Below are 144,179 nucleotides of genomic sequence, written 5' to 3' on the forward strand. Positions count from 1 at the left end.
GTCTAAAACAACAACTTTCCTTTATATTTGACAGATATCCTCACGTTAGCATTTGATCATACACAACTTGAAATTATCCGAAAGCAAAGAATTATTTTTGTTTAAAATTAAAATGATTCAGATAATCAAACTTTAAATGCAGCACAAAAGAACATGAGAAGGATTTTTTTTCCTGACATGAAATAGATTGCAGATAGAAACGGTAAATGTAGATCATTGCCAGGTCCTGCATATTCAATGCATGTCCTTCAACCTCACTCAGGTTTAGTGGCTGACAACCAGAGACAAGCTCAAAAGCTCTGCAGCAAAAATAAACATAACATTAGGTAGTATTACACCAGGGTGGCCAGTATACCTTAAGAAAACAAAGAACTGAGGATGCTGGAACAAAACAACAAATGATGTTCTGAATAAGGATACTGGACTCAAAAGTGCTTTCTCTCCACAGATGCTGCCAAACCCACTGAGGTTCTCCAGAAGTTATCTGATTTTGCCCAGCAGACCTTTTCCCTTTTAGCACTGAGGTGCCCTATTCTAAGTACTGACCACCTCTAACAGTGGTGCAATTGCTGCTAAGCTGCTGGCACTCTGGACTGGTGGATTTGGAAAGAGGGTCACCAAATTCAATTTGATAGGGATGCTAGTGGCAGCCTTGTATTGGAAACAACATTGGTATCAACCAAACAATGTGTAAAATTGTCCTCCTGCTTATTATGATCTTGCATGCCCAAGTGCTATTGGCAAAGTCCCATTAATGTGAATCATAGAATCCCTACCACAAAATTAATCCCTATTAAAATATTAATATCAGACAAGTCAGATCCTCAAAAGGGACATAAATAAATAGATCATAGTTTTTTTTGTTGCCAAAATGATCTTTTACTAAACATAAGCATGCTACCTCTGTCTTAATGATAAAACAAACAGAAGTTTATTAATAATAGATAGGAAGATAAATAGAAAAAAAATCCATGTTATTCCCTCATGGCACAGATTCAAAGATTTTTAAACATACAGTCAAAATAACCCAAGTGCTCTTTACAGTTTGACCAGCAACAACTGCTGTGTACCAGAATTAATATACACTGGTATAGCTTCCAAACATTCTGGCAATTCTAAGAACATCTAGCGTTATACTTCTCACAGGACCCATTCCAGCTCATTTCCGAGAGAGAGAGAGAGAGATTCTTTTCTTTTTAATACTTTGATGTGCTTGAAGTAATTAAAATTTCAACTCATCTGCTGGAACTAAAGAAAACTCTTTCTTAATTATTATCATTGTGTTCCTGACTTAGTTTCCTTCCAGTGCTATACAAACCCTGGCACTGCTTAAGTTCCTTTCCTTTTTTAAAAAACTTTAAATGTTTCACTTCTTTTCCACCAACTACATCAACTGATGAAGAGCCAGAAGTGGTGGTGTATGTCGACATAAATAATGTCGGGAAGAAGAGGAGGGATATTCTACAGTGGGACTTCAGAGAACTCGGAAGTAGGCTGAAAAGCAGGACTTCAGGGTGGTTACCTCCCGTTTGCTTCCAGTTCCTCGGGCTGGAGAGCACAGGAACAGGGAGATAATGGACTTGAATGTGTGGCTGAGGAACTGGTGCAGGAGGCAAGGATTGAAATTCTTGGATCACTGGGGTATGTCTTGCAGTAAGGATAAATTATACAAGATGGACGGATCGCACCTTAATAGGTGGGGGAGCCAGCATTCTGGCAGGCAGGTTTGCCACTGCAACACAGGTATGTTTAAACTAAGTAATGGGGTGGAGGGGACAAACTGGAAATTCAAAAAGAAAGTTAGAAGAAAAGTGAGAATAAGAGAAGTTAAGAAAGACAACAGAACCAATGGAGCAGAAAACTCAAGGAGGAATCATACAATATGGTCAAGTGAAATAGGGATTGATCGGAAGGGTGAGGGGAGTAACAAATTAAAAATATTATATATGAATGCACAAAGCATAAGAAATAAGGTGAATGAGCTTGAGACTCAGTTGAAATTGTAGTGGGGACAACTGAGACGTGGCTTCAAGTGGACAGGACCTGGGAAATGAATATTCAAGGCTATACGTGCTATCGAAAGGACAGACTGACAGGCAGAGGAGGTAGGTGGCTCTGTTGGTGAGCAATGATACTCAGTCCCTTGCAAGGGAGGACATAGAATCAGGAGATGTAGAGTCAGTATGGATACAGCTGAGAAATTCTAAGGGTAGAAAGACCCTAATGGGAGTTATCTATAGGCCCCCAAACAGTAGTCTGGATGAAGGGTGTAAGTTGAATAAGGAGTTGAAATTCGCCTGTTGCAAAGATATTACGACAGTTGTTATGGGGGATTTCAACATGCAGGTAGACTGGGAGAATCAGGATGGTACTGGACCCCAAGAAAGGGAGTTTGTGGAGTGCCTCTAAGATGGATTCTTAGAACAGCTTGTACTGGAGCCTACCAGGGAGAAGGCAATTCTGGATCTGGTGTTGTGCAATGAACCAGATTTGATCAGGGACCTCAAAGTAAAGGAGCCATTAGGAGGTAGTGACCATAATATGATAAGTTTTAATCTGCAATTTGAGAGGGAGAAGAGAGAATCGGAAATGTCAGTATTGCAGTTGAACAAAGGGAACTGTAGAGCTATGAGGGAGGAGCTGGTCAAAGTTCAATGGTTCAATACCCGAGCAGGGATGGCTGTGGAACAACAATGGCAGGTATTTCTGAATATAATGTAGAAGGTGCAGGATCAGTTCATTCCAAAGAGGAAGAACAATCCTAAGGGGAGGCAGGGGCGGCCGTGGCTGACGAGGGAAGTTAAGGACTGTATAAAGTAAAAAAAAGAGAAGTATAACATAGTAAAGATGAGCGGGAAGCCAGAGGACTGGGAAACTTTTAAAGAGCAACAGAGGAAAACTAAAAAGGCAATATGTGGAGAAAAAAAAAAAGAGGTACAAAGGCAAACTGGCCTAAAATATAAAGGAGGATCGTAAAAGCTTTTTTAGGTCTGCAAAAAGAAAAAAAATGGTTAAGACTAAAATTGGGCCCTTGAAGACAGAAATGGGTAAATTTATTATGCGGAACAAGGAAATGGCAGAAAAGTTGAATAGGTACTTTGGATCTGTCTTCACTGGGGAAGACACAAGCAATGTCCCAAATGTAATAGTGGCTGAAGGACCTAAGGTAATTGAGGAACTGAAGAGAATTATATTAGGCAGGAAATGGTGTTGGATAGACTGTTAGATTCTGAAGGCTGATAAGTCTCCAGACCCAATGGTCTGCATCTCAGGGTACTTAAGGAGGTGGCTCTAGAAATCATGGACACAATGGTAATCATTTTCCAATGTTCTATTTTTCCAGGATCAGCTCCTGTGGATTGAAGGGTGGCTAATGTTGTCCCACTTTTCAAGGAAGGAGGGAGAGAGAAAACAGGGAATTATAGACCGGTTAGCCTGACATCAGTGGTGGGAAAGATGCTGGAGTCAATTATAAAAGATGAAATTATGACTCATTTGGATAGAAGTAACAGGATAGGTCAGAGTCAGCATGGATTTACGAAGGGGAAATCGTGCTTGACTAATCTTCTGGAATCTTTTGAGGATGTAACTATGAAGATGGACAAGGGAGAGCCAGTAGATGTAGTGTACCTGGACTTTCAGAAAGCCTTTGATAAAGTCCCACATAGGAGGTTAGTGAACAAAATTAGGGCACAGGGTATTGAGGACAAAATACTGATTGGGATTGAAAATTGGCTGGCTGACAGGAAGCAAAGAGTAGTGATAAACAGGTCCCTTTCGGAATGGCAGGCAGTTACCAGTGGGGTACCACAAGGTTCAGTGCTGGGACCGCAGCTTTTTACAATGTGCATTAATGATAAAGTTGAAGGCATTAAAAGTAATATTAGCAAATTTGCTGATGACACAAAGCTGGGCGGCTTGGTAAAATGTTATGAGAATTCAGGGTGACTTGGACAGGCTAGGTGAGTGGACGGATACATAGCAAATACAGTTTAATGTGGATAAATGTGTGGTTATCCACTTTGGTGGCAAGGACAGGAAGACAGATTACTATCTAAATGGAGTCAAGTTAGGTAAAGGGGAAGTATAACAAAATCTAGGTGTTCTTGTACATCAGTCAATGAAAGCAAGCATGCAGATACAGCAGGCAGTGAAGAAAGCTGGCCTTCATAACAGGAGGAATTGAGTATAGGAGCAAAGAGGTCCTTCTGCAGCTGTACAGGGCCCTGGTGAGACCGCATCTGGAGTATTGTAAGCAGTTTTGGTCTCCAAGTTTGAGGAAGGACATTCTGGCTATTGAGGGAGTGCAGTGTAGGTTCACAAGGTCAATTCCCAGAATGGCGGGACTATCATGTGTTGAAAGATTAGAGCGACTGGGCTTGTATACACTTAAGTTTAGAAGAATGAGAGGGGATCTGATTGAGACGTATAAGATTATTAAAGGATTGGACACTCTGGAGGCAGAAAGCATGTTTCCGCTGATGGGTGAGTCCAGAACCAGAAGACACAGTTTAAAAATAAGGGCTAGGCCATTTACAACAGAGTTGAGGAGAAACATCTTCACCTAGAGAGTGGTGGATATATAGAATGCTCTGCCCCAGAAGGCAGTGTAGGCCAAATCTCTGGATACTTTCAAGAAAGAGGTAGAGCTCTTAAAGATAGTGGAATCAAGGGTTATGGGGATAAGGCAGGAACAGGATACTGATTGTGGATGATCAGCCATGACCATATTGAATGGTGGTGCTGGATCAAAGGGCCGAATGGCCTACTCCTGCACCTATTGTCTATAATATTCAAGTCTGAGATTAATAACAACTTTGGTATTCTAAGATCATTTAATTGAACTCCTTCCTTAGGAAATATGCTTAGCACATTACTCCAGTGAAAGATTGATGATTTCAAAATCTTCCACACCATTTGTGACTGGATTCATTTGTGGTAATTAACATTTGCGCTGTTCAGGTGCCAGGCAATGACCATCTCCAACAAAGCAGAATGTGACTAATACCTTTGATGTTAAATGGCATTTCCATTGGCGAATTCCCCATTATCAGCATCCTGGAACTTATCATTGATCAAGAAGTGTTAAAGGAGACTAAAGACTAAAGTCCTAATACAAACTAAAGGATATGAGAAAGCAGATAAGTCCTGGCAAATGATAAAAACAGCAAAAGGTGACAAAACAAATAGTAGAAGCTGCAAAAAGAGAGTATGAAAAGCAACACAATAAACATTTGCAATCATATCAGAAAAAAAGCTATTTAAAAGCAATGTGCATCCTTTAAAAGCTGATAAATGGTACAAAAATTAAAGAAAGGAAGAAGAAGAATTAAAAATCAAATAATTACTGTGTTCAGCATTTATAGTCAAGGAGGATAACATGCTGGACTTACAAAGAAATGAATACTACATGAAAAGAAGGGACTTACTTAATTCAAGCCAATTAACAGTAATGAAGAAAGTAATGACAGTAACTAATGAATGTGTCTCTAGGATCTGATGGTTTTCATCAAGAGATTGAAAACAAGTGCAAAAGCCATATTCATGGCCTTCCAAAGTTCTCTGGATTCAGGAAGCATTGGAAAATTGTAGATGGTACTTTACTATTTAAGAAAATTAAGAGAGGGAAACCAAGAAATTACAGACTAATTAGATTAACATCTGTTGTTAAGAAATTACTACTATCTCCAATTAAGGATAGAGAAACAGAACACCTCAAACATTTTCAGTTGATCAGAGAGAGCTGGCATGGATTTGTAAAGAGTAAATCATATCCACTGAACCTGATGGCATATTTTTGAAGAGCTGACTGAAATCCTGATGAAGCACTCGTGCTCGAAACGTCGGCCCTCCTGCTCCTTGGATGCTGCCTGACCAGCTGTACTTTTCCAGCACCACACTTTTTGACTCTGTTCTCCAGCACCCGCAGTCTTCTCTTTCTCCCCCTGACTAAAATACATGTAGTAAGTAGGGGAATGTCTAGGATAAAAATGGAAGGTTCTGGAGAACCTCAGGTTTGGCAGCATCTCTGGAGAGAAAACCAAAGCTAACATTTCAAATCTTCGATGAAGAGGCATAATGGACTTAAAAAATTAATTCCGTTTTTCTCTCTGCACAGTTGCTGCTATTCATGTTGAGTTTCTCCAGAACGTTGTTTTTATTTTAGATCACTAGCATCCACAGTATGTTGCATTTTTAAAAAGGCTGAGGACTTTTTAAATGTGAACCGTCAGAAAGCATTTAACAAAATCCCTCATGAGAAATTATTAGCTCATGGAGGTAGAGGCAAAAGATTTTTAGTTTAGAAAGGCATCATGTGTCAGCACAGTCTTGGTGAGCTGAAAGATTCGCCACACAAGAGATGCAAGATCATTAGCCAAAGACTGAGGTAACTTTAGTCTTTAAAAATGCATTGCATTATCCATTTCTAATCTTTGTGTATGTGAGATAAAATGGGTAATTTGAGTAAAGTATGAGATAATAAACTTCTTTAAACTCACAAAAGCTTTCTGCTGACTAAATTAATTTGTATACACACTCCAAGAGATAAAAATAAATGACATATTTCTCTCCATAAATATCAATGATTACGTCAAAAGAAGCGACATACTCTGTCCTTGACAATAGCTAGAAAAATCAATTATAAGAAGTGAAATACCATTTTTCTGTTACATAAATCCATGGTTAGACAACACCTGGATTATTGCGATCAGTTCAGGGCACCAAATCTTAGGAAGGATATACCAGCCTTGGAGAAAGTGAAAATTTAATGGTATAATGCAAAATTTACTTTAGTGCACCAATCATTTTGGCTGAGGGGAAAAATGATGCCAGACTAAGCCCAGCCACTTCCAGAATGGCACTAATCTGATCATGGTGTTGCTGACGGTGATGGTTTGGGTGTCATGTACTAATGCTGGAAATATGCAGAAGATGATTGTGACGCAATTCTGCATCTAATAGCAATTTGACATGCTATTGTTTAATCTAATCTGTCCAGTTAACGCTTGATAATGCAAATTTGAAATGTGTTCAGCTGCACCATCAACCCCTGACTTGCATGGTCTAAAGGCAACCATTGAAATTTAGGGTAGTCACATATTATTACCTACAACTTTTGCAGAGTTTGTGAAAGTTCTGTGGAGCTAAAGGATGAATGGGCACCGCACAACAATCAACAGACAGGAGGGTTCCCTCCCAGTTGGGGAACACTTCAGTGTTCCAGGACATTCAGCCTCGGACCTTCGGGTGACCATCCTCCAAGGTGGACTTCGGGACAGGCAGCAGAGGAAAGTGGCTGAGCAGAGGCTGATAGCTAAATTCGGTTCCCATAGGGAGGGCCTCAACCGGGACCTGGGGTTCATGTCACATTACAGGTGATCACCATTGCACTACATACACACACACACACACTCTCACATGCACACGGACACAGATACACACAGACACCCACACACACCCTTATAGACACACAGACTCCCACACATGCACCCCCTCACAGACTTAAGACACTCTGCACTCACTACACACACACACACACACACACAGACAAAGACCCACATGCACACATATATATTGTGTGTGGTGAATTTTTTTGGTACAAAGTTACATTGCACTTTGTATTTCACTTTTTAAATTGGAATCAATCTAAACATCAGGTCATAGACAGAAAACACAGGGGGCTAACACCTTCAACACATTGTCTAGCTATCACCATTGTTAACAGCTAACCCGAGAATGCAACTTTAAAAAAAGGGTTTTGTGATTTACACATGAAAGAAGTGAAACTATCACTGTATTCTAACAGATGAAAGGCTTAACAGACAATCAATTCTTCAATGTATAATTTCAGTTACATCACACTGCAAATTTTTGCTATAAATTCTGTGTTACGATTGAGCCCTCCACAATCACCTGATGAAGGAGCGTCGCTCCGAAAGCTAGTGTGCTTCCAATTAAACCTGTTGGACTATAACCTGGTGTTGCGTGATTTTTAACTTTGTACACCCCAGTCCAACACTGGCATCTCCGAACCATGCCTTTTATTTGAATAATGTCTTAACTTGAGTCGTCAGCAGCAAAACGCAAGTGTGACCTTATCTCCTAGAGACCTGGCATATACTCCACCCTTTCTCATTAGTCTGTTTGCAGCCCACTCACTCTTGGTGAGTCACTGCATTTAGTACTCTCTCTATATATTACACTCTGAAATACTCACCACACCAGTGTCTCAGTTAATGCCTGCCAATGTCAGGTGAAGTAAAAGTGTTTATCCCTCAGAATCTGATTTCCTTAGAGACACACTGATTTGGATAAAGGACAAGTGAAGTGGTAATGGTATGTTATGCAGCTGTGTGGCTAGTTCTGATGTTGGTGTGAAGGTGCATTCACTGAACTTGACTACTTGAGCGAGATCCTTCAATTTGTTTTGGCAGTGCTTTCACATTCTTGACATTGAACATTGTGATTCCTCTGCTCCCACTGTCTTTTCCTGTGCTGTACTGAGCAACCTGGCTCCCTAAAGGAAGAGAAAGAACCTTCCTTCTCCAGTCCATCTCCCACAAGAGCAATTCCAGCATGGCATCTAACAACTTGGAAGTGCAATCTCCTGTGTGTTGTACCATACAAGTGGCAAATGAAATTGAATGTGGACAAGTTTAGAATTATACATTTTAGTAGGAAAAACAAGGTGAGACAGAGAAAATATTGGAATTTTAAGGGGGGTGCAGATAGAGAGACACCTGGGGCATATGTGCACAAACCATGGAAATTTAACTCATAGAGGTTAAGATGTTGTTTAAAAAGACATATAAAATAAGAGACATTATAAACAGAAAGACAGAGTACAACAGCAGAAATATAATGATGAACTTTGATAAAATGCTGGTTTTACTTCAGCTAAAGTATTGTATCAAATTACCACATTTAAGAAAGAATATGCAGGTTTTCAAGATGGTGCAGAAAAGCGTTTAAGAGATAGTTCCAGGGTTGAGCAGCTTTGGTTATATTGCTAGATAGGGGAAAGAAGCAAGAGGCTGGAAAAACACAACAAGCCAGGCAGCAAGGGAAACTGGCACTGTTTTTCTTCGAGAAAAGAAGGTTAAGAGGAGATTTGCCAGAGATTTTCAAAATCATGCCATTCCATACAGAGATGATAGAGAGAAACTGTTCCAATTGTTGAGAAATAGAGAACACCGATTTAAGTTGATGGGCAAAAGAACCAATGGTGACACGAGGAAGACCTCCTGATGCTGTGAGTGGTGACAAACTGAAATGCACTGCCCGAGAGTGAGCTGGAGCCAGATTCACTCGTGGCTTTAAATAGGGAATTGGGTAAACATCTGAAGGAAAAACATTATAGAGCTACAGGAAGAAAAAGCATGGTAACTGGCCTAGCTAAGGTGCTTCTGCAGACAGCTGGAACACAAGTGACCAATTGGCCTTTTTATGTGTTGTAACCATTCTATGATTTTCTGATTGTGTCACTCCTGAAGGTTTTCAAATATTGCATAAATAGCTTTAAACATTGCTGCATTCAGACTGCACAACACCTTTAAGAGATATAGTTCGGTTTAAGGTAGCACACATGAACTTTAGCTGGTGCCAACCTTACATAATAACACAGGAACAGGACCGGTGATTTAGCCCATCAAGCCCGCCCTGCCATTCGATACAATCATGCTGATCAAACACATCAATGCCTTTTACTCAACGCATTCCCCATTTTCCTGTATGCCATTGGTAATTAGAAATCTAACAAACTCTACCTTAAAAAGACAGTTGGGCAGAGTTGCCTTGTTAGTAAGAACTGAAATTAAGTCAATAGCAAGAAATGATATAGAGTTGGAAGGTGTAGAATCTGTGTGGGTAGAGTTGAGGAAGTGGAAAAAAGATTCTAATGTGAGTTATGTACAGGGCCTCTGGCAATAATTAAAATGCGGGGAAGAAAATAAATCTGGAGGTAGAAAAGGCATGTAAGAAAGGCATGATTACATTAATCGTGCAGGTCCTCAATATGCAGGTGGACTGGGAAAATCAGGTTGGTAGTGGATCCCGTGGAAAGGAATTCATGAAATATCAATCAAATTTTTTTTGGAGTATCTTGCGGTAGAGTCCATTAGGGAACAGGCAATTCTGGATTTGGTGATGTGTAATGAGATAGATTTGATTAGGGGGCTGAAGTTGAAGGAATCCTGAATGGGCTGTGATCACAGTATGATAGAATTCACACTGCTATTTGACAGGGAGAAGTTGGAGTCAGATCTAATGGTATTACAGTGAGTAAAGGAAACCACCAAGACATGAGGGAGTTGCTGGCCAGAGTTAACTGTAAGGGTGGCTTAGCAGGGAAGACTATGGAGCAGCAATGGCAAGAGTTTCTCGGGATAACTGGGGAGGCACAGCTGAAATTCATCCCAATGAAGAATAAACATACTAAAGGGAGGGTGAGGCAAACATGGCTGACAAAGGAATTTAGGGACAGTATAAAAGCAAAAGAAAAATCATACAATGTGGTGAAGACTAGTGGGAAGCCAGAGGATTGAGAAGTCTTTAAAAACCAGCAGAGGTTAACCAATAAAGCAATAAACAGGGAGAAGATGAAATATGAGGCAATTTAGTGAGCAATATAAAAGAAAATTGCAAGAGATTTTTAGATATATGAAAGAGAGAGGCAAGAGGTTGTGTAGGCCAAGTCAATGAGTGTATTTGACAGAGCTAGGTTCCTGATTAGTAATGGGAACAAGGGTTACAAGGAAAAGGCAAGAGAATGGGTTTTAGAAACATATCAGCCAGGATCGAATGACAGAGCAGATTTGATGAGTGGCATGGTCTTATTCTGCTCCTATATCTTACTGCTTTGTAGTAAACATACTCAAAGTCAAGCTTCCACAGCTCTCGGTGATAGGGAATTCCAAATGTTCACAAATCTCTGAGTAAAAGTATTCCCTTTCATCTCGGACCAAAGTGGCTTCCCTTAATCCTTCAATTGTGCCCCAGGACTTTAGGTTTCCCAAACCAGGAGAAAACATGAACTCATGGCCTCTGGTGAGATGACAGCCACTTAGCAGCTTCAGCACAAGGCTGCCTGCCACAATAAAGAGATGAGCAACCAGCATAAAATCTGCAGCCTGCCTGCATCACTTCGATCAGGCAAAGGTGAATTGCATACTCTAATCTGTAATGAGATGACATAGTATATGATGATATAACAGTGCCATCAGCAGTCACGTGCTAGAAACTTAAAGAGAACAGTATGCACCAGAGACACACACATTTACCTGTAGAGAAGCAGGTACTATAGTGTAAATAATAGCAGAAAGGTACCAGAGTCAGACTTTAGCTGCTCTTAGATACAGCAAGTTACTAATTTCTAAATGTTATATTAAATAAGGAACCAAACCACAAACCATGAACCTCAAGCCCATTTCAATTCAGTTCTGATTCAATTTAGTCTCTAAGGTTAAACTATGAGGAGAAATTATGCAGACAAGGTCTTAATTTAGAGTATTAGAGGCTAATTTGATCAAAGTTTTCAAGGTAGAGGAGAATTGATGGGTTTCTGCTGCCTGGTGAATCGATGACTAGTAGACATTGCCCAAACACTTCTTCACTCTATTATATAAATCTTTTCATCTATCATCCCTAAAAGCAGTTCACATTATATCATCAATTCAGGGTTGATGATTTCCATTAATCAAAATTCTTAAAAGAAATATCAAATAAAAATAGGTTTACTTATTTTCACAAATGCTTATCCAACTGTCAACCATGTATCAAAGGTAAACACAATTGCAGCAAGCTCCTTCATCAATAAAGTTTTCATATTGAACCTTGGACATTCCTTTAAATAAATATATACAGGAATTCTTAAACTTTTATTTTACAACACCCACAGTACTTTTAGGGTGAAATTCCAGAATTCAACATGATAGCAGCGAAGGAACAGCGATATATTTCCAAGTCAGGATAATACAAGTTTGGAGGAACTTTGCCAGTAGTGATGTTGCTATATGTCAGCTTAGCTTTTAGGGGGCAGGCGACCACAGATTTGGAAGATGCTGTCAAAGGAGTCTTGACTACTTGTTGTCGTGCGTCTTGTAGATGGGACATATCCACTGCTACTAGAGTGCACTCATGATGGTGAAAATGAATACGTTTATTCATTCACTGAAATGTGGGAATAGCTGGAAAGGCCAGGATTGTTTGCCCAAGTCTAACTGCCCTTGAGAAAATACTGGTGATCCCCCACCTACAGCTACAGTTCATTAAGTTAGGGTCGGTACACCCATTATGCTGTTTGGAAGGGATTCCAGGATTTTGATCCAGCAGTACTGAAGGAACAGTGATTTAATTCCAGTCCAAGTCAGTGTGTAGATAGGAAGGGAACTTGCAAGCTCTGGTGTCCACGATTGCCTTTTTAAGTGGTGGAAGTCACAGATTTGTAAGTGCTATATGCATTTTATATATGATACACACTGCTCTGCATCAGACGTAGAGGGAATTGATGTTTAAGGTAACTAATGAGATGCCAACCAAGAAAGTGGTGTCAAATATCTTCAGTTTTGGAATTGCACACATCCAGGTAAGTGAAGTGCATTCCTTCACGTTCCTGATTTGTGCCTTGGTAGGTGGTGGACAAGCTTTTGAGTGACAGAAGGTGAGTTACTGCCATAGAATTTCTGGCCTATGACCTGCTTTTGTAGACTTGGACTCTTTATATGGCTAGTCCAGTTCAGTTTTTGGACACTGGTAGCCACCAGGGTATTAGTTACATATGGGAATTATTGAATGTCAAAGGAAGACAGATAGATGCAAGGTCTCTTATTAAGAGCTCAGCACTTGCCACATATCAGCCCAACCCTGCTATACATAAACATGGACTGCTTCAGTTTCTGAGAAGGTCAAATGAAATTGGACAATATGCAATCTTCAGCAAACATCCTCACTTTTGACATTATGATGGAGGAAGAGTAATTGAAGCAGCTTAGAACACTACCCCAAGGAACTTTTGTAAAACTGTCCTGGGTTTGAGATGATTGGTCTCCATCAACAACCACCTTCCTTGTGCCAGGAATCTGGGGAGTTTTCCATCTAATCCTGTATTCAATTTTGCTCAGGCTCCTGGATGCCAGGTTGAATCAAATACTGCCTGATGTCAAGGGCAGCCACGCTCACCTCACTTCTGAGTTAAGCTTATTTTTATACTTAGAATGAGTTTGAAATCAAATTTGAAACCCAGTACCCCTCAAGGGACCTATCTTAAACAAGTTTGTTGCAAATTTAACTTGACATTACAACTTACTAACTCCATTTCACCAATTGTGCAGTCAGCACTATTCATTCAGACAATACCTATTCTAACAGAATGTTGCCATTGAACAGAAGATTATAGTATAACAAAGCTTCATCATCCTTACAATTCATAGGAATCTACTGAGCACAGTTTGTAAACTAAAATAATTGCACTATTTCGAGTTAACTTGTAACTAGCCAGTTCAACCAAATTTGATTTAAAATGCTATTTTTCTCATATTCACTTGTCTCTTTGCAAGGCATCAAATTTAAAAACAGGGTCAAAATGCTCTATTCCTGCAAACTCCTTGAAGTGAATGCATTGTAAAACTCAATTACCAAAAATAGATGACAGTCTTAAAAGCAGCAGCAAAAACCAAACCATTTTAAATATGTTTGTGATCCTGCAAGAAAGGATGGTCCCTATCATACTTACCTTTTCACACGCAAAAGTCATAGTATGAATGAGCAGTTGATGCTTAAATCCAAGTTGTGGCTGGACACATATACATCACCTCTCAGTTGAACTTTTAGATCTACATCTCAGAAACATGCTTTGTTAAGTGTGACGCTCATAGATCATCAAAGAAAGTGCTGCATGTGGGTACCTACGTTAAAGGGTCCTTAGGGGATCATTTTGAAGTTAACAATATATTATGAAGAATGCAACAGCTTTAAGATGCCTTTGACAGAAGGCAATGACTGAAACTTTCATCAAAGTCTCAACATCTTCTCTTGACATTTGAATTCTTAACATGGAAACCTGGTTGAAGAAGACTGCCTTTTCCACCTTTAAAAGTCTTGGTAATCCTTAACAGACTAAGCAAAACTTTGTTGAAGATTCTAGGCCCCGGTATATCAATGCTTTGTGCATGTGCTGTGAAAGAAATCAAAGCTGAAGATGTTGATTCATTATACATTCCCTCATGTTTATTCCCCAAAGTGCATTTATCATTAAGATAAGAGCAATAGTAGGCCATCTGTGCTTTTGAGACCATAAAAGGAAGTTGTGTCAGGATATTAATGTATTGGTACAAGATTTGTACTGCAAAACACATTCATTCTAGAATGCAACTGAAGTACAAGAAGATCTATCTCAGTCTCAGAGATCATTATACATGGCAACCAGTCACCTTTTAATATCGACCCCATTGAAGTAAAATCGACAATGATCCTATGCCTGAACATTCTTCATGCAGTTGCCAACCTTGGTACTGTGGTGAAATTCTTACCTGTGAAGCAAAAGACACTTATTATTACTCAGCTGGAGTATTAGGTACAGTTTGGAAACTAAAATAATTGTACTATTTTGTATCGTTGTGCGCACCACATGATAGAAAAGATATGAATGCATTGAACAGAGTGCAGAAGAATAGTTCCAGGGTTGAAAACTTTCAGTTATGAGGAAAGATGGAAGAATTGAAGACTGTTCAGCTTGGATATAAAAAGGTTAAGATGCAATCTGAGGTTTATTAGATCATGAGGAAGTTGGAAACAGTAGATGGGGAGAAACTGTTCCCACTCATATAATGATCAAGAACCAGAGGCCACAGATTTAAAATGGTTTGCAAAAGAAGTAATTGCAAGATGAGGAAAAGCTTTCTCACACAGCAAGTCCTCAGGGTATGAAATGCACTGCCTGGAAGTTTAAGGGAGGATTTCATATTCTTGGGGCATTGACACCAGTTCTGGCTGGATTATAAAGCAGCAGGGCTGGGACTGATGTGCTAAGCAAAGTATTTGCTAGAGTGATTGGGGAGGTTTCAACTAAAATGGCAGGGGGATGGAAATCTGATGGGAGTCAAAGGAAAGGTAATCAAGGACAAGAACAAAAGACAGAAAATGGAATACGTAGTGATAGACAACGAAATCAAGAGGAGAAAGTGAGGACTGCAGATGCTGGAGATCAGAGCTGAAAATGTGTTGCTGGAAAAGCACAGCAGGTCAGACAGCATCCAAGGAGTAGGAGAATCGAAGTTTCGGGCATAAGCCCTTCCTGTCTAATGCCATTCCCAGCATCATCCCTACAGTGAAGAAGTCAATATACAACTGATGCTATCATTCTTTGCCCCTTGTGTTTCTCAGCTCTCTCTATACAGATTCCATTGGAGCTAACATCCTTCCTCACTATTGCGTTAATTTTTCCTTTAACCAGCAATACAACTCCACCACATTCTTCCATTTTGTCTGTTCTTCCTAAAGACTGAATACCCTTGGATATTCAATTCCCACCCTTGGTCACTCTGTAGCTATCTGTAATCCCTACTATATCATACCAGTTTTCATCTATTTGCATGGTTAATTAATCCACTTTATTGCAAAAAAATGTTTGCTAAACATTTAGGCACAAAGTCTTAAGGCTTTTATTTTAACATTACTTGTCCCATTCATATTATTTTTCACTCTGTCCTTGTTTGAACCTGGCTCTTGATTTCAGATAACGCCACCAACCCCCCCCCCCCCCCACCAACCCACCGTCCCCTCTTGGCTCCTTCCCCTGCCACCGCAAGAATTGCAAAATCTGCACCCACACCTCCTCCCTTACCTCCATCCAAGGCCCCAAAGGAGCCTTCCACATCTATCAGAGATTTACCTGCACTTCCACACGTCATTTACTGTATCAGTCACTCCCGATGTGGTCTCCTCTACTTGATACCGGCCTCACAATCTGTCCTACCTGTCCATTTACCTTCCCACCTATTTCCTCCACCCCCCACCTTCATCTACCTCTCGCATTCTCAGCTACCTTCCTCCCAGACCCACCCCCTTCCAATTTTTCTCTCATTCCCCTTGGGCCACCCCCTCATTCCTGATGAAGAGCTTATACTCAAAACATTGATTCTCCTGCTCCACAGACACTGCCTGACCAGCTTTACTTTTCCAGCACCACACCCTTTGACTATTTCCAATGACAGGCAATCCAAAACCAGGGGATACAGTCCAAGGATTCAGGTTTAGTGAGATCAGTATTGAACTTATTTTGTACTGAAATAAGGAGAATTTCTTCATCCAGAGATTGGCAAATCTTTGAAATTTGCTTCCACAGAAAACAGTTGAGGACAAAATCATGATTTCATGGAGTTGATACAGCACTTGGGCTAAAGAAATCAAAAGATATGGGGGGAAGAAAACGGGAACAGGCCATTAGGTTGGATAATCAGCCATGATCATAACAAATGGCAGAGCGGACCCAAAAGGCAGAATAGCCTCCTCTGCTCCTTTTTTCCACGTTTCTATGAAGAGCCAATGCAGAAATGATGGGCTGAGTGTCCTTCTTCCACACATAACGCTTCTGTGTAAAAGTCATGGGTTCAGTCCAAAAAAGGGACTTCAGCACATAATTTTGGATGGCACTTCTGTGTGGTGCTGAGGGAATGGCAAGGGCAAAAGCATTAAAAGTCTCAGCCGGAATGCCGTGGGGGCCACAGACTATGTTATACTTCTGGCACTGATGACTTGCTGTAGCTCCCTATCAGTAGGACTCCATTGACTCCACAGTACTTATCCCACAGATCTGGGAGAAGTAAGGCTTGATTCCCCCACCCGCTCCCAACATTAGGATTGCAGCAATTGTAACTATTATTAAAAAGGAAAATGAATCACATTACGGAATTTATTAAAGCATTCACCTCTTGTTCATCTTGAAAATCTTGAGACATAATTATTATGGCTGTGAAAATCCTCCCAAGGACCCACTGTGATGACGAATCCAAGAGAAATGTCAAGAACACCACCAGAAACTCTTCATTATGTTCAACAACCTGACCAAAGCATTGACTCAGTGAATCACAAGCATCTGTGGTTTGTGCTCCAGATTTTGATGTCCAAAAAACTCATCAAATCCGAAAGAAGTTTCACATTGAAATCACTGCAAACATCTTGAGGAGGAGATCTGGAAGTCCTCCTGGATCAAAATCGAGGTCAATGTCAAGCAAGATTATATGATAATTTCCATACTGTTTACAACCTGCTTGACGGTGGCTATTCTTTCATTTGACTTGATTTATCATTGTCACATGTATCTAAGTACAGTGAAAAGTTGTCCTGTTTGTGGTACAGGAAGATCACCACACATAAAGACAGAGATCATAGGGTTATTGAACACAGTGTGGAATACAAAGTTACAGCTGCAAAGAAAGTGCACGAAAAGCAAGATCAACATTAGATTTGAAATTTGAGAGGTCCATTCAGCAGTCATATAATGGCAAAGAAGAAGCTGTTCTTGAAATTGTTGGTATGCGTGTTTAGGGCTTTGTTTCTTCTGGCTGACTGGAAGAGATTGTAACTGGAGTGGAAGGGGGCCTTAATGATGTTGGCTGCCTTTCAGCGACAAGAGAAGCATAGATGGAGCCAATGGATGAAAGGTTGCCTTGCATTGAGCTCTTCAAAGTTCAACCACTCTCTTTGTGAATATTAAATACCTTCTAGCAGGAACCTCTCTAAATAGTAGACTCTATGCCAAAATTAAACTGACCATCATAGACATACATGACCTACAGATCACAAATGACTGCAGTATTGTTGTCCACTCTGCAATAATCTGCAAGCCACTCTGTCTTTTCAATTCTGTACACAGGAGACTTAGCCTGTCCTTAAATGTTGCCAAAAACAGAATTCTGCAAACATTCCACTTTCCATAAAGTTTGAAGAGGAAATTCTGGAACATATTGAGCATTTCCAATACCTGACAAGTGCCTCTCTCAAAATACCTCTTTGACATTAAATAAGCTGCATTAACTCATCCTTGTACAAATTACAGCATCTGGTGTTTGACAACAAAGACATCCGCAAGTCAACAAAGGCACTAGTGTACAAAGCAACTGTTGTCACCACACTCTTAAACTGCAGTGAGCTCTGAATTGTGCATCAGTGACACATAAGAGCATAAAAGAAATTCCATTAACTGTGCCTCTTCCACATTCTCCAGATTCAATGAGAGCACCATCGAACAAAATGGACTAAATGCTGCGTCCAACTGTCCGTGAACCTTCTCCCCTGTCAGGTCCTGTTTCCTTAATTCTTAAGCGGCAGTGTTCCAGGAATGAACAAAGAAAATTGTACAAAGACAGTCTGACCACTTCTTGTAGTGTGGCAACATTAACAATAATGACTGGGAGGTGCTTGCTATTAATCATTCAAAATTGCAACAACTTTTCCATCAAGTTGCATCATGCTTTTAAGTCCAAGTTTAATATGGAGGCCAAGCAGCAGAAGAGAAGGGAAGAAAAAGAAACAAATCCTGCTTTCTAGATCCAACTACCTCTTGGGACATTGAGTCCCTTGTGTCCAGAGAGGTGTGTGTTAAGAATCAACTTTTTCAATCACAAAACAACACACAGTAGAAACTCACAACTCAAATCATGGGACAGTCAATGACAATGATGATAGTGTGGATGGAAGTACTACGCTATTTCGGATAACATCCCATCAGATCAGACCTCAACCTAAGGCTCCATCTGCTTTCTCAAATGGGTATTAAAAAACATGTCACTATTTGAAGAACAGACCCAACGTTTTCTTCATTAAACAACATCAAAAACAGATGGTCTAATTATTTATCATAATACTGTTTGTAGACATTACTTGAGTGCAAATTGTCTGTTGCTTTTCATAAATTACAAGTGTGACTACATTTCCAGAGTCCTTCACTGGCTGAAACACACACTGTGAAATATTCAGCAGTTGTGAAAATACTATATAAATGCAGGACGTTCACTTTCTCTTTTATGTGAGTCTCTTCTCAGTTTGACAGGTTACAAAAATCGCTGTCCTCTCACTATTGAATCAACCGCTTGAGGCATGCAAATTAAAGAAAGCAATAAAACTCATTTGCAAATGTTATACATTATCATGTTATTAAGACGTTGATGAATTACAATGCTCTTGAAAAATTGCAAACTCAACTACATTAATTGTCTTTTAATGCTTATATTCGTTATAACTTGACAATGAACACCACACTTTGTCATTTCCTCGAGAAGAGAGGTTGTTAGATTTTGCATGTGTCCATTAGTAATACTGCACTTTTTTTTATTGATTTCTGACTGGTTTTATCTTTTTGAACATGTAATTAGGCAGCATGCAATATGGCACCCTCCCCATACATCTTTCTATCTATCATGCAGTAATTTCTTCAGTTCATTACCCCTCCTCATAGTACTCTTCCAATTTTTCTCATGTTGTATACTCAGGGCTCCATACATAAATTTATAATTTTTGTAGCCAAGAATATTCCACCATTTGTTTTGTGAATAAAAATGAAGGCTTTAAACACTGTGTAATGGTAGATTTCTAAGAATTTCAAAGAAATTGATGGGAATTCACAATAGATAAATTAGCAATTGTAGAGAGAAAAGATAAAATTATCAGTTCAAATCTAAACCCTCATGAGAAACTTCTGATTTTAATTCAGACTGTCTTCTTGTGTTAGTTATTTATTTTGGTTAGCATTTATTTACAATATTGAGCCATGGAAACATTGAATTTGTACATATTTAATAATACTGTAAAAGAATCAAAGGTTATTTATACAAGATGATAACTCTATATATTGGCATCCATCTTCAGCCAGAAAATATTATCTAAATGACCCATCTCAGCCTCTCCCAGAAGTCAACAACTTCACAACTGTCAGTTTTCAGTCAATTTAAGTCATTCCACATGATATCAAGAAACAGCTGAATGCACTGGATATGCAAAGGGGATGGTCCTAACAATATTCTGTTATAGCAATAATATTGAACTTTACTGCTGTGGAACTAGCTGTACCTCGCCAAATTCCAGTACAGCTGCAACATTGGCATCTACCCAGCATTGTGAAAAATCGACCAGGTATGTCCTGTGCACAAAAACAAATAGGAAAAGAGCAACACAATGTTAAACTGCATTCAGTCTGGTCTTGAAGTAAAGTAATAGAAGGGGCCATCGACACTGCTAATTACTAAGAAATCTGGATGAGTCTTGATTGCACTTGCTATTTGATGTGCTCCATGCACAGAATCAACAGCTTGGATTGCTTCCAACAATGGAGTCATACTTGCCAATGAATGTTTCCAATCCTTCAGCGCCTCATATGGGTTTATTCACATCACAGATTCCCTGAGGTAACTTAAGGCCAACAGAGTACCCAGGAAAAGAGTCTGCACCATTAAAGATCTCCTAATGTAGGTTCTAATTTAGTTACACTCAGCTACTGCATTACACCACTACAGAATGGCTTCACGTAAGTTTTTGATGGACTGCAAGCTGTGAACCCAATATCTTCACCTACCTCATAAGCTAAAGCCAAGAATCAAGGTTCAGAGCTCATGGTTAGGTAACACTGGAAATGGGCGAAGGTGAAAGAGTCTGAAGAAGGAATCAACAGAGAGAGGGTACAGTGATTGAGAAGCTGTAATAGCCAATTTTGTTACCTTGTCCATAAGGAAACTAGCAATCTGATGCATTGAGACAAGAGATGACCAATTATATAACTTCTGGTTGCTCTCGAAGTAATTGCACTGAAATAAAACAAATCCAATGCTGGTGATGCTCTATATAAACACTGAATATCACAGAAAAACTAAGCAAGGTAGATCCACTGAGCTAGATAACAAAGACTAAGCATTGTAGCAGAATAGCACGGTGAGTAGTGTCATAGGAGACAGACAAGATGAGAAAGATTAAGAGAAATGATGTACTCTGGTCGTAGTAACAAACAATATTGTTAGTAACATTGATTAGGTGCTGTCGCAGTGACATGGCAGAAGCAATAAGATTATTGGAGAAAATCAAAATGGGAGTTGCAGGAAAGATTAACATAGATGAAGAAGGCAAGAAGAATATTGAAGAGTAAAAAGAGATTGAACATGGGCCACTAGTCTCTGAAGTTAGATGCTAGTAGGTAAAATATGCAGTGAGCAACTACAGTGATGTGCGGCATTAGCACTAAGAACTGATTGGTTACCTTTTTAGTGAAAATGAGGCTGAAAGAGTAGAAGGCAAGACTAATAGATGAAATAAGAAAGAGGTTATGGCTGAAGAGAATAGTACTAAACAAAAACATAGGATAAGAAACACAATAGGGGAAACCAGGGGAAAGTTTGGTTTGGTAGGGAAGCAGGAGACAGAAAATAGAATGGGAAGTTAAAATAGCTCTAGGTATCAATTTTTGTACCAAAACATTTACGAGCTCCTCACACTAGTTTTTGAGGTGAGTATGAAGTGGACACAGCAAAAAAAGACAGAAATATATCATTTTGATGTTATACATTAAAAAAGATGACAGATTTAAAGAAACAGTTTGTTCTAGAGATAAGAAGCTGAGGGGTTATCTTTGCACTTCCAGAAGCTTCTCAATTAGACCAGAGAAAAGTAAGATTCAAATATTCTTTCCATGATCTAGCACGAAGACAGCGTTTGGTATGCTTTCTTTTATTGGTCAGAGTATTGAGTACAGGAGTTGGGAGGTCATGTTGCAATTGTACAGGACATTGGTTAGGCCACTGTTGGAATATTGCGTGCAATTCTGGTCTCCTTCCTATCGGAATGACGTTATGAAACTTGAAAGGGTTTAGAAAAGATTTACAAGGATGTTGCCAGGGTTGGAGGATTTGAGCTATAGGGAGAGGCTGAACAGGCTGGGGCTGTTTTACCTGGAGCGTCGGAGCTGAGGAGTGACCTTATAGAGGTTTACAAAATTATGAGGGGCATGGATAGGGTAAATAGGCTAAGTCTTTTCCCTGGAGTCGGGGAGTCCAGAACTAGAGGGCATAGGTTTAGGGTGAGAGGGGAAAGATATAAAAGAGACCTACAGGGCAACTTTTTCACACAGAGGGTGGTACATGTATGGAATGAGCTGCCAGAGGAAGTGGTGGAGGTGGTACAATTGCAACATTTAAGAGGCATTTGGATGGGTATATGAATAGGAAGGGTTTGGAGGGATATGGGCCAGGTGCTGACAGGTGGGACTAGATTGGGTTGGGATATCTGGTCGGCGTGGATGGGTTGGACTGAAGGGTCTGTTTCCATGCTGTAAATCTCAATGACTCTATAACTGAACAAGTTGTGTGCCAAATTTTCAAATGTCAGAACGATTTTGCTCTCCGTTGATGCTACCAAAGCTAATGGGTTTTCCCATCACCTTCTGTCATATTTGTTTTGCCAGAAGTACTTTGACTTTAATTGGGAAGTCAGAAGCCATAGCAAAGTAAAGGTCTTAATATTGATAAACACATCAAAGGTGGAGATGAGGGAGAGGTAGAGTAGTTATAGAATATTGTGGTAAATGAAAGAACAAGGTAAAAGGCCGCAAAATTTCAGCATGGAAGAGTAAATACATACAAAAGGTACAACTAGGATGCCATATACTTTGGATTTTTAATACTGAATTACCTCAGGTTGAATAAAAAACGAGTCCTCATCCCTCACAGCATAAAATGTATCTCGAGTTAACCAATATTTAGCAAAATGCAAGATAGCTTCTTGATCAATTTACTAAATATAGTATGTACTACCACAATGTTTTCTCAACTTTGGAAAAGTGGAAGATGAAACATTTTATCAAACAGGCTAAAAATCAGATTGTAAACTGCCACATAGATTTATTGGACAGGAAACAGACAATAGTAAAAGCAAAGAACAAATTTAGATAACTGTTACATTTATATCAACTTGCAATACAGCAACAATTATAATACTTTCCCATTGACACTCAGTATAAAACTGAATTTTATATCACAATCTCTTACATGTAGATTTGAAGCTGACCAATTAGAGACACTGACTTATGCCATCTCTGAATAATTCAAAATGACTTCAAAGCTCAGCAAAAACAACTAAATATAAAGCCAAAGCTAGTAACAACAAAGCTTCTATAAAATGGACATAAAGAATCATGACCCACTCTTTAAGTACCTGACTCAAATTTTTCATTGATCCCAAGCAACAAAGCATTTTAAAACAGTGTTTGCCCACATGCAATCAAACATGTATTTCAATAGATCCACAGGGTACTTTGTCTTTAAAGTGAATGGATTGTCTCTGCCTGGAAACATGTGATTGTGGTACACCTGACAGTAGTTGCAATAATCTATGGCCTATGGCCATCATCATATTGAATGTAATGGACAAGGTAAGGAAATACATAATGACGATTTCTGCATGCGTAGTCCATTGTTAGCTATACTGAACAGTTGCTGTGTTTCCTGAAGTGTTGTGCATTGAAAGGATTAGGACAAATGAAAACCATTGACCTATACTCCAAGACAATACAACAACGTAACAAAATGATAGAAAACAATAGGAAATGGCAAAACAGCAACAGAAATAATTCAGAGATATAATGGCAAAGGAAAATGCAATTAATTAATCATTTTTACTATGAGGGAATGTATTTCACAATAGTTGAATAAGTTTAATCAAAGAACACAAGAATACATAAAGAATTAACATGGTTTGGAAACAGAACCTTGTGCAATGATCACATCCTTGTACCCTAGAATACTGTGAATAAACGAAATATGACCTGCACTGGGTTTGTCAGTTTTGAAACAATCTGTGGTATTGTAAATTAACTTTCAATCTAGTAAATATGACAAAGTTATGGGTTTCCTCTGAAAAAAAATCAAGATGATCGTAAGCAATATGCTAAAGTGAAGGATAGAACAGAAAGAAGGTTTAAAATAAATACTTGGTGTTTGCTTCATCATTTTGACAAAGCAGTAGTGCTTTTGACATACTGAAAATAAAATCTGGATATATATTAAACTATCCCTCAAAAGTTGGAGTAGAAAATAGCAGTAAAAATAAAAAGTGATTGAAACAATCAGTAAGCCGTGTCAGTGGAGAGAGAAACAAAGATACAGCGAAAAAAAATTTACATCCTGTTGGTGTTGAGTCAGAGACAAGCAGGGAAAGAAAATCCTGGAAATCAATATCGGGTTGGAATCCAAATATGATCCTATCCTCTTCTGGTTTACTAGGATTGAAGATGAGGGGGATCTTCTTAGGTGATGGCAGTAATTAATTCACCTGATGAAGGGGCAGCACACCAAAAGCTTGTGATTTCAAATAAACCTGTTGGACTATAACCTGGTATCATGTGACTTCTGACCTACTTAGATGATGGCAATAATTAAGAAACTGTTAAGGTTGTTAAGTCTAATCCACGATTCCTGGTTTCCCAAACTCTCAGCAACTCGTCAGGGTCATCAAGGTCATCAAGGTGACTGGGTGCACAGGAGGAAGAACTTCTGCAGTGAAACTGACAAGTTGGCAATGGTTTGATTGATTACACTGAAGAAGTCCAGCCATTGGTATTTGAAAAAAATGTTGTCCCACCACTTTTCCTCTTTCACTGCTTTGTAGGTAACCACCAACTTCTTGTAAAGTCCTTCACCTGACTTGTATTTCACTCACTCTCAGCTGAATTTTCCTGTTGCCTGCTTTCAATGCAGCTCAACACAGCATATTCCATTTTTACTGAGGATCAGCAGGAGAGGCCACATTAGCATCACAGTCCTAGCAGCAACAAGAAAGTTGGACAGACTTTGAGTTAAACCAACAGGAGACAAAACTCCTAACACAGACTTGAAAGGCTGAAGCTCAGTTCTCTCGACATGTCCGAGTACAAATACTCAGGCTGAAGCTCAGTCCTTATTGGTCACTATTGATATCTGCAGCCTCCCGGAACAAGCTTCTATTTTTGATTTGAGAATGCAAAATGCTGCAAAAACTCTGCAGTGGCATCAGTGGAGAGAAAGAAAATTAAAATTTCAGATCAATGACCTTTCAGAATTCAAAAAAGATAGAATGGAAGATCTTTTAAGTCAGTGGAAGGGGGAGGGGCAGGAAAAACAAAGGAAAAGATCTGAGATAGGGTGGATGACAGGGCAGTTTAAATAATAAAGATTTCGTGATGGTACAGCTAACATGGCTGTAAGGCTTAAAAAAGATTGTTCACTGCCTCCACACACTTTCTGCAATATGCTCCAGAAGGCGCTCCTGAAAGGACAAACCTATGGGTCTGGCCTTGTTGCTGCAAAACACTCCAAGTAGTTGGATCACTTGCATCACCTGCACTCCATGGAAAAATTTGTACAGGAAAACAATGATCACGTGTTCATCATGAAGTAGTCAACATGTAGTGTCCTCAAGACCCTGCCAGAAAGGGATCGGGCGAATCCTGTTGGGTGGTTCCCCGAGCACTGCTGGGAGGAGGAGGCAATCTTGAAATAATTGTAGCAGAGCTGTAACATCTATAAATTCTTGACTCTGCAGCTGTCAACAGGATCAGTAAGATGTCCAAAACATGAACAAGATGCCCATCTCCCATGAGTGAATTTTTTTTTAAAGTCCAATGGTCAGAAAAGCCCAAATGCAACACAATATTTCACAACAGCATGTAAAGAAGGGACAACCAAGAAACAACATTAAAGACTTTTATAACTACCTTTCATGGTATACAAGCATGTCAACAAAGTCCAAATGCAAACTGTAATGTTATAAACCCCAAAAGTAATGCACAACGTGTGTTATGTGCCAAGATTGGCATTGGCACGTCTGCAGATATCACTCCTTTTACCCATCTTACATGAGATGTATGAGCATAATGTGCTGCAGTCCACATATAATAAGCCAACAGATTACAATAGATCTGATATTCCATTCATTGATATTATCCATCTTAAATGTCACTATAGCTCCTTAGGGTGGACACACAAAGGGATGAAGACATGTTGTCGATACAGCAAGACTTTCTAAGACTCACGACTATGTGGCCATCCACAAGTTCGCTGATGACACCACTGTTGTAGGCTGGATATCAAACAATGATAGAACATAGAACAATACAGCACAGAACAGGCCCTTCGGCCCACGATGTTGTGCCGAACTTCTAACCTAGATTAAGTACCCATCCATGTACCTATCCAAATGCCGCTTAAAGGTCGCCAATGATTTCGACTCCACCACTCCCACGGGCAGCGCATTCCATGCCCCCACCACTCTCTGGGTAAAGAACCCACCCCTGACATCTCCCCTATACCTTCCACCCTTCACCTTAAATTTATGTCCCCTTGTAACACTCTGTTGTACCTGGGGAAAAAGTTTCTGACTGTCTACTCTATCTATTCCTCTGATCATCTTATAAACCTCTATCAAGTCACCCCTCATCCTTCGCCGTTCCAACGAGAAAAGGCCGAGAACTCTCAACCTATCCTCGTACGACTTCCTCTCCATTCCAGGCAACATCCTGGTAAATCTTCTCTGCACCCTCTCCAAAGCTTCCACATCTTTCCTATAGTGAGGCGACCAGAACTGCACACAGTACTCCAACTGTGGCCTAACCAAAGTCCTGTACAGCTGCAACATCACTTCACGACTCTTGAATTCAATCCCTCTGCTAATGAACGATAATACTCCATAGGCCTTCTTACAAACTCTATCCACCTGAGTGGCAACCTTCAAAGATCTATGTACATAGACCCCAAGATCCCTCTGTTCCTCCACCTGACTAAGAACCCTACCATTAACCCTGTATTCCGCATTCTTATTTGTTCTTCCAAAATGGACAACCTCACACTTGGCAGGGTTGAACTCCATCTGCCACTCCTCAGCCCAGCTCTGCATCATATCTAAGTCCCTCTGCAGCCGACAACAGCCCTCCTCACTGTCCACAACTCCACCTATCTTCGTATCATCTGCAAATTTACTGACCCACCCTTCGACTCCCTCATCTAAGTCATTAATAAAAATTACAAACAGCAGAGGACCCAGAACTGATCCCTGCGGAACTCCACTTGTAACTGGGCTCCAGGCTGAGTATTTACCATCTACCACCACTCTCTGCCTTCGACCGGTTAGCCAGTTTTCTATCCAATTGGCCAAATTTCCCTCTATCCCATGCCTCCTGACTTTCCGCATAAGCCTACCATGGGGAACCTTATCAAATGCCTTACTAAAATCCATGTACACTACATCCACTGCTCTTCCCTCATCCACATGCTTGGTCACCTCCTCGAAGAATTCAATAAGACTTGTAAGGCAAGACCTACCCTTCACAAATCCGTGCTGGCTGTCCCTAATCAGGCAGTGTCTTTCCAGATACTCATAAATCCTATCCCTCAGTACCCTTTCCATTACTTTGCCTACCACAGAAGTAAGACTAACAGGCCTGTAATTCCCGGGGTTATCCCTATTCCCTTTTTTGAACAGGGGCACAACATTCGCTACTCTCCAGTCCCCTGGTACCACCCCCTTTGCCAGTGAAGACGAGAAGATCATTGCCAACGGTACTGCAATTTCCTCTCTTGCTTCCCACATAATCCTAGGATATATCCCGTCAGGCCCGGGGGACTTGTCTATCCTCAAGTTGTTCAAAATGTCCAACACATCTTCCTTTCTAACAGGTATCTCTTCTAGCTTACCAGTCCATTTCACACTCTCCTCTTCTACAATACGGTCCCTCTCGTTCGTAAATACTGAAGAGAAGTACTTGTTCAAGACCTCTCCTATCTCTTCCGACTCAATACACAGTCTCCCACTACTGTCCTTGATCGGACCTACCCTCGTTCTCGTCATTCTCTGGTTTCTCACATACGCATAAAATGCCTTGGGGTTATCCTTGATCCTATCCGCCAACGATTTTTCATGCCCTCTCTTAGCTCTCCTAATCCCTTTCTTCAGGTCCCTTCTGGCTATCCTGTATCCCTCCACTGCTCTGTCTGAATCCTGTTTCCTCAACCTTATGTAAGCCTCCTTCTTCCTCTTTACCAGACATTCAACCTCTCTCGTCAACCAAGGCTCCTTCACACGACCATTTCTTTCCTGCCTGATAGGTACATACATATCATGGACACGTCGTATCTGCTCTTTGAAAAAGTTCCACATTTCCACCACATCCTTCCCTGACAGCCTATGCTCCCAACGTATGCTCCTCAAATCCTGCCTTACAGCATCGTAATTTCCCTTCCCCCAATTATAAAATCTACCTTGTTGTGCGCACCTATCTCTCTCCATAACCAAGGTGAAAGTCACAGAATTGTGGTCACCATCACCAAAATGTTCACCCACTAACAAGCCCACCACTTGTCCCGGTTCATTACCGAGTACCAAATCCAATATGGCCTCCCCTCTGGTTGGACAATCTACATACTGATGTGACAGAATACAGGAAGGAAATAGAGAGCTTGGTATTGTGGTGCAATGATAACAATATCTCTCTCAATGTTGGCAAAACAAAAGAACTGACCATCGACTTGAGGAAGAAAGGAGGAAGACATGCCCCTATCTACATCAATAGAGCTGAGATAGAGAAGATCGAGAGTGTAAAGTTCCTAGGAGTGACGATAACTGACAAATTGTCTTGGACCTCCCGCATAGATGCGACAGTCAAGACGACACAACTCCTCCTCTTCTTCCTCCGGACGCTTTGGAAATTTGGCATGTCCACAAGGACCCTCACTAACTTTTACAGATGGACCATGAAAAGCAAACTGTCTGGGTGCATAACGGCCACGTATGGCAACTGCTCTGCCCAGGACTGTAAGAAACTACAGAAAATTGTGTGCACAGCCCAGAGCATCATGAAAGCCAACTTCTCCTCCACGTACTCCATTTACACTTCTCATTGCTGTGGAAAGGCTGCCAACATCAAAGAAGCCTCCCACCTCAGTAATGCTCTTTTGCAAACTCTCCTGTCAGGCAGAAGATACAGAGGCTTGAACACAAGCATGAACAGGTTCAAGAACAGCTTCTTCCCTGCTGTTATCAGATTGTTGTATGGACCTCTCTAACTTCAAATCTAATGTTGATCTTGCTTTTGTGCACCTCCTCTACACCATAACCCTGTAAACCTCACTCTGTCTAAACACCCTATGTCCTTATATCTTACAGTCTGCCCATACTGCTCACAAAACAAAACTTTTCACTATACTCAGGTACATGTGGCAACAGTAAATCAAATCATTGGTCTACCAGCATGTAGAGGTGACCAGATGGTGAACAGCTGCTGACTTCCTTGGTGGAGAGGATGCCCTCTTCCTCCTATCCTTAGGAGAGTTCCTCACCTCAGTTTGCTCATCCATGGATCACTGTATAGCTAGTAGTAGCAAGGAAGGTGCCTTCACATTGTTGAATATGTTCAGCATGTAACAGAGTGCCATGAATGTTGTTCAAGAACTGCAGGGTTCCTCCAGAGCATCCCAGAAAGTAGAAGTATTGTTTCTGCAATGTAATAGTCTGCACAATGTAAGGCAGCATGGACTTTGTTGTTGATATGCTGACAGGTTGTGTCATCAATGGACATCCTTTGCCATCCCAAGAGCCACGCTTCAGTAAGTCATAAGGCTCAAATACAGATGATACAGAAGCTACTTTAAAATAGAAGTATTGCAGCTACTGCCTGGAGACTGGACTTTGACCTGCATGATGCACAATGTATGGTTACAAACCAGCTGGACAGAGAAGGAAAGGAAGCCCTTTCAAGAACAGTATATCTTAGCACACACATTACTTCCAGCAAAAACAATGAATTATACTGTACTCCCTTAGAAAATAGAGCCTCGATGACCTCCATTTGGTGGAACGGTGATGGTAAATTATGAGATGTTGGAAATAATCCCTGTTCCAGCATGGAGGAACATAAAGATTCATGGTAACAGTCACCTTCACACCAAGTGGCAAAGTAGTTCTCACACTGCTGTGTGGTTGCAGTTGAGACAGCATGAGCTGGCTTATTTCTGTGAAAAATTCCTTAGTACAGTATACACATCTGACATACTTTCTTACTGAACATCACTCACTCCTTGATCACCCGATCATTCACTCTACAATGCTGTGGTCTGAGGTGAATGCCTACAACTGCACCTGGGTCTGGGGAGAAGTGCTTTTTACAGAATCTTTGAAGTCAAGACAATGGTCTTTCAGCACATGCCACATCACTCCCTTTAGACAGAAACAAACTTAAAGAATTATAGAAAGCAAAAGAAAATTCCATAGTTCTAGCAACTTGCAACAGAATTCAATCAGCAACTGACCCAAAAATATTTGATGATCTTTTTAAATATCAAAGGTGGGTTTTATTCATGTTACTGAGCATATGTTAAGCTGTATGAGGTTAAGAGGAGATTTTGAGTACTGAAATCCAAAATAAAAACATTGGCATAAAATTAGTATTGCATGCTGATTCACTTAATGATCGGTCAATGCTAAACGCCTCCAACAAACACTGACTGTGCACTTGCAAACGGTCCCAGTAAAATGGCTTTTGACTTGACTCACCATTTTGAATCTCCAAGGCCTGGCAGTGCATCCAGAAAGGAAGATTTTGTGACTTCTGTGGTTTTCTTTCCTTTCCTGCTGAAAAAAAATTATTGTATGAAAACTCAATATTGATGTTAAGACATTGTTAATAAGCCTTCAGAAAAAGATACAACAATTAGCCATTGAGGAAAAGTAGAAAGACCAGAAATGAATCAGTTCACATGCTATGCTGGAATTGATTTCAATAATGGAACTGCTAAGCTCTTTGATGGAGTATTTATTCAATAAGGAGTTTGTTACAATTATTACATTACCCAAGTTTAGTCTGCTGATAACAGTAGAATACTGCCAAGGATTACTGGTCCCATCAGAAATTAAGCACCAACAGCTATCAAGTTTTATTAAGTCAACTCTACTGTGTTCATTGATATTTGTTCAGCTGAGCAGTGCTAGGCTGTGTCAATTAAAAATTAGTAAATTACTGTAAAATATGAATATTCTAATCAGCTATAAACAGGAGTCTACTTCATGGGAAAAAAAAGGGTTCCTAAATAAATTACACGTAGAATAAGATCCAAAAACACCAGTGGATTAAAACAACACAGTTCAAACAATAGAAATAAACTTTACCATTAGCTTTTACAAATCAAAATGCAGTGGACTTTTCCTTATTTCAAAGTGTAGTGAGTACAGTCAATTATACACATAAGAGGATAATTTGGATGGCTTAAGTGGTACTATGAGGCATCAACAATAGCAAAATGATATATCACTATAATCTACCAGTTTATGTCTTGGCATGTCCTCCAACTCCTTACTACCATCAAGTCTTAGACTAACTCTGGTTCAATGGGGATTTCAGAAATGTGTGCAAAGAAAAGAGCAGGGCTTGCTTTAGAATTATATGACAGCCATGTGTTCTAACAAAGGATTTCCTGAATTCTAAACCCAAAGAAATAGTTTATTGATCGAGCTAAGAGGCATCATAAGCAACAATTCAGGGAACACTCTGTAGTCCGAACATATCTAATGCACAATGATGATGGCTGGCGTGGGAGGATGGTTCCATATATATTCTGATCCATAAACAATACAGAACAAGGACAGTAATATCTTGGGAACACCACTACCTCTGACTTTCTCAATAGCCTGAATAAGTCATTTACTACTATGTTCTTTCATCACTACTAAGTTAGTACCTTGCAATTCTCTACTGAATACTACTGTGGCAGCATCATTGCCACTGTTTTGACCAGATGGAGGAGAAAGAATTGACTCTCTTGTGGATTGCAACAAATAATTTTATTTCTTTGTTAGCAGGCAGTCATCACATCTTAGTTAAATCTTGGTTAAATAAAATGGTAGAATCAATTTTAAAGATTTCCTTTTGTGAAAGGAGGAGAAAATTCATGATCTATTAACCCCAAGAAAAAGATTATAATTGCAATATAAAACATACACACAAACGCAGGTGCTAAGTTTAGAAAGAATAGGTGAAGGGTGTCTACTACAAACAGAAGGATAAAAACAGATATGGTTAAAGTTCTTAGAGTCCTTGAGGAATGAGATTGCAGCCTGAGTCCACAGCTGTTTAGTTGTTGCCTTGTTTCCTCAGCAGCAGTGAAACTTGTAGAATCTTGGAGTTCTTGGGAAATGGCTATTTTCCCAAGTTACTTTTCATCGGACACATCTTTTGAGAGATGGTAAGGAACAGGGTGTAAAACAGCTTTCCAGGTTCTGTTATTATGCATCATCTTTTTCTTTCTCTCTGCTCTGTCAAGCAAACTATTGTAATATGGTTTGAGTCCAGCTCCACTGCCTTTCCAAACTGAATAGTTCTCAATCTTTAATCTCTCTACTTGTGAATTTATCATGAAGGTGTAAATTAAATAAGAGATGTACAAAATGAGGCAGAGCAGGTAGTTAATGAGACAGGTTTGGTAAGATACAGCAAGAATATTTCTTAGGCACCACCGCAAAAATCCCTCCCAAAAAAAAATTGATACAGTTTGAACTCAGCCAAAAACATTCATAAGATTCAACCTTACATATCTAGGATATTATTCACGAACAAAACATCACATTGGGTCCAAAGAAGACAATCAGTGAATTTCTGGCACCGATGTATGTAAATGATATACAGTGCTTCTTTGGCATGGTGAATCAAGTGGGAAAATCTTTCCCTAACCTAGTATGATGATGCTGCTCCTTTAATAAGCTTATGCTGTCCTTGGTTTCATTTTTCCAGAGAGGTCATAAAAGCAGCGATTCCAAAAGTTCTAAGTTCGAAGGGTTTTAGGGCCAAATTGATTATAGCTAACAGATATTGTCTCAGACAAAAGGCTTTCAAGTTTTAAACTAACTTGCACAATGAAAGGGGAGTGGCCAGTTCTCCCAGGTCAGCTTCTCTCTGGTTGGCTTTGGTTTTTGCAGACTGGCTAGTCACTGAAAGCAGTCAGTGTGAAGCTGTTGAATCCAAAGAAGCAGGTCCATGCTGATCCTCTCTCTCTCTGATATCTGCCCTGTAAGACCCTGTGTTTTATTGATACTTTTGTTGCAAGTATTTGAAACAGCATCATTAAGTTGGGATAATCTGTTGGGTTTTCAGACAGGTTAAGTTATTCTGTATTCTGTTCTCTTTTGTTTGTGTTTCATTCAATAATCTGGTAAAAAAATTCTGTTTTGTTTAAAACTAAATGGTTTGACCAGCTGCATCATGCCTGGAACATCTGCTATACACCTGCTTAAAACTAGCAAAGTTAGGGTCTGGACTACTTTCTCGAAATGTTTTGAGGGGGTCTGGCCTGGTCAATAACACTCATCAATTTTACTCAACCATACAGGAGCTTTCGAAAAATGGTCAGCAAGGTACTGGAGACAGAAACAGACTATAGAGGAATTTCAATTATCCGAACGAGATGGGCAGGCACTATTTCGTTCGGATAATTGATTATTCAGTTAATTGATTTCTTCTGGGGCTCGGAGTTTTTTGTGAAGTCTGCTCCCCATTCAGGAGACCAAGCAAAAGTACACTGTGTGCGAGACCCCGCCCTCAACCCCGTCCCCACCACCTGCCCGCCCCCAACCCATTCCCTGGCTATCCCCCAAGCCCATCAGCTCCCACCCAGCCCCACACCCATCCCCCAATCCTGTCCAATACCGCCGCCCCCCCATCCCACCCACCCCCCCCAACCCTTCAACCCTGGGACAGCCAGACTGGACACCAACATTAAGACTGCTGCTGCCTTTGTGGGGTAAGTCTCCAAATAACACTAACACACACACACACACACACAAACAAACACACCATTTTGACAGGTTCCACCTCTGCTCTGTACAGGACAATGTTGGAGAGATTATCTGGAGAAGGGGGGGGTTTAGGGTTCACCTCCTTGTAGAACTCCAGGGAAAGTGTTGGGAGAGAGAGAGAGACGGGGCAGGAGGTCAGTCTTTTAGAGATGGTGCCCGGAATGTTCTTGGGAGCATTTCATTGAGCCAAATTTATTTTTAACCATTATACCTGTAAACAAAATACGTGATCAGGGTTGAAACAGCTCTTTGACATAATGTTTCTATCAAGACTTTGAGATCCCCTTCAGATAATCTGATATTCGGATAATCGAGGTTCCTCTGTACAGATGTTGAAATGATTTATCTTGTTTTTCATAAATCGGTTTTAGCATCTTACAATCTAGGCTTGTTTAATATAGTAGCCCCATTTGCATCATCCATCAGAAAAGGGACAGTCCTTATCCAAGTGCAAATTGATAGAACAAGATACTGGTGTATTTTATGTCAAGAGCTTTTACAGAGACTGAACAGAAGCATGTTACCATAGGGAAGGAAATGTTAGCAGTTGCATCGAGATGTAAAAAGTTGACTGACTACCTCATGGGACCCAAATTACAAATCAAAATGGATCACAAGCCTTTGGTAATATTATTCATGATCAAAATAAATCTCAAAAGTTTATTTACAAATGCCAAGTTTCAGGTTTGGACTGATGAGTTAGGACTTTGGTATGGTCCATTTTTCAGCAATGACAAAGTCATTCCCCTGAGAGCAGCAATGGATCAAGTAGAAAAATATCTCTTATTCTTGTAGAAGCAGAGTCTTATTTTACATCTATAACTGCTACTTTTTGCACAACTGAGGGCAAACCCAAATAAATTTGTGCAGCTCAAAAATCTGACAGAGTGCAGAAAGGTCACCAACTTTATCTGCAAAAGATACCATGACCCAAAACAACACTTGACAGGATTAAAGATTTATTGATGTATGACCATATAATGGTTATACCAAAGTTAATGAAAAGAGCAATCCTACAGAAACTCCTTGGAGATATCTAGGTACCACAAAGTGCAAAACGTTAAGAGTGATGGCAAGGCATTTCAAAGGGCACATAGGATTACGTATGGCATGCCATACACTGCCTACAGAGTCAATAAATTCATCAAGATTTCTGGAAAGGCCACGAGAAAGGTTAGCAACAGATTTATTTGATTTTAACAGGAGGGCGTATTTGATCCTCGTCAGCTATTATTCAATATGGATTGATATAATAAGACTTCATTCAACCACAGTAGATTCACTGATCAGAACACTGTAAACACCATTTGCAATACAGAGAAGAATTAACATTGGGAACTAAATCTTGATTCATGAATGGGGATTTCAGGAAGTTCAGTTTGGTAGCAGGCATCACCCGGGTGACAGGTTCTTCACTCTACTCTCAGTTCAATATAAAGGCAGAGTGAGTGGCCAAGATTGTGAAGTAGCTGATGCATAAGAATGGAAAATTGTAATTAACTCTTATTGAATTTCAGAGCAGTCCCATTGAATTATGGTGCTACCCAGTGTAATTTGTTAATAGCCCTTCCTGAAGAAGGGCTAATGCCCGAAACGTCGATTCTCCTGTTCCCTAGATGCTGCCTGACCTGCTGCGCTTTTCCAGCAACACATTTCCATCTCTAATTTGTTAATAGGGACAACGTTGATTTAAAAATGGATGTACCAGTTTTAAAACACCAACATAGGCCAAACATAGCCTCTCTGGACCAAGAACATATAATCACTGGAGAAAAGCTACAAAAAAGCAGAGATACTACAACTCGAGACAGACGGCAAAAAATTAAAGCCAGAGCAGAAAAGCAGATTAAAGGATAGGAAGTTGGAAGCCACAATCATCAGGTAAACAGATCAACTGAGATCCAAAGGGTCATTCAGGAGCAACTAAATGATCCTTTGTTCTTACTTCAACTAACAAGGGCAGCACGGTGACTCAGTGGTTAGCACTGCTGCCTCCCAGCGCCAGGACTGTGGTTCACTTCCTCCCTCGGGCGACAGTCTGTGTGGAGCATATTCTCCCTGTTTCTACATTGGTTTCCTCTGGGTGCTCGAGTTTCTTTCCACAGTCCAAAGATGTGCAGTTTAGGTAAATTGCCCATAGTGTCCAGGGATGTGCAAGCCAGGTGGGTTAGCAATGGGAAACCTGCAGGATTGCAGGGATAGGGTAGTGGGGGTGGGTATGGGTGGGCTGCTCTTTGGAGGGTCGGTGTGGTCAAATGGCCTGCATCCACACTTTAGGGATTCTGTGACATGAGACTGTGTCTGATTATCACAGGATACACTACAGTTATGCCTACACTACGTCAGACAGTTAAGAGATGGTGCCTATATTCCTGACATGGTACAGCAACCATCAGCCTCATATTGAAGTCAAGTGAACTGGATCAGGATTTCTAGTCAGAATTGCTGATCAGTCTGGACTTGAGATTCAGACTTGTGGATGGGTGGTGAGATAGTGATAATGGTAATAAATATTTTAATACCACAAACACTACATCAGTTGTAAAGATAAAATAATGGAGTAATGCAGATTAAATAGAAACTTGAGAGGAGATGTGATAAAACAAGATGAACGTAAATCATTGTGATGCAGTTGCTGGCATGACTTCGACATCAATGAAAGGGAAGCACCAGTCTAGAATGAACATGTGAAGAGAAATGTCTAAGATACTACACTGTACTTTATAATCTATTACATATAGATGCAAATAGATGAGTGATACTGTACTTAAGGAATTGAGACCCTTACTTAGAAATATGGGTTAAGCATTCGTCTGCGTTCCGGGACAAAATGTTTGCGCAGACACCCATAGCCAAGATACTCCAGCCTGGTAGCTGAGTGTGCAAGTAGTAGTATTGATCTAAAACAGAAGATTGAGCAAGCATGAGGTGAGATTAGAGTAAGTTAAAAACAAAGAAACTTTCAAATGCAAATGATCCCATAGAAAGCTGAGAGAATGGGATGTAAGGATGGAAATAGAAGCAGAATAAACAAGCAAAATAGAGGTCCAAAATGAATCCTTACATATTTTGGTAAAGTGCACATTTAAGCTTAGATCACAGCATCTCGTAATTTGATGTGATTATTTATTAAGATTTTTGATACATCCTATTTATACATTTACATATCTTTATAACACTAAATGCAACACTAAATGACTGATAGAACTATCAGTCTCAATTTGTATCCTTGTAATCATTATCATGCCTCACAGGATCATGATATTACAGTTCACTCAGATTTATTTGCACAAATCTCTCTCCTAAATTGGAAGTAAAGTTACAATATTAATGCTGGCTGCAAGGAAATAGTCGTGTAATTAAATGCATTAGGAATTCAGTCACCTTAGATTTGCAGATCTGCAATGTTGCATTTAGTATATTGCACTGTATTAATTTTATCACAGCCACTAATATCAATTTTGTTTTCTGCAACTTGATTTTGTACTAGAAATGTAAATGAGCAAAATAACAACAATAAGTATTCACTTTCATTAAACACAACAACTTGTATTCATATTGTGCCTTCAATGTAATAAAACACCCCAAAACACACCACAGAAGTATATATTATAAAGCAAAATTTGAGACCAGGCTACAATGATGAGAACTTTGAATCCGAGATGTTGCTTGTCACCAATGACTAGGTCAGCAAGTACAGGGGTGTAGGTTAGCAGGGCATATTTCAAGTAAGGACATAGAAAGAAGAGCTTCAGGTAATCTCAGGTTTACAGAGGGTAGAATATAATAGACTAGCATTGGAACAGTCAATTCTAGAGGAACAAATACATGGATGAGATTTTCAGCAGCGGGCAGGGGCAGAGTCAGGCAATGTTAGAGATTTAAATAGGCAATCAAAGTGACAATACAGATATGTGGTCAGAGTTCATTGTGGTGTCAACTATGAGACTAAGTTTTCAAACAGTTAGATCCAACCTGATACGTTTGTCAAGGACAGGATGAAATCTATAGCTTGGAAGGGGGCGGGGAGTTAGTTTAGAACAGCATTAAAAAGCAGTAGCTGCAATCTTTCCAATATCGAATTAAAGGAAATTTCTGCTCATCCACGACTGGATATTTGATCATAATTTAGTGACAGTTAAGGAGTTCGAGAGGGGTGGCATCAGTGTACATGTAAAAATTAACACTGTGCTTTTTGATGGTTTTGCTGTCCCCTTGGATACACCAGAGATAATGGTATGGGAATCATTGCAAGTGACCTCTGTATACAATTGTTTAGATATGAAGGGAATCAGAACAGAGCAGTGCTACCCAGCTTGATGACAGTGGAAAGCACTGGAGGAGAATGCTGTGACCAACCACGTCAAAGGCTGCAGGTTGAAAAGGACAAGAAAGGATTATTTACTTTTAACACAGCATGTAATATCTTCCTCCAGGGGCTGGATTTTTATATCTCAATGAGGACTGATGGCAAACAGGCATGAAATTTTGCTTCACAAGCTCACATATTCTCAGAGAATCAGAGCAATTTTCCAGCCAGCTTTCAGGCAGCCAGAGGTATTGGGGAATAACATAGCTGATGGAGATGGTGGGGGAGGGGAGTGGAGGGGGAACAGTTCCTGGGTGCTAGCACACCAGGCAGACTTAGAGACTTTCCCTGCATCATCAGCTCCTGCTGCAGATTGCCCTGTGCAGGATCACAGAAGCACAAAATTGTAACAGAACAGAAGGAGGCCATTCTGTCCTCCATCTCTGCATTAGATCTTCAAACGAGCATCATTACCTACTGCCAACCTCTGCTTTCTCACCATACCCTTGCACACTATCTCTATCCAAGTAATTATCCAAAGCTCTCTTGAATGCCTCAGTTGAACCTGCCTGCGCATTTCCAGGAAATAGCTTCCGTATCCTAACTAATCATCACGTGAAAAAGGTTTTTCTCTCGTATTGCACTTGCTTCTTTTGCACAACACTTTAAACCTACGCCTTCTCATTCTTGTTTTTTTTTGAGTAGGAATACTTTCCCTCCATCTACCCTATCCAGTCCCCTCATGTTTTTGAAAACCACTATCAAATTTCTTCTCAGCCTTCTTCTCTCCAAGGAGAACAGTCTCAACTTCTTCAACATATCCTCATAAGTGAAGCTCCTCATTCCTGAAACCATTCTTGTAAATCACTGCTACACTCTTTCCAAAGCATTCACACCATTCATGCAATGTGGTTTCCACAACTGTATACAATAGTCCAGACAAGGTCTGGCAAAATGTATACAAATTCAATATCACCTCCTTGCTCTTGTTCTCTACGCCCTTATTAATAAAGTTGAGGACACTAAGTTTTATTAACTTCCCTTTGCATCTGTCCTACTACCTTCAATGATCTATACATATATACACCCAGGCTACTGTACTCCAGCACAGTAGATTAGATTAGATTACTTACAGTGTGGAAACAGGCCCTTCAGCCCAACAAGTCCACACCGACCTGCTGAAGCGCAACCTACCCAGACCCATTCCCCTACATTTACCCTTTCACCTAACACTACGGGCAATTTAGCGTGGCCAATTCACCTAACCTGCACACTTTTGGACTGTGGGAGGAAACTGGAGCACCCGGAGGAAACCCACGCAGACACGGGGAGAATGTGCAAACTCCACACACCTTATTGTACCACTGATTTTCTGTTGTTCTTCCTATCAAAGTGCATCACCTCACACCTCTCTGCATTGAACCTCATCTGCCACCTATATGACCACTCCTTCAATTTGTCAATGTCCTTTTGGAGTTCCACACTGTCCTCCTCAACGTTTACAGTTCACCCAAGTTTTGTACCATCTGCAAACTTTGAAATTATCCCCTGCACACCAAAATCTAGATTATTAATATAATGTCAGGAAAAACAAGGGTTCCAACACCAACACTTGGGGATCCTCACTGCAGACCTTCCTCCAGCTCGAGAAATATCCATTGACCAATACCCTGTTTCTTGGCACTCAGCCAATTCTGTATCCAATTGGTACTGAAACCTTTATACTACAGTCCATAAATCTTTCCTCACAAGTCTGTTGTGTGGCAATGTACCAATGCCTTTTGGAAATTCATATATAGCATATCAACAATGTTATGCTAATTGAGTCTATTATCCCTTCAAAAATGCATTAGGAATTCAATCACCTTGGATTTGCAGATCTGCAGTGTTGCATTTAGTATATTGCACTGTATTAATTTTATCACAGCCACTAATATCAATTTTGTTTTCTGCAACTTGATTTTGTACTAGAAATGTAAATGAGCAAAATAACAACAATAAGTATTCACTTTCATTAAACACAACAACTTGTATTTATATAGTGCCTTCAATGTAATAAAACAAGCCAAAGCACACCACAGAAGTACATATTATACAGCAAAATTTGAGACCAGGCTACAATGATGAGAACTTTGAATCCGAGATGTTGCTTGTCACCAATGACTGTAGGTCAGCAAGTACAGGGGTGTAGGTTAGCAGGGCATATTTCAAGTAAGGACATAGAAAGAAAAGCTTCAGGTAACCTCAAGTTTACAGAGGGTAGAATGTAACAGACTAGCATTGGACCAGTCAATTCTAGAGGAACAGATTCATAGATGAGATTTTCAGCAGCAGGCAGGGGCAGAGTCAGGCAATGTTATAGGGATTTAAATAGGCAATCAAAGTGACAATATGGATATTGTCACTTCATTGTGGTGTCAAATATGACACATTTTCAAACAGTTAGATTCAACTGGATAGTTTGTCAAGGACAGGATGAAATCTATAGCTTGAGAGGTGCGGGGGGAGTTAGTTTAGAATAGCATTAAAAGGCAGTAGCTTCAATCTTTCCAATATCGAATTAAAGGAAATTTCTGCTCATCCACGACTGGATATTTGATCAGATTAGTTAAACATTATTTCACCTAATAGATCCCCGCTGACTCTTCCTAGTCAAGTCACCTCTTTCCATGTGACTATTAATTCTATCCCAAATAATTGTTGCTAGAAACTTCCCCAAAGTTAATCTGACAGATCTGTAATTGCTGACATTATCCTTACATCCTTTCTTGAACAAGGCAATAACGTTTGCAATTCTCCAGTCTGCTGAAACCCACCAAATGCAAGGAAAACTGAAAGATTGTGGCCTGTGCCCCGACAATTTCTAGCCTCACTGTCTTTAAAATCCTGGGATGCACCTCATCTGGTCCCAATGCCTTGTTAACTAAGAATGACAAACTATCCAAGAATTCTTCTTTATTAATTTTAATAACTAATAACCATCCTGACATTATCAATCCTCTGATCTTCTTGATCCTTCACACATCATTCACCTTTTATCAATCAAACTTTTCTCATTATCTCTTCCTTATCTCATCGCAAACTGTTTTTTTTCACAACTCTTGCAAAATGTTTTCAGACCATTTGAAAATTAATTTTCAGGAAGTTCTTGTTGTTTTTATCTGTTACCAGTCACATACATTCAAGAGTTGTTAATAATGGTTATCCAGTCTTGAATGCTCCTGGATCTTATCAGAATATTGAAACCATGTTAAAGTTCTATAATATTCACAAATTAACATTGCATCTCAATAAGTATGATGATTTTACACAGCTTTGAAGTATGATTGTCTGTTGTGCATAGCTCTTTTCTATGATAAGAGGCCTCAAATGTTGTTTCCTGTCACAGTCCAGTAGCTCTTGGTTTATCTGTGAAAAAACAGCTTGCAGCTTTTAACTAACAACTTTAATTCAAGAGTCTTTCTGGCCTTGCAAAGTACGCTGACATAATTTTGTCAGTTTTCAATTTATTAGTCAAATTATGGCAAACGCGTATTCTTGCAAGTCACATACATTGTCATTCATGACTTTGTTAAGAGCAATCTTGATCCTATGATAGACATGAAAATGTAATTGGTGCAATTCAACAATACCTTCCAGAAAAGATGGACAGGGATAAAGATGGACAGGGATAAAGAAGGCATCAACACATTCAAGGAGTCTGGATATGAATGAGGTTGGAATTGGGGTGGTGCTAAGTGCCTTTCTTTTGAGATGGGATGGGACACTTAAAAATGGACATTAACCCAAGACACAGTACTATTAAAGATGTCACCTAACATGAAGAACAAGGAGAAACATTCATGAAGTTGATGCTTTGAATGCAAGAGAACAGATTTAGAAATGAAACAGGAATTTGCAAATAAAGTATACTTTCTCCCACTGCACATGTTTAACAGGAGTTGCTTAGAGCAAATTTAATCTTGCCTATTATGGGAAGCCATGGCCACTTAATTGCAGAAGAGGCAGTGTGTCAGGCTATGAGCGGCAAGGATACCTCCCACAATTAAGTCTGAGGCAGAAAGAAGCTAATGCAAGAAAATTTCATGCTTGTGGTGGAACATCAATGAGATTTCAATGAGCCATTTGTTATCCAAGGTCAGAAGAATTTAGTGGCAGGTGCTGACGGTAGCACTGTAAATCACACTATTCTCTTATTCTTTGACCCCTTCCGTTGCCCCCATAACACCCTCCATGTCAACTCATGTTGGCTTCACTCGCCTGTATTGAAATATTTCCCAGTCACGCTGATGGCAGGGGTCAGTCAGCCTATAATTCTCTTCCATCTGTCGGCAGGGCAGCATTCCTATCACCAGGCTTCTGAATCCCAGTGATTAGGATATGCCTGAAGGACACTAAAATTAGTCAGATCTCCCCCAAGCAAGTGCCACTGAGTTCTCATTAATTCTCTAACCTGTGGATAAGACCCCATGTTGTCCACATTAAATCCAGCCTCCTGTTTTCCATGATGAAAGAGACTTGAACAGGGAGACATTATCTCCTATCATGCTCTACATTCTTACGTTCTTAAGAGTGCCTTGAATTTGACATTAGACACTACTGGAAAAGAAGTGTTGCAGATTCTAGGGAAACAGACAGCACACTATCAGAAATAATGGACTAGGAATGTGTTAAGATTTGTCAGATCCAGTGGAAAATTGCAATACAGTGGAAACTCGATTATCCGAACGAGACTGCTGCTGCCTCTGTGGGCTAAGTCTCCAAATAGTGCGCACACACACAACTTTTTACTGAAAATTTTTGACAGGTTCCATGTTTGCCCTGTACAGGACAACGTTGGAGACATTATTCCTGGGGGTGAGGGGGGGCACATTTAGAGTACACCCCTCTGTAGAACTCCAGGAAGTGTGGGGAGAGAGAGGGTGGGAGGTCAGTTATTTGCATTTGGAGAAGGTGCCTGTTTAATCACTGTAAACAAAAGATGTGATCACTGCTGGAAACACATCTTTGATGTAATGTTTCTATCAGGACCTAGAGATCTCCTTCGGATAATTGGTATTCGGATAATGATTTGGAGATGAAAGCAGCTCAAGGTGGAGTTTGATCCAGATCAATGTGAGGTGCTGCATTTTGGGAAAGCAAGTCTTAGCAGGGCTTATAAACTTAATGTTAAGGTCTTCAGGAGTTTTGCTGAACAAAGAGACCTTGGAGTGCAGGTTCATAGCTCCTTGAAAATGGAGTTGCAGGTATCTGCAAGCTGGACCAAAGGGTCTGCTTCTGTGCTGTACATCTCTGTGACTCTATGACTCTAAGAAACCTGATTAGAGACATAGCAAATAGTGATGAGACCTCCATTAAATAGGCTACACTTCCAGCATCTTTCCCTTTAATTAAATAAATCATGACAAGGAAACAAAAGAGAAGAAATTAAAAATGGGTAACAACCTCAGTTTTCTACCTTTTATCTGAGAATCCAGGTGTGCTCTCATTTGCCCATTCTCTCACACTGACTCTCAGGCTATTGAGATAGGTGCAATGGGCTTTGATGCATTCCAGCATAGGGTATCAATGCATAGCAGAAATATCAGACCATCCTGTCTCTAGAACCACACGACTCTGTTCTGAAGAGTTCTGTTCAATAAAGATTGAGCATTACAGTCATGTGAAATCCCTGAGGATCAGCTCAGGGGATCTGGTACGGGCAAACAAGTTTGTGCTGGAATCCAACCAATTATTTTCATACTGTTTCATTGGCTGTTGGCACCAATGGTTAAACCAGCATTTGTTATCCATCCCTAATTGCCTTTGAGATGGTGGTTGTGGTAAGCAGCTTTCCTGAATCACTTGCCTCTGATGGACTTAAAGGTGGCACTACTTGGAGTGTGAGATCATACCAGACATCACTGCAATTGCACTGCCTAACTGAGAAGGCCCTGAACTAATGAGGAATCCCCAGGACGGGACACGAACAAGAGGCCTTCAAGAATTAGATGATCACGTGAGAAAATACAGGCACCAGAGTTCACATGATCTTTATGTAACCATTGGGTCTACTTTCACATTGATTAATATTCAGACAGATTCAGAGCCAAGTACAAGTGCAAAACTCGCCTTGATAATTCTGCCTTGAATACCAGTAAGCCTTAAGAGTACTGACCATTCAGCCACGTGGTGAAGGAGACAAGTGGTTACAAATGTACCTGAGGTGGTGACACAGACTGTATAAGTCCTCTGGGGATTTGGGACTCAGAGGGGAATGGTTTCCCACCCTCCAGGACTGGCTGGAAGTCTTCAGGATTGTGAATTAACTTTCTGGAGACCACTACAAGAAAATTAAGAAAAAAATTAATGACAGGATATTAAATTAAGGCTTTTGTGAAGATCTGTAAGCTTGGTCATCATTGGATTTGTTGATCGGTTCGCCAAGCCAGTTGTTTCTTTTTGCAAACGTTTCATCTCCCTCCTCGGTGACATTTTAAGTGTAGGGTAGCCTCCAGAGACTACACAGCGCTGAAGGCGTCATCCAGAAAGGCCCTTCATCTCAGAGGTCATTCTTGTAAACATCCTCCAAAAGCCTCTCCAATCCCAGCATGTCCTTCCTTAGATACAGGGTCCAAACCTTCTCACAGTATTCCAAATATGGTCTGACCAGAGCATTTTACAGCTTCAGCAGTGCATCTCTGCTCTTGCATTCGAGCCCTCTTGAAATATTAAAACTGCATTTGCCTTATGAGCTACCAACTTAACCTGCATCTTAGCATAGCCAATACACCTGACCTGCAATTTGGCATAGCCAATTCACCCAAGTGTGGGAGGAAACTGGTCACCTGGAGGAAACCCACGCAGACACGGGGAGAATGTGCAAACTCCACACAGCCAGTTGCCCGAGGCCGGAATTGAACCCGGGTCCCTGGTGCTGTGAGGCAACAGTGCTAACCACTGAGCCACCGTGCCTTCTGCAAAGACAAACAGATCATGTCCACTAGTTCTCCTTTGTCTAACTTGCTAGTTATCTCCTCATAGAATTCTAACAGATTTATCAGGTATGCCCTTACCTTGATGAAGCCATGATGAATCAGGTCTATTTTACTATGCACTTCCAAGTACTCTGCAATCCCATCCTTAACTGGAAATGTGTTGCTGGAAAAGCGCAGCAGGTCAGGCAGCATCCAGGGAACAGGAGAATTGACGTTTCGGGCATAAGCCCTTCTTCAGGAATGAGGAAAGTTTGTCCAGCAGGCTAAGATAAAAGGTACGGAGGAAGGACTTGGGGGAGGGGCGTCGGAAATGTGATAGGTGGAAAGAGGTCAAGGTGAGGGTGATAGGTCAGACTGGGGTGGGGGCGGAGAGGTCGGGAAGAAGATCTCAGGTTAGGAAGGCGGTGCTGAATTTGATGGATTTGACTGAGACAGGGTGGGGGGAGGGGAAATGAGGAAACTGGTGAAATCCGAGTTCATCCCTTGTGGTTGGAGGGTTCCTAGCCGGAAGATGAGGCATTCTTCCTCCAACCTTCGTTTTGTTGTGGTCTGACGATGGAGGAGTCCAAAGACCTGCATATCCTTGGTGGAGTGGGAGGAGGAATTGAAATGTTGAGCTACAGGGTGGTTGGGTTGGTTGGTCCGGGTGTCCCAGAGGTGTTCTCTGAAACGCTCCGCAAGTAGCCGGCCTGTCTCCCCAATATAGAGGAGGCCACATCGGGTGCAGAGGATGCAATAGATGATATGTGTGGAGGTGCAGGTGAATCTGTGGCGGATATGGAAGTTTCCTTTGGGGCCTTGGAGGGAGGTGAGGGGGGAGGTGTGGGTGCAAGTCTTGCACCTCCTGCGGTTGCAGGGGAAGGTGCCGGGAGTGGAGGTTGGGTTGGTGGGGGGTGTGGATCTGACGAGGGAGTCACGGAGGGAGTGGTCTTTACGGAATGCTGATAGGGGAGGGGAGGGAAATATATCCTTGGTGGTGGGGTCCGTTTGGAGGTAGCGGACCCCTGAAGAAGGGCTTATGCCCGAAACGTCGATTCTCCTGTTCCCTGGATGCTGCCTGACCTGCTGCGCTTTTCCAGCAACACATTTCCAGCTCTGATCTCCAGCATCTGCAGATCTCACTTTCTTCTCAAAAATCCCATCCTTAATAATGGAGTCTGAAATCTTACTATCAAGGTCAGGCTAACCAGCTTATTTCCTGTCTTCTGCCTGCCCCCCTTTTTAAATATTAATTGTCTAGCCCTCAGATCTTCTTCAGAACTCTGGGGTATAGTCCATCTAGTTTAGGTGATTTATCCACCTTCAGACCTTTCATATTCCCCAGCACTTTCTCCTTAGTGATGACCACTATACTCACTTCTGCCTCGAAGTTCTGATATGCTATCAGTGTACCGTGATCTGAAGTACCAATTCACTGCCTCCGCCATTTCTTTATTCCCCATTACTACTTCTGCAGCCTCATTTTTCAGTGGTCCAATGTCTATCCAAAAAAAAATTCCACAACCTTCTCATATGTTACTAGCTAGTTTGCCCTCAAATTACATCTTCTCCCCTTTATTTCAATTTTAGTTCTCCTCGATAAGTTTTTAATGGCTTCCCAATAATCTTCACCACATTGTATGCATTTATAGAGTCACAGATGTACAGCACGGAAACAGACCCTTCGGTCTAACCTGTCCATGCCGACCAGATATCCCAACCCAATCTAGTCCCACCTGCCAGCTACCTGCCCATATCCCTCCAAACCCTTCCTATTCATATACCCATCCAAATGCCTCTTATAAGATGCAATTGTACCAGTCTCCACCACATCCTCTGACAGCTCATTCCACACACACACCACCCTCTGCGTGAAAAAGTTGCCCTGTAGGTCTCTTTTATATCTTTCCCCTCTCACCCTAAACCTATGCCCTCTAGTTCTGGACTCCCCGATCCCAGGGAAAATACTTTGTCTATTTATCCTACCCATGCCCTCATAATTTTGTAAACCTCTAAGGTCAACCCTCAGTGTCCAACGCTCCAGGTAAAACAGCCCCAGCCTGTTCAGCCTCTCCCTATAGCTCAAATCCTCCAACCCTGGCAACATCTTTGTAAATCTTTTCTGAACCCTTTCAAGTTTCACAACATCTTTCCGACAGGAAGGAGACCAGAATTGCACACAATATTCCAACAGTGGCCTAACCAATGTCCTGTACAGCCGCAACATGACCTCCCAACTCCTGTACTCAATACTCTGACCAATAAAGGAAAGCGTACCAAATACCTTCTTCACTATCCTATCTACCTGCAACTCCACTTTCAAGGAGCTATAAACCTGCACTCCAAGGTCTCTGTTCAGCAACATCCCCTAGGGCCTTACCATTAAGTGTATAAGTTCTGCTAAGATTTGCTTTCCCAAAATGCAGCACCTCACATTTATCTGAATTATTTCTTTTGTTTTTATGCGGTTCCTGACTTCTCTCGTCATCCACAGTTGCCTCACCCTCTCCTTAGCATGCTTCCTTTCCTTTTTGAGTGTCTGCTGTGCCTCCTGAATTACCTCCAGAAACTCCAGCTATTGTTGTTCCACTGGCCCTGCTGGCCTCCCCTTCCAGGCAACTCTAGCCAGCTCCTCTTTCATGTCTTTGTAGTATTTAATTTTAATATTGTTCCATCGGAATCTTGCTGCTGTATCTCAAACTGCAGGGTGAGTTCTATATTGTGGTCACTGGCCCCGAGGGGCTCCTTCACCTTAATGTGCCTCATTACACATCACCAAATCCAGAATTGCCTGCTCCCTAGTGGACTCTACTACAAACTGCTCTGGAAAAAACCCTTGTAGATATTCCATGAATTCCTTTTCTTGGGACCCATAGCCAACCTAATTTTTCCAGTCCACTTGTATATTGAAGTCCCCCATTATTACTGCAATATGCCTTTCTTGCATGTCTTTTCTATTTCCAGATTTATTTTCTGTCCTACATCCTGATGACTGCTAGGAGGTCTGTACATAAATTCAATCAGGGTCGTCTTTCCTTTGCAATTTCTCAACTCCACACTCAAAGAATCTACGCCTCCAACTCTATGTTACTTCTTGCAATAAACTTAATTTCATTGTTAATAACACAGCCATCACCGCACATACATTCCCCTACCCTCACCCCAACCACCCCCCAAAACTGCATGCCTTGTTGATAGGATGCATATTCTTGGATATTTAGTTCCCAGCTCTGATTCCTTGCAGCCACATCTCTGTGATATTCACAATATCCATCTGCGCTACCAGCTCATTCATCTCATTTCATATACAGTGTGTTTCAACACTCTCAGTTTTGCATTTGATAGTCCCCCTGCTCATAGTTGACCCCTTATCTGCTCTGCATAGATTCCTGACCCATTCCATAACTCTCTGTCCTATTACTTCTTCTGGAAACTTCAATAACCTCTGCTAGGTCCTTCCTCCCTTTAACTTTTTCCATAATTTTGCATGCAATGGAAGCCACTGCTGCCACCTTCCTCCCCCACTACCATTTAAATCCCAATCCACAGTCCTAGTTTTGCAGTTCACCAAGACTCTGGTCCCAATGTCCAACATTTACTTCTTTAATCTTGTTGACCTTGTGCCAGTTTGTTTGGGTTTAGGTAGTAATCTGGAGATTACGACCTTTTCTGCTCTGCTTATTAATTTAGCCCTTTGCTGCTCATCTTCCTTCAAAAGAACCCCTTTCCTCTTTCTATCTATATCATTGGTACCTATGTGGACCACAACAATTGGATCTTTCCCCTCCCACTTTCCCTCAGGTTCTCCTACAGAGATCCTGAACCAGAGCACCAGGCAGGCAACACAACCTTTGGGCTCTCAATCTTCTGACACAGAAGTGTTTATTCCCCTGATTACAACTACATTTCTGCTCCCCCCCCCCCCCCCCAAACCCCCACGTTTGGCTCAGTGTACCAGTGCTATGACAAGTTTGCTCATCCTCCCTAAAGCCTTCACTCTTACCCATACAAGGACCAAGAATCTTAGACAAGCCCAAGGACTAAGTCTCATTCAGCATTCCTTCCTGAATCACTCTACCTGCCTCACGCATAGTCACAGATTCCTATCCCTGACCACTGACCAAATTCAAGGTAGCTAATCGAAGGAGTGTGACTGCCTCCTGAAGTACAGGATCCAAGTAACTCTCCCCCTCCCTGATATGTCACATTGTTCAAAGCTCAGAGTCCAGCTCATCAAATCTGAGCCAAGTTCCTCAAGTAATTAGTACTTGCTACAGATATGGTCACTATGAACCACAATAGGGTCCACCAGCTCCTACATCATGCAGGCACAGCATATTGCCTGACACTGCATCTCTATTTTATTTAGTTAGCTCTGAATTCGATTTTTAAAAATTTCCCACCAGTCTTTTAATTTGTAACCTGCAAATATTTCCCCTATTTACCTTCAATCTGAATGTGACCCGTATTAATCACATCAGTAGCTAGCAACAACCAGTGCATGAACTTATGGTTTATCTATGATGTCACTCTTTGTTTCGTGCAGGGCCCCTGATCCTGGGCTCCAATCTATCCTGTAAAAAAATATCCTTACAAACTATGAACCAAAAAAAAGCAATCAAAAACTACCTTTTCCTCCCTCCACCGAATTGCTATGCTGCCTCCAAATTTCCTGAACTGAATACTCACTCAGGCCATGTCTCACTCCAGATATGAACTCTCCTCATAGCTTACTGATCATGTGCTTTAAACAGTCCCTCTCTTAAATAAAGGCCACACAAGTCATACTCCTAAGAGAAAGTGAGGACTGCAGATGCCGGAGATCAGAGTCGAAGAGTGTGGTGCCAGAAAAGCACAATCGGTCAGTCAGCATCAGAGGAGCAGGAGTCAACTCTCCTGCTCCTCAGATGCTGCCTGATCGATTGTGCTTTTCAAGCACCACACTCTTTGACAGTCATATCCCTGTCAACAATAAACATTCTAAAGCTGAGGTGGGGTATTTTCTATCTTAATGGAGGGTGTATTTTAAGTGGGACTTGCACTTCTTGCAGATCAAATCCCATGCTTCCACCCTACCTTAGCATGTCAGAATAGAAGACTGCAGTAGTTCTAGACCACTAAATTCACTCCTAGTACCTCAGCTAGTGATTGTGAGAGAGCTGAAACTGTGGCAGAGGGGAATTTGGACTTTTTGGTGCCAGCTGCAGAGCTACTTTATGGGCTCCGGAGCCATAGATTTTGATTTTAACCAGAGCAGGAACTGAATTGGGATTGGGGTGGGGGTGGGAGGGGTTGGAGGTGGAGGAGCACGACAGTGGGAAACAAAGCAAGTAGCAAACTGTCCTGACATTAGCAGCAAAAATCATGGGTAACTGACATCTGGTCATGATCGACATGCCCCACATCACATAGTTGCTTCTGGAATCAACCAGGGAGCACCAAGCCTAGTAGCAGGAACCATCCTCTGGGGCTCAGATTAATGACAGAGGTTCCTGTTCGTCGCACTACACTAACAAAGTTTAAAAAAAAATTACAAGACCTTGGACCTCTTACTGGCTCCAGCTCCAGTTTTGCTTGACTATCCAGGATGACAGCAATTGCTGGTTCATTGTTCAGGCCAATATTCATACAACAGCAATTTAACTGGAGCTGAATTCACACATTTAAGGAGACTGCTGGCTTCAGGGGATTTGTATTCTTCCCACTCACTAAGAAGAGCAGGTAAAAATTGAAGAATGGAGGGATTTATTTTGGATAATTCCCATGACAAAATTTAACTACTATTGGTTTTTGACTGCCATGCTATTTATGTTACATATGATGACGCCTACATTTCATTCAGAAATATGCTGATTAAAAAGTCATGCTAAAATAGGTGCACAAATTCTAACAGAACTGTATGAATAAGAAAGTCTTACAGTGGTTAGTACTGCTGCCTCACAGCACCAGGGACCCGGGTTCCCTGTGTGTGGAGTTTGCGCATTCTCCCAGTGTCTGCGTGGGTTTCCTCCGGGTGCTCCGGTTTTCTCCCACAGTCCAAAGATGTGCAGGTTAGGTGAATTGGCCACACTAATTGCCCATAGTGTTTGGGGATGTGTAGGTTAGGTGCATTAGTCAGGGATAAACTTACAGTAATAGGGTAGGGCAATGGGTCTGGGTGAGTTACTCTACAGCCCAACAAGTCCACATTGACCCTCCGAAGGGCCTGTTTCCACACTGTAGGGATTCTAATTCATCAAAACCTCACTACATATCAATATTTCAAAAATTCAGTGTTGCCATGTGAAGCTTACCTTGAAAACCAGCAATATATTTCAAAATATGGTACAGGTCTGCCACCTGGTGGACAAAATGTATATACTGTCCAGTATTCTGAAGGAGGATAGAAACCAAAAGAATTGCAGAAACTGTAAATCAGAAACAAAACAAATTGCTGGAAAAGCTCAGCAGGTCTGGCAGCATCTGTGCAGAGAAATCAGTTAACATTTCGGGTCAAGTGACCTTCCTCAGAACTGGTCTAAGAGTCACTCAACCCAAATTGTTAACTCTGACTTCTCTCCACATGCTGTCAGTCCTGCCCAGCTTCTCTAACAATTTCTGTTTTTGTTTGGACAAAAATGTATATATGAACTAGTGAGTTCCTAGATTAAGGTACACTCAGGATATAATATCGACTATCAGTTTTAAGTTTACTGATGCATATGGGGAATTTCCACCATCATACTTACCCATGAACAAAATATTTTTAATTGCAGAGTTTGAAATTAATGGCTGTATCATTATATCTAACTGCAATGTGCAAACAATTTAATGAAAAGAAACTGTGGCACCGAGGCTGCCAGTTCACTTTAACTGTTTTCAGATGCGATGAGCCTTAGCAAGGCTGCACTTATCCCCCATCTGTAATTACTGAGAAGATATAGATGTTTATATGCATTTATGTTATTTATTATACAAATAGGCATCAGTAATCCCAGTTATTAATTATATTCATATAGTGGACATTAAATGAACAATTTCCTGCCACTTGTCATTCGCAAGCATGGATATTCTCTCACTCCTGCAACCTGTTGCCACAGGCTACTTGGGTTAAAGAGGCTTTGATTAGATGTTAACACAGGAAGTTGGTAACCATCCCCAGTAATAACCTTCTGAGAGTAGGATATTGACAAAGCAGTTGAAGATGCTTGACTTAACACTTTCCGATACACGATAAGTAGCATCCGGAGACTGCAACGACTGATGTCCAACAACTGCAATCTTCTGTTGTGTCAGGTCAACAGACACTGGAAGGTTTTTTTCCCTTTGTTCCCTGCGCACTGCTTATTTTTTCCTAGGGCTCCATGGTTCCATAGTTAGTTAAGTGTTACCTGATTGTGAAGAACAACTCTTCGCATTATCTCTGGTGACTGTTATTGGGACTTGTTTTTAATAATCCTTTCAAAGCTTTATTGATGATTACAAGAAAGTGAGATCAGATTTATCATTTTCTGGGAAAAATGTAGGTAGTTAGCTATACCTCACCAAAGAACCACAAGCATCTCTCACCATTACAGTGATAATTGTTGCACAGCTGGAGCTTCAGCACTCTACATTAAGCACACACAAAGCAAGGTGCAAAGCTAGCCTCAGTGAACCATCACAGCTTTTGAAGGGATTGAACACATGCTGTTAACATTATTTTGTCCTACACTCCAACTCTAACCAACTGAGCCTCACTGTGGAAAGAAATTATCCAAGAAATCATCTACATTGCTGGACGATGTTGATTTCACAGCTATAATGAATTTGGTTAGAGGCATCTGACCTCTTCAGCTGGATGTTAGGTGGGTTTGAAGCATTAATGTGCCTGGTGTACCCTTTCTTAACGTAAACTGGTTTCTGTGATTTTTTTAAAATTCATTTACGGGCCAAAGGCATGGCTGACTTGGCCTGCATTTATTGCCCATGCCTAAATCCCCCAAAGGGCAGTTGAAAGTCAACCATGTTGCTGAGAGTCTGGAGTCACATCTAGGCCAGACCAAATGAAGATGGTAGTTTCCTTCCCTAAAGGTCATTAGTGAACTAGGTTGGTTTTTCCCCAATCAACAATGGATTCATGGTCACCATTAGACTCTTAATTCCCAGATTTTTTTTTTTTTGCATTCAAGTTCCACTATTTGCTGTGGCGAAATTCAAATCTGGCTTCCCAAACATTAGCTGGTCTCTGAATTAGCAGTCCAGTGATATGACCACTAAACCATAAAAGCTCAATGGAACAGGCCATGCTTCGACTTTTGAACTGGTGTTTATGTTTACATTAGGATACAAGAGTTACTACAGCTTCGTGTCTTCACTCTATAGCAAACGTTAACATTGTCAAAGAAAAGCAAATCTTGGCAAGTCATTTATCCTTCTGATTAAACTTGTAATATTCATGACCCCAGTGCTGCTCCTGATTTGCAGAAATTCAATTGAAAACAATCTGTTGTTCTCAATGTTGAGCTATGCACTAAATCATGACAAATGTGTAATTTACTAAGTGAATAGTTGCCTCCAGTTTCACTACTATACCAATGATTTTTATATAAGTCTTACCTATTTGCTTCCATTTTATCTTTCCATTGTCATAAGTTTTAGAAGTAATTTAATATTTACAATTAGGATGGGTCACATAAACATGTATATTAATACATGCAAATTCCCAGTTTAAACACTGACTGATCACATTGTAATTGCATGCTATTCATCATTAAGGAGCTCTGTTGCACTCTTTGGATCATCACATATGGTCCCCAGTACTTCTCCAAACAGAAGTTCCTCTTCTACTGACAATCAAGGGTAACTAAAGCAGCACAACAACAATATGAAAGCAAACACAGAAAAGCAGCATGGAGGGCTATACAAGACAAAGTTAAAATGTCATACAAGCACAACACATCACAGTCTCATTCACAAAAAGAAACTAAGCACACGACAAAAAAAAAGACAGAAGCAAAGGAAATCGCAAAAACAAATGTACAGAGAACCACAAGATGACGTAGAGATGCCACCAAAAAGACAAAGACAAAATAAAGGACATACAAATGATCCTGAAACAAAATGGCAAGATTTATTTATAAACTTAAAAAAGTTACAAGGCTTTACCATTAGAAGTGCAGAATCAAGTTTTGTTGCATTGCACGACCTCACTCAAGTGGTAAATGTCATCCAAAAATATAAGGCAAATGTCATTTTCAGCATATCTCGAAGCTACAAATTAAGTTACAAAATAGCTCTTAAAAAGCAACCATATAACTTTGAGACAAGGTCCATATATTTTCAATTACTCTTAACATCGTTGGTTATTTTGTAGTGGGAATGACTAATAATTAAAATAGGTTTGCGTATTTTAAACACACCAATAATTAAACCGTTTCTCATTATTTAGTTCTTATTGCATCCATGAAGTATTATTGCAACAACGTTTGTGGTGCTAACTATTGAAATATATTCCTGCTGTGGAGACTTGCTAAGCAATTAACTAAACAATTAAGTTAGACATGGTGATTGAGAAAATATGCTAAGATGGATAACAGTTGTGTTATAAGTAAAGAGGAGTGCCAAATAAAAGTCAGAAGAGTTCAAATTCTAACTGTAAGAGCACTTACAAAAGGCAGATGCCCACAGAGGCATACAGTATCTCTAGATGCTTCTAAAAAGGGCCACTCTGCACATTAATCAAACAACATTGCTCACCCAAGTGTCTTCTGTCTGAATACGAAGCCACACAGCAGGCATGCCACAACATCAGTGCCTTATTTGATGCAGCATTTGCAAAGCTGGTCCAATCAACATGTCTGTCACTCACCAAAGACCATACATTTAGCAGGAAGAGGGACTCAACATTAGTGTCAATTAACAATGAACAATTTGTGTACAGTGGCTTTGACTGTTTTTGGCTTGCTTGTGTGGCATTTGTGGAATTACAATGTTTCTCTAAAAATGTTTTTTGACAGCTAGTGACTATAATCAGGAAGGACACAGGAATGGTATGGGGACAATGGACATAATGCCTCCTTGTCCACATCATGACCATGAGATGGAACAAAGGCAAAGAGGAAATTTGCCACAATGGGGATAAGAGGGCTCTACACAGAAGACCATATCCATCAGGAGTTTTTCAGGAGCATTCTCTTACTAACCTTTGACCAAAGAACAGTGTCTGTGGTGACTTTCAAAGGATCACCATGTCTGAGATTGAGGCCATTGACACCAGTCCTTAACATACACCCACCCCCTCCAACCAATTAAGACAATTAAACAAAATAATTAGCTCATGCAGTCAATGGCTTTGTCTGAAATATGGTCATAATTTTTAAGCTTTGTATTGCATTTTATATTTGTAGTAACACGTATCATGTAACACCATCATTTTAATAAAACCAAGTTATCGAGGATGCAGATATTTGCTCTTGTATGCTAAAGCTGGTCATTATTTCAGCATTATTCTCAAAAGCAAAATAACTTTGGCTTCTTTTATCGATTGCAAACTGGCTTTCAAAACCCCTGTAATCTCCACTCTCACTTTCAATACTAACCGCACGGACCCCATAACCTCTGTCAGAGATCAAGGTTATCCAAGTCAGCGCCTCTGCTGCATTTTGATCTTCCACCTGCACACTTGATACAAGCATGGCCTTTTCCAAACAATCATGGCAGGCCTTGTACACTCTATCCCCGTGGAAACCGGAGGTAACCTCAAACTCTTCTGCCCCTGTCAAAACTCTCACCTCGTCCCATTCACCGAACTACACTGGCATCCAGTCAAACAAATGTCTTTATTTTAAATTTTATATCTTTGTTTTCAAATTTCTCTGTCCTAATTTCAATATCCAAAATTTCTTCTCACCCCACAATTCACTGAAATATTGCAATTTCCTCTCAACCACAGCCCTTTAAAATACTGTAATCCCTCAACTCACAACCAGAGATATGCACTCTTTCTTGGTCATGACCATATCGGAGTTTAATATCTCTACCACCAGAGGTCACATATTCAGGTGCCCAGGTCTCAAATACTCTTGTTGTCTCTTCAACTTATTTGCTTCCTTTAAGCTACCTTTAACTTCTCTTTGACTGAATATTTGGTCATCTGATTCAAGGTCTAACATGGCTTACTGTAATTTTGTTTTAGAATGATAAATCATCCCAAGATGCTTCACCATGTTCAAAGTCTTCACAAATATAAATTGTTGCTTCTACCAGTCTCTTAAAATGTACAATTTCTACCAGAGTTCACTGGATAGTGGTAAAATGTGTAAAGCTTACCTGCCACTTAAACATTTGCGAGGGTCACTGAGATCAGCTGCTCTTCATAACATTGCCCAAAGATGTGCTAACCTGCAAGCCACGACGAAAGTAAATACACATGCCAGAGAATTCCTAGAGGCCTGGCACTCCAACCATATCGCCATAAACAAACACAGATCTCGATACCATCAACCCCTCAGAAAAAGAACAGGAAATGACATCACCACAAACCCCAGGAATCCCATCCTGGACAAACATATAAATAGAACGCAGGAGACAACAGCTTTGCTTCACTTGGAGGTCACCACTGATGATGTTGTGGGCGACACGGTGGCACAGTGGTTAGCACTGCTACCTCACAGCGCCTGAGACCCGGGTTCAATTCCCACCTCAGGCGACTGACCGTGCAAACTCCACACATTCTCCCCGTGTCTGCATGGGTTTCCTCCCACAGTTCAAAGATGTGCAGGTCAGGTGAATTGGCCATGCTAAATTGCCCGTAGTGTTAGGTAAGGGGTAAATGTAGGGGTATGGATGGGTTACGCTTCGGCGGGTCGGTGTGGACTTGTTGGGCCGAAGGACCTGTTTCCACACTGTAATGTAATCCAATCTAATCTAATGTTACCTACCAAGTAATGAAACGTCTGGATAATCAAACCTACAGCTCAGCGAGCAAACCTACACCGTAAATACACAATGGTGAAGAAGCATACCACATCATGGAGTAACTCAAGATTTGATCTACAAGTTTGACATGTGGGAGATGGAAAATTACTATGAAGTCAGAAGAAAGAATTAAACTTTTTTTAAAACTTAATTATATTATACTTAGCCTTTAAGTATTTTCACTTTGAAAAAAAAAAGACTGGGAAATATAGAGCACGAGTGACTTTGTAAACACTTGCAGAAAGAAAATGTTTATATAGGTAGTAGTTTCTCTGACACCCGTCCCCAATTATACTGACTATTGAAATGTATACCTACCAATCATCTTTTTCCACAGGGACAGCAATATAGAAAGATATCCCCAGTGCTTTACTGAAGCATTCGAATATAAACAATTGAGAGATCAACTCAGCAAGATTTTAATAAAGCTCTCGCTAAATACATGTTTATAAATTGTGCAATCAATATTGTACAATAAATTTGAACTCTTACTTCATCCCATACTTCAAAGCACTGATTCTTTGGGCTTCCATTTAATCTTTCTTCCTTTCTTTCCAACAGATTAAACATTATGCAAATTTCTGGGAGAGAATTTATGTATTAAAATCAGGAAATAACATTGCAGATCAGACGACGAGTGGTGGAACATGACCACTTGATGCATCCAACTTTATTTTCAAACGTGTTTTCATGACACCATTTTATATTTTCAACGGTGTTATCTTATAAGGACTCACTGCTGGACAAGGTATTCTAAAACAGATTTTTGGAATATAAAGAATGAACTGTTGTTATAAATACAAATAATTCTGTAAAATATGGTTAAGTTAGAAAGGTTTCATACACAAGCCTCATTATCTATTGCAAATCCCAATCAACACAGTATGTATTTGTCCTCGAAAAATATGTCCTTTAAAAACTTGTTTTACTAAACAATGAACAGCAAAAATTACTATCAATACTTAGTGCTCAAGATTTAAAATTTGGAACTGTTTTGGCATTTTAAAAAATTCACTACCAAAGTTTAGCAGTTCAAAGCAACACTGCTAGCTCAGTACAAGAAAACATATGCTGGCACAGCATGTCATTTATAATCACACATCATCGATTTTCCTAAGTGTACAAAGGTTATTTATTTTTTCTTGATAACCTAGATTAAAATTACAACTTAAGACCAGAGATATATTTCAGTTCATAGAAATACAGTACATGATCAGGAAATTATCCCTCCCACCCTAAAAATTTTCCACACTAGAGAAATGCATGCACCAAAAAATTAAAAAGGCAACAATTTGACATTTTAACACTTGTTTTCATACTTCCTGTAAACTTATGCATGAAGTCAAATTTTAAAGTGCAAACTATTTACAGGTTACCTGGTCTTGATAAATGCATACCCTCGACCCAATAACAGTGGTTATACAACTAACCAAACCATTAGTGGTTGAACTTTTTGCTATTGTGAGAGCAGTGCCTAATTGCACATCAAGTGTTTTTCAGCAACTGGAAGTCTTCAGAACAAAAGCTATATTCTTCAAGCTCCTCAACAGGAACACTACCAACCAAACATGTATTCCATGGCTTTGGAAACAAGACTCTCATCTTTCCTTGGAGTCTGCCGGTCTGAAACCACCTAAAACAAAGAAAAGGGAGTATGATTAGATTTAGCTCAAAGAATTAGCTTAAATTGAATAGCAGCACCAAATTCCCATTTTTCCACATGTACCTGATAATCACTGCTACAAGCTTTATATGCTGCAGCCAGAGGCCTCATTGTTGTTGTTCTTGGTGTGCTAGGTGACTGTACAGTTGTACCGAGAGTATTGATAGTTGGACTGAGGACTGAGAACAGTGTTCCATTAGCTCTATCAGATGTTTCCATAACACACTGCATAAACAGAAAAAAAAACAATTCAGTCTGCAGTATTTTCAAAATTTCATTAAACTTCAGGTAAATTATAAAAGGGGAGACTTTTTTTTTCCATAACCCTACATTCCAGATACCGCAAGATAATCATAAAATCTGCCTACGGTTGGCATTTAGGTACATTAAGATATTTTTCTGTCTAAACATTCAGGGATGTTTTGAGATGGTTTTTAGTTTTTCCTTTCTTCCCTGAACCTAAATGGTGTACAAGGGTGCCGTATCATCACGAAATGCCAATATCAAATCCAAACAGGTTGATACAGAGCACTCAGAACCACCTGTTACTATGGCTCACTTTAAAGACAAAGTAATTAAAAACCTATTATAGTTGCTTTGCTTAGTTGTTTCACCAATACAGCATCAATAAAAGGACAAAATTTACTATCAGATTAATGCTGTTTCTAATTGTGCTCCTGTAAAGTCTGCCTATTTAAGAATTTCACAATACTTCCATTCACACACTTAGCTCCTATATTCATACTCCCAGTTCCTCATCACGTACCAAACCACCCAACTCCCATCCTTTAAAGAAATAAACTTTACAGTTGATACCCAATAACCTCCAGCCTCAGCTTTCTCTGCAACCTGCTGTTCTGAATTTAGAATGAAGTCCTGGGCTCCATCCCAGTGATAGATGTTAGTTAGTGCAAATAGCTCTGCCAGCACTGACCAGCTTATGCCACAAGATGGAGCCTGTTTTAAATTGATAAGTCAAATTCAGCTGCACCAGCTGACACCCAGAAGCATATGCAGTAGCAGTAAAATCTTGAAATACAGAGGAACCTCTATTATCCAAACGAGATGGGCAGGCAATACTACGTTCAGATAATTGATTATTCGGTTAATCGATTTCCTCTGGGGCTCAGAGTTTTCTGTGAAGTCTGCTCCCCGTTCAGGAGACTAGGCAAAAGCACATTGCGCACGAGACCTCACCCCCAACACCAATCCATCTCCATCCACCCCTGTCCCAACTCCCCCCAGGACAGCCAGACTGTACACCAACAATAAGATTGCTGCTGCCTTTGTGGGATAAGTGTCCAAATAGCACACGCACAGACACACACAACTTTTTGGGTACACCTCTGTGTCGAACTCCGGGGAAAGTGTGGTGGGGAGAGAGAGCAATAGAGAAAAAGGGAGAGCGAGAGCGCGCAAGAGAGAGCCCAACCAATCATTTAGAGATGGTGCCTGGATTGTTCTTGGCAGCATTTCAGTGAGCAGAGTTCATTTTTAATTATTGTATCTGTAAACAAAAGACACGATCAGGGTTGAAACACCTCTGACACGTTTCTATCGGGAACGAGATCCCCTTCAGATAATCCGATATTCGGCTAATTAATATGCAGATAATCAAGGTTCCTCTGTATAAAGGAACCTCAATTATCTGAACATTATCCAAATTTTGGATTATCCGAAGAAGATCTCAAGGTCCCAAGAGAAACATTACATCAAAGAGGCGTTTCAACACTGATTGTGCCTTTTGTTTACAATGACTAAACATGAAATCTGCTAACTGAAATGCTGCCGAGAACAGTCCTGGACATGGATGGGAGCCCAGGCACCGTCTCCAAATGACTGACCTCCCGCCCTCTCTCTCTCTCCGCCCACAGTTTCCCTGGAGTTCTACACAGGGGTGTACACTTAACCCCTCTTCCTCAAATAATCTCTCCAACATTGTCCTGTACAGGACAAAAGGTGGAACCTGTCAAAACGTTGTGTGCGCATCTGCGCATGCACACTATTTCGAGACACATCCCCTAAAGATAGCAGCAGTCTTGCTGTTGGTGTCCAAACCGGTAGCCCCAGGGTGGGGGAGCATGCAGGGTGTTGGGCAGCCGGGTCAGGGGTGCGGACAGGGTTGGGGGAGGGGGTGGGGAATGGGATGGTTGGACGGAGTTAGACGTGCAGGTGGGGTTGCGGTGGAGGTGGACACAGGGGTAGGGGTGGCGGCAGATGGGGGAGGTGGGGATGGATGGGTTGAGGAGGCAGACAGGGAAGGGATGGGGGGGCGAGGCTCGCACCTGGTGTGCTGCTGCCTAGTCTCCTGAATGGGGAGCAGACCTAGTAAGTGCTCGCTGTATCAATCCCATTGAACTGATAGGGGGTGTTTCAGCAATGCTGCAGGTCCCTTATACACAAGTGTGTGTCTGCTTAGAAACAAACCCCAAGACAGAGAGAGGGAGCAAGGCAGGCTGAATGAGGAAAAAGGAAACTTCAGAAAGCTCAGAGCCCCACACGAGACGTATTGAGTCAATTAATTGAATAATCAATTATCCGAACGAAATATTGCCCGCCCATCTCATTTGGATAATCGAGGTTCCTCCGGAAAGAGTTTAAAAACCTAACAAGCAACCAAAAATGAAAAGAAAAATTTAGTTAAGAGAAAGAGGTTAAACATGTAACATTTTTGTAATTTTTAAAAATTGCATTACATTGCACAAGAAACATTGAAGGTGAACACATTCATTACAGGATCGCTGGTGTCAGTGGATATTGTCTTGCTTTTTAATAATTATATGTAATAATTGCAATTATATTGCTTGTTTTAAAACTGATTTTACTTCAGATTATATTCTTTATGAAATGTAGGAATGTAGACCATTTCAACTTATAAAGTTTTAAAGTGCATTCTGCTGAGAAAGGTTCTAAAGCACCTAATGGTACAATGTTTTTGTACATTTAGTGGCATTTTATCTTGCAAGTTATTTCAATTAGGAATACACAGGCTGTGCATGCACAGTATAGTATTTCGATCTGTGCATGTTCTGCTCTGATAGAAAATGCCTTCAAGAACATTACCCTGACTTGAATATTAATTAATTCACTTAAAGTTGTTTTACTTAAAGTGTCAATTTTCAGGAACACAACCACAACTCCTGTGTAGAAAATGTGTAGCCAAAACAACTACGTATTTTTAATTGTAGTAAGAGCACATCGTTATCCATGCTCGTGCAGTTGTATGGCCTAGAACAATGTAAATCTTCCTAAAATATGTCACAAATGGAGCTCAAATAAAATTAAACATCTAAAATCGGAAAGATGGTGGGTAACTTGAAGTGGTTCAGCTAAGATTTACAAGGATCTTGCCAGGATTGGAGGATTTGGGCTATAGGGAGAGGCTGAATAGGCTGGGGCAGTTTTCCCTGGAGCGTCAAAGGCTGACGGTTTATAAAATCATGAGGGGCATGGATAGGATAAATAGACAAAGTCTTTTCCTTGTGGTTGGGGAGTCTAGAACTAGAGGGCATAAGTTTAGGGTGAGAGGGAAAAGATAAAAAAGGAACCTAAGGGGCAACTTTTTCACACAGCGAGTGGTCATGTATGGAATGAGTTGCCAGAGGAAGTGGTGGAGGCGAGTACAAATGCAACATTTAAAAGGCATCTGTTTGGTGTCCAAACCGGTAGCCCCGGGGTGGGGGAGCATGTAGTGGTGTTGGGCAGCCGGGTCAGGGATGCGGACAGGGTTGGGGGAGGGGGTGGGGAATGGGATGGTTGGACGGAGTTGGGCGTGCAGGTGGGGTTGCGGTGGAGGTGGTCACAGGGGTAGGGGTGGCGGCAGATGGGGGAGGTGGGGTTGGATGGGTTGAGGAGGCAGACAGGGAGGAGGAGGGGGGGGGGGATGGGGGGGGGGGGGGGTGGGGAGAAAGAGGGGGGGCCTGGATGGCATCTGGATGGGTATATGAATCGGAAGGGTTGAGAAGGATATGGCTCAAGTGCTGGCAAATGGGACTGGATTAGGTTGGGATAGCTGGTCGGCATGGACGAGTTGGACCGAAGAGTCTGTTTCTGTGCTGTACATCACGATGACTCGATCAAGTCAGATATATTAAGGCAGGTGACCAAAACATTGTTCAAGATGTATATTCATTACACTGGCAATGTTTTGCCCAAAGTCGCTTCATCTTGGGTTTCATCAATAAATTCTGAAAATAGTCTGATAAAAACTTCAATTTTCAGAAATAAACTTTATATCAAGACTTCAAATTTTTAGCAACTCACCTTATCGATGCATGGCTTCACTCCAACCATGATAGCTTCTCCAAAAATCTTTCCATCTTTACTTAAGGCTTTCCTGGCCTGCAGTTTAGACTGATACTGAATATGCATCCAGTTCCCATTGTTTGACATCTGTGTAATATTCAAATCAATAAAGAGATTTAGATAAACACTGATTTAAAATTACAAGAGAGCTGTAAAAAGGAATTTTCCCATAACTTAACTGCAGATTATGTTAGACAGTTGAAAGGCCCATACACAAATCAGTAGCATACTCAAAATTAAAGGACTTGTGAATACTGGTGAAAAATGACGTCAAATTTTATACTGGCAGGATAATATTCATTTGCTTGGTTCCATTTAAGCACAGGACTAGGGGAAAAGCACTTGGTCCACTTCATTTATCATATCTGATATTTTCACAATAAGTTACCAGTTTTAGAAAATCTTATTTTCAATATTTGAAGAATTGTGCATTACCTTGCTAAAGTTGGTAAATTTGTCATGATTTTGTCCACACTGAATTCAGGAGCATAAAGGCTGCAATTATTCAGTTTCTTTTTTGAAATAAAAATTGTTTAATCTTTAATTTCTCAATAATACTAATCGTTCAGTTGTAAAGCAGCAGATTGTTTACAAATTTTCTTGGGTGCAGGTATGGTCTTAGAACAGAAATAAACATGCAGATCTGTACACCTTAGGTCATGAAACTAATTAGTTCACAACTAGGTAACCAAGTTGAGTAGGGGTACAACATTTGGTTGAATGTTTTAATTTGGAAGGAACGGAAGAGAACGAGAAAACTTTGTGATGATCTGTGAAAGGTAACTAAAGAGCAGCACGGACGCAATCCTAACCGATTTGTTATTGGCAAACATCTACAAAAATATAGCATTTTGATAGCCTCAAAACAGGTTGTAAAAAAGATATTTGCCAGAAGTACAGAACATAAAATTATTAGACAGCAGAAAATACCTATAGAAATCATACATCAATATTCATTTACATGTCTTACATAACTAACTTCAAATGCTTGCAATAATTAATTATACATATTTGACATAATTGAAGGAATCTGCATTTCAGTACAATGAAACAGCTTCAGCACTTAGTTAAGAATTCAAGATTTTCTTTTTGCTGACACTGCAGTTCTATTCACTCTGTTGTTTCCAGAAAGAAAGAAGAGACATTGTTTGCTAATGTGGGGCACTGTGCATACATTCAGCTTTCAAAGCAAAGCTCTTTAAAAGTGACTCTGGAAAATGCACAAGCATTTGCTGAATTTTTCAATTATTGAAATACCAATAACTTCAGTCTGGTCATGCCAATCAAAATAGGGTAGCAGTCCATTCTATTAAGTTCATAATGTGCAGTTCATTGAATAAGGGTACCAACTTATTAACTGAATCCAAAGTGAATGTTTTCTACATATTAATCCATGTTCTAAGTAAAGGTTCTCAGTAGTGCCAAATGTAAACATCCATTCTGTGAACTATTGATTACTCCACAAGTTAAAACATTACTAACTTACTCAAAGAGCTAAACAGCATTTCATTAACTATACACTTATTAGAAATTGTGATAAGGTACGAAAATAAGAACAATTTTGTGCATTACGTACAATGGCTGGTGTTTACACTAGTTTAAATCTGACTGAAATCATTAAAGCCAGTAGAAAAAAAAGACACTGAAACAAGTTCACAGTAAAGTAGTTTTCCATAATTTTTAAACACTGATTTACAAAACATCTCGCTGAAAGTGGGTTACCGACACCTGCATCCCCCACCCCACCAAACTGGCAAAGAACCCCATTCCCAATCAAATTTAGAAGTATCATAGATCTCCACTAATTGCATCCATATAAAAAAGTTCTTAAAATTAAGCTTACTTGTTGTAACAGGTTTTGAATAGACAGTTAACTAAAAAAAATTTAAAAAGTGATCAGGTCAAGGGTTCTGGACCTGCATGTCTTGTCACATTTGGGGTCACAAGCTGCCTCCCCTACCTTCAAGCAGCAATAGACACTACAACTGTGGACCTGCTGGATCAAGACCCTCTCACCCAAAAAAAAGCACATGGTGACAGTACATCCCAAGTCGTCTACAATGGCAAAAAGCACTTTGATCAGTGGGTCATGGAGTTTTGCTCATTGACACAATGCCATTAGATGCCCTGAAGTGCAACTCAGTCACTGTCAGAGCACAGAATAAACTTGAAGGTTGGGTTAACGGAGCTGAAAATGGGAATGGCATTTCAATCATTGCTGCATTTCTGCTCCTATCTGTCTATTGTATAGACTCCCGGCACCAGGTTAAGGACTCTGCTCATTTGATACCAACATTAAAAGTGGCAGAGGGGAGAGGAGTGGCTAAGTGATTAAGAGAGCACACAGGGTATTTGGCAGAGCAAGGCTGCAGAATGTGGGGGGGTATATGAATGCAGAAAGGGATTTGGGAAGAGGGACTGCTGAGTGATTATGAATGCTTGAAAGGAGGGGTTGCTGAGTCAGTGGGTTGGGCAAGGGATACAAGAGACAAGCTACTGAGAGGGAAGGCATGTTGAGAAGAGGTATGTGCACCCAGTTGGGGGAGGGATGTAGGGTGGGCAAGATGGGCTGATTGCAATGGTCTGCAGACTTTACAGAGGTCTTCTGTTATTACAGAATATGGGGAGCTCACTGAAAATGTACACCAGTTCACAAAATAATAGTTTTAATGTGCCTTGTAAAACAGACTTTCACTTCTATTTACGTCAATCCATAGTATGTAGACTTTAATGATATAATTAATTTTAATGATTTGTTTACTGTTATTTTGTTTTTCTTGGCATCTGGGGTTGTTAATTTTCAGGTGTTAAAATCGAGTCAAATTGGAAGAGAATTTGGGAAGCACTGGACATCAGTGAAACAAGTAAAAATCCATTCTGAACAACTAGTCATTTTCATTTAGAAAATCAGAATGCTTACAAACAGTAGATGATCCACTTCTTAAAATGGCTTTATTGTGATAAATGGATTCGTGGTGCTGGAACAGCATAGCAGTTCAGGCAGCATCCGAGCAGTAAAAATCGACGTTTTGGGCAAAATCCCTTTTTTTTATTCCTGATGAAGGGCTTTTGCCCGAAACATCGATTTTACTGCTCCTCGGATGCTGCCTGAACTGCTGTGCTCTTCCAGCACCACTAATCCAGAATCTGCAGTCATTGTTTTTACCTTTATTGCGACAAAGCCAATTCCAGCTGCATTAAAACAAACATCAGGTTTCCATTTATATATGCATAGCTTTTTAAAAAAAAAACAAATTTCTCTTCAATGCCCTCTCAAGCAGGTTTATAGGAATTTTTTTACATCTGATTATGGTTCAACTTTTCTTCCAAACAAATTTGCATAACTTCATTTCAGAAAATCGGGGCAACATCTAGTGCAATGAGACTCAGCTTGCCAAATGCACTCGAAGCCAAAAAGCTAACACAATGCAATTCAAAATTCAAGTCTCCCGAGAGTTAAGAATGCAAGAACAAAAGAATTAGGAGCCAGAGCAGATAATTTAGCTCATCGAGCCTGCTCTGCCATTTGATAGGATCATGGGTGATTTCATCTTAGCTTCATAGAGTCAGAGAGATGTACAGCATGGAAACAGACCCTTCGGTCCAACCTGTCCATGCCGACCAGATATCCCAACCCAATCTCGTCCCACCTGCCAGCACCCGGCCCATATCCCTCCAAACCCTTCCTATTCATATACCCATCCAAATGCCTCTTAAAATGTTGCAATTGTACCAGCCTCCACCACTTCCTCTGGCAGTTCATTCCATACACCTACCACCCTCTGCGTGAAAAAGTTACCCCATAGGTCTCTTTTATATCTTTCCCCTCTCACCCTAAACCTATGCCCTCTACTTCTGGACTCCCTGACCCCAGGGAAAAGACAGCCTATTTATCCTATCCATGCCCCTCAATTTTGTAAACCACTATAAGGTCACCCCTCAGCCTCCGACGCTCCAGGGAAAACAGCCCCAGCCTGTTCAGCCTCTCCTTGTAGCTCAAATCCTCCAACCCTGGCAACATCCTTGTAAATCTTTTCTGAACCCTTTCAAGTTTTATAACATCAACTCCACATTCCTGTCCCCTCTCCATACCCCTTCAACCCAGTACTAATTACAAATTTGTGTATCGCCTCCTTAAACTCACTTAATGTTTAGTATCCATTACATTCTGGGGTAGTGAATTCCACAGATCCATGACACTTTGAGAAATAATTTCTCTTCGTCGGTTTTAAATCTGTTACTCAATACCCTATAACTATGACTGCTCATTCTAGATTTTTTCCCTGGGGTCGGGGAGTCCAGAACTAGACAGCATAGGTTTAGGGTGAGAGGGGAAAGATATAAAAGAGACCTAAGGGGCAATTTTTTCACGCAGAGGGTGGTAGGTGTATGGAATGAGCTGCCAGAGGATGTGGTGGAGGCTGGTACAATTGCAACATTTAAGAGGCTTTTGGATGGGTATATGAATAGGAAGGGTTTGGAGGGATATGGCAGTTGGGACTAGATTGGGTTGGGATATCTGGTCGGCATGGACGGGTTGGACCGAAGGGTCTGCTTCCATGCTGTACATCTCTATGACTCGATGACTCTATTACACCGCGAAAAACATTCTTTCCACGCCCATTCCATCAATCCCTTTTAGTATCTTATAGACCCCAATCAGATCCCTCCTCATTCTTCTTAACTCCGCAGTACAGGCCAAAACTGCTAAAATGCTCTTCATAAGATAAGATGGATTACAATGTTGATAAATGTGAAGTCATCCATTTTGGTAGGACCAACAGTAAAAAGGATTATTACTCGAATGCTATGAAGTTGCACCATGCTGCTATGCAGAGGGACCTGGGTGTCCTTGTGCATGAATCACAGAGGGTTGGTCTGCAGGTACAACAAGTAATTAGAAAGACAAATGGAATTTTGACCTTCGTTGCTGAAGAGATTGGAGTTTAAAAGCAGGGAGATTATGTTGCAGCTGCACAGGCCACATCTGGAGTACTGCATGCAGTTTTGGTCTTCTTACTTGAGAAAGGATGTACTGGCACTAGAGAGCATACAGAGGAGGTTCGCAGTGTTAATTCTGGAGTTGAGAGAGTTGGCTTGAGGGAAACTGAGTAGATTGCAATTATATTCATTGGAATGTAGAAGAATGGGGATTGGAGGGGATCTTATAAAAACATAAAATTATGAGAATAGATAAGAAGGAAGCAGAGAGAATGTTTCCACTGGCAGGTGAAACTAGGACAAGAGGACATAGCCTCAAAAATTAGGGGCAACAGCTTTAGGACTGAATAGAGAAGGAACTTTTTCACCAGAGATTCTAAATCTATGAGATTCTCTGTCCAGTGAAGTAGTCGACACTACTTCAGTACATGATTTTAAAACTAAGATAGATTTTTTTGTTTGACAATAAAGGAATTAAGAGATAGTGAAAGAGTGCGGGTAAGTGGAGCTGAGTTTACGAAAAGATCAGCCATGATGTTATTGAATGGCAGAGCAGGCTCAAAGGGCCAGGTGGCCTACTCCTGCTCCTAGTTCTTATGCGATGTTCTTTCATTTCTCGAACCAATCTAACGAGGCTCCTCTGAACTGCCTCCAAAAGTTGATTTGTTTTACACTAAACAACAAACTTGCACTACTTTCAGCAATATATAGGAAAAAACACCCCATTCCAAATAGCAATTAGAAAGCCTAATCCATTAAAAAACCTACCACATGCTTTAAGATGTTTCCGTATTGTGCAAATTGTAGAAGGATGTATGAAGCAGATGCTGGTGGAAACCTGCAATGGAAATTTCCTTAGTATAAGTAATTTCATTAAGAATGACATGAATAACAGACTATATTGCAAGTTAAACACAAAAGTTCAAGCATCAACAATGACAAATTTTCAGTTTAGAGGAAGAATCAGCTTCTAGCCTCTAGCGTGCTTCAGTATAAATACATGTACACTGTACCCAGGTAGACAAATGATTTGTTTTCAAGTTTATCCCAATACTACACTAAGTGATCAGTGAAGCCCCCAATTGACATCTCTTAATTCCTTTATTGTCAAACAAAAAAATCTATCTTAGTTTTAAAATCATGTACTGAAGTAGTGTCGACTACTTCACTGGACAGAGAATCTCATAGATTTAGAATCTCTGGTGAAAAAGTTCCTTCTCTATTCAGTCCTAAAGCTGTTGCCCCTAATTTTTGAGGCTATGTCCTCTTGTCCTAGTTTCACCTGCCAGTGGAAACATTCTCTCTGCTTCCTTCTTATCTATTCTCATAATTTTATGTTTTTATAAGATCCCCTCCAATCCCCATTCTTCTACATTCCAATGAATATAATTGCAATCTACTCAGTTTCCCTCAAGCCAACTCTCTCAACTCCAGAATTAACACTGCGAACCTCCTCTGTATGCTCAACAGCAACACAGCCAAGATTGTAAACTATTTCATGAAAATCAAAGTAGACATTAAAGTGCCATTAATGTTATACCAATCTGTAAATGGGTTCTAGTTAGCACATTATGAAATATTTGCAAGTACCAGATATTTCCCAGCCTACTACCAACCTATTTAAAAACTTTGTCATTCATTGCCACAGCCCAAAATACTGCATTTTCTAATTCAACATATCAAGTTGCTTAAATGACATGTCAAATTCAAACGCAAAAATCCTTCAAGTGGGAGTGAGAATGCTCTCAATATAAATTAATTACGGTTTAATAATTCATAGAAATCTTCACCAATAATTTTGTCATTAAGCAGCAACTTAAGGTACAGTTACAGATGCAATTTGTTTCAGTAACTTAGAGGACTATCAAAAAAATCTTACATTTCTTCCACTCATGATCCAAAGTTCTCTTCAGCCAAGATAGTAAGGTTAGTATATGACTTGAAACTGTTATCTAATCATGTCACCCGTCTACATGTATAGACAGAAAGGCTACTTCATTTCTAGCGATCCAGCGATAAACCAGATGAGTAAAAAATGCCTAATGGAATCAAGGCAAATACAACTGATCAGTAGCCATGGGATTCTACCTTAAATCTCCTAATTTGAAACATTCCTACTATCAAATCCAGGGGAGTATCTGTTGAAGTTAGTGTAACTAAGTCTCATAAGATGATAAACAAAATTATGCTACCATAAACAGCTTGTCAGAAAGACTGAAATCCATGGGATAAAAAGGGCAATGAGATGGGTAGAAAAATGAGCTAAAAAGGGTTAGTTATGATGAATGTTTATTTTTAAAAATGGAGGGAAGTGTACAGTAATGTTCTCCAACAATTGGTATTTGGACTACTGCTGTTTATAATATACATGAATGAAATGTAGATTCATAGACGAATCAAACTGCAAAAGAATATTAGGAGAAAGTGAGGACTGCAGATGCTGGAGATCAGAGTAGAAAGTGTAGCGTTGGAAAAGCACAAGTCAGCCAGCATCCAAGGAGCCGGAGAATCGATGTTTCGGGCCTAAGTTTCATCAGGGAGAGAATATTGATGAGTCTAACGAATGAGCAAACATATAGTATATTCAATTCAACGTATAAAATGTGAAGTGATACACGGGTAGGGAGAATAAGGAAAGACAACACAAAGCAACTGTTAAAAATTAAGAGTATGCAAGAGGTGATGGAGTAATGTTTACCCACAAACCTTTTAAGGGAATAGGACAGATTAAGAAAGCATTTATGATCCTTACATATACCTATGAAGTACAAAACTCAGGAATAATATCTTCAACCTACACAAAACATTCATTCAACCCTAGTGCAACATATTGCAAACTACGCTTTAGGAAGAACATGAAAGCTGCAGAGAGGGTACAGAAGAGATTTACTAAAACAATTATCGTGGTAATAAGAGATTTCAGTTACATGGATTTACTAGCCAAATTGGGTTTCTTTCCTTAGAGCACAGAAGGTCAAATGTTCAAAAGTGTTTAAAATGAGAAAGGGTTTAGCCAATGTAAATGGAGAAACTGGTACCAATGATGCTGAAATGTATAAAAGTGGATAAATCCCCAGGAGGAGAAAGTGAGGTCTGCAGATGCTGGAGATCAAAGTTGAAACTTTATTGCTGGAACAGCACAGCAGGTCAGGCAGCATCCAGGGAACAGGAGATTCGACGTTTCGGGCACAGGCCCTTCTTCATAAATCCCCAGGACCTGATCAGAACTCTGTGGGAAGCTAGAGAAGTGATTCCTGGGCCCCTTGTTGAGAAATTTGTATCATTGATAGTCACAGGTGAGATGCCAGAAGACTGGAAGTTGGCTAACATGGTGCCACTGTTTAAGAAAGGTGGTAAAGCACAAGCCAGGAAACTACAGACCAGTGAGCCTGATGTCGGTGGTGGACATGCTGTTGGAAGGAATCCTGAGGGACAGGATGTACATGTATTTGGAAAGGCAAGGACTGATTTGGGATAGTCAACATGGCTTTATGAGAGGGAAATCATTTCTCAGGAAACTGATTGAGTTTTTTGAAGTAGTAACAAAGAGGATTGAGCAGAGCAGTAGATGTGATCTATATAGACTTCAGTAAGGCATTCGACAAGGTTTCCCATGGGAGACTGATTAGCAAGGTTAGATCTCATGGAATACAGGGAGAACTAGCCATTTGGATACAGAACTGGCACAAAGGTAGAAAACACAGGGTGGTGATGGTGGGTTGTTTTTTTGGACTGGAGGCCTGTGACCAGTGGAGTGCCACAAGGTGCTGGGTCCACTACATTTCATCATTTATATAAATGATCTGGATGTGAGCATAAGAGGTACAGTTAGTAAGTTTGCAGATGACACCAAAATTGGAGGTGTAGTGGACAGCAAAGGTGGTTACCTCAGATTACAACAGCCAATGGGCTGAAAAGTGGCAGATGGAGTTGAAATTTAGATAAATGCGAGGTGCTGCATTTTGGAAAAGCAAATCTTAGCAGGACTTATACACTTTAATGGTAAGATTATAGGGAGTGTTGCTGAACAAAGAGTGCAGGTTCATAGCTCCTTGAAAGTGGAGTCACAGGTAGGTAGGATAGTGAAGGTGGCATTTGGTATGCTTTCCTTTATTGGTCAGAGTATAGGAGTTGGGAGGTCATGTTGTGGCTATACAAGACATTGGTTAGGCCACTGTTGGAATATTGCGTGCAATTCTGGTCTCCTTCCTATCGGAAAGATGTTGCGAAACTTGAAAGGGTTCAGAGAACATTTACAAGGATGTTGCCAAGATTGGAGGGTTTGAGCTACAGGGAGAGGTTGAATAGGCTAGGGCTGTTTTTCCTGAAGCATCGGAGGCTGAGAGGTGACCTTATAGAGGCCCCTAAAATCATGAGGGACCTGGATAGAATAAAAGACAGTCTCTTCCCTTGGGTGGGAGAATCCAGAACTAAAAGGGCATAGGTTTCAAGGGAAAGATGTAAGAAAGACCCAAGATGCAACGTTTTCACGCAGAGGGTAGTAAGTGTATGGAATGAGCTGCCAGAGGAAATGGAGGAGGCTGGTACAATTGCAATATTTAAAAGGTATCTGGATGGGTATATGAATAGGAAGGCTTTGGAAGGATATGGGCCGGGTGCAGGCAGATGGGACTAGATTGGGTTGGAATATCTGGTTGGCATGGACAATTTGGACTGAAGGGTCTGTTTCCATGCTATTCATCTCTAAGACTCTATGACCCATGGACCAATAGCCAGAGGGAACAGGAAGGCAAGCTATTTGTTCTTTTGAAAAGATGTCTTTGCAGGGATTTGACATACACTGCCAGATAAGGGAAATGGAAATTGATTCAAAATTAGCACAATGAATATAGATAAATACTTGAAGAAAAATTACAGGGATATGGAGAAGACTGGTTGAATGAGACTTAAGGCAATGCATTTTTAAAGTAACAAAACGTTCCAAGATGATTCACAGGATTATGAAACAGTGTAGAACTTGCCCCAAAATACAGCCAGAAATTTTTTAAGTTACCTCAAATTTCGAGAGATGGGAATGTGGGAGACCAGCTATTAATGCATTAGAATAGTCAAGTTTAGACAAAACAACACATGAATATGATATTCTGCAGTTGAATTCAGGTGGTGTTAAAGTGGTGGAAACAGTCAGCCTTGGTGATGATTTGTCAATGCAATTTTAAGTTCAACTCAGGATCAAGCACGACACCAAGGTTGCAAATAGATTAGTTTTAGTCTTCGACTATTGCTAGGGAGAGGGGTAGAACTGGTACCAAGGGAACAAAATTTGGAGATGGGCCAAAACAAATGGCTTCAATCTTCCTTATATGAGCATAAATTTCAGTAAATTGCAAACTGGAGCAGATGTTGAATAAGCAGTTTAATAATTTAACACCGAGAGGAGGAACTGAGGAAGGTGATGGCAGTTACACAGAGCTGTGTGTTGCCTGCATATGTACATGCACTTACTGCACTACATAAGTGAGAAATGGGTCAGGCAGAACAGATTCCTAGGGCAAAGCCTGAGGCAACAGTGCAGCAGAATGGTAAGTCTTACTCTGGAAGCAACTTGACAGAAACATGGGCAGAACAGTTCCACCAAGCTGAAGGACAGTGATGGAACATTGAAGGATGATGTGGCCAAGTGTGTCAGAAAAAGTGCTAGTATGTAGTGTGGGATGAGGAGGAATCATTTTTAATTTTATAACAGTTATTTCAATAATTTGGCTGGGGTCAATCCAAATTTGAAGTTCCGTGACAGTCAAATACAATTTGAGAGATGACAAGATGTTTAATGATTTGAGAAAGGAAGGCTGGGATTGGCCAGTAGTTGACAAGTGCTGGATGCTTGAGGATGACTGACAGGATGAGGCAAAGACCAGGAACCCCTGTTAATAAGTAAAACACCGAGGAATAGAGGAGGGTGTTGAAAATAACATTAAATGCTAATCAGAAGCAGTTTGTACTTAAGTAAACGCTCCGCCTGACCAAAGAAAACCACGGACATGAGGTGCTAGAGGACAGCATAAAATTAAAAGGGCATTTAAAAATGCTAAAACAGTATAGATTCCAGAGAATAGGACAAATACAAAGAGCAAGAAAGCAGCTTCTAAGAATGGCTAAAAAGGATTTCAAAAGGAAACTTATAAAGGGACACAAGACTATAAAAAGAGATGTGATCGTTAAGAAAGGGTAAGTGCCTGGTGAAGATTACTGTTGGCCAACTTAAGGTTGAGTGGGGATAATGTCAGTCAACACGGAAAATGGTAGATATACTGAATGATAGCTTGCTGGAAGTGTCAAAAGAAATTAACAGAGGGATCAAGGAGAGTCTAAACAATATTAGCTTTATTAAAATCAATCATCTACAATGGGAAATGTAATGGAACCGAAGATTGACAAGTCTCCAGGACCTGATAGCTCTCGTCCAATGATGTTAAAGGAGATAGGAGAACACGATGCAGATGCCCTAACCATAATCTTTCAGTGTTCCATGGATTCAGGAGTTGTACCTCTGGATTGGAAATTTGCTCATGTCACTCTGCTCTTTAAAGTGACAAAGGAATCCAGAATTACAGACCAGTTAGACTAACATCTAAGGTGTGGCTGGAGTCTATAATTGAGGGTAAGGTAACTGATCACCAAAAACTTCCAGTTAATCAGGGAGCGTAAGCATGGATTCGTGATGGGTAGGTCATATCTGACCAAATTCAGTTTTTGAAGAGGTGACAGAAGTGTTGGGCACAGCTAAGTCAATAGTGTTTACATGGACTTACAGAAGACTTTTGGTGAAGTCTCACAAAAGAGACTGTTAGGCAAGGTGGAAGCCCACAGAATTCAGGGCAAATTACTGACATGGATTGGAAACGAGTTGAGTGGGAAGGAACAGATTTGGAATAATGAGTAAGCACTCAAGTTGGCAGGGCATGACTAGTGATGTCCTGAAGGGTTCTGTGTTGGGGGCTCAATTATTCACATTATTCATTAATGACTTGGATAATGGCATAAAAAGTCAAATATCCAAGTTTGCTGACAACACAAAACTGGGCAGCATTGTAGACAGTGTTGATGACAGCATAAAAATACAATAGGATATTGGTCAATTAGGTGAATGGGCAAAGCTATGCAGCTATGATTTTAATATAAGAGTGTGAGATCATTTATTTCAGACTGAAAAAGAATAGATCTGGGTTTTTTTTTTAAAGAAAGCATAAAGTTAGTTATAGTAGATTTCCAGCGAGATTTGGAGGTTCAGGTGCACAGATCTTTTAAATGCCATGAACATGTGCAGAAAACAGTCAAGGCGGCAAATGAAATGCTGGCCTTCGTATCTAAAGTGGTTGAGTATAGGGATTGTAGATGTTATGCTGCAGTTATACAAAACCCCAGTTAGACCCCACTTAAAGAACTGTGGAAGGATGTTTTGGCCTTGGAGGGTGTTCAATGCAGGTTTACAGGAAGGATACCTGAACTTCAAAGGTTAAGTCATGAGGACAGATTAGGCCTTTATTCCCTAGAATTTAGAATGTTAAGGGTTGATCTAATCGAGATCTTCAGGACATAACAGGGAAAGATAGCATAGATAAAGATAAATCATTTCCACTCCGATTGAATATTCTAGAATCAGGGAGTATAGTCAAAGGATTAGGGCCACGCCATGCAGGAGAGATATTTGAAGCAATTCTAGATGCAAAGAATAATGGAGATTTGGAACTCGCTCCTTAAAATGGTGGTCAATGCTAATTCAATTGTTAAATTTCAATGCAAGATAGTCTTGCTTCATTAAAAAAAGTCTATCAAGGAATATGGGGCCAAGGCAGACACATGGAGTTCGGCCACCGAACAGCCATGATCTTACTGAATGTTACAGCAAGCTCGAGGGTCTGAATGAGGTGGTGATTGAAAACACGGTGAAAGAATAATATGAGAGAGAGCTGTTGGTTTGATGAGTCGACTGGTCTCTTTTCTGTACTGTACTATTCTTGAATGGAAAGATGTTGCACAATTTTGAAAATGCCACTTCAAAAATGCAATTTTAGAAAACATGCTAGGTAGGAGAAAATAAAAGTACTACACAAATGCAGTTACTTGTAAATTGTCTATGCACACACAAATACTTTACCTCAAAAACTACTACATGGCAGTTACAAATGTAATTAGTTCTAGATTTAAACATAATCAGCAAATAATAAAGCTACTCCAGATTGAAAGCTCGTTTGTGTTGCAGTAAAGTAATATCCAAAACGTCTTCTGGCTTAACAAATTCTGAAGGATGAAAAGCCATTTAATCTAAATTAACGCACACAAACAAAATTACCCATCCAAACTAAAAGTACAATTCCCTGAAAATTGAACTCAACTTAATTCTCTTCATCAAAACTATTCTGAAACATTAACTCTGCTTCCTTCCCAGGTGCTGCCAGGCCTGAGTTTTGCCAGCAATTTTTGTTTTTATTACAGATCTCCAGCAACCGCAGTTCTTTGATAGATAAAACAACTTAATTCTCATCTTCGATCCAGGAAAATAGAGTTTCTACAATTCCAGAAGAATGTACAAATCATACAAACCCAAAAACTGTGATCCATGTGTCATCTAAATGATCATCTGAAGTAAGAGATTCTCCTTGTGTGTAGAAAGGATCCGCCTGGGCAGGAGAAAGAGTCACCTTTCTGTGTTGGCCAATAGTGGCTGGACTAAATATACTATTGGCACCTAAGGAAGAGAGATAGATTTTTCTAATACAAGTGCACAATCGTCACATCATTACACTCTTTTTCATAAGATGAATTACTCAAGGATACAAATTTAAAATAAATGTATTCTATATTCAGCAGTAAACAAAACTGAGCTTTAAGGAATCAACCAAAGCAGAAGGACCACACAATTTTGAAGAAAAGGATCTTGGTCTTCAAATGAAGACAGGAAAATCCCACCAATAATTTAGAAATGGTTTTAAGATACTTGGCATATACATATGAAAGGAGATGTTGTAAACTAATAACAGGTTCAGAAGAAGTGTACCTTTGTAAACTTAAATCATTAGATTGATCATTTTAACATTTTACAATCTGCAATCAGGAATAGAATGCAAGATCTACAGAACATTTTTCTGACCAGGAGATACCACGTCACTGGTACTAATGATTAGAAATATTAAGCAGTTAGTCAGCTAGGGGATTTACAACCTCAAACATCTTATGACAGTAAGAGGAACATCAACATCCACGACTGGATTGTTCAATGTATCCCATTCACACAGCAACTTAAGAAGTCTACTGCCCCTCAGTGTATTGCTCATCCAAGGCAGCAACTTTGACCTACTATTCCTGAAAGGAATGAGAGGCCTGTGATTTCATAAACACTTTCCAACTGGCAGCTCTATGGGAAAATAATTCATCACAGATGTAAGCAGTCAATTGACAGCGAAGTAGTCAGAGGTGGTGTTCATTTTGTAACCAAAAACATAAGCCTGCCTATCCGTTTAGGAATGAGCCACAGCTCTGACAAGTTAAACTACTGTAAAGGTAGTGTGTCTTACAACACAAAAAGGTAGAAAGAGGCAAATTTATATCTTTATCATGAATACATTGACAATGAGGAATTCTACATGCTTTCACTATAAACATTAACTGTTACATACTATATCGAATATAAAGAAATCATAGATTTGATGAAGATTGTAAACTAATAGCAGTGATGTTCTATACCAAGAAACTGCAAATACTTCAATGAAGAACTACACAAAATAAACATACCTGATCCAGGAGTTACATTATTTCCAGAAAGAGGTGTTTGAACTTTTTGAACATTAGCCTGCAATGTGAAAAACATCAAACGAGAAGTTTTGAAAAGTAATCTTAAATTTGATGACAACAAATGATGTAAATTTCTAGCAACTTATGCAGAAATAGTGTGGTGGAAAAAAAAATTCATGAAAGAAAGCAGAGCAATTCCTTTCAACACCTGGACTCCTCAAAACGCAAGAAAACTGCAGAGATTTTGAAGCAGAATGTACATCCACACCAACCACATTCAGCATTTGGCAGAGACAGTCCTGCAAAATAAGGAAGAAACCACTTTCCTTAAAGTAAAAGGCTGTGGTTTTAAATATTCATTCCAAACACACAGCAGAAAGCATTCAAAAATAATAAATGATAGAACACTAAAGAGAACGCGCACACTTTTCAGACTTTACAATATTTGAAATGGTCATATAATCTACTACAAACTGATGATGTGTCACGCTTACCAATGTAATCATAGGCAGAGAACTACCTGCAATGAGTTTCATTCCCAGCCTCTTGCCTTTATCTAACAAACATCATTCCTTGACCATTGTATCTCACTTCCTGCCAGCTGTCTCAGAATTAGACTGCATGCTGTGTATTTATTGACCTTGGATGAGCTCCTGCCCACATATCCTTGCGACAAGATCACTCATTTTAAACTCCGATTTTCCCCATTTTAGTTTACTTAGTGATGAAATCTTCATCCATACGTTTGGCACCTCAAACTTGCCTACTTTAATTCACTACCATCAGTGAACTTGAAGTCACCAAAAATTTTGCTGCTTTAATTTAATTCATCAACCATCAGTGTTCATTGAACTATACTGGTTCCCAATTAAGCAATAGCTAAATTTTAAAATTACCATCTTTGTTTTCAAATCTCCTCAGCTCCCTGTACTCATCTAATTCTGGTTTCTCGCACAGAGTCGTAGAGATGTACAGCATGGAAACAGACCCTTTGGTCCAACTCAGCCATGCCAACCAGATATCCCAACCCAATCTAGTCCCACCTGCCAGCACCTGGCCCATATTCCTCCAAACCCTTCCTATTCATATATCCATCCAGATGCCTTTTAAATGTTGCAATTGTACTAGCCTCCACCACTTCGTCTGGCAGCTCATTCCATACACATACCACCCTCTGCCCCTTAGGTCCCTTTTATATCTTTTCCCCCCTCACCCTAGACCTATGACCTCTAGTTCTGGATTCCCCCACCCCAGTGAAAATACTTTGTCCACTGGTGAACAAGGTTAGATCTCATGGAATACAGGGAGAACTTGCCATTTGGATATAGAACTGGCTCAAAAGCAGAAAACAGAGGGTGGTGGTAGAGGGTTGTTTTTCAGACTGGAGACCTGTGACGAGTGGAGTGCCACAAGGATTGGTGCTCGGTCCACTACTTTTCATCATTTATATAAATGATTTGGACGGGAGCAGAAGAGGTATAGTTAATAAGTTTGCAGATGACACCAAAATTGGAGGGTGTAGTGGACAGCGAATGTGGTTACCTCCGATTACAACAGGGTCTTGATCAGATGGGTTAATGGGCTGAGAAGTGGCAGATGGAATTTAATTTAGATAAATGTGAGGTGCTGCATTTTGGGAAAGCAAATCTTAGCAGGACTTATACACTTAATGGTAAGGCCCGAGAGAGTGTTGCTAAACAGAAAGACCTTGGAGTGCAGGTTCATAGCTCCTTGAAAGTGGAGTCACAGGTAGATAGGATAGTGAAGTAGGCGTTTGGTATGCTTTCCTTTATTGGTCAGAGTATTGATTACAGGAGGTGGGAGGTCATGTTGTGGCTGTGCAGGACATTGGTTAGGCCACTGTTGGAATATTGCGTGCAATTCTGCGTCTCCTTCCTATCGGAGAGATGTTGTGAAACTTGAAAGGGTTCAGAAAAGATTTATAAGGATGTTGCCAGGTTTGGAGGATTTGAGTACAGGGAGAGGTTGAATAGGCTAGGGCCAGGGGTGGGGAACCTGCGGCCTTACGGCCGGCCGCATGCGGCCTTCTAGGCCATTGCGTGTGGCCTTTTGAATGAATCCAAATTCTGCAGAACAAATCTTTTATTTTTATGTTTTTTCGTCCTTTATTATTATTTTAATTTTAATCTTAATCTTAAATTGAATGTACTTAAAATACCAGAGTGTAAAAGAAAATTCAACGAAATAATCCTCACAGACTGACCACCACAATTAAAAAAAATGTGAATTTTTAACAATATATAATTGAAGTTTCTTGGATGCGGCTTTATTAGATTACAACTAACATTATGTGGCCTCCCAACATGAAAAGGTCGCCCACCTCTTGGCTCGGGCTGTTTTCCCTAGAGCATTGGAGGCTGAGGGGTGACCTTTTGAGCTTCATAAAATCATGAGAGGCATAGATACGATAAATAGACAAAGTCTTTTCCCTGGGATGGGGGAGTCCAGAACTAGAGAACATAGGTTAAGGGTGAGAGGGGAGAGGGGAAAGATATGAGAGGCATGGGCAAGTTGGACCGAAGGGTCTGTTTCGGTGCTGTATACATCTCTATGACTCTATGCCCCTCATGAGTTTATAAACCTCTATAAAGGTCACCCCCTCAGCCCGACACTCCAGGGAAAACAGTCCCAGCCTATTCAGCCTCTCCCTACAGCTCAAATCCTCCTATCCTGGCAACATCTTTGTAAATATTTTCTGAACCCTTTCAAGTTTCACAACATCCTTCTGATAGGAAGGAGACCAGAATTGCACGCATCTCCAATTTTAACTCCTCTTGTACTGGTGATCACATTTTCAACTGTTTGGGTCCCAAACCTCTCTAATCCATACCCTGCCTTCTTCCTTTAAGAGGTAGTTTTTAAGCAATGTTTTTCTGCAATGGTCCCTGCATACATAAAATTGTGCCATGCAATATCGGTTTCTTCTCCCCCCTCCAAGTCCCTTTAAATTTATGGTCTCGTTCAGCCTGATAATCAGCCTCACTTGCTCAGTTTCATGGGGACATTAGTCACCTGTCCTTACATGTTTTGCTGTCAAATTTCACTTTACAAGGCTCTTATGAAGCATCCGGCTCTAACATTTCCCTGAAAAATATGGTCACATTCAATACAACTGAGGAACGGAAACATTTTACCAATTAAAAACAATCCTTACAGTGTATCTAGTTTCTTACCAGTTGTCGTGAACCTATGGGTGAAAGTCCAGTTCTTGTGGTTCCCAAATCATCATACAAACTACGAACTGGTGGTGCGCCACACTTATCTTTCGGAGTGGGCACAACTGGTTGAGGTGGTGTGCCTCCTGTATTTGAGAAAATAGAAATGAGAGACGATATTTTACTATTCAAGGTGTCTTTACTGCACTAGCTTTACAAATTAAACACTTGTTAATAATATAAAAGCTGAGCAACTTAAAGTTTTTATTCATAGTTATGATTAGGAGTTGCCACTGTTGGACTGGGGTGAACAAAATTAAAAATCACAACACCAGATTATAGTCCAACAGGTTTATTTGAAAATACAAGCATTCAGAGTGCTGCTCCTTCACCAGATAGCTAGTGGGGCAGGATCATAGGACACTATTTATTTTTATAAAAGATCAATGTTTCACACAACAATGCAATGCACTGAACTAACCTCGGTTAAGTCTTTAATCACTTAGGGGATGCAGATTTCGATTCTATAACATGTAAATTCCAGAACTTCTTTCAAATCACTATCCTGAGGTTTTATCAGTGTATTAAAAAAAAAGTGACAACTCAGCCCAAACAGTGCATTAAAACCTGTGAGATTAGAGTCTGTCTGTATGCCAACCTTGACTCAGACTGGTTCTATTTCCAAAGCTGGAATTTATAAAATGTCACATGGACTGACTGCCTACTGACTGAATGTCTTTAGAACAAAATAGAATGTATCTGCAAATACAATTCTGCAGATGCAAATTCACCCCATTGTGTGTGTGTGTGTGTGTGTGTGTGTGTGTGTGTGTGTGTGTGTGTGTGTGTGTGTGTGTACACACACATGAGAGAGGGGACATGTGAGAGTATGCGCGTGCTTGATAGTGTGTGCCCCTGTGACAGCGTACATATCTGAGAGAGGTGTGCGCACGCATATGGGAGAGGGTCAGTAAGAGTGTATGTGTTTGTGAGACAGAATGTATAGTGTAGTGGGGTCACCTGTACTGTGACGCGAACCCAAGATCCCGGTTGAAGCTGTCCTCATGAGTACCGAACGTGGCTATCAGCAGACACTACAACAATGGATGAATGGACATTGTGCAACAATCGCCAGACAGTAATGTCCCCTCCCATCGAGGGAACATTTCAGCAGTCAAGGACATTCGGCCTTGGATCTTCAGGTGACCATCCAAGGTGGACTTCAGGGTACTCAACAACGCAGAGTTGCTGAGTAAAGGCTGATAGCCACACCAAATAACCCTATCGCCCCATGGCCAAACACTTCCAGCCGCTTCCTACTCCTCCAAGGACATGCTGGTCCTGGGCCTCCACCATCGCCACTCCCTAACCACCCTACACCTGGAGGAAGAACAACTCATCTTCCACCTCAGGACCCTCCAACCCCATGGCATCAATGTGGATTTCACCAGTTTCAATTCCCCTCCCCCCCCCCAATCTTATCCCAGATCCAACCTTCCAACGCGGCATCGCCCTCATGACCTGTCCATCTTCTTTACCACCTATCTGCGCCACCCTCCCCTCTGACCTATCACCATTAACCTCACCTATCATACTCTCAACTACTTTTCCCACCTCCCTCATTTCTCTCGCCACCCCAGAGGCTCCCAGCCTCAAACGTGATGAAGGGCTTTTGCCCGAAACATCGATTCTCCTGCTCTTTGGATGCTGCCTGACCTACTGTGCTTTTCCAGCACCACACTCAACTCTGACTTCCAGCATCTGCAGTCCTCACTTTCTCCTAGTTGCATGATAGATTGATCTAAGTTTGTGCGAAGATTTGTAGCTCGGGTGCTCGTTGTGGTTCTGTTCGCCGAGCTGGAAGTTTTTGTTGCAAACGTTTCGTCCCCTGGCTAGGCAACATCATCAGTGCTTGGGAGCCTCCTGCGAAGCGCTTCTTTGATGTTTCCTCCGGTGTTTATAGTGGTCTGTCCCTGCCGCTTCCGGTTGTCAGTTTCAGCTGTCCGCTGTAGTGGTTGGTATATTGGGTCCAGGTCGATGTGTTTGTTGATGGAGTTTGTGGAGGAAACATCAAAGAAGCGCTTCGCAGAGGCTCCCAAGCACTGATGATGTCGCTAGCCAGGGGACGAAACGTTTGCAACAAAAACTTCCAGCTCGGCGAACAGAACCACAACATAGATTGATCTTTTATAAAAGTAAATTTTGTGTCCTAGATACCTGACGAAGGTGCAGCATTCTGAAAGCTTGTGCTTTCAAATAAACCTGTGGGACTATAACCTGGTATTGTATGATTGTAACTTCATATTTATGGATAAATAATAAATAACACTAAAATAAAACTTAACAGATTAGACATGAAAACATAGCAACATATGCAATGATTTCTCCAAAATGTGGAGGCTTTGTCACATGTAATATTCAGACTTAATCAAAGCCCTGAAGTTTTAATGCAACATCTATATTATTGCAACATCTATATTATTTCAAAATCTAGATTCAGCCATTATTACTGAAGTATTCCCTATTAAAGAACATAATGAAAAGTTTGCAGATCACAACTTTCTACCAAAGCAGCATAGTATTGAGGAGAATTATCAATTTTGTTTAACAGAGTGAGTATCAGAGTAAGTTGTTTCAGTTAAAGTATTTACTGAAAACATGAAAAATATCCAAATACCTCACCCATCACCTAGTATATATTAAAATTAAAACTGAACTTTCCAAATAAAAATTAAATGTCAACTCAAATGTCATTGTTTCCCAAAGACATTGCTTGACCCCACTTGCCTCCAAAAGGAGATCGTATGTCCATTATTCCTGCCAAAGTGCCACAAAAGTTCCGTGGTTGAGGAGTTATTGGGGCTGGTAAATCTCCCATTAAGAAACCAGGTAAAAACTGAGCACCTGCACCTGGCTTAGGAGATGTTGGCGATCCCAATGCCATTGGTTCAGATCCTATAATCAAGAGAAAGAGATCCTTAGAATATAAAAGCAATACAATATATGCAAATAGACTTGAATATATAATATTGCAATATCAATATTACATTGTTCTTAAGTGAAGAACACTCACTTTTCTAGTGATGATTTAAAAATTAAAAAGATTTGATAGAATAGACTTGCTGAGACAGGTCCACCTATGGAAGAGGTCAACACTAATGGGCTTAGAATAGACAGTTGACAATTATGCCTGAAGAAGAATTCAGGACAAACCTATTTACCCAGAGGGTGGTTACAATGTGGAAATTACTACTCAACAGAACAATTCAGGCAAATATCAAAGACACATTTAAAAGGGAAGCTTTATAAGCATGAGGAAGTAATGAAGGAAATAGAGACAAGATGAAATAAAGATGGGTGCGAAAAGAAAGACTCATGCAGGAGTGTAAACTCGAGCACAGATGAGTTTCGTTGAACAATCAATCTTGTTCTGTGAATTGCATGTGATTTACATTCAAGATACTAATATGGACAGATCTTGGTTTCCCAAATTATTATGTATCCATTAATCATAACAGTAGTAAAACACTGACATAAAAGGCCACAAATGCTAACTGTAAGGGGTGCAAAATATGAGAGCATGAAAAGGAACCCAGCACAATTTGGAACGGACATTTAGTTTGTGCTTTAATGATTGGAATTTAAACAGACCAGATTTCCAATTTAACATAATGAAGAGGAGACAGTCCCAAGGAGACTCCCTCTGCCGATACTGCCAGGGAAGACAGCCCCTGTCCCCAACCTCCTAAATCCCACCAGTGACATCAACAGCGCGTGTGCATACAGACATTTCCTGTGGGCTACCATAGCCAATTACTATCACAGGCCATGTCTGATCATGCCCAGAGGACCATTTTGCTGGCTGTCTCTTCTTCATTATGTTAAATTGTAAGTCTGATTGGTCTGTTTAAATTTCCAAATCATAAAAGGACAAACTAAACGAGTAATAACATTGTCCCTTCCAAATTACACTGGGTTCCTTTTCATGCTCTCATTTTGCAAAAGTGTAAGCACCGCAGCACAGTGGCTCAGTGTTGAGCACTGCTGCCTCACAGCATCAGGGCCTCAGGTTTGATTCCAGCCTCTGGCGCCTGACTGTGTGGAGTTTGCACATTCTCTGTGTCTGTGTGGGATTCCTCCAGGTACTCTGGTTTCCTACCACAGTCCAAAGGTGTGCAGGTTAGGTGAATTGGCAATGCTAAATTGCCCATAGTGTTAGGTGCATCAGTCAGAGGGAAATGTGTCTGGGTGGCTTACTCTTCGGAGGGTCGGTGTGGACTGGTTGGGCCGAAGGGCCTGTTTCCACACTGTAGGGAATCTAATTTTAAAAAAACTAAGTTGGCTGGACACAGCTTCTGCATCAGACTCTTGAAGCTATTTCATTTGAACATGCCTCTAGCCTGGGAACTGATTTAGGATTTATTTTATTCTGATTCTACCTGCAACGTTAGCCTTATTGTTAATCAAGTATGAAGCTCAATGTTATACTACTACCTGTGCAAAAATGCTCAAGGAGTGTATTTCTCAGGTTCACTCTGAAGCAATTTTACTTTTAATCTGCTAGATATGCTATTGATATAAGCAAATTCCCAGACTTGCAGATCACTGCAATATAAACACCAATTCACAAGTCATGTCAGTCACAACCGATTTGGAAAAGTATTACTGTCTTTGTTTCATGTGACAAAGAAGGCCTCTTGGTTTATGAATCTATGACTTACAAGGAAAACTGCACTTGCTTATTTTGGGGTAACCCAAAGGAAGTTGAAGAGATCGAATAAGCTGGTCCAAGAAATTAACCGTAATGGTAGAATGTTCAACTACCAAAGAACAGGATAAAATGAAGCAGTTAGTAATTTGACAATTTTACACTCGTATACATTGTAGAAAGCAAGTGTTTAAAGTAGTTCTCTTCAGTTCACTTCTATCAACATTTTTCATTCCCAGAATTCACCATTTACAGCCATAAAAGTTATAAACTTGAAAGCAAGGAAGCTTGATATAAAAATAGAAATTGCTGAAAACCTTTGCAGGTCTGGTAACATATGCAGGCAGAAAGCAGAGTTGACATTTTGGGTCCAGTGACCCTTCTTCAGAAGTCTGACATGTTACTCTAAAAGTAGTTAATTTTAAATAACTCCTCTCAAGGAACCAACAAACACAGCAGACAGAATAGCTTTCCACCAGACTTACGTGCAAGTATCAACCTGATCTATTCTAATTACATCAAGGCAATGCACCACAAGAATGATTTAAACTGATCCAAGCACAAACAACTGGTCTTGGAGATTAATGTCTGAATACAACATCTATTCCTACCTAAGTGAAATTTATATCTTCAATTACATCTTATTTGAATAACTATTTCACACCACCTTACATTCCTCATGCATACCTCACACTCGTATGGTGTTGAGAGCCTGAAATCATTAACAACTTGATTCTGATGACCTAAGCTTATCATATGCAAGGCCACAATGCAAGACGTTTGGGCACCGATTCCATCAGTCTGCTTTCCAAGACGCAACAGATCATTCTAAGCTGAACAGTCACTTCAGCTCTGAAGATGATTCACGTAGACTTGAAACGTTTGCTTGTTCTCTCTCTCAGTGGATGCTGTCTGACCCGCTGTGATCTCCAACACTTGTTTTCAGTACAGATTGCAGCATCTGCAGTCCTTACAGGAAATATGTCGATCCAGAAACAAGATGTGCTTCCTTTACTAGCTAGGCCTTTAAAAAACAACTGGCAATGAACTTAGAGGTCGAAGGCAACAACCTGATATAACTTCTTCAAATTAATAATCTTTTTAAACTCTTACGTTGTACGTAAGGGCGTTGGCTGGCCATCCGTGGCTGACTATTTAGCATTCTCTTGTAACCCATGTGGCTGGGCTTTGCTCATAAGAACCACACTCTTAAAAAATGTATCTTTCATTGTACAGCCGCCTGTGGAAAGGTCATTATGTGATAACTACGTTAAATAAATTTTAAGAATTGCAACGGCCAGATAGGGTCACAAATTACAAACCATTAAATAAGTCTGGTTCAACACTGATTCTGAGCAAGGTAAACCTTCCGAAAAAGAAACGGCACTGGCTCGATTCAGTGCCGGAATTCCACCCATAAAGATCAGTCAACTAGGCCCCGGTGAATAAACGCTGGTTTCCAGCATCTGCAGTCCTCACTTTTGCCCGGTGAATAAATTGCGATCCTGCATGTAATACACATAAAAATCTCCTCATATGGCGATCCATAAACAAACGGAGCTGTCGGATATTAATTCGTTCCCAACATCCCATGTCCGGATGACAAAAGTTGATTGAAACAGTTAAACACCGGGGGAAGCCTTTTCCCTACGTCCATGTGCGAGTGGCACCGCTTCACTTCCTTCGTCTGACGAGCTCCTGCTACGGTACCAGAGCCGGGTCCACACCGACTCTCTCCCTTCCCCCAACAACACAGCACCCATTCAACACCCCGCCATCTCCCAAACCGCGCGCACACACACACAACCAACCAACCGGCCCCAAACCCCAGCTCGCGCGGCCTCGCGCTACCGGACCCTGGCCATGGGGCTCGCGCTCAGCCGTTGAGCCGGTTCTTACCTTGGAACTCCATGGCCGCCGCTTGCAGCGTGCGAGCGACACATAGACCCGAGATCCAGCAGCTCCTTCTTCACCCCGCTGCCGCCTCTTCCAGCGAGCTCCTTCTTCGCCGCCGCCTCCTCCTCCTCCTCCTCCTGCAAGTTCCTTCTTCACCTCCCCGCCGTCTCCTCCAGCAGCTTCTTCGCCGCCTCTTAGCAACTGCCTCCTGCACCAATTCTGTGCACTTTCAAAAATGGCGGAAAATCTCCAACTGTAAGAGCGGAGCTGCACGATGGGAAAAGCGTCACTCTCTTTAGTAGATTGTGTTTCCTTCCAAGGGGTGAGCGTGGAAAGTATTGGCTGCTCAGTGCAGCCGCAACGTTTCTCCAATCAGTGTGAGACTGAATGGAAATCAGCCAAGCTGCTTCCCAAATTATACAGAAACGCCCAAAGAGCAATGAGTCTTGTGAGATCAAATGGCGTAGAGAGAAATGACTTTATCGTCATAGTGTTAATAGGAATGTTTAGGGAGTTTGTCTGTGGCAAATCGACTGATCTGACATGCTTAAACATGTAAGACCAGCACTGCAGATTGGCTTGTAGAATTATAAAGTTTCTTGTTCTGTCCTAGTTCCACTTGTGTGTGCACATCAGCAGGGATCACTGATGTCAGTCATCCTGAAAGGACTTAATCATGGTTCTACACCTCCCACACACTCCCCCAAGTCAGAGTCTTTTGTTCTACCCGTTTACATCATTATAATTCGAACATTAATATTTTTCTGAATTAATATAAAACAAAAACTGTGGATGCTGGAAATCTGAAAAAAATACATAAGAAACAGGGACCAGAATAGAAATTGCTGGAAAAGCCCACCAGGTCTGGCAGCATCTGTAGAGACAAATCAGAGTTAACGTTTGGGTTGAGTGACCCCTCCTCAGATCCATAATAGGAAAAGGAGTAAGCCATTCTGCCCCTCGAATCTGCTCACCATTCAATAGGATGATGCTTAATGCAACATTCCTCATGTCAACTTTCCTGCCCTTTCTCACTAACACTTGATTCCCCTACTGATCAATTATCTAACTCAGCCTTAAATAAACAAAAACATGAATTACTGGATAAACAGTTAACATTTTCAGAACAGTTCTGAAGAAGGGACTGGAACTTAACTTTTTTTCTCTCCGCAGATGCTGCTAGAACTGCTGAGTTTCTCCAGCAATTTATGTTTTAGTTTGTTATGAGCTATCTCATTATTTATAGTAACTGACATGTCTGCCCCAAAACTCCATAGACTGGCCCAACGGAAAGTCTCCCCTTTTCTGGCCATTGCCCTTCCCTATTCCATAAGATGTAGTTCATTTCTTTTTCCATGGTTGTTCATATGAGGCAGAGTGCAGGAAATGCAGATGCTACATTTCCCAAAGCAGATGTTGAAGTTACTCCCCAAATTACAGAGGATTTCCTGACACCCTTTTCCCCTTTTTGTCCTCCAGGTGCAGATGCTTTGCCTCCTTCATTGACATCCTTTTGATGCCCTTCACTTTCAGGATATTGTGACAAGTACAGTCCATGTCCCTATGGTCATGTCAGCTTACACACCCAGCCTGTTCAAGATTCAGCCTTGCTGCAAGCAGAAATTGAATTATTGACATCCCACGAGGGGCTGAGAACAGCCAAACAGTCCAGAGAATTGGAGTGGGGAGGAGGTAGTGGGAGTGAGAGGAATTTTAATAGCTAAACGTTAAGAGAAAAAGAGATCTAGGTAGATTGGAATAGAGCACCTTGACTGATGGATCAAAGAATGCAGCATCATTTCAGCACAAAGAGACTTTATAGCACATTGACTGGTCTGCTGACATGCTTAAAGATGTAGAACTATCACTGCAGATCTGCAGGTTGACTTGCAGAATTATAGAATTCAACAACATCTCTTTGGGTAACTTGTGGTATCATGGTAAAGACCCTATCTACTCAGGCACCTGGTATACAGAAGTGATTTGAAGGCCATGCGCTATGTGCTTCCATACATTACACATAAGCAAACCTGGCTTATGATTACACATAAGCAAACCTGGCTTCACAAAGGATATTGAGGCACAACATCCCTTCAGTTAAAAGAAGCATTAGGACAATGGGGGTGGTAAATGGACTAAACAATTTTGGATGACAACTTGCTCCAAAAAGCTCTATATGTAGTCCCAAACTTTTTCCGATGATGGGGTGGGATTTAAAGTAAGAAATCTTCACTGGGATAACCATCTTTAGTCATAATTCTCTGGATTATCAGATCATAATACCCAATGTCATTATCATCTTGACTGAAAATTGTCCCATACTTGGTGACAGCAATGTTGTCATGCAGCTTGACAAAGTGGTACACTATATGAGACATCAGCATTACAATAAGAAAGTCCTCACTGAAACCTGCCACCTGCTGCAGCAATAATTCCAACTTCAAATTGTGAAAATAATTACATTGCCAGCAATTACTAAGGTGACTGTGGTGATGAATACTTATGTACTTGTGTCCTTCCAGGCTGAAGCTGCAGATACTTTAAATATCTTGCAATTTGCTATGCACTGTTCCCATTATTGATGTAATTGGGTTCTCAATTCATCAAGCGTTAAGTAAATTTCAATCTAAAATACAAAAGCAAAATGCTATGGATTCTGGCAATATGACCTAAAAACAGAAAAGGCTGGGAAATAGGTCAGGGAGCATTTATGGAAAGAGAAAAACACAGGGAGGATAATGCAGGTAGCATTTAATTTGGCAGAAGGATGCTAGGTATGGACCACTGCCTTTTTGCTATTGGTCCAGTTAAGTCCAGGGCAAGAGGGTCATGATTAGATTCCCTACAGTGTGGGAACAGGCCCTTCGGTCCAACCAGTCCTCCGAAGAGTAACACACCCAGACTCATTCCCATTCCCCTCTGACTAATTGACTTAACATTATGGGGCAATTTAGCATGGCCAATTCACCTGATCTGCACATCTTTGACTGTGGGAGGAAACCCACACAGACACAGGGAGAATGTGCAAACTCCACACAGACCGTCACCTGAGGCTGGAATCGAACCTGGGACGCTAGAGCTGTGAGGCAGCAGTGCTAACCACTGTGCCGCCCCAATGGCCTCCCTGCTCTGTTGCCAATTGAAACAGTTAATGATGTTCCTATGGGTATCATCTTGTTGCCATTGAGGAAAAATGTATGGGAAACCTCTCCAACTAGTGGGTAAGATCCCTGTCGCTTCCATCAAATACTGTCCACATGCTTAATCTTTCAGGTCAATCAGTCTTCAAAAGAATTCAAAAAATATAAAAGGTTTTAAATAAATGAAAGGAAGAGGATAAAAAAGAACAAAAGTGATGTAATGAATAACACAAGAGATTAAATGACCAATGTGTTGGGAACACAGGGCCAAAGGGAGAAATAACGGACATGTATAGAATCAAAGGACGTGCCTTAAGCTTGAAAATTTAAAAAGGAGCCAAGAAGGGATAATTCAACAAATAAACAACCAGAAAGGAGAAGCCAGTGAGCCTAACAGAGGCTACAGGTAGGTCAAACAATTGAAAATGAGGAACCTTGGGATCGTAGGTACGGTAAAGGAATTATTTGATCTGGATAGCATTCACAAGAAGTGAATAGCAAGAAAAATAGAATGGCAAAAACAAAAATTAGAAACACAGCTGGGGAAAGTTGAGACAATAAGTATCATTTAATGAACCTGGAAATGTTAGAGTCACATACAGATGTATATCAGGTGTATATATAATTTAAAAGTACTTTGGGGAGGACACAAAGTTGAGTACAAAGGTAAGTAGATATAATTTACAGTTCAAATTAATACTGAGAAGTTAAACCCAAGCGTGGCAAAAGTCTGGAATAGGAAGCAGGATTTTGCTGGAGAAATTGAGAGACAATTAGATTAGATTACTTACAGTGTGGAAACAGGCCCTTCAGCCCAACAAGTCCACACCGACCCGCCGAAGCGCAACCCACCCAGACCCCTACATTTACCCCTTACCTAACACTACGGGCAATTTAGCATGGCCAATTCACCTGACATGCACATCTTTGGACTGTGGGAGGAAACCGGAGCACCCGGAGGAAACCCACGCAGACACGGGGAGAACGTGCAAACTCCACACAGTCAGTCGCCTGAGGTGGGAATTGAACCCGGGTCTCTGGCGCTGTGAGGCAGCAGTGCTAACCACTGTGCCACCGTGCCGCCCACAATTATCCCCTTCCATCACCAAACTAACCACCAATCTAACCCCCAATCCAGCTTGTCATGGTTTTAATAGCATTGAGCAAATTTATAACTGCTGATAAAACTCTTTTTAGTCTGTGTCCACATAAAATTAAGCTTCTAAGTGTAGCATTGGTGGGAAGCAAAGCTGTTTGGCACCAATATTGTAGCTCTAAGTACAACCTGGCTCAAAGTTAGGGCTCCACATCACATGAGAGGATAGTGTGCTCCGAATATCTGATAGAGGTCATCTCCTTCTGCTTCACTTCAGCGTTACTATGAGCCTTGGAAATTTAGTTGTCAGGGCAAAGCCTGAACATATAGAGTAGAATCTCGATTATCCAAACGAGATGGGCACAGAGTATTTTGTTTGGATAATTGGTCATTTGGCTAACCAATCTGATTATAAAAAAGCGGTAATTTACGACTGCCAGTTATCCGAACATTTCTCAGTTATCCAGCAATGCACGCCATAATGCCATTTAACCAATAACTGATCTATCGTAAACAAGTGGTAATTTGAGTGCCAGTTATCAAACATTTCTCAGTTATCCAGCAATGCACGCCATAATGTCATTTAGTTGATAACTGATTGCTGAGTTGCCTAATGCTGTTTTTACGGGACCTTGAGATCTTGTTCGGATAATCTGAAATTTAAATAATTGATGTTCGGATAATCAAGGTTGGACTGGGTAAACAGCTTAGCCATACTTTACCAATGTCATTTCAGAATTTTTTTTGCAGAAATATATTCTTGACAAATTCATCACTAAATGGCTATGCAGAAAGAGTGATGGCATGTTTCAAGATTGCCTGCAAATTCTACAGTTCAAGTTAAAAATCTAATCAAGCTCCTACTCACATCTTGATACAGTCAAACCTTGTCATAGACCACATTGAAATAACTTGTGCTACATGATTTATATTACCTTAAACCTTTTATTCATTTTTACCAATGAGTGTTGACCATTCACTCTTAAGTTTTGTTTAGGGATATACAACTGAAGCTTACTGAATTGCCTTTTCTTTCAAAAATGTTGACTGACCTTATATGTATTTCCAGCATTTTCTGTTTTATCTGAATGTTTTCAGAATGTTAGCCTTCAAACATACTTTTCTGCTTTGATGTTATTGTTCACAATATTAGCATTTTGGATTTGAAAGCAGAGATCAAAATATGATTACGGTGAATCCCAGCGTTAAGGACTGTTATGATGACCTGATTTGATTGCAATGACAACAGGACATCTTTATGATGTAATCACTGTGTGCAACTGAGAAATACGGTTGATACCAACTACATTAATTTGTTATAACAGCAACTATTTACCTCCAAATACAAAGTAAAACCCTGTAGATGCCAGAAATGTCAGGCAATATGTGCGGAAACAAAATCAGAGTTACCAAGCTAAATCTTATGTTTTTTTCAGCTGTGAATTTCATGGATCTCATGAGTTTACTTGTGTTTTTGTCCCAATCATGATGTTAGCTAAACTCTCCCACTTGCCAAATCTGGAAGAACCTGCAAGTGCTGGCATATACTGGAATGGACCAGCATCTGTAGCACTGGCCCCAAGTTTCAATGGCCATTGTGTGCTTGGAAAAGCACTATCAGTCCAGATTGTTGCCTTACATAGTTTGTGACATTTTCTGTGGACATGGAAGATAAGGAGAAACTGGTGCCCCACTTTGTGGACAGTCATCTGGAGATCCTGATGGACAAGGTGGTGCAGAGGAGGGATGTACTCTTCCCCCAAGAGCACCAGACTCTACCAGCCTGGTCCAAGGTTGCCAGCTTGATCAGTACTGTTTCCGTGGTCCAGAGGAATACTCAGAAATACCACAGAAAGGACAGTGACCTTCTACACTTCACAGGGGTTAGTGTCACAATGTTCTCTCTGCTGCATCACATTGACTCTGCTATTGCATCTGGCTCATGTTCTACCATGTTGACAACTGCAAGCAAAGTCTGATTAGCTTTCATACCCAATACACTCGATGACTTGCCTCGACAGCCTTCTGTGGCAATGAGCTCCATAGGTTCCCAGCCTCTGGCTGAAGAAATTTCTCATCATCTTTTTAAATGGTGGCCCTTTCACTCTGAGGCTGTGCCCTCAGGTCCTCGTTTCTCCTACTAGAGGAAACATCTTTTCATGTCCACACTATCCAGGCCTCTCAGTATTCTGAAATCCGCCACTCATCCTTCGAAACGCCATCGAGTACAGACCTGGATTCCTCAATCACTCCACATTTGACAAACTCTTCATCCCTGGAATCATTCTCGTAAACCTTCTACGAGGCTGTCACATCCTTCCTTAGATATGGGGCTTAAAACCACTCTCAATATTCCAAATATGGTCTGACCAGAATCTTTTGCAGCCTCAGCTTTGTATTCTAGCCCTCTTCGAAATGAATGCTAACATTGCAGTTTGCTTTGGAATAAAGTATTCAATTCTGGTCTCCCTACTGTAGGAAAGGTGTTGTTGAAAGGGTTCAGAAAATATTTACAAGAATGTTGCCAGAGTTGAAGGATTTGAGCTATAAGGAGAGGTTAAATAGGCTGGGGGCATTTTCCCTAAAGCACAGAGGCTGAGAGGTGACCTTATAGAAGTTTATCAAATCATGAAGGGAATGGATAAGGTGAATAGTCTTTTCCCCAGGGAAGCAGAGTCCAGAGTCCAGAGCTAAAGGGCATAGGTTTAAGGTGAGAGGAGAAAGATTTAAAAGGGATCTAAGAGCAACGTTGTCATGCAGAGGGTGGTGCGTGTATGGAATGAACTGCCAAAGGAAGTGGTGGAGACTGGTACAATTACAGCATTGAAGGGATATATGAATAAGAAGGGTTCAGAAGGATATGGGCCAAATGCTGGCAAATGGGATAGATTAATTTAGGAAACCTGGTCGGCATGGATGAGTTGGACCGAAGGGTCTGCTTTGATGTAATTTGGACAAGTTGAGTAAGTGAGAAAATACATTGCAGAAGCAGAAAATGTGATAAGTGTAAGGTTATCCACTTTGCTAGCAAAATCAAGACATTATTGTCTGATTGAAGGTAGATTGGGAAGGGGAGTTGAGTTGCAAGGACACCTGGGTGTCTTTGTTCACCAGAATTCAAGGGAAGGAGCAGTGGGTACCTTCCTGCAGTGGTACAGGGCCTTGCTAAGATCACACCTGGTGTACTGTATTCAGTTTTGGTCTCATGTGAAGAATGTTCTGACTATGGAGGGAGTGAACAAAGATTTACCAGACTGATTCCAGAAATATAAAGAGCATCTGAATCAGTCGGGACTATATTCACTGAAGTTGAGATGAATGTTGGGGGATTATCATAGAAGCTTACAATAGTTTAATAAGAATAGAAAGGGTAATTGCAGGAAAGATGATGTTTCCAATGACTGAAGACTTCAAAAGGGTCAAAGTCTAAGGTTACAGAGTCTGCCACAGAAATCGGTTGAGGCTAAAACATTGGATGTTTTCAAGAAGGAGCAACATAGTAGTTCTTGCCCGAAACGTCGATTCTCCTGTTCCTTTGATGCTGCCTAACCTGCTGTGCTTTTCCAGCAACGCATTTTTAAGCTCTGATCTCCAGCATCTGCAGTCCTCACTTTCTCCTAGTTCTAAGGGATCAAAAGGTCAGGAAAAAGGGAGGTTCAGGGTACTGAGTTAGATGATCAGCAATGATTATATTGAATGGCGAAGCAGGACGGAAGAGCTGAAAGGCTTACTTCTGCTGCTATTTTCTATGAGTATAAAGATGCTTGCTTCAATAGTTGCAGTTGTCTAAAATCTAATAGAAAATGAACAATTTATTGGCAAATGCAAGATCCATGTAAAAATGTCCAAAAAGTTGAACAATAGATTCACAGATTCCACAAAAATAGCAAGCAGTTATTGCAGAAAATGTAATAAGAAACCAAGTAGCTGCTTTATTGGTTTTACAGACATCATTTTGTAACACTGTAATACAGTTTCATCACAATGTTGCAAGCTATACTAATTAATGAAATGAAATTCAAGTGTTTTTTGAACAGATCCATCTTTTCATTTCCATTTCAAGTGATATAGGCACTTGTATATTTGAAGATCCCCAGAAGCAGATTAAAAATGTAGATAGGAAATATATTGTGAATTTTCTTTTTTAAAAGTCCGAAAATAAATAAGATCTGTTTTGTAAACAGAATTTCATTTCAAATGCCGATTCCAATGGCAGAAGCAATCTGAATAGATATTCCTGCATTAGAACGTCTCCACAGCATTTAGGTTTTTAACCATTTCTACTTTAAAACTTATTTTATACAAATTCAAGATGATTTTCTTTCTTTGACATCAAGTGCTTTGCAATATCTCTATTAGAATTTATGTTGTCATAAAGTATTACATACCATATAAATACTGTCTTACAACTATACAATATTTAAGTTACAGTGATCCACAATTTTCAAAGGCAAACAACGATGTGCACAAAATAGCTTAGATTACTTTTAATGTATAACAATATTCTAATATCTCATAGTTAGGACACTGAGTTTACAATATAGTGTGTCCTTTTAGTCCATTCAATTTTCATAAGTTGTAAATGTGCAGCATCCAAACAACCATTAATGCAAATATTGTTGCTGACAACATATGTTAGCATTGAAAATATTACCAATAATGAATTTTAAAAAAGGTTCCAAATGTCTAATCTCACCATAGCTTTGCTAGTTTCCATAAAGTTATCAGTTCTTTTCATTCAGGACCATATTGCTTTATTCATTTTTTTGGCTGGTAATTCCTTAGTTGTTCCATAAAACCAGGATTAGGATTGATAGCTTGCCTTGCATTCTTCACAGTTGAGAAAGCATCCTTAAAGCTAAGTCCATATGCCCACATGAGATAACCTATTACTATAGATGCAGAACGTGACACTCCAGCATTGCAGTGAACCAGCACAACCCCATTCTTGAAAAGGAAAAGTGAAAAACAAGACAAATTATTTTTTCACATAAAAATGTTTGAAAATGATTAATATTCAATATAATATTGAAAACTTTTTACATCAAATTAAAAAAGTAACTTAGGTTCTTAAATAATGTTCTCAATTTTCAGAATCTTCAAAATACATTCTCAACTATACATAGGATTTTAAATACTGAGAGAAGTTTTCAGTCTGCATGCAAATTTCACTGAAGAAGTGATTAAACGTCTTTATTTCAGAGCATTCTAAATTATATAAAAGCTATGATATTCCGTTCTAAGTATTATTTTATTAAATATTGATGCTGTCCATCAACTTTTTGATTTAATCCAAGAATAATGCCATTTGATAACTTGATGTCACCTCACTGAAAATGGAGTGCCTATTTGCTTTGAATTTTGAATAAGTTTTTGGATTTACTTTTTGATGTTTTACCTGAGTAATCCAAAACACTCCTACTGGATCCCTGGACTAGATAAATAGCTATCAATTTGTGTTTTCCATTTTATTTTTAAGCTTGTGTCCACAAATACTACTTGTAATAAAAAACAGTTTGTACCATGAATACCAAATTGTACCAAAATTAATTAAAAATTAAAATGCAAAATAAACAAAAATTAATCTAAATTTGGCATTCCAAATGAGCAATGAAGTTGCATGAATTCTAAAACAACAAACTTTAATGCTTCACTTCAGTCCCTTGGATTTCTTTCCAACTCAGAACAATGAATGACACTGGGGATAGGTAGTGAAGTGGTGTTTTCTCCTCTGCTTTCTTCCTGTTTTGATTTGGAGATGCTGGTGTTGGACTGGGGTGTACAAAGTTAAAAATCACACAACACCAGGTCATAGTCCAACAGGTTTAATTGGAAGCACGAGCTTTCAGAGCACTGCTCCTTCATCAGGCGGTTGTGGAATACAATCAATTATCTTAACAACTGTGTACTCCACAACCACCTGAAGGAGCAGCGCTCCAAAAGCTAGTGCTTCCAATTAAACCTGTTGGACTACAACCTGGTGTTGTGTGATTTTTAACTTCTTCCTGTTTAGCATGTTTAGATTAGAATGGCCAGACTTAACCAGATTAATTGTGGGTGACCTTCCCTTACCTATCCTTGCCTTCTTCCTACCAATCAGTACTCTTTAGCACTGATCTCCCCTACCAGTTTTCCTCCAATATCAATGTTTTCTGCTTCTCACTATCCTACAGACTGCTTCCTCCTACCAGCAATCCTTGTGGCATCTCCCCTGCTTATTACATGCTTCTCACTGGTTGAACCTACTTTTCTGCCACCAAAGCCGAGAAATAGCACTTCCAACACATCTGTGACTAAGTTTGAAACCTTTTCCAACACCTCTACCTTCATGTCTTGCCCATTCTTCACTCCTCAACTACTTAGAGTCATAGAGTCAAACAGACCTTTCGGTCCAACTCGTCCATGTCGACCAGATATCCTAACCTAATCTAGTCCCATTTGCCAGTACTCAGCCCATACCCCTCTCAACCCTTCCGATTCATATACCCATCCAGATGCCTTTTAAATGTTGCAATTGTACCAGTCTCCACCACTTCCTCTGGCAGCTCATTCCATACATGCACCACCCTCTGTGTGAGAACATTGCCCCTAGGATCTCTTTTATATCTTTCCCCTCTCACCCTAAACCTATGCCCTCTACTTCTGGACTCCCAACCTCAGGGAAAAGACTTTGTCTATTTATCCTATCCATGCCCCTCATGATTTTATAAACCTCCATGAGGTCACCCCTTAGCCTTCAATGCTCCAGGGAAAACAGCCCCAGCCTAATAAGCCTCTCCCTATAACTCAAATCCTCCAACCCTGGCAACATCTTTGTAAATTTTTTCTGAACCCTTTCAAGTTTCACAACATCCTCTATAGCAGGGAGACCAGAATTGAATGCAATATCCCAGAAGTGGCCGAACCAATGTCCTGTACAGCTGCAACATGACCTCCCAACCCCTGTACTCAATGATCTGACCAATAAAGGAAAGCATACCAAATGCCTTCATCACTATCCTATCTACCTGCAACTCTACTTTCATGGAGCTATGAACCTGTACTCCAAGGTCTCTTTGTTCAGCAACACTCCCTAGGACCTTACCATTAAGTGTATAAGTCCTGCTAAGATTTGCCATCCCAAAATGCAGCACCTAGCATTTATCTAAATTAAACTCCATATGCCATTTCTCAGCCCATTGGCCCATCTGATCAAGATCCCATTGTAATCGGAGGTAAACTTCTTCACTGTCCACTACACCTCCAATTTTGGTGTCATCTGCAAACTTTCTAACTATATCACCTATGTTCACATCCAAATTATTTATATAAATTTCAAAAAGTAGTGGACCCTACATGTGTTCGCTTTCTACATTGTCCTCTCTACCTCCTCTCACTCATGATCCAACTCAGTCTAAATTATTTTCAAGGCTGCAATCTAATTAGTGCCGTCTAGTCAAGGGCTCAGCACCAGTAACAGATTGGTTATTCTGGCATTATGTTTCCCATCCTTTTCAGTTAAAATTTCAAGTCAGGCTTATAGAAAGTTCAAGCATGTCATTATCATGAATGGAATATTTAGGAATGAGAAGTAATGAAAAGTTACAAGATGTATTTGGGGGAGGGCAGGATCTGTAAGGAAACAAAATAAAGGCAAAATATTTGAGCACAAAAGGGAAGTGTTCAAGGGACAAGAGAGAAGGAGGAAATGAAAGGTAAAAGAGAACTTCAGAGATCAGATGACATCACTGGAAGCAACAGAGTGTTAGGTATGGTAAAGGCAAAATGGTCAGTGAAGATATCAGTAAGGAGGGGGAAACTGGACTGGAGCAGAATCGGTGGAGCTGGCAGCTTACAAGTCATGAAAGGAAGGAAAGAGAATTGATTAGTAATAGGAAAGAATATGGCTGAGGAAACAGGTATATAACCAAGCAGTTACAGTTCTTCATGTGGTTTTCCAGTATCGTTCAATGACCTAACACGGTCCATAGCTCAAGACCTAACATACCTCTGTCTGGATTCTCTCCCAAATCAAAAACCCAAAAGCCAAGCTGTAAATTTTGCCAACAGTTTCTGTACCTACCTCCCATCTTCATTAGAACATAAGAACTAGGAGAAGGAGGAGGCAATTCAACCCCTCGAGCTTCTTCTGCGATTTGTTACGATTATGCTTGATCTCATCTTGGCCTTAACTCTTCTTCCTGCCCACGCTCCATAACATTTCACCGGGTCAATTCTCGACCTGCCACAAATTAATGCAAGGCAAAACTCTAGCTTTTCTCAATTCCTAATCCACTCCACCTACTATCTACTGACCTGTATTCTGGCAACATTGTCTTGGTGAATGGGGCCTACATCTATTCTCGCCTCACGTCCCTATCAAATCAATGCACTAGACCTGTTAATTAAAAATATCATCAATGGCCATCTACCTATTACTTTTCTGTCATATTACCCAACATCTCATATCCAAAACAAAAAGAGCCAGTGGTTAGCACTGCTGCCTCACAGCGCCAGAGACCCGGGTTCAATTCCCACCTCAAGCAACTGTCTGTGTGGAGTTTGCACATTCTCCCATGTCTGCGTGGGTTTCTCCGGGTGCTCCGGTTTCCTCCCACAGTCCAAAAAAATGTGCAGGTTAGGTGAATTGGCCATGCTAAATTGCCCGTAGTGTTAGGTGAAGGAGTAAATGTCGTGGAATGGGTCTGGGTGGGTTGCTCTTCAGAAGGTCGGTGTGGACTTGTTGGGCCGAAGGGCCTGTTTCCACACTGTAAGTAATCTAATCTAATCTAATCTAATCTAGTAGAGTGGAAAAACAGCAAGAAAAACCAGAGGAATGCAGAATCAAAAGAGACAAGGAAGCAGTGTGGTGTGTAAATACTTATAGAATTGCACTATCATGATATTGACAGATAAATGAGTCAGAACCAAATGCCATAAGAGATTGATTAGTTTAAATGAATAACAAAGTACAACATTCAAACCAGCCTTGACCAGTTTGATGCTGTACAGTTTATATTTGTTGAGAATCGATATTGCATCCCAATAAATTAAATACAACTATCCTATTATGGAAACATTCTCTGTATCATTTGCTATTGCTTGTCTTTTCAACCACGATTGTCACTTTGGAGTGGCCATCATATTTAGTTCCTCATGCAGGTTTATAAATGAATCCAGCAACTTTAAGTCTGCATGACAGTTTCATACTGCCAGTCATGACATCAAAAGGTGATAAAGACACTACAAAAAAAGAGTAATAGCCCTTTCAAATGGCATCCAGCCATAAATAATAAAACACAGTTGGTCAACAGTGCATGTGTGGAGTCAATTTCTCCCTATTTGCATTCCTTTGTCAAAAGGAAAACTAAGTCTTGTTCAGTGGAAAAAGGAATAAATTATTCATAGCAGGCACATCAACAATTTAAAATACTTGTATATTTTATTAATAGGTCACTTTCTTATCTCAAATGTTCTAATTACAAGGAATTAATATTGTCTCCTTACCACCTATATTCCTCACCTGTTCCTTTGCTTGGTCAATAAATTCAAAGCATTCTGGGAAGAATGAGATTATACAAGTCTCAGGGATATCCAGTATGGTAATACTTTTGTAAATGAACTCACATGGAAATGCATTTTCAACACCATATCCCACATTCAAGATATGAGAAATCTTTGGAGAGAAGAAAAGTTAGAATTAATTGATATAAAGTTCAATGATCGACCTTAAATTCCATCTGTATCATTCTCATCTGACAGAAAAGCAAATTGTCTGGCTTAAGTAAAGTATCCATAATATATTGGCAAATGCACAAGTCACACCAATTCACTCAGCCTGTAGCCTTTTCTTCCACAATGAAAGAAAACTGTCTCTGAACTACTTACATACAATTTGCTCAGGTACTTGTAGCATAGGAAATCATGACAGACAACCTGTCCATGGATACTACCATTATTTTTAAGTTGCTATTGATGTGGAGTAGGAAGACTGGTAACACAGAGGTAGAATTCTTGTCCCTGAGCCAGAGTTCTGGATTTTAGTCCCACACCAGGACTTGACAGCAAAGGACAGTTCATTCATAACACAATAAATCAATCTGGTATCAATTTGCAAGTCCTTCCAACACATGCCAGTGGCAGACAGTAACATGGTTAGAGATTCCTGCTCAGTCATATTATGCAAAGAGATTGGAGCTTCTACCATCACTACCCAGAATTCCAGAATGCAAAACATCAGAGAAGGGGAAAGTAAAATGGACACTGCACTGGAGGTGGTCACACCTCTCAGACTACAGAAGTGAAAATTGATCTATGATTAGAGACAGGAGGGTGTGACTGCAGGTGAGATAGAAATGAGAACTTGGGAGTTACAATTGTGGAGCTTTGGACCTTGCAACTGTCCAACAGTAATGAGGTCTGTACAAACTGTGCAGATGAGTGGGGACTGCAAGAAGAATGAGTGAATTGACCACAGCACTGTGGCACGGGGAGCTATTTAGATGGCAGACGAAACAGGAGAGTATAAATATGGGAATACAACCTGTTCTCTGCAGCTATGACTGGGAGTTTTGACAGCTGTGTTACCTGCCCATTGCTAGGGTTATGGACATCTCCATGAGGCGGGTAAAGAACTTGGGTTGGGAGGGGAGATATCCAGTTATTATCATCCATGTTGGTTATGGTGCAAAGATAACAATCTCTCTCAGTGTTGAAAAAATAAAAGAACTGATCATTGACTTCAGGAAGAAAGGAGGACACATGCCTACCTGTATCAACGCAGCTGAGGTAGAGAGGGTCAGAAGTGTCAAATTCCTAACAGTGACGTCCAATCATTCGTCCTGGATCTCCCACACAGAAGCGACAGTTAAGAAGGCTCAACAATGCCTCTTTTTCCTAAGGCATGTTCATAATGATCCTCACCAAGTTTTACCATTCTATCTGGGTGCAAAATGGCATGGTACGGCAACTGCTCTGCCCAGGACCATAAGAAACTACAGAAAGTTGTATACACAGCCCAGATCATCATGGAAGCCAAACTCCCATCCATGAACTCCATTTACACTTCTCGTTGCTGCGGAAAGGCTGCCAACAATATCAAAGACCCACGTCACCCCAGTAATATTCTCTTCCAACCTCTCCTATCAGGCAGAAGATACAGAAGCTTGAGCACACGCACCAATAGGTTAAAAGTCAGCTTCTTCCCTGCTTTTCACAAACTTTTCATTGTACTTAGGTACATGTGACTACAATAAATCAAATCAAATGGGTGTGGGCAGAATGAGTTTCAAGTCATGGTGTACTGGCACCAATATGATTTGATTTGATTTGTTTATTGTCACAAATATTGTTACAAAATCCAGTGAAATCTATTGAATAGTGTCGTCACTTCTGGCACCAACTTAGAACACAAAAGTAAACCAAAACATAGGAGAAAAAGGCAGACACATGAAGAAATAAAGTAAAACTTGTGTTCAACTTTACAGTCCTTCTTATTAATTGCTTCATCATGGGCCTGGTGTTCAGACACAAGTCCCTTTTACCGCTCTCCCACTGGAACTAAAGTTGCCACTCTTCGCCGCCATCTAGCCTTCAACGACATCCACACTACTATGAGTCCTCGATGGACCTTGCAAATGCAGCTGTCTCTGATGCTGCCAGGTATCGCACCGGCCCACACCCAACTCCACCACCGCCGTGAATCCGCTTCGGGCCCATCTCGCTGATGATGATGCCACCAGGTCTGGTACTGGGCCCAAACTCAACTCCACCATTACCTCCAAGAACCTGCACTGGATGCAGACGCTGCCGGGAATCCAAACCCACCTCCACTGCAGTTGCCATGAGTCAGTGCTGAACCACCTCAATGATGTAGAAGCTGCCGGGAACCCAAACATGCCTCTGATGCCACCATCTTGAGCCCACCATGATCAAGCTCTTCAACAAGGGTTAAAAAAAAAGGAAAAAAAAGAAAAATGGACAGAGCAGATAAGCCCCGGGTTCTGAAACCCTACTCCATCCCCATTTTATTGGAGTATTGGGGTAGAAGGGAGTTTGATGACAAAACTATTCATGTAATTGATGTATACTCAAACGTCTGAGTCTTAAATTAAAAGGTGAGAGCTGCAGTAAATAAGAACCGAAGGTGGGAGCTGTTGAGCAACTTGAAGAAGATGAGATGTGAAAGGCAGAAATGACAGCTGTTTCCTGGGTAACATTATTAACATGTGGAAGGCCAGCTAAGTTATCTGGAGCAGACTTTTTTCCAGGAGCCAAGGCTGGAGGTAGGCTGAGAGGTGTGAATACTAAGAGAAATAAGGAGATGAAAAGCCATCAACCTAAAACACTCACATCAAGTTTTATTTCCACAGATGATGCCTCACCTGTTGAGTTTTTCCAGAATTTTCTGTGTTATTTCAAGGAAATAAGGAAGTACTCATATCTGTAATGAGCAGCAGTTAGAAGTGAGAAACTGGAACATTCTTCAACTCCTCGGCTAAAGAATGCCAGGATCCATTGCTGAACCAGCACTTCAGCAAAGATTACCTCACTCATTATTAATCAATTATTGCAAGGAAACATAGTCATCGATGTGACAATACTACACTAGGCAACACCTTTAATTGTTGAGTCTTCAGAGGAGCTAAGGTTATTAATTTAACACAATAATTCCACATTTTGATTGGGGTATAATTTTTTTAAAATTTGCCCTGACTCTCCTGAAGCTACTCAGCAACTGCAGCTGAAATAATTGACAACCTTACTTGTTCCCAGGCATCACAGGTGCTAAATTGTATTGGCTGCTCAAAGCCAACTTGAGTAATGATTTCACAACCAGTTTTACATATGGAGCAGTCCCTGCTTTCTGACAGAAATGCACTTTAGTACCATTCAGTAAGCATATGCATAAGTCTTGTTCTGTAGCACTACTTCACTGACCAAGAGTTTCTTTTACTGAAACAGTACCTAAACCCTGAAGCATTTTCATGTTACCTTATAATCTTTTAATTTTTCATAGTCATGGGCCACATCTTGGGATGCTGGAAGAAAATTAAATAAAAAAGAAGAGTCAATAATGTTCTTAATTTTGGAGAATTGGAGAGTAGAATAAGATGTCAATAGCCGTATGGAAACAAACTAGGATAAAGTTATTCAGGGTACCTTATGCAGCTTTCTTTTATAAATGGAAATCAACTGATCTAAACAGTAACATGATGCCAAAAGGGTTGGAAGGGAGAACAATTTTCTACTTGGTAATTTTATGCAGTGGATGTACTTAACACCAACAGGCTTAAGTGGTGGATAGACTTTCCATGTTATTGTACTCAAGCTGAAAGTAGATCCAGCTGAAAAAGAAGAATCAGTAATGAGGGAGACAAATACTAATCACCACTTCCAAGTGTAAACCGAGCTAAATTTAAAACAATTAGTTCACATTATGAAAGTCACCAAGGATTTTTTAAAACTGAAATCTTATAAATAAATGTACATTTAATTAAATACAGAAAACTCATGCCAGGTACTGACACCAACAGAATAACTGAGTCAACAGGATCTTTTAAAAATTGTTCTGTAAATTAACTCTCATGATGTAATACCACAACAGCAGGAAAGTCTGGTACACTGAAAATAAATCAGATAAATTTGGACCACAATAATCCCTGATGGTATTTTACATTTATTTGTGAATGAAACTGCACAAATTAGTAAATCATTTCTAAGTATATGACCCTATAGGAAGAACGAGGTTATGATTATATTGCCTTCTAAGTTTTAGACTATGGGTAAATATTGAAAGAAGGTTAAGTACTATCCTTGCAGAAAGGACGATAAAATTTAATAAAAAACAAAACTTGGGGGAAAGGCAATTCTGATGATTAGGCAAAATTTAGGATGTATAGAATGAGGAAAGAAACTGTAGAGGATGGACACTCTTGACATGTGGAGCTTATTCAAGGAACAGTTACTGCTGGTCCTTGATAAGTATATACCTAACAGGCAGGGAGGTAGTTGTCAAGAGAGGGAGCCATGGTTTACTGAAGAAGTTGAAGCTCTTGTCCAGAGAAAGAAGGCGGCTTATGTGGGGCTAAGGCGTGAAGGTTCAGTTAGGGGGGTTGAGATTTATAAGTTAACCAGAAAAGATGTAAAGAGAGGGCTAAGAAGAGTCAGGAGAGGACATGAGAAGTCATTGGCAGATATGATCAAGGAAAACCCTTCTATAGGTATATCAGGAATAAAAGAATGACTAGAGTAATATTAGGGCCAATCAAAGATAGTAGTGGAAAGTGGTGTGTGGAATCTGGGGACATGGGGGAAGCACTTAATGAATACTTTTTGTCAGTATTCATATTGGAAAAGGGCAATGTTAATGAGAATATGGAGATACAGGCTACTACATCAGGTGGGATTGAGGTTGACAAAGAGGAGGTTTTAGCAATTTTGAAAGATCTGAAAATAGATAAGACCCCTGGGCCGAATGGGATTTATCCTCAGATTCTCTGGGCAGTCAGGGAGGAGACTGCAGAGCCTTTGTCTTTGATCCTTGTCATCATTGTCGACAGGAATAATGTCAGAAGACTGGAGGATAGCAAATGTTGTTCCTTATTTTAAGATGGGGAGTCAGGACAACCCTGGCAATTATAGACCAGTGAGTCTTACTTCAGTTGTGGGTAAGGTGTTGGAAAAGGTTAGAAGAGATAGGATTTATAATCATTTGGAAAGGAATAATTTGATTAGGGATAGTCAACACCATTTTGTGAAGGGTAGCTCGTGCCTCACCAACCTTATTGACAAAACAGGTGATGAAGGTAAAGCGGTTGATGTTGTGTATCTGGACTTCAGTAAGGCATTTGATGAGGTTCCAACAGTAGGCTATTACACACAAAATACGGAGTTTCAGGATTGAAGTTGATTTAGCGGTTAGGATCAGAAATTGGCTAGCTGAAAGAAGACAGAGGGTGGTGGTTGATGGGAAATGTTCATCCTGGAGCTCAGTTACCGGTGGTGTGTCATAAGGATCTGTTTAGGAGCCACTGCTGTTTGTCATTTTATAAATGATCTGAATGCGGGCGTAGAAGGATGGGTTAGTAAATTTGCAGATGACACTAAGGGATGCAGAGTTTTGGATAGTGCCAAAGGATGTTGTGGGTTACAGAGGGATGTAGATAAGATGCAGAGTTGGGCTGAGAAGTGGCAAACGGAGTTTAATGCAGAAAAGTGTGAGGTAGTTCATTTCAGAAGTAACAGGAATGCAGAGTACTGGGCTAATGGTAAAATTCTTGGCAGTGTAGATGAACAGAGTGTCCAGGTGCATAAATCCCTGAAAGTTGCCACCCAGGTTGAAAGGGTTGTTCAGAAGGCATATGGTGTTTTGGCGATTTTTGGTAGGGGGATTGAGTTTCTAAGCCACAAGGTCATGCTTCAGCTGTATAAGGCACTGGTAAGGCCACACCTGGAGTATTGCGTACAGTTCTAGTCACCGCTTTATAGGAAGGCTGTGGAAGCCTTGGAAAGGGTTCAGAGGAAATTTAGTAGGATGTTGCCTGGTATGGAAGGAAGGTCTTACGAGGAAAGGCTAAGGGAACTGAGGCTGTTTTCGTTGAAGAGAAAAAGGTTGAGAAGTGACTTATTGAGACCTATAAGATAATCAGAGGGTTAGATAGGGTAGACAGTGAGAGCCTTTTTCCTCGTATGGTGAAGGCTAACACGAGGGGACCAAGTTTTAAATGGAGGGGTGATAGATTTAGGACAGATATCAGGGGTAGTTTCTTTACTCAGACAGTAGTGGGGCATGGCACGGCCTGCCTGCAACAGTGATAGACTTGCCAATGTTAAGGGCATTCAAATGGGCTTTGGACATACATATGGATAATAATGGAATGCTGTAGGTTAGACGGGCATTAGAGTAATTTCACAGGTCAACGCAACATCGAGAGCCGAAGGGCCTGTACTGCGCCATAACGTTTTATGTTCTATAACACTTTACTTATAGTACTTATGCAAACTACAAAAACACAGGTAACCTGTACAATTTTAAAAATCTTAACTTAGGAGGTCTACCTACCATAGACTGTACCTGTACAGCAGAGTATAATGACCCTAATGTCTACGAGCATCTATCCTATTAAGTGGTTAGTGCCCAGAAATTTGAGTTTCTGATTTTACAGTATCCTTTTTCTTTGATAACTCGACATTACTGCAATTATATTCTAAATGAAGTTTTAAAAAAAAATTAAATATATTACTTTTCCCCTTCAGTAATCAAAACTAATGTAACAACTCTACGAAAATGATGCAACAGTCATAGCACAATGAACAGAAGCTTTAGAGAATATTAGTTCATGTTAGCTCACCGAGCATTAGCCAGGGTTTGACAGCACCAATATTCAGATCAAGGCTGGTGTCCTCGACATAACCGCAAGCTCCATCCGTTTGTTGAGCATCTTCAACAATTTGCACTCGAGCGTCTCTCAACGTTTCAATAAGTCTTTTCCCAGTTATGGTTGTTACTCTGGTGCTCTGTTTCTTGAGCGAAGCCTTTGAGAAAGCCTGGATTTCATTGGCAAGTGAATGCATCACATTTGAATGGGAGAAGCAAGTCAAACAACGGATAAGAAAGGCAGTGAAATGCACTGAAATGTCAATTATGAATTGAGAATACACCGTTCTGTAATCACTGAATTGAACGATTGTAAAATCAATTACTTGGATCTAAGTATATTAAATTCAAGACTACTTTCACACGGCGTTTCCTATTCATTTGTCTACTTTTTCACGGAACATAAATGAAATGCAATTACCAGCAATAAAATCGCTTGCGTGAAGAGTCACATAAAGAAAGTAAAACCCCACAACTCCAAGCCTACTGCCACCTATATCAGGAAGACTACAATTGCTTCGTTTTGGCAAGTACTGCACAGTTTATACTGTAATTGTATTGGCGACTTGTTTGAGAAGGTGCAATATAATAACAGAGATGCAGACAATGATTTGTGGGATTTGGGACATTCCTTTTACAAACAGAAAATCTAACACATATTTCAGAAGACATGATTCGGGGATGCCGGTGTTGGACTGGGGTGTATAAAGTTAAAAATCACACAACACCAGGTCATAGTCCAACAGGTTTAATTGGAAGCACTAGCTTTTGGAGCGACGCTCCTTCATCAGGTGATTGTGGAGGGCTCGACCGTAACACAGAATTTATAGCAAATATTTGCAGTGTGATGTAACTGAAATTATACATTGAAAAATTGATTGTCTGTTAAGCCTTTCATCTGTTAGAATACAGTGATAGTTTCACATCTTTCATGTGTAAATCACAAAACCCTTTTTTTAAAGTTGCATTCTCGGGTCAGCTGTTAACAATGGTGATAGCGAGACAATATGTTGAAGGTGTTAGCCCCTGTGTTTTCCATCTATGACCTGATGTTTAGATTGATTCTAATCTAAAAAGTGACTTAACGGAGTTTTACATAAATTCATGCAGTTTTTGAGCTCAGAGTTCTACATGAATGTATACAGTTTTTGAGCAAAGTGCAATGTAACTGGGGAACACTTCAGTGGTCCAGGACATTCAGCCTCGGACCTTCGGGTGACCATCCTCCAAGGTGGACTTCGGGACAGGCAGCAGAGGAAAGTGGCTGAGCAGAGGCTGATACCTAAGTTCGGTACCCATAGGGAGGGCCTCAACCGGGACCTTGGGTTCATGTCACATTACAGGTGATCACCATTGCACTACACACACACACTCTCACATACACACGGACACAGTACACACAGACACCCACACACACCCTTATAGACATACACACTCCCACACATGCACCCCCTCACAGACTTAAGACACTCTGCACTCACTACGCACACACACTTTCTCACACTCACAACCTGCACCCCAGGCAGACACACACACACAGAAAGACAAAGACCCACATGCACACATATGTTTTGTGTGGTGAATTTTTTTGTACTTACAAAGTTGCATTGCACTTTGCTCAAAAACTGCATACATTCATGTAGAACTCTGAGCTCAAAAACTGCATGAATTTATATAAAACTCCATTATCTCACTTTTTAGATTAGAATCAATCTAAACATCAGGTCATAGACGGAGAACACGGGGGCTAACGCCTTCAACATATTGTCTAGCTATCACCATTGTTAACAGCTGACCCGAGAATGCAACTTTAAAAAAAAGGGTTTTGTGATTTACACATGAAAGAAATGAAACTATCACTATATTCTAACAGATGAAAGGCTTAACAGACAATCAATTCTTCAATGTATAATTTCAGTTACATCACACTGCAAATTTTTGCTATAAATTCTGTGTTACAATTGAGCCCTCCAAAATCACCTGATGAAGGAGCGTCGCTCTGAAAGCTAGTGTGCTTCATATTTCAGAAGAAGTATCTATCCAAATTGAGAATTTATAAAACAAAGACATTTAATGGGAATTTAAAATAGATTAGCGAGATCAAGTAATTAAAAGTCAGTCCTAGTAATTCAACCACACAAAATGTGATCTGAAGCACTAAAATTGGGGCCTAAACCACTAAAATTGGGGCATAAACCAGCAATTTAACATGCAAAAAAATGTGAGTATGGGTACATTGAAGCCTTGCTATAGATGTACAAGCATTCTTGAGACCTGGAGTTGTGTGCCATTTTGGTCTCCTTACCTAAGAAATATACTTATCATAGATGAAGTGTAACAAAGATTCACCTGGCTGACTTCTTGGATGACAGGTTTGTTGTATAAGGAGAGATTGGGTCGACTGAGCTTGCATTCACTCATGTTCAGAAGAATAAGAATTTGTAGATCAAGGTAAGATATAACATTCTGACAGGGTTGGACAGCCTGGATGCAGGGATGATGTTTTCCTTGGCTTGGAGTTCTAGACAAAGGAGATCACAGTCTCAGGGTACATGTTAGGCCATTTTGGATTGAGTTGAAATGTCACACAGAGGATGGTGAACTTGTGGAATTCTCTACAACAGAAAACTGTGGAGACCAAGTCACTGAATATTGTTAGAAAATAGATTTCTACAGATTAAAGATGTCAATGGTTATGGGAAGCAACTGAAGACAAAAAAATGCTGGAGATCACAGCAGGTCAGGCAGCATCCAAGGAGAGAAAGCAAGCTAATGTAACAAGCAAAGCTAAAATATAGGGCAGGAATGGGTTCACAATCTGAAGTGTTGAACTCAACATTGAGCCCAGAAGGTTATAAAGTGCCTAGTCTGAAGATGAGATGCTGCTCAAGTTTTGTTGTTATTTGTTGGAGCATTGCAGCATTCCCTGAAACGAGGTCCTCTCTCCTCGCCGCCCACTCCATTGGGACTGTCTGTTCTTTCCAGTCTGGCAGTTAGACACACCATTGTTCTGCCATTCTCACATTCCAATCACATCACCTAAACTATCAACATCCTTTCTCCCCCAACACTCCAATCTCCACCCCCCAACTATTATATAAATGCTGCCCCCTCTACACTTCACGTCAGCTCTATGAAGAGTCATCTAGATTTGAAATATTAGCTTGCTTTCTCTCCATGGATGCTGTCTGACCCACTGTGATCTCCAGCATTTTTTCATTTCAGTACAGATCCCAGCATCTGCAGTAATTTACTCCTATATTTTGGGGAGAGAGCAACAGTGGTGCATTGAGATAGAGGATCAGCCATGATCATTTTGAATGCTGAAGAAGCTCAGTGGGCCGAAGGCCTTTTTCTGTTTTCTACGTTTCCACCTCACCCTCCAAGAGACAGCATTCATGATAGCAATGCCACTGTACATACATCTTACCAAGGCTGATTGACAACAACCCTCAGTGTCACATGATTCATGTTTACTCAAGGCTCTTGCCCACCTCATCCTCTGCAATGATAAACCCTCTTGCCTTCTGTCTCCTCTCCTGTTCATGGATCACCACTAACTGCTCTTGCATCCACTTGCATCATACTTAACTTCACTCTTTGTTTCATTGCAGGAGATATTAGTCTGCAACTCAGCTGACATCAGGCTCTCACTCCCTATGAGGAAAAACTTCTGGATCTGGCTGGAACAAAACAGAACCACTCTTATAAGGAAAGCATGACACCATTGGCAACCAACACAGTAAGCTTCATTATATTGTGTTGCTCTCCCATTTCCACCAGTAGTTCTAATTCATTCTTTATCTGCCAAGATTTAATCTATCTCCAACAACTAATTTGCTCTTTTTTTATGAGGGCACCCAGAGAAGTTCCACATGGTGACCAGTGTCAAAAAACCCTCAGCTACACCACCACCTCTGAGGAGGAAGACAATCAACTCTTGGACAGTACACTGGCAAGACCTTCACCTGCACACTCCACCAGTTTAAAGACTTCCCTCTTAGTGGGTACCCTAAGATGAGACTCAGGAGACACAATGTGTTACACACAATACTAATACATATCTGCAACTGATCGAGGATTAAACACCTGAGATCTCTGGCACAGGCAGAAGACACGCATTTGTAGTTAGCCATAAATGACTTGGTCAGTCTGCAGAGGCAGACACAGAGGAATCAGGCAACATTGTCAGATGCAGTCAGTAAAGTGAATCAATGGATAAAGGAGCACACAAGCATTCTCTACTGCATTGGCTTCAGCATGTGAGCATCTGGCAACTCCATGGAAATCTTGGAAACCACTGTGGAGATCCTGGTCCAGCAGAATGCTCAGTGTCTGCAAATACACACTCAGACCAAAACTTCATTGTTTTAGTCATTGTTAGCATTAATAAGAAGATTACCGGGGTACAAGGGACCTTGATTTCATGCCAGGTGTCCTTACCGCTCAGAGAAATGGGTCGGTGCCAACGGGCACACACATGGTGGAGCAGCAAACACAAAGGCACCCTAAAGGTTTCCTCTGTGGAGACTCAATAGGTACCTGGCTCCTCCACTTCCTCCACTTGTAATCTCTAAGGCATCAGGGGATGACTGCCCAAGTCTCCCAGGTCAACAAGGATAAACACAATGTAGGCTCTTCTAACCCGAGCTGTGGACTTCGGACCTGCATCTTGATGTAGTGAGAGGGAGCGGAATTAGAAAGCATCTTGTCATGGAAAAAGGGATATGATGAACTTAAATTAGGATTCCTTTTCCCCTCTTAACCTCCGACACATTAAGGTATTGTTTGAACTTTTTTTAAATTCACAGCCCTTAAGGTGTTCCACAAAAGTCAGTTTTTGACTTCCAATTTATGTAATAAACCCACATTAAAAAAACCTTCAAGATGAAGTCAATGGTAGGGTTCATTAACAAAATATTCATTGCTATTCTATTCACACACACAAGTAATTGATAAACTAAGGAAGACAGGACAGGAGAAGAGATAAGATATAGATTGTAGGTTTTGACAAATCCAGAGATATTAAAAAAGTTCCCTTGAGCTATAATGTCCTGGAGGATCAGGATTCAATAACATTTTCCACAGTAACCTGGTCCCAGAAATGTTCTTCTCGCAGGCAAACTGTAGGATTCTTTCCATCCAGCAACTAGAAGACAGAGGTGGAAGGTGTGACACAGGGTACTAACTCAACGTGGAGTCTTGCTTTTCCTATGAAGGTCAACCAGCACCTCCCTTTGAATTCCAGAATTTAAGCAACTCAGCAAGCTCAGATTTTTGTCATATGAGAAAGAAAGACATTTCAAGTATTGTCGTTCTGGTTTAGTAGGAACCAATGTTTGTTAAGCTATCAGAGTAGTTTGACCTCCATCATTCATGTTTTCACTGCAAGGTGATACGTTTGCAGTATAGAATTGGTGAATATTTTTAGCATAATAGGTCTTGATGTTCTCCATTGTCTGGAGCTGACAGGAAGCAGTCTCCAAATCCTTGATGTCTGCTTTAGCTGTAATGTCGACAAAATGCATGGTGTTCAGAAACTTCTGGAAATTTGATGATGTGATCAGACTCAGCAAGTTTTATGAGTCCAGAAAGTTTAACCATTATTAAAGAAAACAGAATTTAAACTTTGAAATAAAGAAGTTTTTTTTATTATTGATTTATTTGAAGTGGGGGTTACTCATCAGGCCAGCATTTATTGACCATCCCTAATTACAGTCATAGAGTCATAGAGATGTACAGCATGGAAACAGACCCTTCGGTCCAACCTGTCCATGCCGACCAGATATCCCAACCCAATCTAGTCCCACCTGCCAGCACCCGGCCCATATCCCTCCAAACCCTTCCTATTCATATACCCATCCAAATACCACTTAAATGTTGCAATTGTACTAGCCTCCACCACTTCCTCTGGCAGCTCACTCCATACACATACCACTCTCTGTGTGAAAAAGTTGCCCCGTAGCTCTCTTTTATATTTTTCCCCTCTCACCCTAAACCTATGCCCTTTAGTTCTGGAATCCTCGACCCCAGGGAAAAGACTTTGCCTATTTACCCTATCCATGCCCCTCATAACTTTGGAAACCTCTATGAGGTCACCCCTCAGCCTCCAACGCTCCAGGGAAAACAGCCCCAGCCTGTTCAGCCTCTCCCTATAGCTCAAATCCTCTAACCCTAGCAACATCCTTGTAAATCTTTTCTGAACCCTTTCAAGTTTCACAACATCTTTCCGATAGGAAGGAGACCAGAATTGCATGCAATATTCCAACAGTGGCCTAATCAATGTCCTGTATAGCCGCAACATGACCTCCCAACTCCTGTACTCAATACTCTGACCAATAAAGGAAAGCATACCAAACGCCTTCTTCACTATCCTATCTACCTGTGACTCCACTTTCAAACAGCTATGAACCTGCACTCTGAGGTCTCTTTGTTCAACAACACTCCCTAGGACCTTACCATTAAGTGTATAAGTCCTGCTGAGATTTGCTTTCCCAAAATGCAGCACCTCGCATTGCTCTTAAGAAGGTGATGGTGAGCTGCCTTCTTGAACTGCTACGGTCCATTTGATATAGGTAGATCAACAATACCATTAGGGAGGGAGTTCCTATATTTTCACCCAGAGACATTGAAGAAATAACAGTATATTTCTAAGTCAGGTAGTTGAGTGGAACAGAGAGGTTTATATAGCTGGTGATTTTCCCATCTACCTGCCACCCTTGCTCATCTAGATGGTCCTTGCCATTGGTTTGGAAGGTGTTATCTAAGGAGCCTTGGTTAATTTCCACAGTACACTGGGCAGATGGGTGCACACTGCTGCTATTTAGCATTGTAGGGATGGTGTGAGTGAGTGTTTGTGGATGCGATGCCAATAGAATGAGCTGTTTTCTAATGAATGATGTCAAGCTTCTTGAGTGTTGTGAAAGCTGCACTCATCCAACACTTGATTGTGCCTTCCAGATGGTGGGCAGGCTTTGGACAATCAAATGAGTTACTCGCAAGTGAGTTACAGAATTCCTAGTCTCTGAATTGCTTTTGCAGCTTTTGTCATGGGGGCGATGGTTAGATTCTTTCTTGATGGAAATGTTTGTTGCTTGGTATTTTTGTGGCACTAATGTTATTTGCCACATGTCATCTCAAGCTGGATATTGTCTGGTCTTGCTGCTTTTGAACTGCTTTAGTATGAAGAGCTGCAAATGATGTTGAACATTGTGGAATCATCAGTAAACACCCTGTTTCTGACCTTATTATTGATGAGGCAGCTGAAGATGGTTGGGTCTAGAACACTACTCTGTAAAATACCTGCAGAGTTGAAATGACTGACTTTCAAAGAACACAAACATCTTCCTTTGTTCCAGGAATGACTCCAACCTTTGGAGAGTTTTCTCCCATGTTCCCATTTACTTTTTGCAATGTATCCATTTTGAGAATTATGACTTTCCTGAGGGTGTAGTATGGCGATCAGCAAGATTTTATTGATAGAACCTGATAGAAATTAAAATATATTGGTGGTCACTTCACCCACTTAACAGAGACACCCTCTTGAGCAATCTCTAAGTGAAAATACTGCATCTGTAAAGTTGAGAATATACTCTGAGACAATATTACAGATCTTCTCTATCCTGTGGGGTCAGCATTTGATTAACACCTTGATCTTCCTTGGACCAGGACTAGCTCCATGGATGGACTAAATGAAACCAAATAAATTTATCCAGCTGATGTTGACCTAGCACTTTGTGGAGATATCAAACAATACTTGACACAATGCTGTCACCTGTAGATGAAGATTGTGGTCATGGTCTACTTTGGTCTTATTCATGATTGCGATATCATGAGTAATGCAAACAAAACCAGGTACATTCTCAATAATCCTATTGTATTTTGATGGTAGATGTCTTAGCTGAAAGCTCAAAGAGTAACTGTTGGAAACAGTATGATCCAAATGTTGCAAGCTCTTGGGATTCTTTTGTTAAAAGGATAGACCTGAGGCCATGCTTCCCATTTAGGTTTTCTAAAGAAATTGCTCTGGAATGTTTAGGATTTAATTCTTCCAGAACTGGTATTTTGTGTAGATATGTTTTAATTGCAGTTTGAAGCACCTTGGATTTAGGCATATTCTACTCTTTCTTTAAGACACTAGTGATGAAGCCACTTCAATCTTTGTGATAGACTTCTGAACTGTACCAAATCAGTCCATCTTGTTTAGATCCACTCAAAAGTTTCTGGAGAACATGCATACTGCACTTCTTTGCAGGATCAATAAACTGGGTTGCATCATTTTTAAGATGCAAAATTGCATCATATTTAACATTTCAGTAAATCCATTTGGTACAGGTATTTGAGATTCTTGACTGATTTGACTGCGTTGTGATTGGTCTGTTCCTCCAAAGTGAGCATAGTTTGAATCTCATGAACTGTGAATTTATCCATACATTGGTATTCCTTCTACTCCTGGACCACTGCTATCCACTGGGTTGAAGGTTAGACTGCCTTGCAGTGGCACTGCAGCATGATTCTGTCAATGCACAGAATTGGTGATTTAATATAAACAGAGTGCCTGTATTCCTGATGAAGGGCTTTTGCCCAAAACGTCGATTTTACTGCTCCTCGGATGCTGCCTGAACTGCTGTGCTCTTCCAGCAACACTAATCCAGAACCAAGCTAAACTAGTCTCGCTTGCCTGAATTTAGCCCATATTCTTCCAACCTTTCCTATTCAAGTACTTATCCACATGTCTTTTAAATGTTGTCACTGTACCTGCATCCACCACTTCCTCTGGCAGTTCATCCCACACACAAATCAGTCTCTGTGTAAAAATGTTGTCCCTCATGTCCTTTTAAATCTTTCTCCTCTCACCTTAAAAATATGCCCCCCAGTTTTGAACTTCCCCATCCTAGGAAATGAACCTTGTTATTCACTTGATCTACACCCCTCATGATTTTACAAACCTCGATAAGGTCACCCCTCAACCTCTCATGCTCCAGTAAAAAAATCCCAGCCAATAAACCTATTTTATATAACTCAAAACCTCCATTCCCAGCAACATCATTGTAAGTCTTTTCTGAATCCTTTTCAATTAAATAATATCCTTTTAGCAAGATGACCAGAACTGCACACAGTACTCCAGAAGAGGCCTCACTAACATCCTGTACAACCTGAGATCCCAACTGCTATACTGCAAGGTCTGATCAATGATGGCAAGCATACCAAATGTTCTACAACACTATCCTTGGCCCTATCATTTATTGTACAGGTCCTGCCCTTGTTTGTTTTACCAAAATGCAGTACCTCACATTTATCTGAATTAAACTCCATCTGCCACTCCTCAGTCCATTAACCCAATTGATCAAGATCTCTTTGTAATCTTAGATAACCTTCTTCACTGTTCACGAGACCACCAATTTTGGTGTCATTGGCAAACGTACTACCCTTGCCTCTGATATTCTCATCCCAATCATTTATATAAATGACAAATAGAAGTGGACCCAGTACAGATCCCTGTGGAACACCACTGGTCACAAGCCTCCAGTCTGAAAAGCAACCCTTCACTACCATCCTCTTATCCTACCATCAAGCCAATTTTGTATCCAATTAGCAAGCTCACCTTGAATCCCATGTGTTTTGATTTTACTAATTAGTCTACCATGCAAAACCTTGTCAAAGGCTTTACTAAAGTCCATATAAACAACATTGACTGCTCTGCCCTCACCAATCTTCTTGATTACGCCCTCAAAAACCTTAATCAAGTTTGTGAAACACAATTTCCCTTGCACAAAATCATGCTGACTCTGCTTAATCATTCATTGCCTCTCCAAATGCATGTAATCCTATCCTTCAGAATCACCTCCAACAGCATACACCCCTACTGTCAGGCTCACAGGTCTGTAGTTCTCATGCTTCTCCTTTTAGCTTTCTTAAATAAAGTATAAAATATTAGCCACGCTCCAGGCCTCCGGCACCTCACTCCTGGTTATAGATGACATAAATATTTCAGCGAGGGGCCTTGCAATTTATTCCATAAGTTCCCACAATGTTGTGGGGTACACATGATCAGGTCCTGGAGATTTATCCATCTTTATGTTTTCTAAGACCTTCAGAACTTTCTCTTTTGTAATTTGAACTGTTTTCAAAACATCCAGCCTCGGGTGACTGTCTGTGTGGAGTTTGCACATTCTCCCCGTGGTTGCGTGAGTTTCCTCCGGGTGCTCCGGTTTCCTCTCACAGTCCAAAGATGTGCAGGTTAGGTGAATTGGCCATGCTAAATTGCCCATAGTGTTAGGTGCATTAGTCAGAGTAAAATGGGTCTGGGTGGGTTACTCTTCGGAGGGACAGTGTGGATTGCTTGGGCCGAAGGGCCTGTTTCCACACTGGAGGGAATCTAATCTATTCTAATCAATATTTATTCCCCCAAGCTCTCTTGCCTCCATTTCTTTTTCTACAGTAAAATCTGACATGAAATATTCATTTAGAATCTCTGCCTCCTCCTGAGGTTCTTGTCCTTAAGGGGACCTATTCTCTCTCTAGTTGTTCTTTTGCTCTTAATGTACTTGTACAGTCTCTTTGGATTGTCCTTAATCTTATCGGCCAAGGCTATCTCATATCCTCTCTTCAACATGCCACCCTGTTCCCTGGTCAACATCTCTGTCTCAGGCTTACTGCTCTAGCAAAGTTCAACGCAAGCTGAAAGAATAACAAATTATTTTCCACCTGGGGACCCTGCAGTCTTCTGGACTTAATATCGAGTTCAATAACTTTAGGACTTGAGCTCTCCCATGTCCTTACCCCAATCCCCACAACCAAGCTTTGTTCCTGAAGAAGGGCTTATGCCCGAAACGTCGATTCTCCTGTTCCTTGGATACTGCCTGACCTGCTGCGCTTTTCCAGCAACACATTTTCAGCTCTGATCTCCAGCATCTGCAGCCCTCACTTTCTCTCTTTGTTATCACACAGCCTGCTATTACACAACACCCATTGTTAGCCATCAACAATCCCCATTAATAAGTCCTTCACCTTTGCTTCTCAGCTCCTTCGCCTCCGCCGCATTTGTTCTGATGAGGCCACTTTCCAAAGTGGTGCTCTTAATATGTGCTCCTTCTTCTCCAACCGTGACTTCTCACCTACAGTTGTTGACAGGGCTCTTGACATTGTGCGGTCCATCTCCCGCGCCACGACCCCCACCCCCTCCCTCCCCTCCCAGAACAAGGATAGGGTCCCTCTTGTTCTCACCTTTCACCCCACCAGCTTTCACATGCAAAGAATAATCCTCCACCATTTTCGCCAACTCCATCATGACGCCACCACTAAACACATCTTCCCATGCCTCCCCCGTCTGCATTCCACAGAGATCATTCCCTCCCTCCGGGACAACCTAGTCCACTCCTCCATCACACCTAACACCTCTCCCATCACACACGGCACCTTCCCATCACACTAACACCTATCCCATCACACACGGCACCTTCCCATCACACCTAACACCTATCCCATCACACACGGCACCTTCCCATCACACCTAACCTATCCCATCACACACGGCACCTTCCCATCACACCTAACACCTATCCCATCACACACGGCACCTTCCCATCACACCTAACACCTATCCCATCACACACGGCACCTTCCCATCACACCTAACACCTATCCCATCACATACGGCACCTTCCCATCACACCTAACACCTATCCCATCACACACGGCACCTTCCCATCACACCTAACCCCTATCCCATCACACACGGCACCTTCCCATCACACCTAACACCTATCCCATCACACACGGCACCTTCCCATCACACCTAACACCTATCCCATCACACACGGCACCTTCCCATCACACCTAACACCTATCCCATCACACACGGCACCTTCCCATCACACCTAACACCTCTCCCATCACACACGACACCTTCCCATCACACCTAACACCTCTCCCATCACACACGGCACCTTCCCATGCAATCGCAGAAGATGCAACACCTGCCTCCTTACCTCTTCCATGCTCACCATCCAAGGCCCCAAAAACTCATTTCAGATTAAGCACTTGTACCTCTTTCAATTTGGTCTATTGCATTCGTTGCTCCCAATGTGGTCTCCTCTATATCGGAGAGACAAAATGCTGACTGGGTGATCGCTTTGCTGACCACCTTCGGTCTGTACGTATTCAGGTCCCGGACCTTCCCGTGGCTTGCCACTTCAACACACAATCCTGCTCCCATACCCACATGTCTGTCCTTGGCCTGCTGCAATGTTCCAGTGGAGCTCAACGCAAACTGGAGGAACAGCATCTCATCTTCCGACTGGGCACGTTACAGCCTGCTGGTCTCAACATTGAATTCAACAACTTCAGATGATTATCCCATCTCGACCCCTCTATTTTCATTCTGTTCCATAATTTTATTTAATTTATTTTATTTATGCCTTTTTAAATATTTTTTTCACTGTTCTATACCTCTTATTTCTTGATTGTCTCTCTTTCTCTCACTCCCCACTCTCTCATCACCTTTTTCCTTTCCTCTTCCCCCTTTGCTACCCTTCTCCCCTGTTTTCCATTTTGCCTCTGCTTCACCCATCTCCCCACCCCCCACATATTTTGTCACACAGCACTGGCTTCAGCCTTGGTCATTCACAGCTCCTAATCTCCCTATAATCTCTCTATGCACTGTCATTAGCACCTCTTTATTGCTACCTTTGTTTCTGGAGTCATGACTCACCTTCTCTCAGCCTAGTATAAATACCTCCCTATTTCTCCCTTTTTATAGCTTTGACAAAGGGTCAGTGAGACTCAAAACGTCAGCTTTTTTCTCTCCTTACAGATGCTGCCAGACCTGCTGAGACTTTCCAGCATTTTCTCTTTTGGTTTCAGATTCCAGCATCCACAGTAATTTGCTTTTACCCATTAACAACTATTTACCCTCCTAGCCAGATCGTTATCCATGCCTATGTCTGTTTAATTGCTCTTCTCTCTCTTTGTGATCTATCCACACCTATCATTTACTCCTTACCCCCACCCTATCTTCTGCATAAAAACCGACATTTTCCAAGCTGCCATCAGTTCCGAGGAAGGGTCACATGACCTGACTTCTCACCACAAATGCTGCCAGACCTGCTGAGCTTTTCCAGCAATTTCTATTTTTATTCCCTTTCTTGCTATCATACTTATTCTATTCCATACTAACAAAGGTATGCCACCATTCTTTCCTTTCTGCTTATCCCTTTGTAAAGTCACATGCCACTACTTGCCATTTTTGATCTTCTTGTTATCATGCCTCCATAATGATCTTGAATTCATACTCTATAATTGCTATTTTTGCCATTAATGTTTCTTTTTTGATCCCAATACCATGTGAATTCATGTGCCGAAGGGCCTGTACTGCGCTGTATTCTTCTATGTTCTATGTTCAAATAAAGAGTCATTATTTTTGCATTTTTACCATTTGAGCCTATTTGCTGCTTTGTATAATGCTTGTACACTCTCTTTTCCTGTCAAATCCGGAGTATCATTATCTTATAACTGAGCTGCAATGCTGCCATAATGTTTTGTCCAATGCCACTTGATGCCATATGCTTTGCAGACATCATACAGCTTTTGGGTATCTGTTACAGATTTTGTTTATTTGATGTGCATTGCTGATCATTGCAATGGTGTTGGATGCACGTGAAGCATATAATTGCTGTTGGCCTATCACTATACTTGGGAATATGCATCAGTAGCTCTTTCTCTTGCCCAGAAAATCTTGCCTAAAGGCTTTAATTAATGTTGAAGTAATCACAAATTCAGTCAACAGTTCACCATTGGAAAAGTCACAGCCATGTCCATTTGAGCAGCATCATCGGGCAAACTGTTTAATGGACTTTTGAGCTTTCTATCTTTACCACATGAGGTGAAGTCTGTTAATTTTGAAGATAATTATTGCCTTTAGCTGATCTTTGAAAACGTTCCACATCTTGGTCTTTCTAATCATGCAGGAAAGACTTTTAGTGTTATTTTCTCAGGCCCACCAGTCAATTGATCTGTAAAATAGAAATCAATATAATTTTTTAAGAGTTGTAATTCAGTCCATAAATAAGTGATTGTTTGCCATTCCTCGTTTCATGGTCGTTGTGTCTTTATGAGAGGTACAGTGCCATGCAGCATTTTTAAAAATCAATCTCACTAATTTCGCTTCTCTTTATTTTTGTTTGTATTTGCTTTATTGGCTTTTGTTTTTCCTCTGTTCTTCTTCCTGTAAGATCTGCAGGTGGTAGTTGCTAGTTTCTGCCTCTAGGTGGCAGTCATACCAAATAAGGAGGAAGATGTCAGTATTGACGATCACCTGATTTGGAGAAAAATTGGTGAAACCCCAACTGAGGCTGCATTAGCCTTTTTTAAAAAGTAGACAACTGCTATTTTATGTTAATGCTGTAACTTCTTCAAGGAGAGTTTTAAAGTTTTATTTTCATGACCATTTAACTGTCATTTATTTTAAAGTCAGACCAAGCATCTGTTGTGCTTGTTTCTCTTTAATGGGAGAGAGAGAAATAGAGTAGTCATTGGTTTTCAGTACAGGTTTGTTGCTTTTAGTTTTTAAAATTTTTGTAACTTCAACATTTGAATTAAGGACCTCTTAAAAGGCATTAGTTATCTTTCATAAAATGAAGAAGTGCACATACTGGAGATGTGAAACAAAAATAGCTGGAGAAACTCAGCAAGTCTGGCAGAGTTGAAATTTTAAGTCCAGTGATCCTTCATATAACTCAAGATGTGGCAATGCTAATGCTATTCCTTTTAATAAGAAACTGGGTGTGGATATTGTGGTATTGAAGAATCTAACATATTTATTACAGCTGACTATTAAAATCAAACATTCAATTATAATTGTGTAACATGATTCTAGTGGATTGTCATAATTCAAATCATCTCAGAATAAGGTAGAGAATTACCCCATTACATCCTTAGATTAGATTACCTACAGTATGGAACAGGCCCTTCGGCCCAACAAGTCCACACCAACCCTCCGAAGAGTAACCCACCCAGACCCATTCCCCTACCCTATATTAACCCCTGACTAATGCACCTAACACTATGGGCAATTCAGCATGGCTAATTCACCTGACCTGCACATCGTTGGATTGTGGGAGGAAACCAGAGTACCCAGAGGAAACCCACACACATATGGGAGAATGTAAAACTCCAAACAGACTGTCACCCGAGGCAGGAATCAAACCCAGGTCCCTGGCGCTGTGAGGTCGCAGTGCTAGCCACTGTGCCACCCCGCCTAGATTATCTGCTCTGCTACAATGATGATATCATGGGCATGACTCTTAATAGTACACTGAAATGCTGATAGTGAAACAAAATGCAACAGTGAATGTGGTTTGGGGAGTCAGGAAGTGAGTTACACACATTAGGTTTCCCAGCCTTTGACTTGCTGTTACAGACACAATGTTTATATGACTGGTTCAACTTATTTTCTGTCAATGGTAAAACCCGGGATGTTGCGATTCAGCAATGGTAATGTCACTGACTATTAAGGGGAGATAGTTAGATTCTCTCTTGTTGGAGAAGGTCATTGTCTATCATTTGTGTGACAAATATTACTTGTCATCTTTCAGATGTAAAGACTAAGTTGCTTTATTTGTATTTTTGATTTGGACTGAAATGGAAATTGACTTTTTTAAAGCCAAGGATTGTGGAAGGAATTGCTGCACTTTTAAAACCACATGATTAAAACTGATGGTGTGCAATGTTTACATTGCTGCTTTGTTCAAGCAGTAGGCGATACTGTTTGTGAAAGGCCTGGCACTGGGTGTTAAACTGAGATTTGGCCAGCAACACATAGCTGATTGGTTTGTGCAGTTGTGAACAGCCATGGAAACTAAAGTCACCATCCCAGTGACAACTCATTGATTCGTTCCTGGGTAGGTGAACAGCTGGAGACTGTGAACTTCACAGGGAGTAGCCTTCAGATCTTTGGAAGGACAGGTTGTGTGTCTCCATCTCTGTAATAAAAACATCTGAAGCTTGAAGAAAGACAATTATTTTTCCCACCAATTGCTGTTAACCAATAACTGGAGACTTTGTAGTTAGTATCCCAGTGGCTTTGTGCCTCCTGCAAAGAAGTGAAAGAAATTTGAGAAAAACGACTGTTGAATAAGATTTCCTGGCAAACCAAAAGGATCATCTCAGTGAGCCTGCACTGCTGCTATTGAACTATTTTTCCAACACCCATAAAATCAAAGTGACTGTTTGTATGTGTGTCTCAGTGTTATAAAAAAAGGTTGGAATTTTAATTAGTAGAGCCATATGTTGATAGTTCATCGTGGTTTACTTGTGATTAGAATGTGCTTATTTGTAATAAAAATCACGAAATGAATTGTTTGTTAAGCACAGGATTCTCGTCTCCATTCTCTGTTAACTTGATTCCATCAGACAGGTAAATTGCTTTGATTAAATCACTAAATTTTGTGGTGATCGTAGGAACAGTGGGCTTTAAGAATCAGCACACTTTCTCAAATGGGTCACAACACAGTCCAAGGTTGAATGTCACCCAGCGAGTTAAATCACCTTCCCCTGATATTCAATGGCAGTTCTGTAATCCAAACTCTCACTGTCAATATTATGGGAAGGGAGTCAATATTGTCCAGAAGTTTACCTGGTCAAGGCGTAAAATATGACTACAAGAACAAGCCAGAGACTGAGTCATCTAGCACCCCACAGGCATCATCAGGAAAGTGATGGCATAGTTTCCAATTGTCTGAATGAGTACAGACATGAAATCATTGAAAAAGCTCAACATCATCCATGACAAAGCAGCTAGCTTGTTGTGCACCCCAGCCAGCACCTGAAACATTAACATAAAACCAAAACATTGTGGGTGCTGGAAATCCAAAATCAAAAAGAATATGCTGAAGTTCTCAGTAGATTTTTCCCTATTTGAAGTGAGCAAAACAGCTTCAGATTGATGACCTTTCATCAGAATTTAAACATTCACTGCTGCTAAAACTGGTGATTGTGACAGCAGTATATCCCACTTCCAAGGTGTATTACAGCAAGTTATTGAGGCTCCTTTAACAGCACATCATAAACTTAGGATCCCTGTCATCTCAAAGGACATGGTAAACAGGTACACTAAACACAAATTGCCTGCCAAGCCACATATGATCTTGTCAATATAATCACTGTTCCTTCAAATCCTGGAACTCCCTATTGAACAACAGTGTGCCTTTATGACATGAATTGCAGCAATTCAAGAAGGCAGGTCACTGCCACCTTGCAAAAAGTTATTCAGTATGAGCAGTACATACTGGTTTTGTCAGTGATTTACACATTTCATGCATCAATAAAGAATTCAAAAATCCTTTGTGGGAAGGAAATAATGAGAAATTTCAGGAGATGCTTTACCAATTGATTTGACTACTTCACCTCCAAATGAATCTTCATGTTTAAAAGCAGAATTTGGTTAAAGTAAGGAAGATTTTGAATTTCTATGCAACATTTCAACCTCAAAATGTTCCAAAGTACTTTACAGCCAATTAAATACTTTTGTCACTGTTGCAACATGGGAAACAGAGCAGACATTTGGACACAGTTACATTGTACTAACAACAATTATGCAATGGTTTGGTAATATGTCATAGTAATTTTGAGTGATGAATAAATATAGATTAATACTCCAGAGAAATTCTTCAAAATAGTACCAGGGATTCTTTCACAGCCGACTGAGAAGTCTGTTTAATTTCTGCCCTAAAAGACAGCATCTCTAACAGTGCAGCATTCCTTCAGCTTAGAATTTTCACTTCACTTGCTGAAATGAGCATGAATCTGTAACCTAAGTGACAGTGATATTGACTGAGCTAAACATACAGTAAAGGCGATTACAAGTCCCTACTTAAAACATATCCTTGGAATTGGCTTTGTTTCTACATATGGCATGTAAAAATGAATTTATTCCAGCACATTACAAGCATATAGAAAAGTGAATATTCAAAATACAAATAATAAAATAAACTCACCAACTGCATTTGCTACTGATCAACTTCACTCTTCACTGTAATGCCAAAATCCTGCCCAAAATACAAACACAATGCCAAAATGATATGATTTTTCAATCTGGTGCACAAAGACAAACATACTTTATCTGCAGGAAACATTCAACAGAAAATTGGAGAGAAATTGACATAGTGCCAGAGACAACAGTGCGCACATGCCTGATCTGCTGAGGGAGAAGCATAAGTGCAATTGGTGATTGGACTTTATTTGACAAATGCTGGCAAGCTGCTGCCCATTGAGAATTTAGGCACTGGGAAATTGTGTGTCACTGAAATCATGTAAACACACTAGTTAAAGGTTTTCACCAAGTTCTGGTCTCAAATATTTATCTCTTCCACCTTGCAGAGACTGGGAAATCAAATGAATAAAAGTTCAAAGATAGATCTCCAGGTTTTCCACTTATGAAGATCAGCAGAGTTGCTAAACCTCATCTGAATACCAAGTTAGTCATGCCATGTTTATTGAACAGGATGCCAATAAACATGATATCTGGGACTCCCAAACAAAAGGTCAGCCTAGTGCCATCTGGCTCAGTCTACTCTGGCATATCCAAGTTGGTACAATCTGCAGCAGGCAAATTCAAGCCTTAGCTAATAGAGGTCTGGATAATGAGTTGTCATGAGACCCTGTACGAGTCATAGCAGCCACTTTCCGTTTCCTCAGGGAGTACCTCAAAGAACCATGAGAAAATAATGCCTTGTGTGGGAACTAGGAACTCAAGAGCAAGGAGGCAAACATAATTATTTCCATACTTCCAGAAAATATAGAATCCCCACAGACTGGAAGCAGGCTGTAGTCCATCAAGTCTACAGCGACCCTCCAAAGAGCATCACACCCAGAACCACTACCCTACCCTATCCTGCATTTCCACCTAGCCTCCACGGACAATTTGGCATGGCCAATCCACCTGCACATCTTTGGACTGTGGGAGGAAACCGGAACACCTGAAGGAAACCCATGCAGACACGGAAACTCCACACAGACAGTCGCCCGAAGGTGGAATCGATCTTGGGTCCCTGGCGCTCTGAGGGAGTAGTACTAACCATGAGCCACCATGCTGCCCAATGTCATAGAAAAGTTTATGTTTTTAAAGTAGAGATAGTTCTTGCAAAAATTGGTGATCTTGTAATATTAGGTTACATAAATATCAGTTTCGGTATTTTATTTTAGGGTGAAAAGATACAATGTTATTGCAGAGGAACACAGATTGTTTCAGTTGAAATTCTCTTCAGTGACTGCTGCCAACTGTTCTGGCTCCATCCAACTGTTAGACTCTTCTGGGTTCCTACGCTTCTTTTCTGTCACTTGTCTCCTCTTCATTATGTTGAAGGCCTTCCTCTGTTAGTGGCAGGTGCAGAACAAAGCCATCCAGCTTTTGACAAACTTCATTTATATCGGTCACTCTTTCTGGACTGTATTGCAGTCTTGACCAGGCAGATGAATTGTTGTTTATAGACTTCAATTGTCTGTTTGCTGAGTATGTAACTGGTTCATGGATCTGATTGCACAATACTTTCTCAAGGGAGTTGTAATTGTTCTGTTTCAAAGCAGCCAGGCTTTAGCTTGCGTGCTGAGACAGTCAGGAATGGGCATTTTGAAATAGAAAAGTGTCCGGTCCACAGGATGTGAAAGACACCATAAACTGTTTTAAAAGCTACACTTACTTTTTTAAATTTGTTATGGACATTGCTACGTTAAAGTATGGCAGTCACCAACCAGATAATGCAAGTATTCTACATTTTGAGAAAGATCCAATCAGTCATTGCCAGGACAGAGCTCAGAAACCACTACCCTTCTGGAACCTCACACCTTAATTGCGTGGACATTGTATCTCCCAGTAGGAACTGAGGTCAAAGTGGAATCTGTTGCAATTCATTATGCCTGAAATGTTGCCAATAAATCACCATTTATCTCAAACAATGAACGATGATTCAGATTTATAGAAACATGGACCGTGTTTCTGAACTGAACAACAATTACTATTATGAATAAATAGGTGTTAACTATAAGTATACAACTATGCACTGTTGACACATAACACTAATAGTTAACACTCAAAACCTCTTATAAATCCCTCCCTATGCATATATACAGACAGCCACAAAAGAAATTGGTGGGGTATGAAGGTTTAACCTTGTATACATTTGAAGATGCTAATGGTTCTATTTACCTCATAGTACTGGACTCTGGGCCAGAGGGATAGAAGCTGATTATTAAATGGAAAAAAACCACATAAACTGATGCCTTCATTGACCATACATGACCAAAATCCTCCCGGTCTATGGAAAGTTTAACAATAATCTCTCTACCCCATCACATCACGATGGTAAAATCTAGCTTATTGCTAACATCCTGTCTGTCTGCAAGGCTTTCCTCAGAAAATCAGACTCCACGCTCAGTTATGCCTGCCTCAGGTCTGATATCTCCTCAAAGCCTAGTTCTGTGGAAAAAGTGGGCCATACACCAACATCATCTTGCTTTACTTTGTCAACAGAAATGCTGAATCTGAACACTTACAGAAAAGAATCTTCACTGCACACTGACACTCTGGACTCAGACAACAATTACAAAGATTAATTTGTATATCTTTGATTAAGAAGATATACTTAATTTTAATACAGTACGTGTTCCAAATGCAGGTCACTATTTAAGATATTCATTGAGAGCCATCTGTATGTTCAGTGACATCAATCTCCAATGATAGAAATCTGCATGTATAGATTAATGGATTATGTGGGCAATGCCACCTTTATGACAGGCAGCAGGCACTCAGTTGCTTGGCAGTGATGTAGCACAGTCACTCTGTTTCTGCACTTTGGCACTCCATGCTCCATCTCGTGGTTCCATTGCTCATAAACTAAACCTCATCATGCTGTCTTTCCTTTTTTGTCTTTCTTTATATGCTGTGTGTGGTGTTTGTATTGTGATGGTCAGCCACTGGATTTGATGTATGAATAATCTGTGCTTGTGCTGTAAACTGTAAAGAGAATTTGTTTTGAGTCATTTTACAAAATTGGTCTACGCATGCAGGGTTTGGGAGGACACCATTGTTAGAACACCGTTGTTCTGCCATTCTCATACACCATCACTTGATCTGCTCTATCAACACCCTTTCTCCCCCAGCACTCCATCCTCCCACTGTTGAATAAATGTTATCCCCTCCACACTTCACTTTAGCTCCGATGAAGAGTCATCTAGATTCGAAACGTTAGCTTGCTCTCTCTCTCTCCATGGATGCCACCTGACCCTTTGTGATTTCCAACATTTTTTATTTTCAGTTGGGAGAAGACAAAGCAGCCCATTTTAAAAGGAACAAAAAGAATTTTTAAAAAAAAATCTGGTTACAGACAAAAGAGGAGAAAAATAAAGGAATTCAAATAACCCCTCCTCCCTGCCCACAACAAAAGCATAGGCTGGAAAAAAAGACACAAGCTTGTGTGATACAGATCATCACACACCAGTGTTATACCATATTGTACGTTGGACATCAAGCCCCACTATTCTCAGATTTGTTACAAAAGTTGAAAACAATTATCAAAAGTATGAAAGGACCCCAATTTGCCTGGCTGATAGATTGAGGTTTGTAGAAAACATGAACCAGGTTTCTGAACTGAACAACAATTACTATTTATTATGAATAAATAGGTTTCAAGTACAAGTAAACAACTATGAACTGTTGACACATAACTCGAATAGTTAACAATCAAACCCCTTATAAATCCCTCCCTACATATATATAGAGACAGACCCAAAAGAAATTGGTGCTACGTGTGGTGGTAACAAAAGGCTGGGGAAGCAGGATCCGATGGGGTGTTCCTTTTGTTTCCCAAGTCCTTCAGTTCTCTGTTCTTTACCTTTGGATACCTACGCTTCTTCACAGGAGGCATAAAATATGTGACTTATAGCAACTGGTGTGAGAGAAAAAACAAACTGGTTTTCTTCAAGCTTTTGGTATTTTACTGGAGAGATACACCACCTGCTCTTTTAGCATTCCAAAGGCTTATACAAGTATCATTCAGACCCACAAGCTTTTCAGCTATCCAGGGACCAATCAGATAATTGGTGTCAGACTGATGCCCTTTGGCATTCACAACTGGTCACAATTTCACAAACCAATGAGTTACCAGTTGTCAGCTGAATCACACTTTCAATATGCACACTGGAGCCTTGCTGTCTCCTCTTACACTTTCTCCCACTGCTTGCAAAGCAATAGTGTAAACCAACTTACAATGAGTTTCAGTGACTTGCTTTTTAAAAGGACAACAGTTCCTTCCTTGGTCCTTTGTTTTAAATTTGTACAGGAGAAAGTGAGGATTGCAGATGCTGGAGATCAGAGCTGAAAATGTGTTGCTGAAAAAGCGCAGCAGGTCAGGCAGCATCCAAGGAGCAGGAGAACCGACGTTTCGGGCATGAGCCCTTCTTCAGGAATGAGGAAAGTGTGTTCAGCAGGCTAAGATAAAAGGTAGGGAGGAGGGACTTGGGGGAGGGGCGTTGGAAATGTGATAGGTGAAGGAGGTCAAGGTGAGGGTGATAGGCCGGAGTGGGGATAGGGAGGGAGAGGTCAGGAAGAAGATTGCAGGTTAGGAAGGCGGTGCTGAGTTCAAGGGATTTGACTGAGACAAGGTGGGGGGAGGGGAAATGAGAAAACTGGAGAAATCTGAGTTCATCCCTTGTGGTTGGAGGGTTGCTAGGTGGAAGTTGAGGCGCTCTTCCTCCAACCGTCGTGTTGCTGTGGTCTGGCGATGGAGGAGTCCAAGGACCTACATGTCCTTGGTGGAGTGAGAGGGGGAGTTGAAGTGTTGAGCCACGGGGTGGTTGGGTTGGTTGGTCCGGGTGTCCCAGAGGTGTTCTCTGAAACGTTCCGCAAGTAGGCAGGCTGTCTCCCCAATATAGAGGAGGCCACATCGGGTGCAGCGGATGCAATAAATGATGTGTGTGGAGATGCAGGTGAATTTGTGGCGGATATGGAAGGATCCCTTGGGGCCTTGGAGGGAAGTAAGGGGGGAGGTGTGGGCGCAAGTTTTGCATTTCTTGCGGTTGCAGGGGAAGGTGCCAGGAGTGGAGGAGGTTGGGTTGGTGGGGGGTGTGTACTGACGAGGGAGTCACAGAGGGAGTGGTCTTTTCGGAATGCTGATAGGGGAGGGGAGGGAAATATATCCCTGGTGGTGGGGTCCGTTTGGAGGTGGCGGAAATGACGATGGATGATACGCTGTATATGGAGGTTGGTGGGTGGTAGGTGAGGACCAGTGGGGTTCTGTCCCAACCAACCAACCCAACCACCCCGTGGCCCAACACTTCAACTCCCCCTCCCACTCCACCAAGGACATGCAGGTCCTTGGACTCCTCCATCGCCAGACCATAGCAACACGACGGTTGGAGGAAGAGCGCCTCATCTTCCGCCTAGGAACCCTCCAACCACAAGGGATGAACTCAGATTTCTCCAGTTTTCTCATTTCCCCTCCCCCCACCTTGTCTCAGTCAAATCTCTTGAACTCAGCACCGCCTTCCTAACCTGCAATCTTCTTCCTGACCTCTCCGCCCCCACCCCCACTCCGGCCTATCACCCTCACCTTGACCTCCTTCCACCTATCGCATTTCCAACACCCCTCCCCCAAGTCCCTCCTCCCTACCTTTTATCTTAGCCTGCTGGACAAACTTTCCTCATTCCTGAAGAAGGGCTCATGCCCGAAACGTCGATTCTCCTGCTCCTTGGATGCTGCCTGACCTGCTGCGCTTTTCCAGCAACACATTTTCAGCTTTAAATTTGTACAGTTCCCCAATAAATTCACAATCAAAAAGAAAAATAAAAGCTGACACTGTCCTATTATATATTAATAGACTGGAAAGCCTTGTAATTCATGGTGGTCATATGTAACACTGATCAATTAACGGCATTCTGCAATGTGTTCCAAATCCCAAAAATCTACTGTGATGTATTCTCCTCTCTAAAATGTGAAGGTACTTTCTGTAGCAAACAAGACGTTGGTTCTATGTTTAATATGTATGTACTGTAGACTGAATGACATTGTTTATATATGCTGTGGTAGTTAGAATGGACACGAGGAGCAAAGACATTTAGTACCGCAGTAGCCCTGAATGCAATAAACAATTCTGTGCTACCTGCAGGATGTGATACAACACGGTGACAATATCCATGGAGAATCAAAACCTCCAGATGCACTGCACCTCAAGAACTACCATGTATTGTTGTGGGTCGAGAGTGTGGTGCTGGAAAAGCACAGCAGTCAGGCAGCATCCGAGGAGCAGGAGAATCAACGGCACCGCACTGTGGCTGAACACTTCAACTTCCCCTCCCACTCCGTCAAGGACATGCAGGTCCTGGGAGCTACCTTCCCCCCAACCCCACCCCCCTTCCCATTTATCTCTCAGTCCCTCAGCCCAAAAGCCTCATTCCTCGTGAAGGGCTTATGCCCGAACAGTCAATTCTCCTGCTCCTCAGATGCTGCCTCACCTGCTGTGCTTTTTCAGCATCACACTCTCAACTCTCAACTCTGATCTCCAGCATCTGCAGTCCTCACTTTTTACTATGTGTTGTTGTGGACCAATTATCCCTGTTAGAAACGTAAAGGCTCTTATATTTTGTTTATGGGTTGTGGGCATCCTTGGACCCTCCACAAGAGAAAGTGGTGGTTTGCTGTCTCTTTAACAGCTGATTCCTTGGGGTGCAGGGACACCCACATCTGCTATGATGGGAATTCCAGGAATTTTCTTCAGGTGCATTGGTGGTAAAGAGTGAATTTTGAAGGTAATGAATGAGGTACAATCAAGAGCGCTGCTTTGTTCTGGTTGGTGTCGAGATTCTTGAGTGTTGTTGGAGCTGCCTCATCTCGGCAAGTAGACAGTATTCCATCCTTCTCAAAAGAATAATGTCTCAACGGTTTTTATACCTTCACGTGCCTCTTGACCAAAGCCATATCAACTTACTATTTTTTGCTCTTCTCACCCATCCTATATAGTGGGCTGTTTCTTAGTCACCCAATACACCTCAACTTCTTAAAAGTTAAGTCCACATTTCATGACAGATTAGTGCCATGACCAAAAAGCAATGGCAGTTCCATTCCAAATCAGCTCCAATGAAGCAACATTACTGTTAAAATTGGAAGTGCGTTGATAACAATTGTAAAATATTTGGAACTTTCCCATAATTCTTTAATGTTTGCTGTAGATATCGACTGGAATTGTTTACAGTTAATTTGGGACTTCTGTTTTACTCATTGGGACGATAAGGCCTTGTTAGCAATGCGAGCATTTATTATCACATCAATTTTTTTCCCAAACAAGGTGTTGATGACTGTACTTCTTGAACAGGTCCACAGTTGAAGATGAACCTGCTATAAGTCATGGAGTTCCAGGGGTTTGACTTAGTGACTTTCAAATAAAGGCGCTATATTTCCACATCAGGATGACGTCACGTAAAGGAAATGTTCTTCCTATGTGCCTGCTGTTCTAGTTCCTTTACGTGATCAAATTATGGGCTGAAATGTCTGTGAAATAAGCAGGTTAGGCAGCATCCGAGGAGCAGGAAAATCGACGTTTCAGGCAAAAGCACTTCATCATTTTTCCTGATGAAGGGCTTTTGCCCGAAACATCGATTTTCCTGCTCCTCGGATGCTGCCTGACCTGCTGTGCTTTTCCAGCACCACTCTGATCTAAACTCTGGTTTCCAGCATCTGCAGTCCTCACATTTGCCTGTCTGTGAAATAAGTCTTGCTGACTTGCTGCCATGGATCCGAGAGATAGTACCAACTGCATCCCATGTGTGTTAGTGTGGGAGAGAAATGGATATTTATGTTTTCAGATCACTAAGGATCAACCAAACTGCTTGGATGGTATTGCACTTGTTGAATATTGCTGCAGTCTGCTGACATCCAGGCCAATGCAGAGTATTAGTGGGCAGCACGGTGGCACAGTGGTTAGCACTGCTGCCTCACAGCGCCAGAGACCCGGGTTCAATTCCCGCCTCAGGCGACTCTCTGTGTTGAGTTTGCACATTCTCCCCGTGTCTGCGTGGGTTTCCTCCGGGTGCTCTGGTTTCCTCCCACAGTCCAAAAATGTGCAGGTTAGGTGAATTGGCCATGCTAAATTGTCCGTAGTGTTCGGTAAGGGGTAAATGTAGGGGAATGGGTCTGGGTGGGTTGCTCTTCGGAGGGTCGGTGTGGACTTGTTGGGCCGAAGGGCCTGTTTCCACACTGTAAGTAATCTAATCTAATCTAATTCCACCACACCTCTGACCTGTGCCTTGTTAGTGACAGAGTGGTTTAGAAGAATCAAGAGGCAAATCCCTCACTGCAGAATACCCAACCTCCTTTCTGCTCTTTCTGCCTTGGCTTGTACAACTAGAGTGTGGCACTTGATGTTGAACTGGAGCTTAAATGTGAATGTGTGAAATGATTTTTAAAAAATGCACACTGCATTGTTACTGAAAGATAAAGGTCTTACTAATATCAGGTTGGATTTTCATAAGATTTTAGAAAAATTGATAGGGAAGAACATTTTTCAACCCATGTGATTCTGTGAGAGGAGTCATAATTTTGCATGCAGAATAGGACCAGATATGAATCTCATTCTTCACTCGATAGTTGCTGAAATAATTCCAAAGAGGCCGGTATTCTATCACCAAATCACCCTTTATTTACACAAACCATCCTTGACCATAGTACTGCTTCATACAGAGTCTGACACTCATCCTTTTTCTTTGTGAGCCAGAGCTCTCTGACTGGACCAGATTAACAGCACCAATTGGGGAACTCATATTCTATGAGGTCTATTTGGCTGACCTCATTATAATTACTACAGTTGCCAGTAGGAAGCAGTTAAAATTGGGACTGATTCCAACAGTTAAAAAAACATTTTCCAGTTTGCGGACATTTTAATCACTTGATAAACCTGCCACTGTTCAGTCACTCCTTCTGGTAAACAAATAAGAATGAACCTCCTGAAATCAGTCTTTTTCCCCCTTCACAGGGCTATCACTAGTATTCTTGCCAATATTTGTCTTCCAGTTGACATCACAAAAACAGATTATCTGATCACAGTCACTTTACTGTTTGTGGAAGTTGATGCACACAAGTTGGTTGCAGTATTTCTTATACTTCAACAGTCAAAAAGTCAAGACACTTCAAAAAGTACTTCATTTGCCCATAATGCAATGGGCATCTGATTGTCATAAAAGGTGAAGGATAAATGCAAACCTTTCATTAACTGTTGACATGTCCCAGTATTTTATGAACTTCACACGGATTTAAAACTGGCCATAAAAGTTTGCAGACAGATGGCTGTCTGAAGGTCAGGTTTTGTGGCTTAATACAATTCATCGCCTCAATGAACCTTCCAGACTGATGTGATATCAATGCCTTTTGCGGAAACTAAATCAAAAAGGTTATCATCAATTGAATGAGTCTTTCATGTAAGAAAAAAAAAAGCTAGTTTAAACTCTGTATTGTGCCTTTTACATTTTGAGAGTATACAATCTACCTAATCACCACCTTACATGAAAAAAGGACTTTGAACTGTTTGAAGGCATATGATAAGGAAATAATTTTGTTGTCTGCTTTTAAAACAATAGCAAGAAACTATTTTGGAGAGAGTTCCAGCTGAAAGCCATCCAACCAGCTACAAATCATCTAAGCAACCAAGTTAATAAGCAGCAGAACCTTGAAAGCAGGAAAAGAACACCCCGCTCATCTCCCCAAACAACTTCTTCCAACTTTGTGGTCACCTAAGAAGCAACATCCTGAATTAAGACCAATTGGCATGTGGCACTTAGAAAGAATCCTTTGCTTTACAAGATCTTCACATCAACTAATGAATCAATTCATCTAACAAAACAGGTCTGCATCAAAGAGACTGCGATGATCTCTGACTTGTGCCGTGTAGAGGGTGAACAGGCTTTGGAAATCAGGAAATGAGTTATTCACTGCAGTATTTACATGGCTTGTCCAGTTGAGTTTCTGGTCAATGGTAACCTCCAAAACATTGTTAGGAGGTTATTGTATTGTCTTACTTTCATTTGTATGTAGTGTGTGTGTGTTCAGAAGTGTGGGAGAAATGGGTGTATTTTAATATCTGGGGTCAAAGTTTGCGAATACATCTGGGGTCAAAGTTTGCGAATACATAACCTTCTTCAACATCAAAACTCAAAAGGCTTGTTGCTGGTGTATTTGATTTTGAGAATCACTAAGAGGGTCAGAAAGACTGCACACCTTACATACAAAAACATTGACTGGGACATTAAGAAAAAAAATGAACACAATTTATGATACTTATATAGCACTCGTCACATTTTCACCAACTTCATCAATGACCTATCCTCCATCAGAAAGGTTAGAAGTGAGGACGTTCACTGATGATTACACAATGTTCAGCAATATTCATGACTCCTCTGATATTGAAGCAGTCCATGTCCAAATACCACAAGACCTACACAATATCCAGGCTTGAGTGGAAAAGTGATCAGTACCATTTGCACCACACAAATGCCAGACAATGGCCATCTCCACTAAGAGAGAATCTAATCACCAGCCATTGACATTCAATGGTGTTGCAATCACTGAATCTCCCCCTATCAATGTTTGGAGGTTACCATTGACCAGAAACTCAACTGGACATGCCATGTAAATACTGCAGTGAATAACTCATTTCCTGATTTCCAAAGCCTGTTCACCGTCTACAAGGCACAAGTCAGGAGTATAATGGAATACTCCCCACTTGCCTGGATGAGTACAGCTCCACCAACACTCAAGAAGCATGTCACCATACAGGACAAAGTAATCCACTTAATTGGCATCACTTCCTCAAAAATCCACTCCCTTTATCACCAATACTGTAGCAGCAGCAGGTACAATCCAGAAGAAACTATAAACAGTGAGTTTCACATCAGTGGTTGGGAAACTATTGTAGAGAATTCTTAGGGATAGGATGTATGCACACTTGGAAAAGCATGGCCTAAATAGGGTCAGTCAATATAAATATCAATCTATATCAATATCCTTTTATTGTCACATGTAATCTATTGTAGGCCTACAGTGAAAAGCTTTAACAATTCTTATGGCAACATCTTAGGTACAAGTACCGAGGTACAATTCTTGGATACAGCAGAGGAATAAAAGTAAATGCATTACACAAAGTAAGTTAAAAGTAGGACAACATTAACGGGTTGACATTTCAGTAAACTCAGAAATTTAAAATAGATATTACAGTGTGGGAGCTCAGCAAAGAGCCTCTGCGTGTGGTCTGACCACCTGCGCTAGACCCCAGTCCAACAGCCATCCCCACTTCACTTGAAGACTCAGCTGTTCTGAGGTAGGTTTCAGGACTGCCTTCGCTACGTTAGTCTCTGCTCAGGAATCACTGCGTGCACGCTGCTCTGGGACTGCTTCCCCCGCCCTGCTGCTCTTGGGCTTGCAGCTCACATACTGCTCCAGGAATCATTACATGCATGCTGCTCCGGGGCTGCTTCCCCCTTCTGTATTGGGGCATGCTGCTCGCAGTGTTTTGGGGCTCGGTGCTCACGGTGTTATTCCAGGGCGTGTAGCAGGTGTGCTGCTCCAGGGGTCGCTGCTCACGCTGCTTGTGGTGTTCCAAGGCACAGAGCCCACGTGCTGCTCCACGGATCGCTACTTACGGTGTTCTGCGACATAGCCCACATGTTGCTCCAGAGATCATTGCTCACAGTGTTCCAGGGCATGTAGCCCACATGCTATTCCAGAGATTGCTGCTCACAGTGTTCCAGGGCATGTAGCCCACATGCTATTCCAGAGATTGCTGCTCACAGTGTTCCAGGGCATGTAGCCCACACGCTATCCCAGGGATTGCTGCTCACAGTGTTCCAGGGCATGTAGCCCACATGCTATTCCAGAGATTGCTGCTCACAGTGTTCCAGGGCATGTAGCCCACGTGCTATTCCAGGGATAATAGACAGCAGACAATAGGTGCAGAAGTAGGCCATTCTGCCCTTCGAGCCTGCGCTACCATTCAGTATGGTCATGGCTGATCATCCTTAATCAGTATCCTGTTCCTGCCTTATCTCCATAACCTTTGATTCCACTATCCTTGAGAGCTCTATCCAACTCTTTCTTAAATGAATCCAGAGACTGGGCCTCCACTGCCCTCTGGGGCAGAGCATTCCACACAGCCACCACTCTCTGGGTGAAGAAGGTTCTCCTCATCTCTGTCCTAAATGGTCTACTCCGTATTTTTAAGCTGTCTCCTCTGGTTTGGTACTCACCCATCTGCGGAAACATGTTTCCTGCTGCCAGAGTGTCCAATCCTTTAATAATCTTAAATGTCTCAATCTGATCCCCTCCCAGTCTTCTAAACTCAAGGGTATACAAGCCCAGTTGCTCCAGTCTTTCAGTTTAAGGTAATCCCGCCATTCCAGGAATTGACCTCATGAACCTATGCTGCACTCCCTCAATAGCCAGAATGTCTTTCCTCAAATTTGGAGACCAGAACTGCACACAGTACTCCAGGTGTGGTCTCACCAGGGCCCTGTACAGCTGCAGAAGAACCTCTTTGCTTCTATACTCAATCCCGCTTGTTATGAAGGCCAGCATGCTATTAGCCTTCTTCACTACCTGCTGTACCTGCATGCTGAACTTCATTGACTGGTGTACAAGAACACCCAGATCTCTCTGTACTGCCCCTTTACCTAAATTGATTCCATTTAGGTAGTAATCTGCCTTCCCGTTCTTGCCACCAAAGTGGATAACCATACATTTATCCACATTAAACTGCATCTGCCATGCATCTGATCACTCACCTAACTTGTCCAGGTCACCCTATAATCTCCTAACATCCTCATCACATTTCACCCTGCCATCCAGCTTCGTATCATCAGCAAATTTGTTAATGTTATTGCTAATACCATCTTCTATATCATTAACATATATTGTAAAAAGCTGCGCCCAGCACGGATCCCTGCGGTACCCCACTGGTCACTGCCTGCCATTCCAAAATGGAGCTGTTTATCACTTCACCATTCACCATTTATCTGAATTGCTGCTCACAGTGTTCCAGGGCATGTAGCCCACGTGCTATTCCAAGGATTGCTGCTCACAGTGTTCCAGGGCACGTAGCCTACGTGCTATTCGAGGGCACTTAGCCCACGCGCTATTCCAGGGATCGCTGCTCACAGTGTTCCAGGGCACGTAGCCCACGCGCTATTCCAGGGATCCCTGCTCACAGTGTTCCAGGGCATGTAGCCCACGTGCTATTCCAGGGATTGCTGCTCACAGTGTTCCAGGGCACGTAGCCCACGCGCTATTCCAGAGATTGCTACTCACGGTGTTCCAGGTCTCATAGCCCATGTGCTATTCCAGGGATTGCTGCTCACGGTGTTCCAGGGCATGTAGCCCTCGCGCTATTCCAAGGATCACTGCTCACAGTGTTCCAGGTCTAGTAGCCCATGTGCTGCTCTGGGGATTGCTGCTCATGGTGTTCCAGGGCATGTAGCCCTCGTGCTATTCCAGGGATCACTGCTCACGGTGTTCCAGGTCTAGTAGCCCATGTGCTATTCCAGGGATTGCTGCTCACAGTGTTCTAGAGCATATAGCCCATGTGCTATTCCAGGGATTGCTGCTCACGGTGTTCCAGGGCATGTAGCCCACGCGCTGCTCCAGGGATCACTGCTCATGGTGTTCCAGGTCTCGTAGCCCATGTGCTATTCCAGGGATTGCTGCTCACGGTGTTCCAGGGCATGTAGCCCTCGTGCTATTCCAGAGATCACTGCTCACGGTGTTCCAGGTCTAGTAGCCCATTTGCTATTCCAGGGATTGCTGCTCACGGTGTTCCAGGGCATATAGCTCTCGTGCTATTCCAGCGATCACAGCTCACGGTGTTCCAGGTCTAGTAGCCCATGTGCTATTCCTGGGATCACTGCTCACGGTGTTCCAGGTCTAGTAGCCCATGTGCTATTCCAGGGATTGATGCTCACAGTGTTCCAGGTCTAGTAGCCCATGTGCTATTCCAGGGATTGCTGCTCACGGTGTTCCAGCGCAGTAGTCCATGTGCTATTCCAGGGATTGCTGCTCACAGTGTTCCAGGTCTAGTAGCCTATGTGCTATTTCAGGGATTGCTGCTCACAGTGTTCCAGGGCATGTAGCCCACACGCTGCTCCAGGGATCACTGCTCATGGTGTTCCAGGTCTCGTAGCCCATGTGCTGTTCCAGGGATCGCTGCTCACGGTGTTCCAGCGCACGTAGTCCACGTGCTATTCCAGGGATCACTGCTCACGGTGTTCCAGCGCACGTAATCCACGTGCTATTCCAGGGATCACTGCTCACGGTGTTCCAGCGCACGTAGTCCATGTGCTATTCCAGGGGATTGCTGCTCACTGTGTTCCATGTGCTGATCCAGGGATCGCTGCTCACTTTATTCTGGAGCATAGCCCACACGCTGATCCACGGATCACTGCTCATGGTGTTCTTAATAGAGTCATAGAGATAAGAAGCACAGAAACAGACCCTTCATTCCAACCTGTCCACGCCGACCAGATATCCCAACCCAATCTAGTCCCATCTGCCAGCACCCAGCCCATATCCCTCCAAACACTTCCTATTCATATACCCATCCAAAAGCCTTTCAAATATTGTAATTGTACCAGCCTCCACCACTTCCTCTGGCAGCTCATTCCATATACATACCACCCTCTGTATAAAAACGTTGCCCCTTAGGTCTCTTTTATATCTTTCCCCTCTCACCCGAAACCTATGCCCTCTAGTTCTGGACTCCCACCCCAGGGAAAACACTTTGTCTATTTATCCTATCCATGCCCCTCATGATGTTATAAACCACTATAAGGTCACCCCATAGCCTCTGACACTGCAGGGAAAACAGTCCCAGCATATCCAACTTCTCTCCATAGCTCAAGTCCTCCAACCCTGGTAACATCCTTGTAAATCTTTTCTGAACCCTTTCAAGTTTCACAACATCTTTCCAATAAGAAGGAGACCAGAATTGCACACAATATTTCAACAGTGGCCTAACCAATGTCCTGTACAGCTGCAACATGACCTCCCAACTCCTCTACTCAATACTCTGACCAATAAAGGAAAGCATACCAAACGCTGCCTTCACTATCCTATCTACCTGCGATTCCACTTTCAAGGGGCTATGAACCTGCACTCCAAGGTCTCTTTGTTCAGCAACACTCCCTAGGACCTTACCATTAAGTGTATAAGTCCAGTTAAGATTTGCTTTCCCAAAGTCAGCATCTCACATTTATCTAAATTAAACTCCATCTTCCACTTCTCAGCCCATTGGCTCATCTGATCAAGATCCCATTGTAATCTGAGGTAACCTTCTTCGCTGTTATCTACACCTCCAATTTTGGTGTCATCTGCAAACTTACTAACTAAACCACTTATGCTCACATCCAAATAATTTATATAAATGACAAAAAGTAGTGGACCCAGCACCAATCTTTGTGGTACCCCATTAGTCACAGGCTGCCAGTCTGAAAAACAACCCTCCATCACCACCCTTCTATCTTCTACCTTTGAGCCAGTTCTGTATCCAAAAGGTTAGTTTTCCCTGTATTCCATGTTCAGCAGTCTCATGTCTTCCTGAAGTCCATATAGATCACATCTATCGCTCTGCCCTCATCAATCCTCTTTGTTACATCTTCAAAAACTCAATCGGGGGATTCAAGATGGTGGTGACCCAGTAGGTCTGCTTTGCTGATCTCTGCACCAGAGCCCAGACAAAGTGGGACACTCACCCTCCCTTCACTTTCCAATTGTTGATATTAGTTATTTCCTGACCCTTGGAACTACTTCGCGCCAGTTCAGCACAGTTTGGTGCAGTTTAAAGGATGAATAAGGGGAAAGGAGCATGGGGCTTGCATCAGGCAGGGACCACCCTGCAGCAACAGACGCATCTGTGGGCACGACCACCCAGAGAACTCATCTGCAGAGTGGAGCCTGATCTCAGAGTTCACAAAACTCCATGAGAAGATCGACTCGTTGATGGAGGAGACCCAGGCCAGGCTGGAATTGATCTTGGTCATGCTGCAGAGGCATGATCTGGAGATCCAATGTCTCAGGCAGCGTGTCAGGGGAGCAGAGCAGTGGGCCTCGGCTTTTGAAACCACGGCCAAATCCTCAGTGGGTTGGGCTCTGACCCTGGAACGTCGTGTGTGGGCCTTGGAGGAGCAGGTCGACGACCTGGAAAATCAAGATTGTCGGAAGAACATCCAGTTGCTGGGACTACCCGAGCAGGAGGAAGAAGGCCAGCGTATCAGCTTTCTGGAACAATGGCTCCTACAGTTTCTAAGGCTGGAGGTTGAGGTAGGCCAGGTGTGCGTCGAGCAGGCCCACCGGGTCGCTGTGTGCATGCCCGGATTGGACCACCGCCCCACCCATTCCTCGTGTGACTCCAGAACTATAGAGACAAACAAATGATGCGAGAAGCCTCTAGAGCACTGGGGAACGATCCCCAGGCTATGATATATAAAGGATCATGAATTATGCTTTTTCAGGACTTCTCTCTGATTGTGATTTACAAGAGAAAGGCCTTTGATGATGTAAAACGGTAGCTGAGGGACCTGAATATCCAGGATTCCATTAGATATCCGGTGATACTCCATTTCAGCCACAGAGGGTCTGTGTTCAACTTTGATTTGCCACAAAAGGCAAAGGACCTCTTGGATTCTCTAAAATAGACTGGCCTGAATTATATAAAAAATTATTCTATTCTGTTTTGTTTCTGTGATTTGCCTGGTTGTCGGGGGGGCGAGTGTGATCTTGGTCTTCCTTTTAATATATGTCGGGGTCATAATTATCTCTTTTCCTTTTCTTTTGTTCCCTCTCCCCTCTCTTCCCCTCCCTGTTATCCTTTGTTTGGATGGGTGGTGGAAGGGGGAGGTGGGGAAGAGGGGCGGTTGGGGGAAGCGGGGTAAGTTTTTTTTGTTGTTCTACCAGGAGTGCCTGGGATTACAGTAAGGAGGGAATGGGTTGGATGCCCACTTTTAACTTTGTCATAAGATATTGGTACTTATTTTCCTTACTTTGTGTTGTCTGGGGCGGGGTCATGGCTTCAGCTAGGAGTCATGATGGGATTAATAGGTAGTATGAGCACACCCTGTGGACAAGGCAGAAACTCTCCTTTCAGTTATGTTTTATGCTGTTATGTTGTAGAAGTAGTTGTTGGAAGTTTTGGAAGTTGCATTTTTAAACTTACATGTATTGTTTATAGTTTTCATTCGGCACGCTATGAGTACGGTTCTTCCTCCCGGGTGGTCTCGGACTGTTTCAGATGACCATGGCAAGCCATTCATTTAAATGGTGCACCTGGAATTTTAAGGGGAGTCACTCACCAATTAAGAGAAGAAAGATACAGTCAAGCTTTAGAAAAGAGAGGGTCGATGTAGCCTTCTTACAAGAAACACACTTAACCGATAAGGGGCAGTTGAAGTTGCAACAATAATGATTCGGCCAGTTGTTTTTCTCATCTTTTAACTCGAAAAGCAGAAGAGTGGCTATTCTCATCCAGAAGAATCTCCCATTTCAAATGCTAGGCCAAATTAAGGATGAGTCCGAGCGATTCATGATAATTAAAGCTTTAACAGATGGAGTGGAATATGAGATTCTGAATGTATATTATCCCCCAGCACATCCCTTTAAATTTGTAATGGATATGCTCTCTAGATTGATGGCACATCATACAATTATTGGGGGAGGCTTTAACTGCGTTATTGACCCCAAGGTGGATATGTCTCCGCAATCCAGGCAGTTGGTGGACCTGAACAAAGAGTTGATGTTGGTTGATGTATGGAGATGTCCCTCCCCTGAAGGTCGGGATTTTACCTTTTTTTTAATAATCCACATAAGTTCTATACCAGAATTGACATGTTTTTTTGTCCCATCAGCCTTTTTGAACTCGGTACTGTCCTGCAGAATAGGGAATATAGCAGTTCCTAATCATGCGGCAGTGTACATGGAGGTCAAGGCCAGAGGTGGTGGGGTGGGTTCCCGGCACTGGCACATGGACCCTTTCCCCCTGAAAGATAGCAAGTTTATAGAATATTTTTCACGGGAGTTTAACATTTTT

General features: G+C 41.1%; 2 protein-coding genes across 3 annotated transcripts; both read right to left on the reverse strand.

The window, feature by feature from the left end:
- Positions 1-57,440: 57,440 nt before the first annotated feature.
- nup35 (nucleoporin 35) lies at positions 57,441-87,735 on the reverse strand. Of its 2 annotated transcripts, none has more exons than XM_043693451.2 (9): positions 87,491-87,735; positions 83,671-83,838; positions 80,902-81,029; positions 77,708-77,765; positions 76,520-76,664; positions 68,723-68,792; positions 62,972-63,100; positions 58,772-58,933; positions 57,441-58,678 (listed from the first exon to the last, which is right to left on the reverse strand). In XM_043693451.2, exons 1-9 carry the CDS (start codon positions 87,501-87,503, stop codon positions 58,601-58,603), a joined length of 951 nt encoding a protein of 316 aa, XP_043549386.2. In that variant the 5' UTR covers positions 87,504-87,735; the 3' UTR covers positions 57,441-58,600. The 2 variants fall into 2 exon arrangements, with proteins under 2 accessions (XP_043549386.2, XP_087845089.1); XM_087988963.1 differs by lacking the exon at positions 87,491-87,735 and adding an exon at positions 86,914-87,163.
- Positions 87,736-95,633: 7,898 nt separating this feature from the next.
- dusp19a (dual specificity phosphatase 19a) lies at positions 95,634-108,519 on the reverse strand. Its single transcript, XM_043693452.2, has 4 exons — positions 108,055-108,519; positions 104,696-104,742; positions 101,226-101,378; positions 95,634-96,670 (listed from the first exon to the last, which is right to left on the reverse strand). Exons 1-4 carry the CDS (start codon positions 108,275-108,277, stop codon positions 96,482-96,484), a joined length of 612 nt encoding a protein of 203 aa, XP_043549387.2. The 5' UTR covers positions 108,278-108,519; the 3' UTR covers positions 95,634-96,481.
- Positions 108,520-144,179: the final 35,660 nt, after the last annotated feature.

Source organism: Chiloscyllium plagiosum, unplaced genomic scaffold, assembly GCF_037043375.1.
Source record: "Chiloscyllium plagiosum isolate Xiang-an unplaced genomic scaffold, Cpla_swu_hap1 HiC_scaffold_7, whole genome shotgun sequence".
Taxonomy (NCBI): Eukaryota; Metazoa; Chordata; class Chondrichthyes; order Orectolobiformes; family Hemiscylliidae; genus Chiloscyllium; species Chiloscyllium plagiosum.

Bases quoted from the DNA above. Each gene is read 5' to 3' on its own strand.
- dusp19a (XM_043693452.2), bottom strand. From the start codon at position 108,277: ATGCATTCACTTGCCAATGAAATCCAGGCTTTCTCAAAGGCTTCGCTC. The intron at 101,379-104,695 runs GTAACATGAAAA...TTCTCTCCAAAG, and splicing joins AAAAATTAAAAGATTATAAG to ATTTCTCATATCTTGAATGT. The intron at 96,671-101,225 runs GTGAGGAATATA...TTCCTTTTCAAG, and splicing joins TTGACCAAGCAAAGGAACAG to AATGGGGTTGTGCTGGTTCA.
- nup35 (XM_043693451.2), bottom strand. The intron at 77,766-80,901 runs GTAAGAAACTAG...TTCACATTGCAG, and splicing joins CCATAGGTTCACGACAACTG to GCTAATGTTCAAAAAGTTCA. The intron at 68,793-76,519 runs GTTTGTATGATT...TTTCCATTGCAG, and splicing joins ACATGGATCACAGTTTTTGG to GTTTCCACCAGCATCTGCTT.